Genomic DNA, 144,179 nt, shown 5'->3' with positions numbered 1-144,179 from the left:
TCCTTACCTCCCCTACCTACAGAGTAAGCCTACAGAGCCTACTTTAGACAGAAATAATCCCAGTTGCAATCTAGTGCCATATCCAAGGCTGTAAGTAATCTGTTACAATTTTGCACTCTCTTCTTGAAGATTTTATTCTTGACTTCTGGAACAATGAGAGAGATATTGACTCATATACATCTAGTCCACTGTCTAGTTCAGTGGTTCATTTGGGAGGCGGCTCCTTCAAGAGTATTGGTGACAATATGTTTTATAGGCTGTGGGTTTTTCTTACGAAGGAAAAGAGAAAGAGAAAGAGAAAAAGAAAAAGAAAAAGAAAAAGAAAAAGAAAAAGAAAAAGAAAAAGAAAAAGAAAAAGAAAAAGAAAAAGAAAAAGAAAAAGAAAAAGAAAAAGGAAAAGGAAAAGGAAAAGGAAAAGGAAAAGGAAAAGGAAAAGAAAAAGAAAAAGAAAAAGAAAAAGAAAAAGAAAAGCTATGACAAAATACATGAAAAACAGCAAAATGAAAAATAAAGAAAAAAGATCCATCTTCTTCCAGATTTGTTTGTTGTTGCCTCCCAGGGTAAGCAGGACTGCTTTAAGACTCTCCTTTTCTCCTTGTCTTGATATGATTAAAGTAGGAGTGGCGGTGTGTTTCCAGAGGGCTGGAGAATGTTATGAAGAATGTGCTTGGAAGGGAGGGTCAGTGTCACATTAAGGTGAGTCTGTGGCACAATGAATGTCTCATGCACTGCATGGGACAGAGGACCTTTTACTTTAGCTGAAGTTATTAACCCACTGGGAAGACTAGATACATGTTTGTGAAATGGAACTTCTATGTTAGCTCGTGAAAATACTTCTAAACTATTACCAATCGCATTTTCTGACTCAGTAGTGCCCAGCTTCTCTGTAGTTACTATTACGATGTCTTTTGAATTTGGCCTCAAAGGTTCATATCAGTATGCACCCTAGCTATTAGTCCTCCACATAAGACTTTCATCCCATTCCCTCCCCCACGCTACCACTTATGACTTCAAGAAATTTTAAATGTGCATTTGGCATGCTTTCTGACCTTGACTTTTGAGCATTCAGGCCAAGCACTCAATCATTGCCATATAAGTTCATACCCTTGACATACCATGAGTAATTGATCTCAACTCTCAATTATTATGTTAAGCTTATATGGATTTAGAAGGATGAGATCCTTCCTAATTAACCTCAAGTTTTTTGATAAGATTACACTCAAGATTGACATTGACAGTTCATAATTTATCTGAATTTTAAGGAAGCTCTTCATAAATTGCCAAGCCAGGACTTCAGTGTTATTATAGAAATAGATTTCAAAACCCACTAAAAATGCTGAAAACAGGAAAGAGTTTTATAAGCAACTATAACAGGGATGGAAAATGTGTTAGACACCCACAGGGGACAATGTTTCAAAGAACGGGAAGGAAGAACCCAAATGGAAGGCTGTTTTTCATGGTAACTAACATCAGATGAAAACAAATAATGAAAAGGTAACATGAGAAGCAGATCTGCAGGTGGTAAAACCCACGAAGCCTGGTTTCCACAGGCTTTGTGCTGGGTGGTTGGATTCACTTGGATGTAAGAAGGTCTCTGATGAAAGCCTTGCTCTCAGATATAACACTTGTAGTGTTTCCCATGTGAAATCTGTGCTGTAGCCTAACAGGTAAATTCTGTCATGGCTGTCCCACTGTGGCAGTCCTCTCTCCACCCAACTACCTTCCTTCATACCTTTTTTTTAAAAAAAAACCCAACACCTTAATATCTTTCAGAGTACTGTCCTTTTTCAAATGTGAGGCTTCCAGAGGATCAGTCGGTCAGGGTCAGATCCCCAGTTGGTATTACTCTATTAAGACCAATGAGGGTTGAATTACACAAAGTCAATCAATCTTTGCTAATTCACACCAGCTAAGGAGTTAGCTGTAAAAATATAACATTTTTAAAAAATGTATTTCTAAACAAATTGATCTTGTTACTGTTCTGAGTAACTATTTTACTAAAAGTATGAGAAACTGAGGGCTGCCTAGTTGCTATACACCAACAGGATCATATTTCTGCATGACTTTATACTTAAATGGCTTCCAGAAACTGGAGAAAATATTTTTAGTAATATGACTGAAATAGATGATGCTATGTGACACTGCAGGGAATGCAATATTTTGTATGGAATAGGATGAATGAGTACAGGCACTGAATAAACTAGGAGGATATTTCAGCAGCTGATTATAGAAGAGCTGCAAGTACTTTCCTAGAAACAGTGATGAGACTTGCTTTGTGAAGCAGGACATCAGTGTTCTGTTAGGGAGGAATTAATATGGATTCAGATAAAAAGGGCATTTTCAGCTAGTGTCATTTTTATTTGAGATTGATTAGTCTGACCTTCACTATCTTTCTAAAGACAGTGCAGTAAGTTTTGTTGGGTTTTTTTTTTCTTTCCTCTGGTCTCACTGAGATTAGAGCATAGATTGGCAGTTAGACTGGCCTTGCATGCTGCAGAAAACGCAGCAGAGAATATTAGCTCACAAGCATTGAGAGAAGATATTTAAACCCTTCCACATAGACGTTGATAAGCAGAGCTGTTGATGGACAGCTGTTTGCAACATCATGGTCATGTATTTATAGACCTAAGGGAATCAGATACCAACATCCTCATAACTGCTAGCCTGGTAATTATATATGACAGTCTTATCATACAGTGTTATCAGCATTTTGAAAGTATGTCTTGAAGATGGAGATACAATAGTCCTCTACAGTTCAGCATCAGACAGCAAAGAATGTTTAGCACAAAAGATAAATTTTGAGATTCCAAATATATAAGGTTAAGACCTTAATAATAGAAGGTAAACTAATTTTAAAAATGTTATATACTGAGAAAGATAAATGTATAGGAACTGTTATAATGGCCCTGCAATAGTCCCAGAAGAATAGAAGTCTTACAGCGATGCCATCCCCTTTAAGGGTTAGTTGCTGTTCCCCATAGTTTTATTGATTAGTATCTTTATCAGTGAAGACTTCCACTGAAATTAATAGGATTAAATGTGTTGGTGGAGGCTGACCTTTGTAATTTTAAGAATATCTACAACATTGCCAGTTTCTGCCTGTGCAAGCCTTTATCTGGTCCATTTCGCTGTCATATCTGAGCGCATCACTGCAGTTAGGGGTTTTTTTCGTTTTGTTTGGGTTTTTTTTTTTTTTAGCCAGTTCTGGTTTTGCCACTAGAGTCTCAGTGAAAACAGTTTAGAAAACCAAATATGCCACTTAAGTGAAAAAAAAAAAAAATCAATAGCACACAAAATTCTGGGAAATCCATTCTCCAGGAAACATACATATATATTTTATCTTCTTGACTACGTAGCTCAATTATCAGCTATGCCAACTTCTGCTAGTAAGACAATTTCCTGGCTCCCTAACTCATTCCTCATCAATTCCTGATGCTCTATTTTAAATGACTGAGTAGTTCCCCTCCCTCCTACTTTTCAGCCAATACTACCCACTTAGATTTTGACACCCATTCTCATCCTTAGTTTTACTCTGCTTATAGAGCGCTGTCATTGTTTTTGATGGCAAAATACTGTGATTATGTCTATATATGTTGAATAGGTTGAGTAGGACTAAGATACTAGTTAGTTGAGCTGCCTCACCATTTAAACTGCTGTGTGCAAAACCTGTGCGTAAAAGCAGCTTCTTGTCCACCTCTGAACAAGAGCTGGATTTCAGCAAATTCTTTTCCTCTTGAGCTGTGCAATACAATTTTAACAGGGTTTATTGATGTAACAATATTTATCACCCAGTTTTGAAGATAGCTGTAGGACAAACAGTGCCACTTCCCCCTTTCAGTTTACTCAAATGAACTGGCTCATCTGAAAACATAACTGTGACAGCTACAAGTGGATCAAAGCCCAAAATGTTTCTGGAACAGAACCTTGAACAGTGTAAAGAAGCATAGCACCTCCCTTGTCTACAGTAGACTGGCACATACTCACATCTGCACAGGATCTGCTTTGTTGCTAATGTGGATGGTGAAATTCTTCAGAGGAAAAAATCAGGTTACCAGTTGAACGGCACAAACCTGCTGCTGGGCAAAGCTAGAGACTCTGGTTAAGTTAGAAATATTTTAAAATACCACTTTATTGGTGTTTTATTAAAAGCTCATGTGTCATGTTAAATAATGAGTGATTTCTAAAGGCAGTGTCTGGAGATTAAATGGATACTGGACATAGACTTGTTCATGGTATGGAACGTGCTCACCTAAAGTGTTACGTCCCTGGATAGACCCATTATAGTATTTGTGAAAAGAATATTCTCCCCAAGTTTTTATCATCTTCTGTAAATTTGCCCAGATGAATTTCTAATTAAGCTTTTCAAGGACAATAAGTGGTTTTCTTGGCATGCTCAGGAAAGCCAAGACGCCAAAAGTATCCCTGTCAGAGTTGTAAATCTGCACCTTTTCAAATCGGCAACCCAGGGTTCTACACTAGACTGGCAGAAGATTTCTGAACTGTTCAGAGGCTGATGGTGATCTTAAAAAGCGACTGCCTGAGCTACTTTCTTGTTTCAATTTCTGTAATGAGTTTCTGATTTTAATTTAGCAGAAACATAAAATTCGCTACACTGATGGAGCATGTCTAAGAGTCTTGAAACAGACATCTTCTTTATCTTCTTCATCTTCTTCAGTTTTGGAATTGTTCATTTCCTCCTCAGAATTACAAGCCCCCCTTCCAGAAGGGGTCTAGAAAAAGGCAATAAGTGTTATCAAAGATCTACCTGAAAAAGGCAATAAGTGTTATCAAAGATTTACCTGAAGAATAATATACTATACTGGCCTCAATTAGAGAATGGGCATCACTCTAGTTCTCTTCAGATCAAGCATTTCTTCCATCTTTACTTATGAACAGGAACAAAATTGCTGTTTCATCTCCCTTGCGGTATCTGTGATATATAAGACATCTCAAAGGAAATTTACATCAGCCTGTTATGACTTTATACCTCCCCCATCAAATAATGGCCTTGAGCATGGAGCAGAGACCTGAGGGAAATACGACAGAGAAGGAAGAGATCCAAGCAATTAATAATATTTATAATACTTCCTACATGCAATAACCTATGATAAGGTTAGTTCCTTTTTTTTTTCTTTTCTTCATTATTTCTTTGCATAAAAGTTGCTGCATGAAGTCAGTCCAAATATGTGTATGAAAGAAGCATGGTAAAGTCTCCTTGTTTCAGTGCGTATGTTCTGCTTTTGGCAGAGGTTTAAAGGTGTTTCTGGAGTATAGAAGAAATACAATCAATTTAATTTGTACTGTACACTATGAATACCCAGGGAATCCTTGTGCTCAGTGATATCTAGGTCCTGCACAGCTATTAGTACACAACAGAAAACTTGGGTAATTTACTGATAGCAGGCACATTTGCTTAAATAAGCTCAAAGAATTGAGAGAGAGATGTAATTACTACAAAGTTTATGTATGACAAAAAGAACTGTGTGAAAAAATATTTTGTGTGTTCACTCAGGTGTAATTAGTGGGTTACCAGACCATCACATACATAATACTGAAGGAAAGAGATAGCAGGAAAAACAAGAGGGATCACTTGAGAAGAATATGCACAATGGATAGCACATTATTCTCCTTTACTTGATTTAAGGGAGGTGCTACTTAGCACAGTGAGGCCAGAGGCTGGTTTAGAGGACACAGCTGCTGATATAAGAAGTCAACATGTCAAGTTACACTACTAAGTGGAGCTGATTTTATGGTGGGCTTTTCACACAGGTGAGATTACCTAGTTTTTAATTACTGCAGACAGAATGTCTTAACATAGATTCACTGGAGGACATATCAGTTGTCATTTTGTTGGTTTCAGTAAGTGCTCTGAGGTCCCAGTTGTTACTGTCTGTGAAACATGCATTGTAAATCTTATCCTATGTGAATATCCTTGGTTATTGATTCTTCTGTGAACTTGGCAGCCTTGTCAATAAAGGAAAAAAAAAAGAATTAAAAAAATAATCAGTGTCCTTGCCTATGCAGTAACCCGAACAGTTCTTGGGAAAGAGTCCAGTACAAGCACAGTAGCATAGTTAATTAAAGCAGTAACATCATTAGTATACAAATTCAGTAGTGTGTAAATGTTGGGTCCATGTATATCGGAAACACATTGCAATTGTTGCCCTTCTGTTGCTTCATTTATATTTTTCTGGAATTATGAACAAGCTGGGGTAAAATTAGGAATGCTAAACCAGTCAACCAATACTTGAATTAAAAGCCATATAATTTTTAGGGAAGACTTTTTACAGTGTCAGAAAGAGCACGATATTATCAGGTTATTTGGGCACTAGAAACCTGAGGAAGCTGTTCTGAGATGGCTAATGTACAGGTTTGAACTTCTGCCAATGAGCCATTGGGATCCATAGCAAGGCAGAGGATTTTGAAAACTCCTTGTTCTCCTGGATCCACACAGATTAATGTGTGGGGGTTGGGTTTCCCTCTAGTCTGACACTGCACCCTGGTTTATTACTTTACACTGTAACTCCAACAGGGCAGAGCCACTGCTGACTGAACGCTCTCATCTGTTGCAAACTGGGAATGTTATGGAGAAAAAGATATTTTTTTTCCCTCATCATTCAGAGTTCATTAGTTAATTGGATGCATGAGGTACTGCACAGAGCTACAGAATAATGCTGAGCCTCTGCTCCAGTCTCTGTCCTAATTTGTATGGAGCAAGATTCTCCCAGTGTTTCTACTTAGAGGTCGTAGAAAAAAAATATGGTGCTGACTGAGAAACATGACATTCCTTTTTCAACACTATTAAAAGTTGGAATAATGAAAATTTCAACACCTCACCCACTGCTAGTATATATAAAATATCATTCACTGTGTCTCACATTAACTGTGTTTAAGAGAAGAATTTGAACTGTAATGTGTACATTAAATAGCAAGGGGCAAAATCTGCCCTCACATGCATATACTAACTGTGCTGACTCACAACCAAATAAGAATAAATTTTGGCCCTTGTTACATCACAGGAGAACTTAAGACACTGCCTGCAAGAATTGCTTTCTTACTTGGGTTTGGAAAAACATACCATCAAGACTGCAGCCTCATGTTTGCAATCCATGATTTAATAAGCATTTTATCACTCAGGACAGTATTGTCATGGTTCATCCATGAAGAACATAAAAATAGCTATTGAAACTGCAAACTTAGTGTGAGCTCACCTTACTCCTTCAAGAATATTATATTCATTGTGGGCTTATGGAAGGAATGAACATTTGGATTTTCTCATGTAAACATTGGAAAAACATAAATTAAAGCAAAATCCTAAGTGCATTGGCACTTTACCTTTCAGGACTGAGACTGATTCAGGGGATCTGCTGATCTGCAAAAAAAGAAGCACCCAGAGCCTTTTGGAGAGCTGGATAGCGTGCTGTCTGAAGTAGTGACAACGATCATCAAACTCACAAGGACTTGATCATCCATGCCAATGAAAACTGATAGAGTAACGCCTTTATTCAAACTTAATTTTAGGTTTCTCAGAGGTGCTATCCAGCCCCATACACCTCATAGGCTATCCTTGGAACTGGCCCTCTGAGTCCTGATATCTCGCATGTGGATACAGGGACATGAAGAACTACCCCTGCCTTGGTCAGGCATTTGGCCCATGTTTTCTTTCCATAAAAAACCCCCAAAACAAAACAACAAACAACCCAAACAAACTTCTCAGGTTCACTTATCTTCAGAGGATCTCTGCTGCTGTAGAAATTGATGTTACTTCCCTCCCAGAGAAGGAGACGTTACTGCTTATTACTTCTTACTAGGAATGGAAACCTGATTGGGCAGCTCTGTAAGGAGAAAATGTATTTCCCAGCTTTTTTTATTTATATATTTTCCACTGGAAAGCTTCCAGTGTTTGGGAGTGACCCCTCCTGACACTAAAGTGCTTCTGATGAAACTAAATAGTGTTAAGCAAAAATTTTACAAGGTATTCGTCCAAGTTTTCTACTTACTTATTTTGGTTAGGCTTCAGAGGTCACCTTTTGGAGTCAAAACGCAGAGCTGCGGCAGGACAGCAGAGGGAGATAGTGCTCAAAGGAGGAAGAAAGGCATGGGCTTCCTCCACCGCACCCATCACCGGTGATAGCCCAGTGAGTAACGTTCAGACCAGTAGCAGCCCGCCATTAGAAAGAAATAATAATTACATTTGAATTAATTTTCTCTCCTGTGGATGAACGCTGGTATGGGTAAGTGGCAACATGTTGCCACTTCTCCACTGGCCCACAGCAGCAGTGGTCTCCTGAAAGTGGCCCCAGTAACTTTGCCGGTTGTCCTGGCAGTAAGCCAGTCGCCTTGTTGGTGATTCCTCTCAGGTAGTGACCTTGCTGGGTTACAGAAGCATGCTGTACTGACTTTATTAAGACGTGCCCTTTATTGAGAGTGTGTTTAGTGCATGTGTTGGGTCTCTAATTAAAATGCTAAAATATGGTTCCAGGAGAAAGTTTAACAGATTATTATCTTTCCTGCACAAAAGGAAGAGAGTACTAGGACATATCTGTTTAAAGTGACTGTGCAAATGACATTTTGATGTTCCATATTTATAGTACTCTCCACTGGTAACTTGCATATTAAGGGCTACATTATACCAGCCCTGCCCCAGAAAGAGATCGGAGAATGAACCTGAGTCACGACCACTCTCTCCAGCCCCCTAGCCTTCTCCCCACCAGCTTGCCATGGCTGCAAGGCCATTTTAATCAGGATAACATTAAAGCCTTATTATTCCATGCTGAGCTATACCTCCCTGGCAGTGTGGCTCTTAGCCCCTGCTTTTCAGGTAAGCCAGAGAAGGATCGATAATGTCTCATCTGAAACCCAAGCTCCAGTTGTAACTCACCTGTCCCAGTATGAATTGCATTGGGGCATGTTAATGATGTGAGAGGACTACCCCCTGCTCCCTCCCGCTGCACTGTCAGACAGTGCTGGGAGTAATAAGCTCTTGTGTTTGTCAGCAGGACTAATTTGAGTCTCCCTGTGGAATTTGTTCTGCTTTCCTTTTTACCTTTTTAGCTTCCTCATGGAGATTTTTTGGGGGAAAAAATAAAATCTAAGAACTCCTGTAAATTTTAATCCAAGTGCAATTACAGACTGCCAGTCAACTGACTGGTCAGAAGGGGGCTGTGGCAGGGTTATTGATGGTGCAAAATGTCCACTTGTCTTTCTGAAGCTGTCTTTGTTGGTGGCAGCTCTAATGATTTTTAGCTGGTGGGTGTCCCCACCGTGGGCCACGGAGCGGGAGCCCTGTGCTATGGTACCGGCATGTGTGCTGCTGTGCTTGGTGCAAGGTGGACACGGGACTCAGGAAGGTTTTAGTGAGGGTTTGAAGTCCTGATGGGGATGGACACCACTGGCGCCAAGGTAAGAGCTGCCCCTGGTCCTCATGTTACCAATACTTTAAAAGCCAGGGTGATAGGTATAAAAAATAGCAACCTGCTTTGTCAGTTGCCTAACAATCCCTCAGAAATGCTTTTTTTTCCCTTTTCCCTCCAGTCAGTTAAATACTGCAAAAGCAGCCTTGCCCTATTGTATTGTCATAGCTTCTAGTATGACATTTCAATTTGATATTAATTACGCCCTGTACTGGATCCTGCTGGCAGGGCCCTGTCGGTGTCCCCTTGCTGGGACTGGAGGCCAGCTCAGAGCACGCCACAGGGGGCAGGCCCGTTGCCCTGGGGCCATAGAGGAGCACAGTCACACAGCCCTGCGCTGCGGGCAGGGTGCAGCCAGGGCCGACCCCAGCACTGGGAGGGCTTTCAGCTGGGCTTGGCTCAGGCCTGAGCTCCGGCCCCTACACAGCCGTGCCCCAGCCCCATCCAGTCTGAGGGGCTGCCTTTTCAGTGGAGCCCAGGGCCTGAGGTGGTGCCTGCAGGTGGCCAGGCTGTACCCAGCTCTGGCTACCGTATCGTGCCCGGCATGGCTTGCATCGTGGAGCTGTGGGATGGGACTGGCTGTCCTCAGAGGGAGGGCGCTGCACCGCCCTGCCAGCCCTGCCAGCCCAGGCCACCCCTGGATGCACTGCACCCTGAGGATGAGCTCGGGCATTTCCAAGCCCTGAGCTGGCCCTGCAGGGCCTGGCCCCTGGGCTGTGCAACACCTGTCCCTCCCAGAGCTCCATGCCACAGGGGCTGCCCCAAGGCTCCCGAGCTGCCCTGGATCCCAGGAGGGGCCCTGTCTGTGGATGCCCCCACAGCCCCGGTGGGACGAGGCCGCCCCAGCTCTGAGCTGGCCCTGAGCCTTGCTGGGGGGCAGGGGTTTACCTTCAGGCCCCTGACACGCATGACAGGACAGCTCCCAAATGATGAACAAGTTCATAAGTTTGGGCTTTCCCAGGTTTTCTATGGGCTTAAATATTTGGGTTTAACGAATACAGTGTACCTGGCCAAAGCTGAGTCAGAACCTGGGACAGGCTCAGACCCATATGCCTTATGAACTTAGCAGGAAACACAGTAATGAAACAAAAGTTGAGTGTGAAGAAATAAAATATTTATTTATTCCCTTGCCACGTGGAGCTTCTGACAATATGGATTTGTCATCCTGTGTCATTTTTCTTTGATAGTGTTACTCAGGCATCAGCTTACCTAGAGCTGTGGCAGTTGGGGGAATCTCTGGTCCAGTTGGGCTCAGGGTGGCAAGACAGAGCCAAAAGATGTTAATTTACAAGCAGATTCCTTTAGGAAACAGCACCAGTGGCAGTCTTTTCATGAACACTATATTTTTTCCCTGTTTCTCTTTCTTACTTGGAAAAAGGCATTCTCAGGTGTAAAGTTGTTCTTCCCTGAGCAAAAGTGTATTGCACCAATGTTCAATCTCAAGTGACTAGCCCTCTGCCTTGTGCTTCAGGAAACAGTGGGTCCTGTCCAGAAATGCTACAAAAGGGATTTTGTTTCTTGGATGAATCTCCAGAATTTTAGACCTTCTCTCTTCATAATCTCCTCTGTCCCACAAGTGGCACAGGGTTCTTCTGCTGGGTTGTTTGATCTCATCTCCAATGAGAACAAGGGAAAAAAAAAAAAGAAGTGAAGAACACCCTTATCTTCCAGTGAGTTACATCATTACTAAGATGCGAACCAAAGTATCTGTGAAACATTTTCTGACTGGTTCAGGTTTTGCATAGTTCATGCTAATTTTTTACCAGAAAGGACATTTTAAAATTTGAAGACTTCTTTTGACTTTAACGCCCAATTTGATTGTAAATTGTAAATTCTTTCCAAAATGAGACACTAAGTCTCCAGGGATTTCAGCAGGAGAACAAATTTTCTCCCCTGTTTTCTCACAGAATTTATCTGCACTGTCTGGAAAGAAAAATGTAGAAGATAAGTTAGAAACTAGGTGGCAATAAGGCAGCAGTAAGATACTACTCTAATAGCAAAATTGCTAAATGCTGGTTACTGTATACCTTTCAACATTAATAAGAGCTCGACCTTCTTATGCTTCTGACATACTTTGGTTTAATAAAACTTCAGAAACTGAGTTTCTACTAGGAATTTTTGCATGTATTTCTACAGCAGAAAAAAAACAGCTGACCTCTGTTTAAAAATCAAGTTGACTGACAGTTGGGAAAGGTTTAGTGCTCCAATTTTATGTTGAATAATACTGGATCATTTCTCTTTGTTGAAATTTTATCTCTTTTTTTTTTTTTAGTGGAAATATTTTTTTGAAGAGGTCAGTGAGAGCATTATTGGGAGGCAGTGGGGAAGGTTGTTTTAGCAGGGCTGCTGCTTTGGTTAAAAACCTTTGAATATGAATGCTTGTCTGAACACACAACTTCTGGGAGTTCATTCAGCCCTGGATAATTATTCAATGGGACACATCTGGTTCTTACAGAGTCAGCACTCCCACCAACTTCACTGGGACTAGTACTGCAGGATTCAGCCCCACATGAGCTAAATAGAGAAGAGAGATGAAGCTGTTTTGCTGAGGCAGAGAACAATCATTGACAAAATAAATCCACTGAAGGGAAGAAGGAAAATATTACTGCAGCATTATGTTAACCTTTGGGAAACTACTGTAAGGTATTTTGCCATTGCAAATGAGAGAGGGCTTCAGAAGGAGCTAACATACATGGTGTACACAGAATTCCTTGGGTATTTTTGTCATTCAGTGGTTTGTTTTTGTGTTTCTTCTTTTTTTTTTTTTTTTATATATATCTAACTAAGCAGGGATTTGTCTCCTTTATTTTCATATTTTTGCTGGTGTGACGTGTTTAATTTGGTGTTTGTTTGGACAACTTTCTCCAAGGAAAGCTATATCCAAACAAAAAGTAAAAAAAAAAGTGAGGAAGAGGGAGAGTACTTTTAGATCATAGGACAAGGAATGGGAGTGAAAGCTTCTCTAATGTCAAAGGGAATGTGAAAACATGCTTGGTTCTACAGCTGAGATATTGCATTTGAAGAAAAATGCAAATACAGTGCATGCTTCAGAATATTACTTTTTAATTGGAAACGGTGTTGTTGAATAGAACCGAGGTCATAGAAACATGAATGGTACAAGTAAATTAAAGGTTTATACAGAATATACCAACACCATCCCATCCATTAAATAAAACTGAAAGTGCAGAAGACAGCAGGGTTATAAATGAGTGTTTCAAGAGAAAGATAAATTCAAAGATCACTACCGAAGAAAAAAGATGAAGAACAATACAGAGGAGAAATAGTTCTAGATGGGTGAAGAGAGCATCTGCTGGGTGCAAACAGTCTGGGAAGAGGAAATACAGGTTATTGCAAATACAGATAAAATGAAAGAAACTGCAGCTTATATGTTGAAGAAGCTTGTGAAGGAAGAAAATACATGTGAAAATTTATAGCAGCTCATGGGGCTTGATGGGAGAGAGGGGAAGACATGGGGAGTGAGGAGAAAGATGAGCCTTGAGTGTGAGGAAAGCTGACAGTGGCCTAAAGCATACCTGGCAAAGCTGAACACTAGTGCTGGAGAGGGCTTGCAGTGAGAAATGGAGCTGCTGAGGGCAGGATGAGAAGGGAAGGATGCAGATTATAGAACAAACCAGGGGTGAGGCCAGTGGAAGGAGCCAGGGGAAATGAGATAAAACGATAAAGGGATTTGGAGAAGAGAAAGATTATCTGCAAAGTCAGAAAATGTTGGAGAGCTTTAAGGAGATAGTGTCCTTAGTTTTCATACTGCAACCCTGCAGCAAGTATTACATAGGGGACATACCAGAAATCTTTATTCATTGGTAATCTCTCACTGTCATAATAGCCCCTTGAAGGTTTTGGCAGACTCCAATTTAAAATAGCTCTGAGATACACTGACACAAAACCCCTCAACATAGCTTCAAGAGATCCTAAAACTGCCCTAGTTCAGTGAGGAGTCTTCACCTGCAACTCAAGGTCTGGAGCTATAAGCTTTGTATTTTGGTTTGTCCAAGCAGCTCCTGGTTGTATAACCTGTTAATCCAGTGCTCCTTTTCCCTGAACAATATCACCAAAGGTAATGCTGGAGGGAAAGAAACCAAGGCACTACTTTGAGAAGTGAGTTTCAGTAACTGCTGCAAGACCTATGGACAGTAGGCTCACCATCGCTTCATGTTTTAGTGTCCTTCTGGTGGTTATGCCAATGTGTTAATGGGGAGGGGGCTCAATACATGGATAGCTAATCACCATGGGTGAGGTAAATAGGGGGTTCCCTCCTTAGTGTAATGGCTCTTTCTGCCCTCAACATTTATGAATATGAAGGTCTAGTCCTCCAGTACCTGTGGCTTCTTTGTGCCTACAGGTTCGTAGGATAGGCTGTTTTCAGAGACTCCAAGTCATGGATAATTCTCCCTTAGAGAGTTATGATAAAAGTCCCATCTCTCATAGTGATGTTTATTAGGAGGTTTTATGCATCTTAAATGAAGATGAAGGGCATCAAATGTTGCACTCAACTGACTGCAGCTAGCAGCATTTTGTATTTTTGAACCCAGGCTGCTGTGTGCTCTTCAAGTGTGAGGTGGCCACAGTGCTATGGGTCTGAATGATATATGCTGGCAGATATGGTGTCAGTCGGCATGATGGGAAGGGGGCATCCATTTTAGGAATGTGGTGTGTGCCATGCTCCCTGGGAAGTGAAAGAAAGTCCTGCAAGGAGTACTGACACTATGAGTGACTTACATGAACTTATCAGCTGTCCAAAGATACAGAGAGATAGTGAGGTGAGTCATGATGTCCAGAGTGTACCACAGTTTGGATATATTGACATATCCACAGAGCTCAAGGCCTCAAATGAAATATGTAGGACTCAAAGGATCCATTTTCTCCTAGGTTCTAAATGCTTCTACACGCACAGCTGCCATCAGTCAGGAGGCCTGGATGTAGAGCAAAAGGAGAAAAAGGAAGGACAAAGAGCTGGTTATGGCTATTATATGCTCATGCAGTATGCATCTCCTTTTCTATATGCTTTTTTTGAAAAAAAAAAAAAAAAAAAAGAAAAAAAAAGGAAAGTATGTAACTAAAGTCACATCAGAAGTCTGATTCAGAGACCCTAATCATGTAACCTTCACTTACCCTGGTGAATAATTCAGTGGGATTGTGTATGAGTTAACAAATTCTTCATGCAAGTAGAGGAAGAAAAAAGGGAGAGAAGTAGAGGTGGAGATATGTCCTTCACTGGTGTAAATCACATAACCCAAATGAAGTCAGTGAGAGATACCTACTTGCACTGGTTGCAAATCTGACAACATTTCTGAAGAACATAGATAAAAATATTAAACGAGAAAAACATGGTTGTGGTGGTTGCATATTCCTCACTAGGAGAAAAGAGAGCTGGATGGGTAATTATTCATGAATAATGCAAAATATTTTTTTTTTTCTGTTCATTTCTTCACAAACTCTCTGTGAAAGAAATTACAGTTTTCTCAACTGTTCTTTACTTTAAATTACTTGTCACTTTTTTCTAGCAAATAATTCACATTTTAACTCATCTGCAAGGAGCATAGTGCAAGACTTCTGAATGGGTGTGTGGGTCTTTTTGGGTCTGTGGATTGCCTTCTTTCCTTCTCTCACATTGACTTCACAGGGATTAGGTCACCAGCATGAATGATGGATGCACATCAAAAAATGAGGATTTAATAGCCATGAGATACACCTGCTTTTCAATTTTCATAGAAACAGATACAGTTCCATCTGGGAAATGTCACATCCTGAAAGGCAAAACTTTTCCCAAGAGGGCTCTGGAAGCCTTTGTCCTGGCTGGGTTCACTGAAGTGTTAATGAAGCAAGGAGGGATAGAAGAATGTTCTTGTCTCTCTAAGGGAGGTGGCTCTCAATAACCAGCTTTTAGTGCCGGAACCTCCTTCACTAGAGTCAGTGCTATTTGCTGAGATCAATACTCAATTCAAAGGCACAGAAAGAATTGTGTCAATGCTAGTTTTCAATCTCACTTTAATATATGGAACTGAGCCATTTCAAAAGGTCTGGGGCTGGTATTCACCCAGTGAAGTTACAGGTAAAACAAGCTGCTGATGTAGATGTGGTACATGTTCCCAAACTGAGAGCATCTTTATAAACCTGTATGCAGCTTTGTTTACAGCACTGAAGTCTCTGGTTGTAGCAGGTCAGAGTCTGCCTTTTCAACAAAAACCAGTAACGCAAGAGAAAATAATAAAAGCACTGGAGGTTTCTTTGAGCCAAAAGAGGGTAGTTTAAAACTGTCTAAAATTTGTACTGTATGCTTATCAACCCTACTCCTACTTGGAAATCACTGTGTCTCATTATAACATTTATGTTTTTGTCCTGTATAGCTAGTTACGTCAGCAGGGAAAACACCATGCGAGCTGGCACTGGAACTTGTTCTAATGTTGATCAGAAATAGAAACACAGACACTTGCGCCTCTGGAAAGTGATGACCCAGATATTTTTCCACTACAAAATTATTGGTCAAACATATAAATGTAAGATTTGTAAGACTTTTATTTGAATTCTTATGGCTTTTACTTTTACAGGTTCGCATGATGTCATAACACAAATGATGCAGCTAACAAGTGCATTTTGACAAAGCAGCCTTTAACAAGTGAAGATTAATGAGCTATTCCAAAACTGAGCTTTTATATGTGCTGTTTATACAAAAGAAGTATTAAAATGAATAAAATGGGCTGTCTGCCAAAGTACTGATGACATACAGAATATTGAAATAAATAGCTGATGATGCAAAAAATGCTGAGAGAGAAATTTATTCAAGCACTGCATCATCAGGTGTTTATATCGTTGCTTTGGAACTGTTGCCATGCCTTTTCTCAGCTGCCTGTACACTCCCCATGACTGATTCTTGCCACTGTTACTCTGGGGCTGTTAGCCCTGACTCCCGTGTATATACAAGATAAGGTGGAGTTGTTCTGTTATGGTAACAGAACATTAATTGAAAACAAGTTCTGTGTGTTTTAATTGTGAAAAGAACAATATGTTCACCCACCTGAGTACTTGATAGTGCTTTCTAAATGTCTTTCTTCATCAGGACTCATTCCCAAGATGCCTGGTATAGCCTAGCATTGGGAAGTATCTCTAAAATGAATATTAAAATAATTACTTCAAAAAACTCCACACCATAATAAACCAACAAAGAAAACATAACACAAAACATGAAAACACCAACATTTATGTAGTATCTTCCACCCAAAGATCTCAAAACCCTTGCTAAATGTGGTCATTCTAAACATCCTTCATTTGTATTTTTAGGTACTTCATTTTCTTTGAATGCTAAGCAGACAAATTGTTCTGATTCACTACTGTGTTCATGTTGCAACAGATACTTAAACATCACTATCCTCTGATGTGTATATATATATATATTTTTTTTTTTCTCCTAACACACAAATTCCTGTACTTTGGAGGTTAACAGTTGCTACTATTGAAAAATATTCAGTATAATCTCAGGACAGCTTGGAACAGGACGTGAGATAGAAACCCACAGTTGGTGAAATAAGGATACAGTGAGGTGATATACACTTACATGAGCAGGAAGTCTCCAAGGACATTTTTATGAAGTCCTGTATTGCTGTGAAAAGCTGCACAAGATTATTAATGATCACAAGTGGTCAGAATGTTTTGTGTGGCCAGAAACAGGATAAAAATAACACACAACATTTTTATTTTAACAGTGTGCTAGTATGGAAACATGCTTCGTATTATAGTGCCATCCTTATTGGAATAGATCAAAAGTCTATTGATCTATTGATTCTTCTACAAGCAAGTGAACTACAAAAGTCCAGGGAACAGTGGACCCATCAATCTGCGCTTGAGAAGCAAGGTCTTATGATGCTCTTGAATATACTTAAAAGTAAGAACAGATTTCTGAGGGGAAACAATCACAGTTCTCCATAGAGACCGGAGCACATGTGATAATCAGAATCTCCTCGGAATAATAAGGGAAAGCCGGAAAGGGGAATCACATTCTTGTTGGTGAGGTATTTTCCTAATCACATACTCTTAATGAAAATTATGTGGCAGGATCACTGAAAATCAGGTTAACCATATGGCAAAAACAGTGGTTGCTTCGTAATGCATGGGCTTGCTAAGGATTAGAAATCTATTAGAGAACAGATTTAGAATTCCATTGAAGAAAGTAATGAACTGCATTTCAGCGGAGAGAAAGTAATCTCAGATAAGCAGGGAGCACAGTCAGTTTGACAGTGTGTTGAAGAGGTTCAAGAGGTGAAGTAAAAGTCATGCAAAACCACTGAGGAGATACACTAAGGTGGAGTTCTTTTATTTGTTTATTATGCTGTAGATTTCTTGAGGAGGAGTTCTGCAGATGAAGTGCATGCAAGATCAGTACTATTAAAAGCAACTCTCAAAATACTGAACACACAGGGCTAAAGAAGTCCTTAGCTAAGAAGCAGATAAAAAGTCTCAAAGAACATTCACATAAAAAATAAGAAGCTACTGAATTGTGTTGTTTCTAAATGTTCGGTGAACTATCAGTAGATCAAAATTATGCATGAAATGACTCCACAGGGTACACAGAATCTATAACAATAGACGAGGAGATATTTCAAATCTCCAAAATCTGAAAGAACAAGAAGCATATCCCTTACTTTTATTTTACAAACAGAATCCAAGCCCCCAAACCCTAGAAGGCACCTATCCCCAGCTATAGGATAAGCTGTTAACAAACTATTCACTCTGGCTGGATTTCCTCCTTTATTTGGATATGACACCTATGATCCCAGTGAAACTGCGTAAATATGGCGTTTTTTTCCAAAACAAAGAGCAGTACCACAGAAATCAGTATGCAAACAGTGTGTTGCTTCAATATCACTACCAGGCTGCCCTGGATTCCAGACTCGGTGTGTCATAAGAATTTATTCTCTCTGCATAGCATGTGTATCGGGCCTAAATGAGCTGTTGGCATAGGTAGATACTTCATGAGTAGTGAATTTTTACCTTTTATTTCTCCATGCTGTGGGAAGCATTAAACTCTATGGTGTGATGGGGCAGAGTTTGCTTTCCTCTCTGCCCCCCTATAAGCAGATAAAAAAATGAGCCATCTCTGGGTGTGCCTTTGTTCTGACCATTTCAGAGTTCTTGGTGAATACAGAAAACTGAGAAAAGCAAAATATTTTGAGACATAATCTGCTGTTTAGCCTGAGTAACATCTTAATTAAGATGCCCTTCCGTTAATAGACCTATACTGGGAAAAGAAGGAGAGGTTCTGCAGAGAGTAGGAGGATGTCAGACTTCTGTCTGTACCAACAAACAGACAGTTATTAGCTCACAAACTGTCTGACCTGGGATTGAGGGGTCTTGAGGTCAATGTTTGACTCTGATTTCTGTGTCACCTCACACAGATCATTTAATCATTACACATTCCTGTTCTGCATCAATAGAATTGATCCGAAGGGTGGAATTTCTCCACCCTGGAGAACACATGGTAAGAAAGTATTTATTCTCAAGATACTGAGGTCAGTGTCACCCACAAGCCTTCTTGCTTGATCTTTGTCTCCATCATTTCTTATAGCCAATAGCAGATAACTTCTCATCCACTCTCAGGCTTTTTTCTAGTTTAGGGATTTTCTTTGATTTGTTTTTTTTTTTGTTTTGTTGGGGTTGGTTTTTTTTGGGGGGGGGCGGGGAGCTAGGTCTTGTTTGTTGATTGTTTTAACTTATACATTGATGTGTTGCTTTCTTTCCACTCTCTTTTACCATTAGTTCTTTCAATGTGATCTCTAATTGTGTGTTATGTCCCACTAAGCTGCAACTCTGAATCACTTTCAGCATTCAACTTGCTGCACTTGTGTGTATGCACTGCAGTGTTTCTGCTTCTCCGTGCCTGTCTCCTTCTACTACAAAAGAATTTATCTTCTATTTCCATTCTGCAGTCTTCCTGACTAAACAGGTTTTGTCTTCCAGCTCAGCTGAACCCCATACCTACAACTGCAATCACATTTTTCCCACCTTGCACCCCCTTTTGAAACCTTCTACACCCCTACTCTTGACTTCTCTGCACATGTTGACAGCAATTTATTCCAGTGAAAGCTGTATGTGCCTTTCTTCCATGAAATGACCATTTGACCTCCCTGCCCCATCCCAGATTGCCTTACAGTCTTTGTAATGGTTCTGCAAGTGTCATCTTCTTCCCTGATTCAGGTGCCATTTCCTGAGTTGTGCTCCTTTTCTAATCACCTCCAGTTGCCTCAATACCAGTCTGCCTTGTATCTGTATATTTTCCCTCCTTTACCTTGTCCTTTCCTTTACTCTGCTCGATCTTTTCTCTTCACAGTACAATCATACTTCAGTCTTTTGTATCTTAATAAAAATTGCATATGCACCCTTAGCTTCATGTGACTTTACAAGTACGTTCTCCATTGTCTTTCTCCTGTTCATTTCCGTGTAATTCAATATGCTGTTTAGAACTCTGAAGGTCCACATTTTCAGTTATATCCTCACTTTTCTTTCCCTCTTGCTTCATCAGATCTCTCCTGCTGAACTTCCTAAAACGTTTTCTCTTGGAAAAGCTGAGGACTGTTACTCAGGGTTCATTCTTCTTGATATATTAATTACATTCCTATCAAATATCAAACATATCAAACCTTTCTCATGATGGCCCTCATCTTTAGGCAATGATCCAAATAAATATCTGAAAAATTCATGTTTTATCATGCTTCAAATTTTCCTTAAAATTCTCCTTGTCAATGAAGGCATCGGTGATCCCTGTGCCATGCTGACCAGCACTGTTTCACATTTTTCCTTGTGTAGATCCATGTTAACTATTAATCTCTGATATTGTTCTTATGACAGTAACTGTCTTTTACTCTGGATCTGTGTAGCCCTTAGCCTAGTCAGGCCTTGCTCCATAATTGCAGCTTTTAAGCACTAGACCAATAGTAATATCATTAATAGTAGATATGATCTTATTGACATTCAGCACTGTAATCAGCACCTTCAAAAATGCTTATAAATAGTACAGAGAGATTATTGGTAGGGAAGTCAGATGATTCCTAGGTTGTTTAAAAACACAAACCAAAATTAAAGTCCTCTTAATGAGCATGGCTTGAGTCTGATTTTCTTGGATTAAATCAGATTAACCCACTAAGCACCATTCATAGTTTCAGTTTCCGATTCAGTTATTTCTTTTCCTTAAGCTCAAAGATGTTTAAGTCCGTCTTGTGTTGATTCAGTCTTTTTTGCCACTGTGACAAGCAAGGCTTTAAAAGAAGAGCCTGGCAAAAAAGGGGTTAGAGGACAGGTTGCAGCTACCTGATCTGAGTGTTCAAACAGAAGGATAATCAGCTATGTTGAGCTGACTTTCCTTTTTATACTAATAGAAAGTGATGTGGCCTGAACTGTTAAAAAGGAGGACTCTTTCAGAAAAGGACTCCCAAGAGATGAGGATGGAAATGCCGTTTTCTCTGGAGTGTGGCCAAAGATTTTACTGTGAATATTGGATTATGCAAGATGTTATTTATGTGTGACAGCGGAACAATCAAGACCTCTCTTACATTAACATTTTTCTGCTGTCCTATAAAGCTAGTTATGCTTGTATATCTCTCAAAAGCTATTTAAGTCTTGCATGTATGTGCAGCATCCTCTCCATCTTTGCTTTGAAGGGCTTCTCGGAATGTGCTCCACACTTCCATCTATCTTGTCACTTCATCATTAAGAAAAAGTGCTCTGTCTGTCTGGTAAAACCATTACCAAACCAGGTTTCTGTATCCATATTTCTCATGCAGCTTCTCACCTGAGCCTTGCTGATTCCTAGTTGGTTTTGGATACCGCCTATTTCTTAGGCAGCCATCTCCTGTTCTTTTTGGTGGTTGGTGTCTCTAGCAGTTTGTCATAGAATCATAGAATCAGAATCATAGAATCACAGAATGGTTTGGGTTGGAAGAGACCTTAAAGATCATCTAGTTCCAGCCCTCCTGCCATGGGCAGGGACACCCTCCACTAGACCACATTGCCCAAAGCCCCATCCAACCTGGCCTTAAATACTTCCAGGGACAGGGCCTCCACAGCTTCCCTGGGCAGCCTGTTCCAGTGCCTCACCACCCTCACAGTAAAGAATTTCTTCCTTATATCTAATCTAAATCTACCCATGTAGTTTAAACCCATTACCCCTTGTCCTGTCACTACACTCCCTGACAAACAGTCCCTCTCCAGCTTTCCTGTAGGCCCCCTTTAGGTACTGGAAGGCCGCAATTAGGTCTCCCCGGAGCCTTCTTTTCTCCAGGCTGAACAATCCCAACTCTCTCAGCCTGTCCTCATAGGAGAGGTGCTCCAGCCCTCTGATCAGCTTCGTGGCCCTCCTCTGGACTCTCTCCAACAGCTCCATGTCTCTCCTGTACTGGGGCCCCCAGAGCTGGACACAGTACTCCAGGTGGGGTCTCACAAGAGCGGAGTAGAGGGGCAGGATCACCTCCCTCAACCTGCTGGTCACACTTCTTTTGATGCAGCCCAGGACATGGTTGGCTTTCTGGGCTGCAAGCGCACACTGCCAACTCGTGTTGAGCTTCTCATCAATCAATACGCCCTAGTCCTTCTCCTCGGGGCTGCTTTCAATCCATTCCTCACCCAGCCTATAGTCGTGCTTGGGATTGCGCCGACCCACTTGCAGGACCTTGCACTTGGCCTTGTTGAACTCCATGCGGTTTGCATGGGCCCACCTCTCCAGCCTGTCAAGGTCCCTCTGGATGGCATCCCTTCCCTCCAGTGTGTCGACCACACCACGCAGCTTGGTGTCGTCAGCACTCAATCCCGCTGTCCAGGATCAACAGGAGCTGTTTATTTCCCAGCTGTCAACTAGTTCACATTCCTCAATAAGGTAGTCTCACAGACTATCTTAACAACATGAGCGTCAAAGTTCAAATGTGATCATCTCTTCATGAAACTTGTAATTTGCAAAACCCTGACCCAATATGTTTGTATTCATGGAGTTAATCTTCTATGTCTCCCTATTATCATCTACTTGTATTTTCAGGGTACACTTTTGCTCTCTAAGGTACAGTAGAACACAATTTTAGGGATGAGTCGTATAAGTAGCCACTAAAAACCCCTTGCGTTTCTACAAAACATTTTCTGCAGAGAAGGCTGTGACTCAAGTTTTATAGTATTTCTTGGTATGAAATTTTTGAAATTTGCAAGGTCGTATAAACACGAAGTGGTGCAAACGTGAAGTCTTGACGGAAGGATGCCATTTCCATGCATAGCATCTTGCTACCAAAACAGGACTATCTAGGGATTGTACAGTTCTTTGTACATTGGAAATGCACTTCAGTCTCTAAAATATCCATTGTTGGGTCTCCGTCTCTAATGAACAGTCCCTTCAGGCAATATTTAATTGGGTAGTACAGCAATTTTGTGATCAAGATATAAATTCATTAGTGACTAGATTACGACTGACAAACTCATTTCACCTATGACCTAAACTGAATATGAACTCAACTCTTCTCAGGTAGGAAGCTGATGTATAAAATCATTTTCATCTCATTGCCAGAGGATTTAGAGTCCACATTTTTAGTGGTTTAATCTGGGATTTAAACCTGAAAGCAGTTACTTGAAGCACTGGTCAAAACCAAGATATACAGATAAAGTATAAATTTTTTTCAAAATGGGATCACTTCACAGGATTTTAGTGTTACCAAAATGCTTTTGATGGGGAAAGACAAAATGCTTTATTTTTATTTCAGCATTGACATACATGAACATAATATTTATCAGAAATATGTCTATATGCTATGTTGTTGACTATACATTAAAATTACAAAAGCTAAATAAACCTTACAGTGCTCACAGCATATGTGTTTTTGTATGTTTCACTAGTGCTGACAAATTTGGCACAGTTTTAAAAGATACTTTCCATAAAATGGAATACAGACAGCCCTAATGGCAGATGTTGATCAACATCTTTTTTAAAACAGATCGCAAAAATTTACCACAAGTGGATAGTCCAGCTGGAAGGGAAGAGAATGGCTTTCTCAGACATTTTAACATGTTGAAATTAAGCAAAGCAAAAATTACATTTATGCTGTGCAATTAATAGCTTTTAATAATCATAAGTCTCTGTTTCTCAACACAAATGAAGGACTTGCTAGCTTCATGCCTGGGTGAACAAAGACCTTTCAAGAACATTTCACTGCTGTTCTGTAAGTTTATTGTCTTAATAGATATTCCCATTGATCACTGTTTGCTTTACATTTTTTCACTACATATTTAAAATTGACATATATTTGAATACTTACTATTATATGGTCAGTGGAGCTATTCATTTAATAGGTCAAATAATCATTATATTTCACTAGGATGCTGGGGTTTAATTCATTTAACATTTTAATCTTCCATCAGTTTTTCCTTTAAGAGGATTTCAGTGCATATACAGGATTTGTATAAATCTGTGTAGTAAATTTATTCTTTTAACAGTTTTATTCTTTCATCAGAAATTCATTTAAATGGATTCTACTATATATCACATTCACTGCCAGCGTGGCTTTAGGTCAGGCTGTAATTGATGCAAAAGCAATGAGGTATTAAAAGAGAAGGAAATATCTGAAATTGGAAAGGGATCAAAAGTGTGCCATTGTAAGGCTGTGACATTCTTCAGACATGATGGGAGTGGGGGATGGACCACCAATAAACCATTTTGGTCTAAAGCCTGGTATAGTTGCTAATTTCAGGTTTTTACTAAAGTCACAATCTGTGCTGAGAAGATGGTTGCCTTTAAAGCTTGAAGGGGCACATCAACTCAAGAATCACCTATCAGGGTATAAATATGGTCCCATCTATTGTGATAAATAAGTCTAGAAGTATCAAAACAGAAAAATGTAGAGAAAATGCTTTCTTCTTTTTCAGGTTGTTCATGCAATGCATTTGACATATTCAGCTTTTTTGTTCTGATGACATAGGTTGCTCTGTTGGTATGGGATACACAGAGCAGTAACCGTTATACATGCCTTTCTGAAGTTTTAAGGTAGATTGGTAATGAAAAAGAAGAACAGAAAATAATGAAGCTAAAACTAGTAAGGGATTTGATGCATGTGTGCATGAAGAGAGAAAAGGAATTATGGGAAAAAGGAGAATGATGTGTAAATATGCCAACATTTCCTATCTATAGAAAAATAGGAAAAATTTAATATCTAAATGTCTACATGTCATTTACTACCATTTAATATATGCAGCATGAGGATATACTTTTTAAAATATTAAGCAAAGTTAGTTTAACTATGAACTTTTGATGACATAGCTAAGGTGTTTCTCTGCAGAGCTAGAGGTGGGAGTTCAAAACTTGTTCCAGATTCAGCCCCACAGCTGACTATTGCTAACCTTGCTGACAATAGCTTCTTGGCCACATGCATGGGGAAGTCAAAGTCAGTCAGAAATGCAGCTGGCTATACAATACCTTCAGTGCTACTTGCTGCAGAAGCTGGTGTAACTTTACTCCTCTGGAAACAAAGGCTTCGGGATATGTGGGGTAGCCTACTGACCTCTAATGGTATTGGTGCATTCAAACAATTAACTTGCATGCCCTCAAAGTAAATAGAAGAAGAAAATAATGTTTTAAAACTCACCCTACACAGAAAAATAAATAAATAATAATTTAAAAATATTGCCAAATTGCTGAGGAAAATTAAGAAAATTTGAGGAAATATGCTGGCGGCTAGAGTCTGTAGCATTTATGTGCATGTGTAAGAAAGACTATGTATCTTTATGCAATCAAATATTGTCATTGATTTTAATGGAAAAATATCCAATAAAAGAAATTTTTTATTACATCTATTTTTTAAGGAAAAAATTAAACTTAGATCCTTTGTTTTATTTTAAATGTATGGCCTATACAGTATATCTTTGTCAATTCTTTTGCTAGAATTGCCAATGGTTGGAAGGAAGTTTGGAATATAAGTAGGATTTCAGCACTGATGAGGAATGGTTGATTAGATCACTGAAGAAAGATATAATGAAGGGTCTGTTGAACATGTACTGTGGTTCTTATTTTAATTCAACAAATAATTATCTATAAAATACATGTAAAGTAAAAATGCAATCTTACTTGGAAATTACAATAGTTACACATAATTTTCTTTGTTTTTCACAGTGATCTTTTAGAGGGTATTGTGTGGAGTAAGTGTGTTGGGTTTGCATGGCAAGCTTTTGGTAGCAGGACGGGCTACAGGGGTGGCTCTGTGAGAAGCTGCTAGAAGCTTCCCCTGTGTCTGACAGAGCCAATGCCAGCCGGCTCCAAGACGGACCCGCCACTGGCCAAGGCCAAGCCAATCAGCGCCTCTGTGATAACATATTTAAGAAAGACAAAAACAGTTAGAGCTTTTGCAGCCGGAGAGAGGAGTGAGAAGATGTAAGAAACTCTGCAGACACCAAGGTCAGTGAAGAAGGAGGGGCAGGAGGTGCTCCAGGTGCTGGAGCAGAGATGCCCCTGCAGCCTGTGGTGAAGACCATGGTGAAGCAGGCTGTCCCCCTGCAGCCCATGGAGGGAGGATGAGGGGGTGTAGAGATTCCACCTGCAGCCTGTGGAGGACCCCACGCCGGAGCAGGTGGAGACACCTGAAGGAGGCTGTGGCTGGTGGGAAGCCCACACTGGAGCAAGCTCCTGGCAGGACCTGTGGCCCCGTGGAGAGAGGAGCCCATGCCAGAGCAGGTTTGCTGGCAGGACTTGTGACCCTGTGGGGGACCCACGCTGGAGCAGTTCATGAAGGACTGTAGCCCGTGGGAGGGACTCCATGCTGGAGCAGGGGAGCAATGAGAGGAGTCCTCCCCCTGAGGATGAAGAAGCAGCAGAAACACCGCGTGAGGAACTGACCGTAACCGCCACTCCCCGTCCCCCTGTGCCGCTGAAGGGGGCGGAGGTTGAAGCCGGGAGTGAAGTTGAGCCCGGGAAGATGGGAGGGGTGGGGGGAGGTGTTTTAAGATTTGATTTTATTTCTCATTCCTCTACTCTGTTTTGCCTAGTAATAAATTAGATGAATTTCCTCTCTAAGTTCAGTCTGTTTTGCTCGTGATGGTAATTAGTGAATGATCTCTCCCTGTCCTTATCTCGACCCACAAGTGTTTTGTTGTACCTTTTCTCCCCTGTCTGGTGAAGGAGGGCAGTGATAGAGCGGCTCTGGTGGGCACCGGGCCCCCAGCCACAGTCAGCCCACCACAAAGAGGTAGAAAGCAGAGTCCTGGGGTAAAGTGCAGCCCAAGCCTAAGCTTAAGGGGAGAGGTTAGGAGAGAGACTAAGTCCAGCACTGGAGTAGGGCTGGAAAAGGAATCCCAAGGCAAATGGTGGACTCAGAATGATTATTCTACTGAACAATTTTTCACCTGGACTATGACTGGGGATCCTTGAGTAAGGCTCATCCCACCCCTTGTGTTGAAGCCACAGTTAGGTGAGAGCGAAACCCAAGAGCTCCCACTGGAGGGGGGTGGGAAAGAGGCTCCCAAAGGAAGTGATGGGCTACAGAAAGACTTCTCCCCTGACTGCACTTGGTGAGCACTTGGTGCTTGGGTGTCCTGATCTAAGGCTGAGTCCTCTGTGATGGTGAGCATTAGGGTTAGGAGGGAGTCAAAAGCTAGAGCTACTTTTGGAGTGGAGTAGCAAAGGACTGCCAAAGAAGTAGCAGGCTACAAAAAGATTAGTCCCCAGACAACTTTTTCATCTAGGCCCTGCCTGAGGGTCCTTGCCTGAGGCTCCGCCAATGTCAAGACATAGGGTTGGGGATAGATAGGGTGAAGGTTAGGAGGGAATGAAAGGCTAGAGCTCCTGCAGGAGTGGGACTGGAAAGTGTCTGTCTATGGAAGTTGTAGGCTACAGAAGAATTTATCCCCTGAACATTTTTTCATTAGGGCTATTCCTGGGGGCCAAGGGGTAAGATTCAGACCACCCTTAGCGCTGGATATAGTTTTAGAGTTAGGAGTGATACAAAGCCTAGCTTTTCTTTTAGATTGTGTCTGCAAAGCAGCTTTCTAGGGAAGTGGTAGGTTATGAAAAGATTATTACCCTGACAAATTTATCCGGGCCATGCATGGGAATCCTGGTGAAAAGCTGAACTCTCTGTAATGCTTAGAATTAGGATTAGGCTTATAAGAGATCAAGTGCAGAGCTCTTGTTGGAGTAGGACTGGAAAGGGACTGCCAAGGGAAGATGTGGGCTACAGAAATATTACTCCCCTGACAACTTTTTCGTCTGGACCATGCCTGAGGGTCCTGGGGTAAGGCCGAGCTCTCTGTGATAGTTATTGTTAGGGTAATTGTTAGGGTCAGGAGAGAGACAAAGCCTGGAGCTCAAGAGAGAGTGGGGTTGGAAAGGTCTGCCAATAGGAGTGCTGGAATAGACAAGTATTACTCAGTATTTTTTTTGTTAATTTGGGCTTTGCCCAGGGGCCGTGTGGCAAGCCTGATCTTTCTAAAATGATTTGCATTTGGTGCCGGGAGAGAGACAAGGGCTAGTGGGGTTGCAAAGTAGCTGCCAAGGGATGTGGTGGGCTACAAAAGCCTTACTTGCTTGACTTTTCAGTTCTGTCCATGACCAGGGTTGACAGGTCAGTGCTGAGCAAAGGCCAGCCCTTACGGTTGGAGTTAGGGTTAGCATTAGGATAAAGCCCAGGACTCTTGTTGGAGTCAGACTGCAAAGGGGCTGCCAAAGGAAGTGGTGGGCTAGAAGAGTATTAGTCTGACTTTTTTATCTAGCCATGCATGCGGGATCCTTAACTAAGGTTCAGCAAATGTCAAGCAATAAGGTTGAGGTTAGGGTTGGGTTTAAGCTTAGGTTTGGGATTAGAGGCAAAACCTAGAACACTCATTGGAATGGATGTTTAAAAGCTGTATCAGGGAATGGGGTAGGCTGCAAAAAGACTTCTACCCTGAGTACTTTTTAATCTGTACCATGTTTGCGAGTCTTAGACTAGTGCTGAGCCAGGGCCAAGCTAAACTGTTGCGGTCGTATTTAGTTTTAGAGGGAGGCAGAATCTTGTTCTGTTGCAAAGCGGCTGGAAAGGAGCTACCAAGGGCAGTGGTGTGTGAGCACCATGCTGCTGTCTAGCTTTTGGGTTAGGGTTAGGAGAGTGACAAAGCATTGAGCTTTCATTGGAGCGTGACTGCAAAGAGAACGCTAAGGATAGGATTAGGCTGCTAAATATTTCTCTCTTGAAAGCTTTTTCATCTGAGCCATGGCTGGTATCCTGGATTAAGGTTCAGCTCATCCTTCACTTTAGAGTTAGGGTTAGAGTTAGGGGAGAGATAAAGCCTATATTCCCCTTTGGAGTACAATTGCACAGCCATTGCTAAGGAAAGGGATAGGTTGCCAAAATATTTCTTTTCTGGGCACCTGTTATTCATCCTTAGCTGAACCTTAGTCCATATCCACCATTAGAATTGGCATTATAATTAGGCAAAGGGTTAGGAGAGAAACAAATCTTAGGGTTCTGGGTGGAGTGAGGCTGCATGGGGGCTGCCAAGGGAAGGAGGAGGCTACAAAAAGATTTCTTCTGTAATAACTTTTTCATCCCAACCATGGCTTGAGGTCCCAGGCTATGGATCAGAGCATAACACATTTTAGGCTTATGGTTAAAAGTACAGTGGAGATTAGGTTTGGTGTTAGGAGAGAGACAATGCCTGGATCTTCAGCTGTCGTGAGGCTGCAAAAGGGCTGGCAAGAAGAGCAGTATCCTGCAGAACAATTTCTCTCCTGACAGCTTTTTTATCTGGGTGATGGTTTCTGAGTGTGGGCCAAGTCTCAGCCCATCCTGGTGGTTGGGGTTAAGGTTAGGAAAGAGAGAGTTTGCACTTTCTTCACTCAACCTGATAACTGGTTTTTCATTTTCCTTTCTAAGAGACGTCTGTATTTATAGGATATCCTTCCATCACATTTGAAGTTACACCCATAGACTGATGGGATGGCTCTGTATGTCAGGGGGTTAGTTCCTTCAGCTTGCTGCAGTCAATTTACTTTTGACAACCAAGAAATTTGATTTTTATAATGAGGTGTAAATCACAGGATGGGTTGTCTATAATGGACTTCAGCAGAGTTAAGAGCAAGGGTGCAGTAGTTCATATCAACAGGATTTTATAACAGAGAGCTGCACAGTAAAGGACATACTCTTGATGGAGAAGGAGAATTTAGAGAAATTTTGGACAGCTAGGTAATAGTTACACAGCCTGGAGGTTTAAAAGCTGTTGTTGTCTTGTTATGGCCCATTGTTGTTCTGGTGTGGTACTTGGTTTGATATATTAGAATACCACTGAGCCAGGAGGCTGGCTGAAAACAAAAAGATGAGGTGAAGTGCAGCATGCCTGAAACAGCTGCAGTATGTCTCACTGCTCAGTACACTGAGCTGCATGTTTGTTAAATTGAATTATACCTTTAAATTAATTCAATTGAATGTGAAACGAATGAATTATAAATAATTCTCAGAGAGGCTATAAATATGGCTTGATAGAACCTACCACCACAAATAGCAAAAGCCTATAAAAATGTATTTGCATGTTTACATATCACTCCCCTGTGGTGGATTAGCAAGCAGAAAGAAGTCTAAAACCACAGGGGGAAGGTTTAAATAGGATGATGCAGACATTAGTGAATGATTAACAGTAATTTCACAAAGGTGGAGGGTAAGCTGCTCATTTTCCAGAATCTCACAAATGTGTTTTAAACGATTAACTAAATTTGCTCGGCAAAAGTTTAATTAAGGCTGCCACCGATTAACCACTATTATTTAATTCAGTGTATAGACTGGCTATACATGCTATGTGGAAAGCACAGGATTAACCGACATGAAGGTTTTCAAGGGTTCTTGGGCCTGTCTGGGCGAGCTACCCCTTTGCCACCTCATCTCCAAAGAACAGAGGGAGTCACTCAGAGAACATTACTCAGTTCTCCTGAAAGCCCTCTGGTAGCCTCTGACAGAGTTGTCTTAATAGAGTGAATATACATATACAGCATACATATGCAGCCAACTCTGTGGGCCAATGCATGAGTGAGTAGGGTCAAATCCCTGTCCCCTTTGGTGAAATGATGGATGCTGCTTTCAACACTCTTGACATTTCTACAAAGCTGCAAAAATCCAGACTGGGTCTTCTGTCTGGAAGTGAACTCAAGGCAGGGAATGAATGGAGCTCTCTCATATCCTTCTTTGCTCCTGTTTCCTCTAACACCCCAATCCCTCCCCGTCCTTTTTGTTGCTTTTGTTCTTTATGAGCCCGTATGTAATCTGTCCCTGGCTGGTTACACTAATATTTTCAAATGCTGCTTACTGTCTTTTACGGGTAATACTATTTTGGCACAGTTGGACACACTCATGAGAACAAATGACATCTGTGTCATTTAATTGCTTTTTTTTTTTCCTTGTCAGAAGGAGAAAAAAAGACTAGTGCCCTTAATAACTTATGATTAGAGCTGATTAGGAAATAAGTATTTCCTGGAAAGCATTTTGAGAGGAAGCACAAATTTTCCTTTAAAAAAAAGAACAAAGAATTCTTTTCATAGTTTTATCAAAACCTTCTTACCTGTCATTTTGCTCTATTGTTGAACATTCTTCCAGCTTTTCATGTCATATATTCTGGTTTCACAATGAGACTGGTTGTCTGTATCCTTCTCTGTATCCAGGGAAGAGGTGTTGATTGCCAGATAATGATAGGCCAGGTAAATCTCTGTGATGGCTATTGAATGCTGCTCTTCCTTCTAAACAGTTCCATGAATGTTATTTAAAAATTAGTAGGAAATATGGTGCACTTGCATGGTAGACATAGCAACATATAAATTAAAGACTGTTTTTTATTAATGTTCTTTACTATTAAGAAGACCTCTACATCCCAGTCAGGATTTCTGTGGCTTCACAAGACTTGACAAAGATGTCTTAGCGAAACAGATCCTCCTGTGACTGAACCCCGTGCTGCTTTTAGGCCTAAATCACACAGTTTACTTGTGTTCCATCCATTGGCTTGGTGTTCCATAATATACTTTGAATATACTTTGAATACTTAATATTTTTGATATACTTAGTATTTCATTTACAACCCTCCTATATTATGATGTCTGCAGAGTCACAGTATTATTCAAGCAGTAACTTTGCACATCTCAGAAATCCCAGTTTATATGAACGCTCAGTTCCAAAATATCTCAGTTGCCTTGTTTACAAAGATTTTCAACCTAACACACAAATTCACTAAAAGGCTAACTAATTTTATTGTTCCATTAACAAAACCACATGTCTTGCTCTTGCATATTTGTATTCAAGGCCTAAACTTAATTTCTATCATACCGGGTATAGTATTTCTATTATTTTATCAACTAGTTATAAAAACTAGCTAATTTTTAGCTAGCCATGTCAAAAGCCTGCTTGCTTTCTGTTTGTATACTTTTAAATCGTTATTGCATACAGCAGTACAATAAGCAACACATAGTCAAGTAGTATCATAGCCACAAAAAGTAAAAAAGAAATTATCAGAACTGGAAACCATGAATTCTCTTTGGATCACATTATTAAGAGTGTTCCTATCAATCTGCTTACATGCTTTGTTTGTCCTAATAGCACTTTGAATACTCATAAATAATTAGCACATCTTCTTCTGTCAGTGTCAGGACAGCTTGCTTTGGCATTTATGAAACATGCTATGATCTACCTGTAACTGGTTGTAGGGGTAGCGGGAAGAGCATATTTTTAGATCGCTTCATTTTCTGTTATCAGAAAATCTGTCAACCTTAGCTGGAAGGCTTTAGCAGTTCCCCTACTTCAAGGAGGCCTCTACAATGTGCCATGCCCTTCAGAAGCATCTGCTGTTTAATTTTATGAAACAGCATTTGGGTCAAACAGCAGAAGAGTAGCCAGGTCCCCCTCCTCCTCCTTTTTTTTTGTTTCCCCCTCCTGTTCTTCAGAGGTCCCGGGGGTGCGTTCAATATCAATAACATCACACTAGGTACCAAAAAGGGCAAACTTCAGACCACACAAATGCTTTATATTGAGGTATTTCTATTTTTTTCAAGCGCTTTCTGAAACTTCCATATTTACAGTAGCATAGTTGTGCCACTTCACTATTCTTTCAACAATATGCAACTATAGTTTAGCCACGCTGGCTAGTTTTCCACTGGTATCAAGCTGTCTTCATCTCCATGTGCCACTTTTCCCACTGGTGAGCACAAATCCCTGTTTGCTGGCCGAGGTGCTCTTTGCTCACCGCCCACCGCCCACCGCGCCGGAGGAGCAGATGCGTGTGGGCAGGGCAGTGAAGACGGGAGCCTGTTCCTTAGCAATCCCAGCAGCAGGAGTGTGGCACTGAAGATCCTAGAGGAAAATAAAATGAACAGAAGGAGTTTCCTATTGGCATACGCAGGGTGAAGCAGTTCTGTTTCCTCTGCAGAAGCTGGGTTACCTGCCCCCACCGAAAAATCCACAGACCCTTTTTCTCCACCCTGAATTCAGGAGATTTAACTCAGGTTTGACAATTTGGTAGTCTTAGAAGCAATCGTCAAGTCTCACAGGAAGTGCTGGATTGCAGTAATCTGGTTGTGCGGTGACGGACGTTTGTTTAGCAGGGTTTAGGTCATCAGGTGGGATGGGCTATAGCCTTCAGGTTAGTCCCAGGACATAAGACAGGTAGTAAGATGTCGTTCTGAAATTCGAAGTAACAAAGGGTTACGGAGGAACTCTTTCTCTGGTGGAGTGTTTTGATGATTTGTAGCTGTCTGTCTTAGATGCCACGCTGTGGCTGCAGATTCTTCAAAGTATCTGCTGCTTCCTGTAAGTATAATCTTAATTTTGTGAAGGGTTCACATTAACCAGCTGTTCCACAACCATATGGTGACCTGAGCAAGACACCGGACTGACTGGATTTCTGTGGTGTTATTGAATGTAGGTTTTGATGCGGATGCAGAAAAATGCAAGATAGAGAAGTTTATTAAATCAGTCTCTCTTTCTCTCGATATTCACTTCTACTCTTGCAGCAGCTGCTTACGCTCAGCCTCTCAACTGAGTCAGTCAATTTACTCCAATAGATTCTAAATCAGTCCCTTTATCCATAATGATTAGACAGCAGCAAAATGCACATCTGATAAAATGTGCAGAAATCCAACACAAAACTTAAGCTTCCCTCACAGAGAAAGCAATGAGCCCTAACTGTGACTGAACAGGTTAGTGGCAAAACTGTACCAAGTAAATTCATTCTGCAATATGGAAGCAGAATCAAAGACATTAGGCACAGGCAATAGCATATTTAAGGTACAATTAAAAAAGTGCCTCAAGCCATATTTGTCAGCAACTATTCCTGCATAAAGAGTGTCTTATAATTAATGAAAGATTACAATTGAGTTAAATCTTAACACTTTGCATTGCAGATTTTCTGTAAACAAAGTGATTGCTTTGGCTTAACTCTGTATTCCAAGCAACCTTTATGAAAGGTCTATTTCACTGAAAACTCCCATCCATCTCTTAAATGCAACAGTTCTGTCTGACCTGGCTTCCTTAACATTTTACTTTTTTTTACAAAGATTAAAAAAACGAACTGTGGAGTAAAATTATCTCAGCTTTGAAAATATGAAATTGCAGTGCTTCAGTATGCAGTAATTTACTGCGGTGGCTCTAAAGAACAGATGGGAGAGTATAGAAAGAGGATTAAACTGCTTTCCATATCCTAAACTTTATCAAGGATAACACAGAAAACTGTGCCATTCATTACTGCCTGGGGAGTTCTTAAGTGTTAACAATTTATCTAGCTGATACATTAGAAAAGCTAGGAAGTTTGGTTGAGGTTTTTTTTTTTTATTAGCAATAACAGACTGCAACAAAACAGAAAATCAAAGTTGCATTGCAAGAGTTTTGTTCGCATGCCAAACAGAGGAAATTAGTTGCTTCACCTGGAAATATTGATCATAGTACATCTAAGCCAAAAATCTAAGTGCATGGACCCAAGAAATGCACTGCTGAAAATTTATTTTCCTGAGTCTTTATCTCTAAAAAGACTATTTTTGCTGCATTACAAATAAAGAATAATGAGACGCTATTTGTGATACTTCATGTCATACAAGCTTTGTGTTCATACACTGTTCTTCACATCACAAAACCAAAATGTTTTGCGATTAAGTTCAGAACCTATTAATATCAAAAGAAATACCCTCATTAACATTTAGCAGACTTTGGATCAGGCCTATCCAAAGATTCAGCTGATAATACCAATTCATGCAAGAGATTACAACCAAAGTCTCGTTATCCCTTGTAATTATATCCCCCTCATGTTTGTTTTCACTTGTATGCTTTGGTATTTTTTCTAGACACTTCTGTTTAAGCTGTGCACTTAGATTTAACAGAGCTTTATGACTGTATTAGTTTCTCAATGATTTCTGAGTTTCTACAAATCCAAAGTTATAATGCTCAAGTGGCAAGTTTTCTGTGATTCTCCGTAAAACATGGCATCAGAGAGTTCTTGTTCAGTTTGTAAATAACCCCATTAACATAACATGGATTTTAATAAGAAAGACAGCTGCAGATCTATACTTGCAGGGTTTTCTAGATGTTATTTTAAAACAGTTTATGAAATCCAGTACATATATAGACACACATATACCTCTCTGCCTCAAGAGTATACACTTCATCCTGAAAGTGGTAAGTTGATCTAAAGTTTTCCATAAGATTTCTCTGTAAAATTCAGCAGGACTTCTGCGTGAAAGCCTGGACCTCTCATAGACAGCTGCACTGAATCTCTCTGTTAGGTGGTATTTTTGTCTCAGTTTCCACTGCAAATGTTTGCTAACAGATCTTTTTCTCATCTCCTAGCTTTTTTTCTATTCATCTTTGCTCCCACTGGCTTTTTGTAGGCTGGACTGTAGCTTATCTTCCGCTACTAGGATTAATATAAAATCAACAGGTAACATGCAAGGTAGGATACCTTTTTAAGATGGGAAAACATCTCTGGAGTACTTCAGACCGCATAAGCAGACATACTGCTCAGTATACTGAGATGTTTGGACAAGAACAGATGAGTATCCTGTCTCCAACAGTGACAGAGATTGTTACTAGTCATATTCAGAAAAATAATTCCAGACCTCATATTGTGTTTTTTTGGTTTTGACTATCTAATCCCTTAATGACATATCATGCCTCAGTTGCTGTATGTGAGATAAATAATATGTCTTCGTTAAATAAGTGTAAACTGACACCCAGCAAAGCTATGGCTGTGGCTAAGATCACTCAGAGTGGCAGTAAGAGTTTCCAGGTCTGGGCTAGAACATATGCATACACATTTATTCTCTCCTATTCAATCTTCACGTAGTATCATCATTTTCTCTTAAATAAGGTGCCCTGCATCCATTCAGTCTGACTGGGTTGTTACAGCAAGGTGCTGTTGACAAAACAGTCTGACTTCCTTGTGGTTAATGCTACACAGAGCAGCAAGCTACTAGTGATCAGCTCATTGCATTTGGCTTTCCCACTGTCTTTATGAAATGGCTCCTTCCTCTCCCTGGCAGTTTCTCTCCTGTACGTTCCCAGAGATTGGAGGAAGGAGGTAGGCAGTGAGCAGAGGAAGCTGACAGAGGAAGAAGATGCATACCCTCCTTTGTCCCTCCAGAGGTCACACATTAGAGAGAATAAAGAAAATTAGCAACTGGCAATTGTACTACATATACTGCACAGTTTACAAACTAGCTGGAGAATTAACCTGATTGCAGTTTCATTCTGAGGACAAGCAAGTGTCTTCACTGTGTGCTCAGGACACAGTGAAATCTACAACTCTGGAGTGTGGTTGAGATTTCTGTCTTCTGCAGGCTTCTTGCCTGAGCACCTATAGCCAGTTCTGCAAGACATTTTCTTTTACTTGCTGCAACAATTTTCATTTCTGCTCCAGTGAACTAAATTCATATTTAACGTTTACTGAAGCTGGGCCTGGGGAATCCAATTGTATCCGCTGTCAAGTGACTGCTCTAGCAACCAGGCCAGAGAGTCATGTGCAAACATGTGCACCTCCCCCGCTCCTTGGCTCAACTGGTATATAATTACCCTGTATAAAGCAGAACAGCTAATTCAAGATTCTGGAGAAGGAGAAAGTCTCTCACCTGGTGGTTGAAGAAATCACACAAAAGAGGAAAACAGAAACCATGAAGAGAATTTGAACCCTAATTCCCATAGTGAGAAAGGATGCTGCAATTGCTGGGCTGCAATCAGAGGGTTGCTGGGTAAGAGGCAGCAGAAGAGGCTTCTTTGAGTAAGTTTGCTCTGAGGAAAGCAGTCAGATTAATCACTGAGGTAACATGGAACATGAATGCGTAAATTATGAATTCATGTTATGATTTAACTTAGATGTAGGGTAGCTGTCTAGCTAGAATTCTACAGTATCTGGATTTCTTCACAGACAGACTTTACATTTCTAAGCATCTTTAAGCATCTGAAGAGTGCGGGAGCAACTTAAACTACAGATCTGAAAATCAGTGGTTTGGATTCAGACATCCCATCATCAGTGATCGCTGGATAACATGTATAAGAATATGCTTTTTAGTGATCCAGACAATAGGCTGAGCTGTGTGATAACATGGGGATAATACCATTTTTCCTGTCCTAGGGATGTTCAAAGGATAACTGTGCTAAAGATTGTTAAGTTTTAGGATCTGATAAGAATGATACCATGTGAATGCCTGAAATGAAGGTGGGCATGTATGTCTAGCAGAGCCATCTTTGAAGTCCTACTTATACACTATACTGGGTAAAACAGCCTCTATCAAGTTTGTAGCACTAAACCAATATGTGTGTGATTCACTAAGCTATTTCTGATGGAAATTTGGAGCTTTTTCGTAGACACTACTTTCTGCATACAGCAGTGTTCTCTTTTGTGCGTTATTAGGGCAACAGGTTGTTGAACTGCATCTGGATTCAATAGAGTTAGAGTAAATCTTGGCTGTTTCGTGGTTATCCAGGAGAAAAAAGTCATCTATTCCATTGAATCCTACTTTGAAGAATTTGAGTGAAATAAAAGCAGGGGGAGTCACAGGGGGACGAGTCACTCTGTGATGTACAAGTCTTTGATCTGTAACTGTATCTGTTGTCTGTACTCTTTTTGCAGATCTCTGGATGCCAGTCTTCCTCAAGACCTGTCCTGATTGTTCCTTTTCCCCATAACTTAAAAGAAGTTAGGCTATACAGTAGAAGTTCCTATGCAAATACAGAAATACTGCTGTGCAGTTTCCCCTCTGTCTCTCCTCTCAATCCGTCTATAATTCATTAGGATGATAGTAGTTCGCCTGTTGAAAGACTTTACCTGAAGCAGAACAATACTGAAATTTCCTCAATAATGTTGGAGATTTTTTTCTCTACTGGTTTTTCCATCTATGTTCCAGTTTTCAAGTTATCCATCAAAGGCTTTTGGTGAGTTGCCTGAAGTAATTGTGTTCTGCTAAAGCAGGGCAGGGGGGGTGAGAAAGGTTACCTACTCAACCTTTAACAAAGTTTCAGGAACTGCCAGCTCCAAGTATCTTGTTTAACTAGGATGGATTTAAATGAGTGATAATATCCAGTTACTAGCTCTGAGACAATTTGGCAGTCAGGTACCATGAGGACTCAGCTACAGCAAGCAAGGTGGCTCTCCACAGAAATGAATATGTGCTGGTATGCCGCCAAGGTTATTCTACGGCTGCAGATGGCACCTACAGTTCCCACTGTATAAGCCTGAGTTTAATGCGACTTGTGCAGACAGTATGTAGCTGATGCAATTTTTTACTGGCATGTGATAATGAAATTTAAATTTTGTTTTCCCCAAATATTTTAGAACACACTGATATCCTACGTGTTGTTTCTGCAACATGTCCTTACAGCAGTGTACAGACTTCTTCCCCTTGATGTCAGCCTCTTCTGCATATTCCATTACCTTAATAAAAGCCAGTAATTTCTCTAGTAGTGGGTACAGATGGGGCATATTTTGCAGGTACACAAAGGCATGAGTTGCCACAGGGCATGAGGACTGCCACTTTCTTTAAAGGGGCCCTAAGAGGCAAATACAGTTCGTCTCTCACATGGCATGGTATGTTTGTAGAAGTGAAAGAATGTGCTATAACACATGGAGAGGCAGTAAGACAGTATAGCAGGGTCGTGGATAGTCAAAAACGAGGACATTCCAAGCTGGAGGCTCTGCAAATCGCATGCACAGGGATGTAAACAGCTCAAATTGCCACTGCATCAGTTGATGTATCCTTGCCTCTCAAAAAATAGCACTGTTGCAAAAATTAGCTACACGGCTGTAACTGTTTGGTGACACCGGATGACCTGGCATAACTCAAATGAAAAATATGAAGCACTGCTAATATCTAGCAACCAAGGGTCTATCCAGAGTAACTTCCAAACAGCTTCCAGTGTGGAGCTGTTTAGCTCTGTAAAACAGTAAGGCGGGAAGAAGTGCTCTGTATAGCAGCATGTATTTCTTGCTGCGACATGAACTATTTTATGTGGGTGATTCCAGCTCATGGCTGTATTTGCAGTCCTAAAGTGTTCAGACCATTGTCTTTTAAGCAAATTTTCCCAGATGCGTTGGTACTCACACTTCCGAACTGGTCTAGAACATTAGGTTTTATCGCTGTATTTTATTAAGTACACGTTTAAACCTAAGTTGCAGAGTGTTAGAGAGAAGCTTTATTTGACACAACAGCAACTGTATAGTCTTTAATGTATAACTGATATGGATTGCTGGTCTTCTCTGGTTGTATAAAAGAATTGCTTTTTTATCAGGAAGATGGGTTTAAAAAGCTACTGAGTCTAGCTTAAAATTAGCGTGGTCAAAATGTGGTGCTTGTACAGCAGAATTTATTTGGAATGATTTGTAAAAGAGCAGGCTACTGGCAGCAGGTACATATCTAAATCAGCTAAAGATCCATGAAATGTATGAAAACTGAATGGGGAATGTCTGAGTCCCTAATTTGGACTTCCAAAAAGGTGAGACTCGCACAAACCTGAGAAGAAAATTGAAACATAAGCCAGGAGCTCACCAATGAAATTGTTCAGCTTTGGTTTTTCTTTTCTAGATGCTACTGTGGCTGCACTGCCTTCCAGTGAATTACTCCTGATTTGTGTGAGAGTGAGCGCAGGACCCAGGAGTCTCAGTGTAGACTCCTGAAGGTCAGAAGAATATTTTTAATCTAGTGTTGTGTCTACAAATATAGATGCAAGTCTGAATTGGCTGGCAGCTCCAGCCCAGAAAACTACAGATAAGATGGTGTACGTTCTGCTGAGAGGCTACTCATCTAGGTGTGCAGGGCTGTGTGAGCCAGCTGGCTCTTTCTGTTTCGCCTGGAGCTTGGGGCTGTCAGCAGCCATCGGTGGGCGTCTCCCGGAGGTAAGGCGCTGTCTGGGAACAGGAGTGGGTGCCTATGGCCACAGGCAGTGGGTGCAAGCTAGGTTAGAAAGACCGTCCTCAGGATGTGTCCAACTTAGCGTATAAATTGGTAGAAGAACTCTGAATTAAGTTGCCAGAAGTGCTCAGATCGATAGATGGATTCCTTTTGGCATCATTTAGCTTTGGATCAGACTCTCAAGGAAGAAATAGATGACTAAAGTCCTTAACCTGAATTCTGATAGACAAAAGTGGAGAGGCAATCTTTCTTGCAGAGTGGATTGGAAAACCTCTGCTGGCCTTTTAAAGTTTTGTTCTTAAACGCTCACACAAGACCTGGGTGGCTACAAACCTAGAGGGCAGCGTTGATTGTTTGGAGCTGTTTCAAGCAGGGTGTGCTTAATAAGGCTGTCATCCTGATATTAAAAAAAAAAGCCATCAAAGTAAAAGGGAAGTTGGGTGATGGGAAGCTAAATGTTTGCAAAACAGGCTGGCTCTTTGAATTTCCCAATCCATTACATAACAAAAATGCATGAACTGTGTGATTAAGAATACTAAGTAGTAGGTACAGAAATCAATTCTGTTTAGTGAGGATTCAAATCCCCTTGAGGCTTTAAAATGTTTTTTAAAGTCTAAGGAGGTGTGTGGGGGGGTGACATCTTTTCTATAAATGCATAGAATTACTAAGCACAGGGGATTTATTTAACCAGGAAACTTACATTATTGAGATTAGACATCTCGTTTTCAAGGTGCTCCTGGAAGATAATGACTCCTATACCCATAATTCACTGTAGACATCAGTTTTGTCTGATAATACATAAATTGGCCTGACGATAGATGTTAGCAGTTTTCACTCTAAATTACAGTCTAGTGCTAGGTAGCAATAAAGAATGCGTGGGCCAGATCCATTGAGTTTCAGTAAAATTATAGAGCAGAGGATTTGTCCCTCCTGTTTAGGAAATACACATTTCCTCTCTAAAAGAGAGATGCAGTTTTTCCTTTGATTAAAATACAACTGCTCTGAAAAAAATGTAAATCTTCTTGGACAATGTGATTATTTATCCTAAAAGGAATGTTAGCTTCAAGGCATGGCTGAATGTTACAATGAATTGTATGGGAAACACCATGTGCTTTTATGATGTTGTGATTAAATGTGATCAGTTAACAGGAGAAGGTGCATGAAATTCTGATTGCAATGAATTTGATGGGAATTTTGCCAGTGACTTTAATAGGCACACACCTTCCCTGGGATTCTGGAACTTGTGAAAGCATTTTACTTGCCTGTTTGATTTTGAGTTACAGAATACTGGCTCTTCTGTCTTTATTTGCTTAATTTTCTGGGCTGAAGTAAATGTTATGGCTATTTATGCTGAGTGAGCTTAAAATAATCTTTAACTGAGCTAAACTCTGTTGCAAATCCTTGTTGCAAAGGTGTAAAAGCTGCTGTGTTGAGTTGATCATTGCATCTGTAAAATTGCCTTTTCAAAGGAGGAACGGAATACTACAATTTGGCAGGGGTGAGGGGGATTGTGAAGCTTTTTCCTTAACAATTTTTAATTAGCTGCTGAATGTAAAAGGAGGAAATGAAGAAGCTGTCTGTAAATTGAAGGAGATTCTAAAAGAAAAAAAAAATCAATAACGTTTAAAGAATCAGATTTTTAGTTAGTACTTCATGGGTCCTTTCCAAACTATTAAGTAGATGTAATTTAGAGCCAGTGATTGGAACATTTGATTCAGGAATATCAAATGTTAGTAGCTCTGTCTTACAGACACTATTGTGTTTCTGGTCGGAAATGGAGCTTTCTAGCATTTGGAGTATCTTCAGGGGTTGTTCATGATAGAAAATTTTAAACTTGTTTTATAATAGCAGTTTCCTAGGTACAAATAGTGACTTCTCATAGAGCACTCGGTCATGGGTTGTGGGTTATCAAGGAAAGCGTTCTGCACAGAACTGCTTTGTCATCTGCCTATGGTAAGTGAACAGAAGGAGGTGAAATGAGGCAGGGGTTTTATCCAGTCTGCCACCTACATGGTTGCCTTCACATGTTAGAGAATATGTGGTGTATTGAGTAGGCACTTGCTGAAAGTAGACACACAGCCTCTTTCCAAAGAAATGGGAGAGCCAAGAGGAAGCCTCTAACTGACTGAATTTCTGAATCTCCCACTTGCCACCAGAATAGCCTGTAGACCATAGTAGCAATGCACTACATTTACCTTGAGATCATGATAAAGTAATAATTCAGCTTTTATGGAGACCACTTAACATATGATTAGTTATATATTTAACACTCATACTATATCAGGCAGTATCATTGTGGCTCTTAGTTTTAAATTTGTATGAAGATGCTCAGATGACAGATGATGATCAGAGGAGAAGTCGATGTACATTATCATTAAGGATAGATATGCTGTGGAAGGAAAAAAAGGAGGGAGAAGAAAATAGGGGTAAATATTCATTCCAGATTTACTGAAATGTGTCCAGGTTAACAACTACTAATACATTATCTTTCCTTTGTCCAGCAAATCAAAGAAATCTGCGAATTGCACAGCTCTGCTGGTGAGTTCTCCCAGTGACCGATGAAGCTGCACCAGTAGACTGGCTATCATAGGACTGGGAGCCTGGAAACAGGGCTGAATGGTGAGTACCTGAGTCATGGCTCGACCTTAACTGCTTGTATGCCAGGCTCGATAATGGATTGCCACTTACTGTGAATACACAGCTGAAATCCAGTATCCTGAAAAGGCCAAGGGTGCCTGGAAATCTCAGCTATGAAGTCTATTCATTCTGCAGGAATAGAAACCTCAATATATGAAAGTCTGGATTTGTGGGCTTTTTTTTTTTTTTTTCCATTTTTATGTGTTTGAACTACTTGCAAGGATGTAGAACCCGAGCATGTAGAAATCATATGGCAGGGAAGAAAGAGAATTAAATGCTAATAGTAGGGCAGGATTAGAACTAGGAAGTGAACGTTCAAGTGTTTCCTGTTTGGTAAAACTGCATTCTGTACCCTTGTTATAGTGTGGATTTGCAGTTCTGGTATGCTACTGCTGCTGCAAATTGCTCTATTTATACCAGTTAAAATGTAAATAGATGTCACAACACTGATGTTACCTTCAAATTTGTTCTACTTAGTTACTGGTTTTTTAATTATTTTCAAAGCTCAAATTCTTTATACAGACAGCTGTGATATCAAGTGGCATTAAGAGTATTTTATTTATATTATTCATCCTCATCAACCAATCATAAGCTGTCGCATCTTATTTTAATTATTATAGCAAATGTTTCCTCATACTTTGTAATTTATCCATTAGTCTAGCACTGGAACCTGATGGGTGATATCATCTATAGTTTAGGCCTATCAGCAAACTTGACCCTTACAGATGGCTGTGTCAGTCAATTAGTAGCGGTCTGAAATGTTACCTTTTCATAAGAGGAGTAGGTTCTGTAAGTTCTCAAAAACAGGTAATAACAAATTGGCAGTCTTTAGTCTTAGGGTCTTAGTGGCTTGCATATAGAATGTCTGCAGCAGTGCTTTGGAATCCTGCTTGAAGTCTTCGCTGAAGGCTATTTTTTGTAAAGCTATTAGCCCAGCAGGAAACCAGAGTGGGTTAAATGTCTCTGTTTCTCAAGTGGGATATTTGAACTCTGAATATTTTAAACCTGTCTTGAATTACTTTCACCCAGTACTGTCACCGTAATGCCTTCGGTATAGGTATACGCAGAGAGCCGATACAGCTGAAAACAAAAGGATGAATGCACCAAGATATGAAATGTGAGGAATTGAACGCTGGAGGTCTGCCTTTCGGAGAATGAAGGCAGCCAAACAAGCTATTTGGGGCATGCACTCAGGAGTCACATCCACAGAGTCTGCACAGGTATGACTCCCAGTTTCAATCTCCAGCTCTGAATTTGCGAAAAGCCTGCCCCTGGTTTTTGCATTTGACTTCAGTGGAATAGTGCCTAGCTCATGAGATTTCAAGCCTGATGTGATGAATTGCACCTGTCCAAATGGTGAAGTAAGAACAACTGAAAGAAGAGTTGGCCCAATGCCCTAGAAAGTTTCCAGATGAACATTTATCTCTCTTCACAAAAGATTGTCTTGTACAGCTCTGCATTTTTGCCTTCCTACATAGTTGCTTGCCATATATGTGTATGTCTGTAACTGTAGATGCAGGCTGCTTTTTATCTTTTAATTTGTTTTTCTTAAATTATTCTCTTTTCTGCATGACTACAAGTGTAAGCAAAATGAAAACTGAATGGCTCAGTATAAGATCTGTGCTTTCTTAGCTACTCTTACTTTGAGGATCTATGGTATAAAATTAAGAAACTTCCTCTTAAAGGTTTCAGAGTAAATGTGCATAGCAAAACCCCCTCAAAAGCCACAACCCAAAATCAAGAGATTAAATCAGTCTGAATGAAAAACAAATTCTCCCTGAGTTACTTAGGTGTTGGTTCCTTATTATATCTTGTAATTTTATTAGCTCTTCTGTCTTTCTGGAGTTTTCCAGATAGCTGTTACTGTAAATAGGCATTAAAAAAGAAAATAATTCTTGATAGCTGGGACGGGGTGCTTTTGATCATTACTTTCATAGTACATTGCATGTGAGGTTTGTGCTGTTATTTCACTTTTTCCAGCTGGAGAACCTGAGGCACAGGAAGGATAAGAACTTGCTCCCTCATGAGGAAACTAGCAAGTGAGCCACAAAACAAATGCAAGCCCATCTGTGGCAAGCTAGGCCTCTCAGATGTCTATTTTTGTATAATCACATTAGGAAAGTGTCACTAGGTGGTAATTGACAAAATCTGTTAGTGCTCCTCAAGTTTGTAGGAGGAGTAAATGAGAAGTCTCTTGTTAATTGGCTTCTAAACTATAAGATTTTTCATGAAGCTCTCCGTAGCCAACCCTGCTTTTCTAATATGTGAAACCAACCTGAAATTATAACTGAAAAGGAGGCCTGAGAAGAGTCTTCCAAAACGACTTTTATGTACTTCACAGTAAATAGGAAAAGTGCAAACTAAAGATCTTTTCCTTTTAAAATCTTGAATCTTATCTGTCCTGTGGTGTTTGTCAGTGTGCCTTTGTGTGAGCCTTGTTTGGGTTTTGTTCAGGGTAGCAACTAACTCAGATTAAAATGTATTTATCCTGCCAAAATACGGACATTTCAAATTCACTGGGGTGCGGGATCAAAAAGAATTACTAGAATGAACTGAAATAGTCAGAGGTATGAGCAATGAAAGAGTGCTTGACATTTAGAAATATGAAGGTCCGGGCCCAAAGAAAGGAAATCAAGATCTTGGTCACAAAATGACACTACCTCCCCATTTGTGGTGAATTGCGGCTTATCTCTTTGGTACCAACTGCTGCTTGTTCATGTAACCAAATATCATGGCATTCACATAAGAGCTACGGGAAATTAATTGTGGGTTGGAAGGCAATATTATTCCAAAACCAATCTATTTCATAATCTGAAACAATTTGAGACTCAGTGCTTTCAGCATTATTTCTTCCTCGGACTCTTCTACTCCACTATGGGTGATGGAATTTTGCTGATTTATACCAGTTAGTGATATAGCCTACTGTTTTTCTTTACAATTGCTTATCCCTCACCTGACTGTCCATATACACTATAATACCTCTCATTATAACCCACAGAGCAGCTTTGAATACTTGCATTTTTTTAATTTCCAGATTTGCTGTGTTTTCTAATAGCAAAATTGGTTTAGTACTAATCTGCATCATCAAGCAGTCAACATGTCAGACACCGGTTGGGTAATTATTCTTTAATGTACAGGCCTAGAGTGTGAGGTTGTAATTTGTGTTTTGTTTGGGGTTGGGTTTTTTTAAATAATTTAATCATAGCCCACAGGTTTCTTTTCCAAGGTCCCTAAGTAAAATGCTTCCATTCACAATGTAGTCAACAATACTTACTGAATTTTGTAAATTAATTCATCCATAGAGAACATCAGTGTTTTCCAAGAATTTCTGCGTGTCTTTTGATAATCTGAGTAAACTGAGAAGATTTGCATTGGAGTTAGCTGTATGTTCCAGTGGTCTTAGGCAGAAAGAGTTTTATTTTATTAGATGACAAACTAAACAGAAACAACAGCCTGCAAGAGAGCATTTCCCAAGTCCATCATAATCATTCAGCCCATGCTTTTGTTTTGTTGGTAAACATTGTTCTTTAATTCAGAAAACAGTTTGTACTGGCCTGGGGAAGCCTGTGTCATTTGATAATGGGCTCTGAATCCAGTGGATTATTGCAGGGATTTTATCTTGCAGTAATCTCCAGGGAGAAATGTACAAACAGCTGGGAGAGCAAGGAGGAGCTGCATTGTGCGGCGGGAGTTGTGGAGCAGAATTTTAGGGTGCTGGAGTGGATCTCAATATCAACATGAATCTTTTCTGTTTTTCTCTGGTAAGTGTACACACACGTGTTTTTATTTAGTGGGTTGCTAAGTTGATAAACTGAACTGGTGGGTGTGGTTGGATGGAAGAAAAATTGAGGTGTTAGATCACAAACTGTGCCAGTGTTGTGTAACAACAGCGAATCTTTCTAGCATAGACGAAAGAGTTTATGTGTGAGAAATTATACATAGCAAAATATGATTCAGTAAAAATAAGATGAAGCAAAAAGCATGTAATAAATGTACTGTGCACTATCTGTGACCGTTACAGAAACATGCAGATTTAAATGTGAGGCATTTGACCCCAACACAGTAAAATGCCTTATATGTATGTTAAAATTACTAAATATATATATGCTATAATTTGCTTGAAGCTAGTTTTTCTTTGCAAGAATAGTATCTGTTTTCCTTCTTAAGCGGTTTGGGAGAACTGCTAGAACTTTTCAAGCATTAGTTTTCTATTAGCCAAGCATGAATACATAGTCATCAGGGCTAATCCAGTCATATGGCAATATTTACTCACAGACAGAGGAGTTGATTTAAGACCCTCTTCAGGTTTTTTTTTTCCACTTTCTCTTTTTTTTTTTTTCTCTTTCCTGGTCCCAAGACAACTGGTCACAATGACCAGGTAAATCAGGATAGGAAATCCACAGAAACTGTTTTTGTTTTCAAAGCTTAACCATCTGCCAATACCAATGCTTAGTATTAGTAATGGTAATTAGATAAGTATATTTGCTGTATTTACACAGCACAATGATCTGTTTGCCCATTTTTCATTTTTTGTCCAGATGTTTAGTCTATCTACCCCATATATGTAGAAAGAACAATAAAAATCAATATTCAACTGCACTGACACAAATGCAAATAGGGGAGCTGCTTTGTGTAAACCGTTGTTCCTGATTGCTAATGCTATCTTAGTGCACAGTACTGGTGTTCTCCAGATCATAAGGATTAAAAGCTGTTTCGGAGCACTTGAAGTAAAATGCAGTGGTATTTTAGGATTCTGTGACAAGCATCACTAATAAAAAATAATTCCCTGGGAATTCAATGACGCTTTTGATCACAGTTTAATGTGAATACCTGTGTATTTGTTCAAAGTTAACAGTGGCTTTGTGGTGCAATGTGTAACAGCTTGAAAATACTAATTTCTGAAGTTCTTTGGGACAGAACTGTTCTATCAATATTTTATTGTTCCAGCAGCTTCTTGCTTTCTATGTAGCTCACTTTGTAAAAAGGTGCTCAGCCTTGCATTGGTTGAGAAATCCGCATTTAGACAAAATGTAAGGTAGATTGTGTGGGTGAGCGTAAGTCAAGTTGCGGTTTCTCTGTTCAACAGGGTATGCAGCAACTGGAGTTTCTGTGAGAGAGGTAATGACTGCAGTAATAATGGATGGTTCAGACAAGTGAAAGCTAGTGCCATGATAGTTTCTGTAATGAAATAATTAGTTCTGTTTAAAGATTGCCGCTAAGAAGATAACCTAAGTTCTTTACAAGCTTTCCATGGGAGCCATTCTGTCCGCTTTGGTAATCTTTTGAGCACCTGGCAAAACATCTCAAAAGTTACCGAGCTCTAAACTCATAGGTCGCTAATGTATTTCATAAAACTCGGAGCCCCATGCAGTCCTCCCTGTGCATTTGACACAGTGCAGCTGCTTTCTGTAATCAGATTGTCTAGCTTGGAAATGAGCTAGTGATCCAAGTACGTACACTAGCCACTTTTACTCTGTCGGCCTGTGACTGTGAAAAGGCTGGCAACAAAGTGGTTGCAGTATCAAGATGAGGGTATTTTTCTCTTCAGGAGAAGCAAGTCAGAAATAATGCACAGCAGCAAAATAATTAAGCTTTAAATACATATTTTAAAGGCATCAGAGCAGCCAGTACCCTAGTAGATGTAAATAGCCACTGATGAATAGAAATCACTGCTGATTTACATCAAGTGAACATCTGGAGTAACTGCTAAAACTGAAACCATGGAGGAGAAGTTTAGACTATTGGCAGACAGAACAAAAAGCTTTTCAAAAAAATAGTATTCTCATGGAAGGATTTTCCTCATGTAGACTGACTGACAAGACTTCAGACTGCAATGAGTGTGTGCTTGCGTGTACGTGTGTGTATATATACATATATGCATATATTTTTAAAATACATTGTTTTATAGCTTGGACAATAGTTTTCTACCCTATGGAGCATAGTGGTTGAAGTAAGCTATAACCTGAGGGAGTGACAAGAATGTTCTGCTTAAAAACAGAGTAGAACCAGACTTCTGGCTGATCCAAAGTGGTGGAATACTATGGCACTTAAAGGAACATCAGTTTATGCTGGCGGATTTCATTCTGTGTGGGTTTGCTTTCATATCTGTCCATGAAACTGAGACATATTTTTAGCAGGAGAGACACAGTGTTATGGGCCAGTCTAGCAAGTGGTGACATGGAGGCTGAAGACACTCAAGAGTCACAAGATCGTTGTAAGGGCTTTGGAGCCTGGACTGGGCTCTGCCCTTCCCAGGGAGGCAGACAGAAATTACTCCAATCTGTTGCCGCCTGGGAGCCCTTTGATCTCCTAGTATGAGTGCTCAGGCATAGGGTGTTTCCCCAGCAGTACTTTGTGTCCTGAGTTGACTTCAGAATGATTTGGTTTCCCATCTGAGATTAATTTTGCATCAGACTCATTGCCGTAGTCTCAAGGGATTTGCAGACAAATTAGATTTGCCTTCAAAACCTTGTGTCCCTTTTCCATTTACAAAATGATCAAAAAATATAAACTTCCCTTCTTTTGTAGACATATCATTTTGAAAGGTCAACCTTAGACTCTGAATTTGCAGCATCTTTTCCATCTTATGGTGCTTTGCATGTCAGACAATTACATCAGAACAATACTGTTGTCTTATGGACAATATACAGAGAGGTGCCTGAATCAAGCACTGCTTCTGTATGAATTGCATGAAATTATGTCACTAAACCATCTGTTTTGATACCCTACCTATAAATAGCAGCACCCTACAAATCTGAGAAATAAAAGATATTATTGAAGCGGCAAGTCCTTTAGTTCAGGTAGAATTTTTTTCTTACGTTATTTTCCTGAATCAGCTCTCCAGTATCGAGGATATACACACTGGGGTTAGCCCCAAATCACCTGGAACACTACCAGTTAATCCTGTCCTGGTTATTCTCTTTTCCGATGGGGTATACTTTTCCTGCTTTGGTAGCATTTAGTCCTGGAGGTAGCAGACGTGTCTCCTTAGATGAGGCCATTTTTGACCACAGTTGTACACTTAGCCCAAATAACAGGCTTTTCAGATATTTCTCTGCTTTTAGACCCACAAGGAAGACATAGACCCCAATTCTATTGATAAAGTACACACGTCCAGGAACGCATCCAGGCATTGAGCCTCCTTGGTGTGCAAGAGCCTATGTCTGCTCCAGCAAACCCTCCCAAACAAGGTGGCCGTATGCAACCTGCTTTTCACGTGTAGTTTTGATGGTGTTTTAAGAAATGCGCTGAGGAGTCATTTGGATATCTGTTAGCTGACATACGACAAGTGTGGGCCAGGGACTGTTCTGGCAGGGAGCACCAGTGCAGATGATCATGTTACAGTACCCTCGTTCATTCTTGTCCATCATTTCATTCACTAAGAAAGATACAGTCAGATGTATTTCTGTTTCAAAAACTGAATTTCAGTAAAGTTTCCATGAGAAAGTAGATGTGAGGGACATGAAAGACTTCCTCACACAAGGCAGTACTTAAAGGCTAGATGCTACCTTCTTTGGCAGTGAACGGTGGCATTAGTAATGGAACTAATGAAGACAGGCAAGAATTTCAGATACTGAAGAGATGCCAACATCTTGCATAACAGAAACCTGTGCAAGAAGAGCAGTAGGGAAAGGATGCAACACTCTTAATCACAGGGTTGCTCAGATCAGTTATTCAAGTTGAGCACTGATCTTAGGGTTTAAGTCAAATAAGATCTCTTGCATTTCTCTATTTCTCTTCCATATGGTAGCTTTCTAACCATCCCTTTTGCTAGTGAAACGTAAAGTTAAGTACAGAGTGAAAGTCTAATCATCTTAGCGATTTTCAGTAGCATTGAACTAGTTATACATTTTGATAGTTGGTTTAAAGATGTGCTGACAGCACAGTGTAAAATACATTATATCTAACAATATAAACTGAAACAGCCCTTGGCACTAAAACCTAATGTTTCTATTGTGAAATACGCAGAGAAAATAAGTATTAATAAAAGTGGTGTAATTATTAATTACGTGGAGCCATCCATATGTCAAAGAAACCACAGAGTAAATAGAAAGATGCTAATGCTGCCACGGTTATTGGGACACAATGTTACTTAGAAATGGATTCGACTTAAAAATATGTGTTTTATCAAAGAAGGATTACCTGCATGTGGAAAGTCCATCCTCTAAAGTGTAATGTGAGTAGAAGAGATCTGAGTGGTTGAGATTTTTAGTGTTTCCCATGTAATCATCTTCATATACTCTTTGTCCGTTTTAACTGGGTTGCTATCATCCCACCATACACAGGAGTTCGCATTTAAACACTGAGCTGGAGAATGACCTGACTGCATAACTAAATGCACCTCTCTCCATCTTATGATCGATCTCGACTCTGCATGCCATGATAATGATATCATGCAAAGAAAAGAGCTACAGACAATTATTTTCTTCTAGATCTGAACTGGGATTTTTCTCCCATAAAACTCCTGAGGCAAAGGGCTTCAAAAGGCTTTCTCATCCCATGTAGGAGAAAGAAAATGTACTAACTACTCCAGAATTAAGTTAATGTTTTCTTCTGCTCTCTCTCATATTGCTCTGTGATGTTTAGTGTGCTCAGGACTACTAAAAGAGTTTTTTGGTATAAAAGTAGACATAACTTAAAAAAAAATAAAAAAAAAGAAGCAAGAAAATTTCAATTTTGGTTAAATACTTTGGGTTGCCCTTAGAGAAAGTTATTTCTTTCAATATTTCCCTCCTACAAGGGATATATACTCCTAAAAGCATAAAACCAGTCAGCAAATAAAACTCTTTTGTAAACTGAAGGCGTGCTTTCTCTTGGGTGGGTGCTCTCTTTCTCAGTCTTTTGTTCTTCCTCTTGCACGCTTCCTTTCTTGCACTTTCTTGCATGCATTCTCTCTTGTGTGCGCTCACTCTTTCTTGTGCCTGCTCTTACTTGAGCCCTCTCTCTTGTGCGCCCTTGCTTTTTCCTGTTCCCTCACTCTTTTGCACACCTTTGCCCTTTCTTGAGCCCACCCTGTCTTGTGCCCTTGCGCTCGCTCTTTCTATTGCTCAAGCTCTCTCATTCTCATTCTTTCTTTTTGTTGGTACTGTCTTTCTCTAGCACTCTTTCTCATGTACTGTTTCTCATGATCCTTCTCAGTATCTCTTTCTCTTGCACTCTCACTTTCTATCACTTTCTTTCTCTCCCTTTGTCACACACACGCTGCCTTTCTCGTGCTTTAGCTCTTTCTCACATAACTTGTTGCACACATTTGCTCTTTTGCACATGCTCATGCCTTCATGCACCCACACCCTTTCTCCTGCCTGGTGTTTCTTGCACCTTCACACTCGCTCTTCCTCACAGACACCTTACCTCTCTCTCTCTTGCATGCTCACTTTCTCTCTCGCCTGCTATCTCATTCTCATTCTCTCTCACACGAACCTGCTCTTTCTCCCATGCTTGCTCTTTCTTGCACACGGTCTTGCACAATCTTTCTAATGCCCACTCCTCCTTCTCATGACTTCACTCTCTTTCTCGCTCCCCTTCTTGCACCTTTCTCATGCCTGTATGTGCTTTCTCACACCCCTTTCTTGTTACTTTGCACCCTTTCTTGTGACTTTGTTCTCACTCTTTATCACACCCTCACTTTATTGTACATGCTTTTTCTTCTGCCATGTCTGTCTTTCCTGCACACTCTTATTCACATGCTCTCTGTGGTGGGTTGACCCTGGCTGAGGGCCAGGTGCCCACCAGAGCCGCTCTATCACTGCCCTCCTTCACCAGACAGGGGAGAAAAGGTACAATGAAAAAAAAACTTACGGGTCGAGATAAGGACAAGGAGAGATCATTCTCTAATTATCATCACGAGCAAAACAGACCAAACTTAGAGAGGGAATTCATCTTATTTATTACTAAGCAAAACAGAGTAGAGGAATGAGAAATAAAATCAAATCTTAAAAAACACCTCCCCCCACCCCTCCCATCTTCCCGGGCTCAACTTCACTCCCGGCTTCAACCTCCTGCCCCCTCAGAGGCACAGGGGGACGGGGAATGGGGGTTACGGTCAGTTCATCACACGGTGTTTCTGCCGCTTCTTCATCCTCAGGGGGAGGACTCCTCTCATCGTTCCCCCGCTCCAGCGTGGGGTCCCTCTCACAGGAGACAGTCCTTCACGACCTTCTCCAACGTGAGTCTCCTCCACGGGGTGCAGACCTTCAGGAGCAAACTGCTCCAGCGTGGGTCCCCCACGGGGTCACAAGTCCTGTCAGCAAACCTGCTCTGGCGTGGGCTCCTCTCTCCACGGATCCACAGGTCCTGCCAGGAGCTTGCTCCAGCGCGGGCTTCCCAGGGGGTCACAGCCTCCTCCAGGTGCCTCCACCTGCTCCGGTGTGGGGTCCTCCACGGGCTGCAGGTGGAATCTCTACACCCCCTCATCCTTCCTCCACGGGCTGCAGGGGGACAGCCTGCTTCACCATGGTCTTCACCACAGGCTGCAGGGGGATCTCTGCTCTGGCACCTGGAGCACCTCCTGCCCCTCCTTCTTCACTGACCTTGGTGTCTGCAGATGTTCTTACATCTTCTCACTCCTCTCTCTGGCTGCAAAAGCTCTCCCAACTGTTTTTTTTTCTTCTTAAATATGTTATCACAGAGGCGCTGATTGGCTTGGCCTTGGCCAGCGGCGGGTCCATCTTGGAGCTGGCTGGCATTGGCTCTGTCAGACACAGGGGAAGCTTCTGGCAGCTTCTCACAGAGCCACCCCTGTAGCCCCCCCGCTACCAAAACCTTGCCACGCAAAACCAGCACACTCTCTTTCCCTTTCTCTTTCTCTTTTTCTCTCTCTTCCCTTGCCCCCTCTCCCCTTTCCTCTCTCCTCCTCCTTTCCCTCCTTCTATCCCTCTTTCAGTCGTCCTTTCTCTCATACACATGCTTGCTCTTTCTCACTTGCTGGTGCACCTGCTCCATGTCTTGTGCCCTTGCTGTCCTCCCAACTTCATGCCCTTTCTTGTGCCCCTGTGCTCTCTCTCACGTACCTGTGCTTGGATTTTTGCATGAGCTTTTTCTTGTGCTCTCTCCCTTCTTTTGTGCCATCTCTATCTTTTTCCCACGCACTCGGTCCCTCTGTCTCCCGTTCTTGAGTGCTTTCTTTCTTGAAAGCTCTCTCCATCCCTTTGCTCTTTCTCTATCTAGTTCTTTCTTTTTCTTGCTCCTTCACACTGTCTCATTCTCTCACACACAATCACTCTCACACACTCACTCATTCTCATTCACTCTTTCTTACACCCACTCCCTTTCTCACATCCTTACTCTCTTTCTTGTGCCTCTTCTCATGTCCCCACCTCATTTCTTGCAACCTTGTGCCCTTTCTTGTGCCCTTGCTCTCACGCTTTCTCATGCCCTTGCATGCAATTTCTCATACCAAGTCTCATGCAATCTTTCCAGCACACTCTTTCTACTCACATGCTCTCTCTCCCTTTCTTGAGTGCTTGCTGCCTCTCTCTTTATCTCTCTCTTTATTGCCCTCTTTCCTTCTCTCTCTCTTATGCACAACCTCTCGTGCCTGCTCCTTTTCTTACATCTTCACACCCTTTCTTGCAACCTCACATTCACGTTCAGTCTTCCTCACAATCTCATGCTTGCTTTCTCAGGCACACTTTATTTCTTGCATCGTGCCTCTCTCTTTCTACCTCTCGCACGTGCTCTCACTCTCTCTGTTCCTTGCTCACTCCCTCCTTCCTTTTCTTGCACGCTCACACCGTCACTCTCTCTCTACGGTGCTCCCTTTGTTCTATACACTTGTGCTTTCTTGTGCACTCCCTCATGCTTTCTCAAGTGCTCACTCTTTTTTCTGCACTTGCATTTTCTCATGTATCCACACATACTGCACCCTTGTCCCCACTTTCTCTTGTGTCCACCCTTTCCCCCACCCTCATGCTCAGTCTATTGCTCTCTCTTTCCATTTCTCCCTCCTGTTTTCTCTCTCTCTTTTCTCTCTTTCTCTCTCTTACTGTCTCCTCTCTCCCCTTCTCCCTTTTTCCATCATGTGCACTCTTTCTTGTGCATGCTTGCTTTTTCTTATGCGCTCTTGTTATCTCATGCCCTTATGCCCTTTCTCTTGACTCTGTGACTTATTGCGTTCTTCCTTGCAAACTCATGCTCGCTCTTTCTTTCCCGCTCACACTAGCTTTCTTCCATGCTCTTGTACTCTTGTGCCATCTCTCTATTTCCTGTACTCTCCCTTTCTTGCTCCCTCTCCCCGCTCCTTCTTGCGTGTTCTCTTACTCTCCCTTTCCCCCTCTTTATTCTTTCTGCACCCTTGCTTTTTCTTGCAAATGATCATATTCTTTCTTGTGGCCACTCCCTTTCTCACATCCATGCTTTTCCTTGCACTCTTGCTCCTTATCTTGCACCTTCCTGTCCTTTCTTGCGACCTCACTCTCGCTCCTCATGCCCTTGCACTCACTCTCTCATGTGCACTTTCTCTCTCCCTCCCACACTCTGTTTCTTGCACACATGCTTCCTCTTTCTTGAGTGATCTCTTTCTCTGCTTCACTCTTTCTTTCTCTCTCCCCTCACTCATTGTCTCCTCTCTCTGTCCTACTCTTTTTGTCTCTTTGTGTCTCTGTCTCTCCGTTTCTTGTTTTTCCCCTCTCTCAATCACTATCTCTTTCTCTCTCACGCATGCACACGCACTTTTTCTCATAAGCTCTTGCTCTTTACCGCACATGATCAAGCTTTGCCTTGCTCACTCTCATGCCCTTGCTCTTTCCTGCTCCATTGCACCCCTTTTCATGCCCTTGAACCCTTTCTCCTGGCCATGCCCCATTCCCGTAATGTTACCTTCTCTCCTGTGACCTTGCACCCTTTCTTGCAACCTCATTCTTGCTTTCTTATGCCCTTGTGCTTTCTTTCTTTCTCACACCACCTCTCTTTCCTAAACACACTGTCTTATTATTGCATTCTCCCTTGCAACCCCTACCTCTCTCATTCAAGCTCCCTCATTGTCTGCTTTGCTCTTTCCTCTCTTTCTCTTTCACCTTCTTTCTCTCCCTCTCATTCTTCCTTCATCTTTTCCTTTCTTTTCCTCTCTCTCCTAATTTCTTTTCTCCCTTTTTGTCTCCCCTTTGTCTCTCCCTCTCTATGGCTCTTTAATGTGCTCACTGTTTGACTCGCTTTCTTGTGTCCTTATTCTTTTTTGTGCCATTCCTCGTTCTTGCAACCTTGCTCTTTCTTACATGCTTGCTCTTTCTTGTTTCTTGTGTGCTGGGTCTTTTTCTTGTGCCCTCACACCCATCCTTTCTCATGCCCATTCTTTCTCATGCAGCTTTATCTCCCCCTGTCTTGAGCGCTTTCTTTCTTGGGGGCTCTTTACCTGTCTCTCCGTCTCTCTCTCCCTCTATCTAGCTCTCTCTCTCTCTCACATGCACTTGCTTTTTCTCACAGCCGGTAATGCTCTTTCTTGTGCTTGTTCCCTTTCTCTCAACCTGTTCTCTTTCTCATGTCCTATCTCCCTTTCTGACAACCCCCATTCTCATGACCTCACCCCCTTTCTTCTGACCTCACACACTTTCTTTCAACCTCATCCTTGTTCTTTCTCATGCTCTCACACTCGTTTTCTCATGTGTGCTTGCTCTCCTTCTGCCATACACTCTCTTGGTTTCTGGTGCAATCCCTCTCTCGATCTCTTTTTGAGCTTTCTCTCCCCCCCCCCCCCCCCCCCCCCCATCTCTCTCTCTTTCTTCCTCTTCCTCCTCATTCTTCCTCACTCTTGCTCTCTTTCAGACACTTTTTCTTGCCATCTCTCTGACACATTCAAACTCTTTCTTGCACACTCTTTCTCACGTTACCTCTCTCTCCTGTGCCCTCACACCCACCTCTTATTGTGCCCTCTCTTTCTTGCACATGGTCCTGTTCTTTCACATACTTGCTCCTCTTCTTATGACCTCACTCTCTTTGTTGCACCCTCATGCCATTTCTCATGCCCTTGCTCCCTTTCTTGAGACTTCACTGTCACTCATTCTCATGCCCTCACACTCACTTTCTTGCACTCTTTCTCTTTCTTGAGAGCTGTCTTTCTCACAAGCACTCCCTTTCTACCTTGCATGCACTCACTGTTTCTCACGTGCACACTCTTTCTCACAAGTTGTCTTCCTCTTTCTTGTGATGGCTCCTTTTCTCACACCCTCTTGCACGCTCTCCCCCATTCTCTTGACCTTTCTCAACTGTCTCATGATCTCTCCCACTCTTTCCCTCTCCCTCACAATTCCCCTCCCTCTCTCTTGGTCTTCCCTCTCTCTGTTTCCCCTACTTTTCTCTCACAGGCACTCTGTTTCCTACCCACACTTACTTTGTCGTACCTGCTCCTTTTCTCAGGCCAGCACATCCTTTCTTGTGCCAGTGCCTCCTTTCTAACACAGTCGTGCCCTTTCTTGTGACCTCCCACCCTCTCTTGTGTCCTCGCACTCCATTTTTCTCATGCCCTCATGCTTACTTTCTCATGCCTGCTTTTTCTTTCACATGCCATCTTTTCCCAGCTGTCCTGGTTTCCTCATACATGCTTGCTGTTTCTCATGCAACGGTGCTCTCGCATGCTGATGTGCTTTATCGCACCCTTGTGCCTTCCCTTCTTCTGCCCACCCCTTCCCATGCTCTCACACTCACTGTTTCTCACGTGGCCTTCCTTTCTCGTGCTCTCTTTCTCTCCCCTGTTCTTTAGTGCTCTTCCTCACATGCTCTTTTTCTTTCTCTTGATCTTGCCTTCCCTCTCTCTCTCTCACTCTTTCTTGCTTTATTTAGCTTTTGCTCTTTCTTGCTTTCTTGCTCTTTCTCTCTCAGCCTCTCTCTTTCCCTCTCTTTCTGTCACGCTCACACTCTTTTCTCATTCATGTTTTTTCTTGCACATTTGCTCTTTCTGGACATTAGCACACTCTTTCTCATGCCCATTCCTTTTCTCCCTTCCTCGCTCTCTTTCTCATGCCTGTTCTCTTTGATGCACCTTCACTTTCTTTCTCACAACCTTGCATACTTCCTTGTGACCTTGTGGCCTTTACTGCATCTATGCACTCGCTCTTTCCTATGCCCTCATGCTGGCTTTTTTCCTCAGGCCATCTCTTTCTTGAACCTTTCCAAACATTCTCTTTTGTATGCACTATTTCCCTCTTTCTCGTGTGCTCTTTCTCACACACTCTCGCACACATGCACTCACTCTTTCTCATGCCGTTGCTCTCTTGCTCAGTGTCCTGTCCATGCTCTCACTCTTTCTGTGCATTCCCTTTCCCGAGTGCCCTCCCTTTCACGCACCTTTGCTCCTTTCTGTGCCCTTGCTCTTTTTGGTGCCCTCCCTCTTTCTCGTGGCCTCACTCTTTCTCATTCCCTGGCTCTTCCTCACATGCACTTGCTATTTTCCGTGCCCTTGCCTCCCTCTCACACACTCACGTGCTTCCTCATGCACTCACACCCTTTCCCATGCCCTTATGCTGACTCTTCCTCAGGCGAACTTTCTCTTTCTCATTTGATATGTCTTTCTCATGGGCTCTTTCTTGCCCTCTCTCCCTCTCACTCACTCTCATGGTTTCTCTCATTGCTCTCATGCGTTCTCTCTCTCATCTCCCTATCTCTCTATCTCTCTCACTGGCTTTTTCTTGTGTTCTTTCTTGTGTGCGCTCGTGCTTTCTCATGTGCTCCCCTTCTTGGATGTGTCCTCTTTCTCATGCCCTCACTCTCTTTCATGCGCTTCCTATTGCTCATGCCCTCACTCTCTCACATGCACTTGCTCTTTTTCTGCATACTTGATTTTTCATACACACCTGACCTTTCTTGCACCCTCATGCTCCATCTTTCTCACATGAGCTTTTTCTCTTGTTTGAGCTCTTTCTCACACTCTCCCTCCCTCCCTTTCCTGAGCACTCAGTCTCACATGCTCCCCCTTATGCTCTTTCTCCTTTTCTCTCTTGTTTTCTTTCCACTCTTCTTTTCTCTCCCCATCTCTTTTCCCTCTCTTATTCTTGTTCTTTTCCTCCCTTCTCTCCTTAGCATATTTTTCTTTCTCTCTTTCTGTCTTCTTTTCCTCTCTTTTCTCACCCTCTTTCTCTCCTCTCTCCTTTCACTCTTCCTCGCCCTCTCTTATCCCTATCTTTTTGTCGCTCATGCTCTCTCTTTGGCACAAGCTGTCTTTTGTGCTTCCATCTCTTAATTAAATACTCTCTTCACCAAAGTCCTGTATTATTCCCTATTGAGGGAGAAGGATATGGTTGCATTTTATATTGCAGAATCCTGGAAGTGTGTAACAAGGTTTTAAACTCATCATTTTTGTCTAGAAATGCTCAATCCACACTGTCAGACCTGGAATCTAAAACATCATTGCTACATGGCAACATAGCTACAGGAAGAAAAAAATCATATTCTTATGAATAAACGCGATATTGCTGTCAAAACCCAGGCTCAGCTGGCTCTTAGGAGCACAAGCCATGTGTAGTGCGTGTCATAAGCCGTGTGCCACTTTCCCAGGAAGCATTAACTCTTTAGTTCCTAGAATAAATTCCAGTGTATAACTCGAGTATTTTCAAGAGGTTCAACTTGTAATATTTCTCCCGTAATGTTTTTCTTGGCTTATCAAGACTCTAGTAAGACTGAAGCAAATAAAGAACTGGAGTTAAACACTGTGATTGCAAAAATTAGTCACGTCTTTGAACTTCTGTTTCACCAGTCGAAAATATTGCCTGTAAAGCTTTACATAGTAACAATACAACTTCAAATATACATCTGTGTTTATCTTCTGTACTAGAGGAACAAATGCTTTTAAATAATAATATACCATGTTAATTTCAATGGTGTTGCTCTGCTGTAAGTCACACTGCTATAAATTTGATTTATTCCTTAATTAATGCAGTTAAAATCAGTAATCAAAATTCATTGGGAAAATATTCAGTGCAGATCAAAGTGGCAACATCTAAAATCTAGGATCATTAGTTAGAGTGTCTATAGTTTTGCCATCTGCTTTCATTTAACTCTTGAATTATGCAATGGTGGTGTGTACAACTCCAGGCTCTTGGAGTAGTGGGATAAATGTGAAAATCTTAGTTTCTGTTAAAATGTTTATATTTTTGGTGGTTGGAGAAAAAGAACACTTACGTGTGCATTATAACAGAGTTAAAAATTTTGAATGCAATTGGAATTTATTTTTAAGTCTAGCCATTCTCAATATTTTGGGGGCCTAAATCATGACTCTCAAATTCTCAGAGCTGGTAGCATTGTTGCCATTTATTTCTAAGGAATAGGGTTACCTTTCTGCGTCAAATCAACTTTTTCCTATGAAGAAGTAGTAACTATGAAAGATTTTTATAGTTTACATAGAAATTTGGACAATTTATAGTCTTTGTAGTTTTCAGGCATTTTCAGGAATTTTCCTGTGGTATTCAGGTGGAGATATACACACGATTTTACTTATTCTGAGCAATTAATGTTCATTTTAGCTGTACCCTTAGCTTTACCCCTGCCAGTCTGTGGAATCTAAGCTGTGATACTGTGAACTCCAGCATTTGGGTACCTACTAAAATCAATTTCTATATGTTTTTTTAGAGAGAGAAGTAAATAAAGGATTTCAAAAGATAGGGAAGGAAAATCACTCTTTCTATTTTGTAAATCACAGAAACTGCTTGCTTTTTTAATTACTATTTTTTTAATGTGTTTACAAGTTGCTTGAAAAATCTGTTTAAATGTATTTTAGGAGGGCTCAATGGACAGCTTGTATGAGCCTGTCCCAGAACATCAAGAACCCAAGGATGCAACTACTATTGACAGCCGGGCTAGCAGTCCAGTGAGCATGCATGTAAACTGTGGACCACCCGATAGGTCTATGTCTTTGGTAAGTGAAATTTAATTGCCAATTATGCAATGTATTTTGTAAAAAACTATTGCTTTGTAGGCAGGCACATGTGTGTTCAGCTGGCTTAACTGCCAGTTTGAACTATTTAGGCTCCTTAGAGCCACTCTTCAAATCTCATCTCTTTAGCCAATGACCTGATTTCTGTCCAGTCTTAACAAGCACACTTGAAAAACAGGTCATGAGTTTCTATACAGCTAGCAGCAAAGTGAGATTAGTGCAGCTTCACTGTATGAGGGAATTTCTCTTTGCGAGTAATAACATATAAAAATGCTGGGTACTGATGTTAGTAGAGTTTGTCTCTACAGGATATGCTGTTGGTGTCTTTGGTTGTCCTTTTTATTAAAAAAAAAATGCATTTCTTAAGTCTGAGTTGTATGAATTTTGTAACTGATGGCTCTAGAATAACCTTTGTATTTTATAAGACCTCATTAGGTAAACATGTGAAGGAGGTTGTCTTCTGGGGTTTTTTTCTTCCTAAATAATGTTACCCTACTTAATCCTTTATTATTGGTATGTTATTGGTATAATATATCATTGAGGTTTTGACAAATACTTTAACATAGTATATTAAATTTCATAATCTTTTTCATTTCGTAATCTCTGTTCTCTGCTTTACAGTGTTCCTTCATTTATAATTACTATCGCTATCTATAGCAACATATGATGCAGTCTGGTGAAGGAATAAAGAGAAAACAGGATGTTCATTATTCAAAGAGAGACTGTCCTCCCTTCAGAAATGATGCCAGGCTTTACCCATATGCAGTCTGGGTTAGGCAGCATGTACCTATGGGACTGCTGGGCCCATGGCGTTGCAATATCACAAAGCAGGTTTGCACACAGAACTTGTGAGTGCTGGAGCTGGTGGGACAGGACCATGCCTGGGGAAGTGTGGCATGCACTTGTTGAATTCCTAGAGGAATGGAAATAATAACTTGTTCTTCTCAGACCCTTCTGCTGCAGCCGTGTCACTCTGCACATCTCTCTCTCTTCCAGATAATCACCTTGGTGCTTTTTATAATGGTCCTGGCTTTGAGGGTGTAGCAGTGCAGAGATCTCCAGATGATTCCTCGTAGCATCAACACAGATAGATCTATGAGCCTGGGCTCTGAAATATGCCTGCATTACAATTTTACTGTAGTAGGTGGGAGATGCTCTCCTATGTGACAGGTTTCTCCCCATTACCAGGTTGTGACCTTGTTACTATGAAAATGAGCCACCTCTACTCTGTTCCAGCTAAGTGTGTTTAATCACGATTGTGAAATACGGCTGTAAGCTGATCCTGGCATGCTTGCAGTATTTCAGTTGTGCAAAGCTCTATCTACACAACCATATTGAAACCTGCTATTCTACTAAAAAAGGTGGACATTATAGTTCAGCTCCTACATCTATTCAGTCTTTTTCCCCTCTGCTGTGACTACAAACCAACTTAACAGTTAATGACAACTACACTAATACTTCTTTGTCCAATAGGCGCTTATCAACAGTATTTAGACAACAGTATTTATTTATTGACAGTATTTAGACAAAGTAAACTGAAAATTGAAAGCAGATTTTTTTTCTGCTTTGTGCCCAGCATGTGAAATATGACCTCCTAAAATGTGTTGCAATAGATAACTACTAGAAATCATCCTTTATCTGCTCAAGGTATGGTAGAGACACATCCCTAGCACTATGCTCTGCACCAGGTTTTCACAATGTCTAAGACTAAGAATGAAAAGTGCAGTGATAGTTTACCTCAGGCTTTTTGTTTCTTACTTTTTCTTCTCCTGTTCTGATTTCTGTTTTGGCAGAATTGCTTTGGACTCTTTTATTATATTAGTATAGAGCTAGGCTTCATAAATTTTTCAGCTAAATGAAAGTAATCAACCTATGCAATGCAGAACTTTATTTTCATTGAGACAGCCTGGAGAAGCAGATTTGCTACTAGTGTAGGATTAGAAAATCCTGTATGTTAATCTGAACAAACTGTAGCAAAACATTTTTCACACTGCTCAGTGCTGGTTTTGTGGGATGGCACTGCATAGTCCGTGAAGATACATGTACAGCAATGAACAGAAAAATCTAGCACTTTAGTTTCTGCTAACTCTTATCATATATTTCTGTCTTCCTAAAGGGGATATTTTCATGATGGCACATTTATTCATCACTAAATTTAAATTTCATTATCAATAAAAGTAATGGTAAATGAGTAAGTAAACTGTTGGCTCACTAGGTATTAACAAGAAGCTTCCCAAGACTGGCTGTGGTTTTATTTTCTTCTGAGAGAATATTCAGTTCAGCACTTACTTAACTAAAAATAACGGCTGGATGCTGTGTCACTGTGCTGGCTGTAGAATCAACATGATTATTTATAAAATACTCTCTAGAAATGGAAAACAAGATTAGTGATGACGTGTCAGCAGTAAGACCTATGGAAAAATGCCGCTAAGGCCAAAGGACTATGTGTAATCTTATCTGCTATTTCTAGCATGTGAGTTATTAGACCTACACCTTGGATGAAGCCGTTAAGCTTATTAACTGAGCCCATTTGTACTTCTCTCCCATTTTTAATTCCGTCACTCGGTTCCAGGCTGCAGGGCGGCCCCCATAGCATGATAAATTCAGAACATTATTGGCTCCCTCAGGCCCTGATTCATCCATCTATCATTATTCAGTAATGCGCATACTTAAGTGCACTGCTAAGTAGGTATGGGCTCGAGTGTGTGTTTGAATGGTCGGCTGCACCATGCCCATGCAGATTCCACGGAGCTGTTAAATCTCCCCAGGGTGGAGCAGCCTGGCGCGGCACATTGCCTTCTCAGGAGGCTTTGCCCCCTTTCTTTTTTCTGTACAACTTTGGAAAACAACAGGGCAGGCGTTCCAGGTCTGCCCCCCTCAACTTAAAAAAGAGAGGTTAGTGCTAGAGGAAATTTTTCCTTATACTGCAGCAAGGTAGTTATTTTCTTGCAGTTATTTTGTCTGTTGTCATTTGTTCTAATCATATTTGGGCTGTGACACTCCTCTGGAGAGGCTGGAAATACAGGCTACTGTGGTCACTGAAGATGCGCAGGACATAATTCAGCGAACATACTCCTTGGGCATCATTTTGAACCATGATTATTTTTGCTCCTGGCCAAATATCTGCCCAAATGACACATCCTGGATGAAGAATAATCATGCACACTGTTCTTCTCCTTCACATAACTTAGAAAATCTGTTTAGTATACCAAATGTTTTGCCTGGGATGTTCCCACTCCGGGTTCGTATGGTCCTGTCTTGTGCCTGTTACACACACTTGTCTTTTGATTTCAATCCTCCCAGGGAACTGGCCTGTTAACTTTTTGGTTACTTTGCCTGTTGCTCAGCTTCGGTAATATTCTCAGACAGGAAGAGCAAAAAATAGATTTTCAGATTGTTTTTGAACCTGATACATAGCAAAGTTGAATCGACTCTTCCTCAGAAACAGTTGGTAGCCAACAATAATGAATCACATGGGTACTCTTTGCCTTAACGATGCCATTAACTGGGAAACTGAATTTCTACCTCTTGTATCTTGGTGTTACAGTCTTCTACCTCATGAGCTGTCTTAAGCTTCTCAAGAAAAGAGTCTTCAATATTAAAACTATTTTCATATATTTCCTGTCAGATTGCAATCACCAAATGTCATGAGATCCACATATTTTTCAACCGCTGACTCTGATGTGATCGACTACCCTGTATATCAGAAAAATGCCAAATAATTTATCAGTCCTTCTAAGTTACTGCCGGGAAAATCACAATCAGTCAGGATACCTGCTTTAATCTGCGGTGTTATAATTGGCATTTGATTCCAGTGAGGGAAAGAAGAGGGCTAGTTATCTGAAATGATAATTTCCCTGTTTGCAAGTCTTAAGAGACACAGGAGCTCTAGCTTTCTCAGCCAGCTTATAAACACCAGAAGGGCTCATTCAATTCTTTAATTCAGCATTATTAGATAAAAGCAGGGAGGAAAGGACTTTATTAATAATTTCATAATGCCAAGTTTCCACATGCACAGTTTGGTTTTAGGAAACAGGTTGTTCATATTTGGGACAAGGAAGGAAAGAATTGTTCCCATAAACAAGGTAATGATGCACCTCAGAGAATGTGGAGAGTAGAGTCTAGATGAACATTCATTTACATTCTAAGACAAAACATGTTCTTAAAACTGTTTAATTTCTAGTTTCAGATTAAAGTTACATACAATTTTAAGTGTAGTCAAATACTGAAAAGATACTTTTAAAAAAAGTACAAATAAGAGTAATTTATTCATGTACCCCAGTTTAGCCAGCTGATTCAAACATAGCAGGCAGAGGTGTGTCAAATAAAAGGTGACATTTTTAAATGGTCATTGAAACCCACTGTCATATTTCATTGTGGCACCGCATCCCATGATATCCAGTGAACTCACATCAGTATCACCTCAATGTGTGATGTAGTGTCATGCATCCATCTTTTGCTAGATTTTAAGAAACTGATGCTGAAGCATTGGTTCAAACCATGGAGCAAAAGATTCAGCCTACAATTCTATGTTTCATGCTTTACACCAAGTGTTTGGCATGTGAAGGTACATATTAATAGCCTTTCCAGGTATATGGCCACGCTGAGGTTTAGAAAGGGCCTTGTCTCCAATTTTTTTCCTGGATCCTATACAGATTCTGACTTACAACATCCTTTGGTCTCTGACCTCCATGCATAATGCTTCCTTTAACAAGCCTCTTTGAAATCAGATATTTGATATTTTTTAATGACATGTTGACACTAGCCTTTGAAAACAGCCTCAAAATAACTTTTTCAACATTTTTCAACTTCTCTGTGTGCCTGTGCACCTCATCTAGTCATTTCTTTAGAGCTATTGAAAAGATTTGTTCCAAGACTAAAATGCTGATTTTTTTTTTTTTTTTGCAGCAAGAAATTTATCTTACATTGCTTGCAGTATTTCAAAATAGATGATAAATTCTGTATATTCTTTTGATCTGCACACAGCATCTGTGAACAAATCTACACATGCAAAAAAAAAAATCTGTGGAAACTGAATACGATTATTAGCATTCCTAAATGTCCAGGTGCTAACAGGACCTCCTTCACTCAGCTAAAATAAACTTAGTGCAGTAAAATAGCCTTTCTTAATGCACTCTCCTGAAGAAGCTGAAAAAAAAAAAAATCTATGATGGGTTTTACTGAGAGGAAGGGAAAAATATAAAATGCTCAATTATGCACTTACATCATTTTATGTAGTACATGTTTTGGCTTTTCATCATGCAACCTGGATGACATTTTTAAATTACTCTGGTCAAAGCCATGCAGATGTAGATAGTGTTACGTGAAGGAAATAAATTAAACATAAGAATATGAGAAATAGGTCCGTACACTGAAGTTTTCATTTATAAAATAATGAATGGTTATTTTTTTATTTTAATGTCTCTTGTTGCACAGCAGATTGAAGTGGCATTCATCATGGACATTTTTATCCCAGTTTCTGCTTTCCATGCTGGAAGAAACAGATATGAAAGTGATAGAGTGCTTTGATATTCTGTCTCAGGAGATATCAAAACAGTATAGGGATCAGAGATCTCTTCTGTCCTAGCATGACATCCTCAGGTTTTTTTAAAGTTAAAATTAACTTCAAGTCCCAGGGTAACTGCAACTAGCAAAGATGCAGTGAGATGTTTTGGCATCACGGCAGAGTGAGACACCCTTTCACTCTTTCAACACCCGTATAACTCTTCTCTTCCTTCCTACATCTTGCCAGGGTACATATCACCTGGGCCCTGGGGCTGCGTGATCGTGCCGCCAGGCCAGTGCTTGATTCTGATTTGGTGCCCCTTGGAGCTTTGCCAGGCTGACTCGCACAACTTTCAATTTTACTTGCAGAGTGTCCTGCTCTCTTCCACATTCCTCTGCATGTAATGGGGTTACAGGGTCCACGTCCTTCTGTTTCCCTCAGAAAACCACATCCCATTGTAACGCTTGGTATTTATCCTCATAAAATTTAAAAAAAATCATACTATGGAAGTATTCATTCTTGGGGTAAGAGTATTGTTCTCTGTTTTTTTCAGGAGTATTACAGTTGTCAGCTTCTTGGGAGCCATGGATATTGAAGCCTCCAAAAATCAGGACACATAATTACATATATTCTCTGCTGCACTGTGTTCTCCACAGCTTCAGCTGTTGGAAAAAGAAAGGCTGTATGTGTTAGTAGATACTAAAAACAAGCGCCATCATTCAGTGTCTTTCTAGTGAGGAAAATATTATATTTGGATTAAACATTTTTGATTTTCATAGACTTTTTTTCTCTATCTTTTTAAAAGGAATTTCCTGACTTTGAGAACACAGTGACCAAAAAAAGAAAGTAAGTTGAGACCAGTTCGAGGTCTTCAGTGTCACTATATTTGTCTGTACCTTTCATCCTTGTTGTTTTATTCATGTTTGCCAATGTTGCTTTAATTCTCATAGAGTACATGTATTCATGTTGCAGTTGGAAAGCAAGTAACAAGCTTGTAATGCATTACTAAAGCTCTTTTGCCATGATTTTTTCATATACATAAAGCTTTCTTCCAAAATATCAGCACCAGGACAGCTAAAATAAAATGCAGTTAATCTGAGCTTGGTTTAACCATATGTCTGCTTTTCTGAAAGATTGAAGCGGTAACCTATTTTTACAGCATGTTTGTACCATTGACCTGATAATCTCCTGAAGAGTTTTTTGTTTGCATTTTTAATCCAAGTAAAAAATTAGTTTGCAAAATGATTCAGATAAAGCAGGTCAGACCGTATTTTATCAAGTATATTTGTGACAGCAGCATGCTTTGCATCCATTCATTAAGACACAATGCTATGGTTTGGGCCAATGATTAATATATTTTAGGAAGCAGAGGAATTTATTTTGAAAATTCTTTTTTGGCTTCGGGTTGAAGGCTATTGCATAACTGAAGGGGTACCCTTCAGATGAAATCTGAAATTCTGCCTAATGGAACGATAGAGACAGATCTTATCTGTCTGTCTGTGACAAACGTGAAAATCCCTGGACTTTTTTTTTTTTTTTTTTAAGGTGGGGCTCCACTAAATTCAGAACATCAACATTATCTATGTCTATTGCTGATCAATTTCAAAATAGATAAAGATTTCAAAGAAAATCAGGAGCTCCTTTGTGTTAAGTAACAGTTTTAATCCTGGCCCCAGCCAGGGCCCTGTGAAAATGCTCCCAAAGTTGCATTAATTCAAGTATGGACATACCTCTATTATTCGTGGGTTTGTCATCAATTTTTAACACTTTTAAGGAAGCCAGACTACTGTGTAGACTACCGTAGATTTACCCTACCAAGCTCTACCAAATATGATGCAATCACCTAGTTGCCTAAGAGTCCTCTCCTTAGATCAGAACTAAGTCTGCCCAGGGAATGTAGTAGTCTATAGCTACAGTGTCAAATTTTACAATGCAAATAAAACTATTTTATTCTAAACCTAATCCTATTCTAAATGAATTATCAGAATTTAGAAGGGTTGTCTAGGTCATTTGACTAGTCAGTATAAAAAATGAGTAAAAGTTGGATGAAAATAATTTCACTCAACATGAAAAGATTTTGTAATGAAAATTGTTTTGTTGTGAGTGTCCAGCCATCACTATCCTGGAATGATAACCCCACTGATAATGCAGAAATTTTCCCATTGGCCTTTTCCGTAGATATGGAGAAAGTGAATGAAGAATTATCATTCTCATTTTCTCACAATGGGGAAACAAGGAAGCACCAAATTAAATAGAGTAGCAGAAATAAAATAAACAGAAGTAAGCCTTGTTTAGACAGTAAGAATTGAATTGTGGAACTTTGGAAGCAAAAAAATCCAAGCGGTTTCAAAAGAAACTAGTGCTACAAACCAATTCTTTAAAAAACCAATAGTTCAAGTTGCACCCTGTTGCTCAGGAAACCCTTCAGCACCTGCGTCCCTGAAGTTGGGACATAGATCTCAATCCTTGTGCTCTTCCCTTCTGCTGATCATTGTCACAGCTTAGAGAGTCTCCCGTCTCATCTTGTATAATCTTCTGGGGTCTTTATCCATAAAGTGAAACAAACTCATTCATAGGGTAAATCTTTGTTAATTTAAAGATTTCTTTTTCTTCTGTTTAGTATATTCTTTAAGTCACCATCTATACACTACTGACCACAGATGGAAGCATGAGTTAGGACTATTCCTTGATGTAAATGTGCAAAAAGCTCAAGGTTTATTTGGGCAATAAAATGTCACTCAAGGTCATGTCGATGGTGTGTTCATATGCAGTAGCTCTTTGGTTCAATTCATTATTAAGTTGCCAAATTTCAGACACTAATTTCTAAAAGTTGTAGGACACTTCACATCATATCTGAAGAAAAGTATCTTTTATTTTCCTCCTGATGGACTCTCTGATTCAGTCATGAATTCTTCATTCCAAAAAGAAACTTGAACAACATGTTTTTATAGAAAGGAAACTCTCAAGCTTTCAGAGCTTTGTGTGGCACGGGGAGTAGGTGATTGGGTGAATGAGAAAAGCGAAGTAACTGCAATTAAAGCCAGTGGGAATTGCACAGCTAAATCCCTGTGCCCTGCTTTGAAGAATTAGGTTGAAAATATCCATATTTGATTAAATGTGCTTTTGTTTTTCATTCTGACTTTCAGCTAATGGTAAATTCTTTTAATTCTTTTAGATCCATCCAGAAGTCCATGTCTGAAAGTGAAGCATTTGGTTAGTAACTACTTAAATAATTTACTATATACTTGCTAATCTCACAGAACCAACTTTAATTAAGGGTCTGATTTGCTTTAAAGCTGTTGGAGCAAATGCAAAAGAAAGGAAAAAATACAGTTAAGCAATCAATATATTCCTCTCTCCCCTCCCACTTTCCACAGACACATTTTTAGGTACATATTGAAAATAAACTAGTTAAACATAGAAACCAAATTGGGATTTAAAGAACCTATTATGGGACAGCATGACAAATACACAGCATGTTCAGTGTTTCTTTTAATAATTTCAATAAAAAATTGAACTATCTCTTATCTAATCATATTCAGGTCCCCACTCTTTCCCATTTTAAACTACTTTGCTTCAGCTTTCACAAACAAGTTCACCCAAGAATAAATCGAGGGGTGGTTTTTAAAACTCGTCCTGACACTGCATATTATTATCCACACTTGTGATTCAGTGGGTTCTATTTTGTAAATCCTCTGTAAGAAATAATCATCAGTTTAAAAAGTAAAAATTTGTATTTTTTTCAGTGAGAGCTTCCTGTTAACATTTTATTCTTTATTCTTTGGAGTCTGGGTTTAGTAGTTGTATCTAGCCCTTACTGAGTAAAAAGGTTATTAATTATATCTGACTGTAACGATGCAGCTATATTTCATATCAATGTGTCTCAGATAGCTGAAAGTCCCCCTATGTTAAGACTTCATTTTGTAGCCCTGCACTGGGAAGACTTTGAAGCAGAGCAGTACCATTTGGTCTACAGCATCCAGGCTGTAATGAATTCCCAGCACTTGACAGAATCGACAAATGCTTTCATAAAGAAAATTTTCTGACGTAGTCAGCGTGAAACCCAACATTAAAAAAAAACCCAAAAAACCCAAAAAAATAAAAAACAAAAAAACCCACCAGAACCAGCAAGCACAAAAACTTCATAGTTATCAACATGCTGTGAAGCGTGACCACTTTGAAGTTCACTGGGGGAACAGGAGAATGGCCATCTTGTTCTCAAAGCCAACCTAGTTGCTCCCATTCAAGCTGAACCAGTCCTAGCCTTGGAGCGAGTGTGGCATAGATGCGGGTATCTTTGATGCTAACACACTAGCTGGTTAATTGGAAAATTAAATAATATTTATACAATTCCTGGAAGCAAAATAAAGGCACAGATTTTCTGTGGGCTCCTAGGTCTTAAAAGCGGGATTGAGATAACAATCATTCTGATAATGTTTTAACAGTGTTAAATGAGGTAGTAGACAGCAGCAAAAGATGATAAAGCTTGAAGTCTGCCCACAATAAATACCATCCTTTCATCAAATTTCCTATATTGCAAAATCATCAATTCATTTCCGTGTTTGAGCAAATGCTACAGCGTTCTGCAAGCTTGTTTGATTTGCATTCTGATGCTATTTTTATAGACTTTCCTGTTATTTCACGGGTTTGCTATGAATTCAGGTGACTGCTCTCTGTGCTTTTACTTTAGACAGGAAAAATGTGAATGGCACACTTTGGCAGGGTTCCAGGAAGCCGGAGAATGATTCGTACATCAGAAGGCACTGTCAGCTTGAAGGTAATTGCTAAACATATTTCAGCTGATTTTGCATTTTCCAGAAAGTATTTTAAAGGGCACCTAGGAAAAATTCTCATTTTTCACCAATAATCTAGCTACATAATTTGTCAAGTCCTTTTGAGATTTATCTTATCCTCAAGGGGGAAAAAAAAAAAAAAGTAGTCAAAATAAAGCTTACCTTAAAACTGGGAAGCTACGAACACACTCTGTGACCAATTCACTCTGTAGACCACAGGCCAAAGAAGACTTCCACTACAGTAAATTGCCATAGCTGTGTTGTACAGGGCTGGCCAACTGCAATAGGAGTCTATAGCAGGAATCCATGTTCCCTGTACACTTTACACTGATCCAGGTACCCAACAGAGAAACAGTAACTTTTCCCAGGAAAAAAACTCTTGAGACAGGTGCAAAAGAGAGTTGGCGAAATTTTGTAGGCAACTGTTTTGTCCAAGTCTCTTTTTAAACCTGTTTTGACCAACTTTATTGAAACAGCTAATACATGGGAAGTTGCTAGTGACACTAAGACCTGACCAGTATAAATTCATTAAAATAACTATGAGGAATTACAAGTGAGCAGTCACCTTGTCTATTTAAACATAAACTGGAGTTTTAAAAATCAAAAGGCTTTGATAATCTGCTTGATGTTGCTTCCAGGAATGGAATTTGTATTTGTACTTTTTAAAGTCAAAGCAGATCCATTATAGTTGCCTAATCAGACCAAACCAGACAAGGTTCAGCAGAAACAGAAACCAAGATATGTGAGATTAGAGTGAATACGTGTTTTGTTCTCTACTTAAGCGAACAAATTGGGAAAATGGCCATTGCCTTAATTTTTAATATCTCCAGTACAAATGGTCTAGATAGATATCATCCACTGTTAGGGGAGTCCACTGTTACCTGGATATGCCAAAGAAAGCAGAGGACAGGAAACCAGCTTTTTCTCCGGGTTTCATTCACTTCATCACTTGAAAGTAAACTTAAATTCTTGGAAAAGTAATGTGAAATGGCAATGTTTATTACATTTGCCAATATATGGAAAATTTGGTTTCTTGGAACCAGAATCAGGAAGAAGAGATGACAGGAAAATTTAGAGGAACCCTGCTCTTGCAATGAACTGATGAGGGGAAAAAGGCCTTCAGTGAGTCTTATTGGCTTGCAAGGAAAAAGGTTATAACGATAGGTGAAAGAAAAATTAGGCATTTTTCTCCAGACAAGTCTTATTTTTAACCAAAAACATTTTTGAATGATTCCTCAAACTACTCCAGAGGTTATAAGCTTGGAGGTGGAAAAAGGCTGAATGAGAAAACAGAACTTTTTGACCTTCCTCCAGAGTCTTTTCTACTCAAGGCTTTTTTTACTCTTTTAAATATCCAAAGCATGCAAAAGAAGCAGCATACATTTTAAAAGCTGACAAGTGTTGTAATTGAAGGGCAGGGGCCCAGAGGGAACAGGAAGCAAAGCTGGCAGCTAAATAAAAATCTCCCTTTCCCCTACTGCAGTAAAATTATTTCAAGGGAAGTCCCCTTCACACAATGGTGAAAACCGTTGCAAGGAGATTTACAGTTTATTGCTATTGATCAAGATAATTTTTCACTATTGATCAAACCTTTCTCTTAACAGAGATAATCCTTCAAGTTCTGCAAGTCTATTGCATAATGTGAATTTCTGTTAGATGTAATAAGCCATGCGTGGTGGCCAGCACAGACTTCTCTGCTTACTTCAGAGCTGTATTCACAGACCTGACCCAAATCTCACTGAAGTCAAGGAAAAGACATCCACAGACACTGGTAGCATTTGGATTGGGTCCTTAATGCTGCTGTGTGTATAACCTCTAGAAAAATCAGTTTTCCAGACTGATAAGACAGTTAAAACACATAGATCCCACAGACACAATAGTGGGAATACCTGTCTTTGCTCACAAGCCCAAATCCAAATCATCAGTATCAGATTTGCCAGCCTAAAACTATCATTGTTGAAAAAGTGACTATGCAAGTCACAGTCATTGGGCTTCCATGAAAGAGTATTACAGAGAGAAACAGAAAAGAGCCAACACCTCTCAGAGTCAGTGGATGTAATTCTCCACTGCTCCCAATTCAGTGACTGGTACCCATTGCCAGACCTGGAAGAAAAGAACACACAGATACAGAGATCTTTTGCATGTGGGGTTTTTTTGTTTTGTTTTGTTTTGTTTTGTTTTGTTTTGTTTTAACCCAAATACCCTATTGCTTATTTTAGTGGATTGGAGAGCTGATTTAAGCAAGATTTAAGAGTACGGTGGATGCATGTTATTACAGCTAGCAAAAGAGATCATAGTTGAAGGGGGACCACGAAGGTTTACTTTAGTAACTTGCTGTTGTTAATTTGGTTTTGACCGAAATTACCTTTAAAGCAGTGTAACGGTATGTATTCTTTCAGGCTAAGATCATTATGTGTTGCCCCACAGTTCTTTGGTTCAGCTGCAAAGAACTACCAAATAATACTACTTTGGACAAGACTGTAGGAGGACTTGTGGGCACAGGACTAAACACTGCCAGATGTAACTTGTAGAGTAAGCTTACAGTCCGCAGGGGCACGGTATGCAGAGATGCCTGCAGGACATGAAAACAAATTAGCCTGAGGACCAGAAACAACCCAGTTATGTTAAACTGGTGTTGCATAAGCACTGCCTGACATGAGTTATGCTGCTTCTAAAAGACCAGCTAGCTCTATATTTAAATAAACAACTGGATTGCCAGACACCTGACCCTCAGTGACTTCGAGAAAATTTGCAGGTGCTTGAGACATCTTAAAATCTGGTCACATTCGATTTTGAAATGTAACACACATTTTGGAAAAGCTTTTGGTTTTATTGTAACCATCAGGTCTGTAGGAGACACTGTCCTATAATCACAGAAGCTCTTACAAAGCTCTTATTGCAAACTTGTGCAACAAAATTTTCCGTGACTCATTTTTCCTCTTCCTGTTGACGCACATGGCAAATAAAGGAAATTGTTTGATGGGGTTTTCTATGCAGCTGACCTATGGTTTCAAGGCAGAAGAGTGTCGCTCTTTTTTGTCTGATGCCCAGATCGTAATTTGTGAGTTTTAACCCAGTTGTACAATATCCAACTTGCAAAATTATAAGGAGGATTATTTGTTATTGTGATTTTTGTTTGCCGAGGATTTTCTTTTAGGAAAACTAAGAATCCTAAAAAAAAGTCTCTTGATTCAGAATTTGCTTTAAAAATAAAATATGAAAAATTATGTGCTAACTTGTGCCTCTTTAATTGTTTCCCTCACATGAGTTTAGGGCTTTTTGGCTAGCTTTACACACATTGTGGTCTCATTTAATTCCAACATAAGCATAGGCATTTTGAGGACTGGGATATTACTTACCTCTTTGAATATGAATTTTCATGGCCACGTTCAAACACTTTTTTTCATGCAATAGCTGAAGAATCTCAGTCGCTTGGAATTATTCACTGAATTAATCTTTTTCTGTTGATTGTAGGCAAAACAATGCAATCAGTCTCGCTTGGCTACAGTTAGCCTTTGTGAATCTATATGTTAAGTTAGCAGTCCTTTTTCAAACAGGAGAATTACTGATGTAAGGTATTCCTCAGCAGCAATAAGGATGCCATGTTAGGATTCATGAGAAACACAAACAAACAAACCAAGCAAAACACCCAAACAAAACCCCCCAACAAACCAACACCTTCATACTGGTTTCTAGTAACTTTGGAAAAAATAGGACAGCACTTTGGGCAGTGATTACCAGATAATTTTTTTTCTGTTTTTTCTTGCAAAAGAACTGAGTGCCTCTGATACCTGTTTTGATGGAATCTAATCACTAGGACCTGTCTACAGTAGTGTAATGGTGGATGCTCTGCCTAAAGAGTGGGAGTAAGAGTAGATCTTTCAAAGCCGACTTACTGAAAGTAAACATTTCAAAGAGCTTTTTGACCTATTATTGCTCATTGTTATAATGAAGATAAATACTCTTTCTATGCTAAGCATTAATTTCTTGGAAGAAATGGGAGGATATTCATCCTTTGAAAGCAATTTCTAGCGTAATACAATCTAATCTAAGATAAACAGATCTCAATTGCAAAGATCATTTTTGCCCATTTTTGCCTTCATTTTTTACATGAATGTTCTAGACTTCTGCTGTAAATTAGCAGGGCAAGATCCCACTTGGTGGGATTCTGGGTCAGTAAACTCTGAGGACTAAGCACAGCTGAAGACATAAGCAATGAATGAGTTTTCTTTATATGAGTCAGTTTGCCAATTTGTTCTGTAGTCTTACTTCAAAGCAGTTTGAGAAAAAAATGCATGCTTAAATGATGTAAGATTAAGTTCAGAGACTCAAAATGTCAGCTCAAAACATGAAGTGCAACTCAAATTAGATTCCTCAGAATAATGCAAAACAGAGCATTTAAAAGTATGTTTTCTTTTTGGTTTTTTGGTCCTAATTCACAGAAGATAATATTATGGGTGACGGGATACATTTGCTGCAAGGAAAGAAGATAGAAGAAACCACATGCCAGGTGAAAGAACTACTCTTCTTTTCAGAATCTAAAATTTCATTCAAATAAAATGTGTATTTATTGCTTCCATTCAGCATTTACCTAGCCTAAACTTCATACTCAGTATGCCTGTGTATTTTAGAAGCTGGGTTTGAAAGAAGACTCTGGTGACTACCTGAGTTGTGCACAATTTTCATTATGCAGACCATATGGGTTTTAATGCTTAGAAAACTTTTTCTTTCCCTGAGTGAATACATTTCTGTTAAATCCATGTGCTGGATTGTGTCTAGCATGATCTCTACTAAGGGTTTAGATCAGGCTTGCATGAGTCATATTGACATATGTATCCTAATGCTTTCTGAATTTCTATAAACATACCATATGTCCTCTTCATAATACTACATTAGTCATCCCACTAGTATGAGTAATTAAGGAATTCTGACCATTGGGTTTGCAGGATAGTAATAACATAAAAGTAGGTAACAACTCAGCTGGTGAGAAGCAGAGAGGTGGGATGAAGGACTTGTAGCTCTGGAATTAGAACAACTGCATTTGTTTTTTTATTTCACTTCCAGTCTGATGTTTGCCCTGATAATATGATACTTAAAGGGCCAATTCATTTCTGTTGCAAATCAGCTTAGCGCTGCTGATTTCACATGGCACAACCAGAATTAAAAGTTTTAACACACACACACACACACACACACACACACACCACACCTATGTATGTGTGTGTCTAAGTGAGGAATTAATACAATAAATTATTTAAAAGCTGAAAATCTGGTAAATTTTCCTTTACAGAAGAATATTACATTCAAGGTAAATATTAAACTTTATAAAAGGCTCCAAGCTGAATTTTCTCTGCTGATTCTATACAATATCAGGAGTCCTCTTAGATGTTTAAGTTAAAAACAAGAAAAAAACTGTACATGCATGACGCTAAAGGTATCTGAGATAAGACAGAGAGTTGTGAAGACCCAGACTTCAAGCAGTGCAGTGTAGGCCCAAGACACGATCTGGCTTAAAAAAAAAGACAAGTTAGTTTGGTGCCATGGTTACCTCCTCTCCCCATTGCCAAAAAGTAGGTGGGGAGGAAGGAAAGGAGAAAAGAGCTCTTCCCTCTTCATCTCTCATTCTCAAACAGGGAACAAACAGGAGGCATTAGAGGTCTGCATACAGCTGCAAGGTTGTGGTCCATTCAAGCTCACAGAAATGTGGTGGGATAGCTCACACAACTGGAGTCCAAGCTGCCATGGATGTCATTCCTGTCTTCAAAAAGGGCCAGAAAGAGGATCCAGGGAACTACAGGCCAGTCAGTCTTACTTCAACCCCTAGGAAGGTGATGGAGCAAATCATCCTGGAAACTATTACCAAACATATGAAGGATGCTAAGCTGGTTGGGGATAGTCAGCGCAGATTTATGAAGAGGAAATCATGTCTGACCAGCCTGAAGGCCTTCTACAATGAAATGACTACCTTGGTGGTAGATGGGAAAGCAGTGGACATTGTTTATCTTGACGTTACTGAGGCTTTCAACACTGTCCTCCATAACATCCAAATGGACAAACTAATGAAATAGGAACTAGAAAAGTGGATGGTAAGATGGATTGAAAATGCATTGAGCTGCTGGGCTCAAAGGAATATGATTAATGGCTCAAAGTCCCACTGGACACCAGTCTCTGGTGGTCTACCCAGGGGTTGATCCTGGGTCCACTACTGTTTATCATCTTCATTAATCACCTGGACAATGGGACAGAGTGCACTTTCAGCAAGTTTGCTGAACCTGGGGAGGAACAACCCCTTCCACCAATACAGGCTGGGGGCCAACTGGCTGGAAAGCAGCTTTGCAGAAAAAGTCCAGGGGGCCCAGTGGATACCGAGTTGACCATGAGCCAGCAATGCGCCCTTGGAGCAGAAAAGGCCAACAGCCTCTTAGGCTGCATTAGGCAGAGCATTGCCAGCAGGTCGAGGGAGGTGATCATTCCCCTCTGCTCAGCAGTGGTGAGCTGACCCACCACATATGGGTGCTGGGTCCAGTTATCGTTCCCCCAGTACAACACAAACAGGGAAATACTGGAATAAATCCAATGTAGGGCCATGAAGATTATTAAGGGACTGGAGCATCTGTCATACAAGGAGAGGCTGAGAGATCTGGGGACTGTTCAACCTGGAGCAAAGAAGGCTCAGGAGGATCTGATACATGTGTACAAACACCTGTAAAGTAAAGAAGACAAAGCCAGACTCTTCTCAGTGGTGCCCAGTGACAGGACAAGAGGCAATGGGTGCAAACTGAAATACAGGAAATTCATTTAACATAAAGAAAGCACTTTTCTACTGTGAGGGGCGGTCAAACACTGGAAGAGGCTTCCCAGAGAGGCTGTGTAAAGTCCATCTTTGGAGACACTCAAAAACTTGTCAGGACACAGACCTAGGCAACTTGCTCTGGTGGACCTGCTCTGAGCAGGGAGTTAGACTAGATAATCCCCAGAGGTGCCTTCCTGCCTCAGCCGGTCTGTGTGAGCCTGTGATTCTATGAGGCATGGAAGAGTCAAATATACAAGAAAGAGTAAATAAAATAGATGAACTTTTAAGGTTTTTTTTCACTCTCAAAAAAAAAAAAAAAAGAAAAAAGAAAAAAATCTTCCCTGAGTGCTTCACAAAACCTTTAAACCCTCTCCATTTCCTAAATAGATGCTCATTTCATTCCATTCATTCTGTAAGTGCCAGAAAACAGGGGATTTGAATAGAAGTACAGGTGGAGGGACACAGCATGAGCAACACTGAAATAATTGTACCTTACCATAAAAAATAGCTTTACTTTCTGCAGTTATTTTTCATATCTTTGTTCTTGTTTGTTCATGTCTAGCAGTGCTCCCTTGATGGCTCAAACCCTTTGTAGCATATTGGGAAGGACATAAAATATGAAGTAATACAGTCTTTGGGCTAATACATTTTCAAAAATGTTTCATGGCTCATTTCTCACGTAAATTCTTAGGTTGCATTCAGCCTTCAAAGTGTCATTCATATTCATGAAGAAAAAAGGGTAGTGTTCATTACTTTCACTGATAAGCTATAAGCACTGTCAGGCTTGCCCACTAGGGACTGCATCAGTGCCCTAGGGAAAGTGCATTCTCACGGTGTTCCTATCACGAAGACATTGGGACCAAGAAATGGATTATGGGCAGATGATGAAAGTGTATATAGACTTGTCTTTCCTTAGTTCTGAGGATCCTCCCATTTGCTCTGCATTGTTAATCCAGTTCAAACTCACACCCTTGGGGCTCAACATCCCAAGCAAAATGAGGTGACCTGAACAAGACCCTTTTTAGAAATGCATCAGTGACACTTGCTCCTCAGCTGGGGGCTTGCTGCTGAGGTAAGTCTTCTGTGGCTTTCCTGATCATTCGCAAAGGAGAGCCAAGATCTAGGGTGAGACCCAAGCACCCCATGGTATAATGCATGGCGTTGCCACTGTACCACATACACTGTGATGTCTCCAAGATGCTACTGAGTGCCAGATAACAAAGGAAATTAAGACAGCTCAATATCAAACTGATTTAAGCGAGTATCAGCTGGTGTATGTCAGCCATTGCTTTTGTACGCACACAGTAGTGGGTTGAAAGACTGCTGAGCTCTCAATCTGTATTCACTGACACAATATTAATTATGTTTACTAATCTTATTTATGCTGGATTTACTTTTCTTACCACCTAGGTGATAAACTATGAGCAGTGGATTCCACCACGAGTTCACAATCCAAGTGTGTCTGCTAACAGTGAAATGGTGAGTTGCCATGAAAATCATTCCTTTTTCTTCATCAGCAGCTAGCAGCCTGGAAGAACATGCCAGTTCAGTAGGATTTCCTTTACTGTATGTTGCTTCCACAAAAGCTGAAAGATCTTTATCCATATTCATTCTATTAATCATGATTTCTCCCTATCTTTTATAGAATACCTTATTATTGCTCTGCTATTAATCATGATATTTCTTTATCTTTTATTAAATATCTTATTATTGCTCTGTGATTCTCAGGAGAAAATCTGCCTATAATCCTAGCCTGCTTAGTTTGACTCTGTAGTCATTTTCAAGTAGCTGGAGTACCAGACTAAAATAATGGGAGTATTTAAAGGTCAGATATGTATGGCCAGGAGCACATGAAAGAAGTTTCCACAGTGGTTGTCTATATATTGGTTGACCGTGGCTAAAATTTATCCAAATTCTGTGCATTTTACAGAACTAACTCTTTGTATAAATAGAACAGAAAGTTCTCTATCATCATGTACTGTTTTAATATTCACTATATGCAGCAAGGGTATTACTGAAACTTTCAAGAAATTTCTATGATACACTAATGATAGCACCATTGGCACAATAAACATACAGTCATTTTTGTCTTCTCACTATTACGTTGTGCTCTGAATTTAAGTGCATAGGTAATCATGATTAAATCCTTGCAGTTGTTTGGGAAAGGCAAACCAGTTGAGGAAAAATCACAGAGATTAGACTCTGCCATGACTAAATTCTTTATGCTGAGAAGTGACATGCTGTGCAAGTACTTTTATTGAAATTAATGCAGTTACTCCCAGGAAAGAGACTGCTCAACAGGACTGAGATTGCTGGAATCTGACCAACAGTGTTTTACACTTAGCTTCCAAATTGCTGCATTTCTGTTAATCCTCATAACATCTCAGTGGGCAAAGATTTCTAAGGTATTTAGAATATCTTAGGATAAACTGGAAACACTTTGTCAGACACAATTTAGGTCTTTTTTTCTGTAATAAATACATTTTTATAACTGCATTTTTAAAATGTATATTTTTTGTCCATAGGTATTCATGCACACTTCATGCAAATTATTTGCAACGAAAGGGCAGACTGTGATTTATTTTTTTGCACAATTCATTTTTATTTGTGGTGTGACATGATTTTACATGACTAAAACCCATTAAGCAGGGAAATAAAGAATATTCTTGTCATGAGGGAATTCTTTCCTTATAGATAGCTTTGCTTATAGATTGGGCAAAACACAAGCACAGCTACAATATTCAAGTAAGCAAATGCTCTGACCCTAGAACATAGAAGTGGGGAAAATTTGAAAGTCTTTAAATGTATTTTAAATGAACAGCTTTTTATGAGTGGAGACTTGCTGCTCTGTGCACTGGTCTTCGATATTCCTCCCTAGTTCCTTTTAGAACATCCTTCCCCTTCTACAGAGAAGAAAGGCACTGGAAAGTAGCGTACTCCAAATTAGTCTACGTTACTGGTCCAACCAGTAGCGCTGCACATTCTGTCACTGCGCTTCCTTCTCCCATATCCTGGACTAGAGATACCAGATTCCAGATAACACAAACAGCAAGAAGCATAACATTTAACGAGTTTTTCTTGCTTTTATGCATGCTTTCACTAAGCTGTGGCTGAGGGTTGCCAGGACAATACACCAAAACTCTGAGACCAGGATGGGCAGTTTGCCTGATAGTCTCTCTGGTTTCTACATCAAACAATGTTTTACCTCTGTTTGGATAGACAGCTAAACTTGTGGATTTGAATGCTTAGGTAAACCAAAATAAAATACTGTAGATTTAAATGCTGTCCTGTCACTAACCGATACTGCATGAGCTTTTTTCTCCATAAAAGGGGATTGCTGTATTTATTATTTAAACACTTATGACATTTCACTAACAATAGACAGTACAAAATGAGTGCTTTTAAGGTAAAGAGGATTAGAGTTTTCCATTAATTAAATTATCCAAATAGATTATCTTCCATTTATCTTGAGGTCTCTATGATAGAAAACCCAGATCATAACTCAAAGTCATCATGTTGTTTTTGTATCGTTACTTAGAAGTGAACAAATGATTATTACTACAAGAGATCTTATATTAGAACAATATTAGCATTTTAAACCCACTGTGATTTATTGTGCAAAGACATCTCACAACGAGCGACTGAAAATTGCACCTCAATTTCTCTCTTTAGCAAAGCTAAAACTGCAGTTCTACTATCTTGAATTTGGAAGAGGGGAGAGGGGGCTTGAAATACAAATCAGAACATGACTAATCTAAGGATGCTTGGATTTGGCCCACAGTGGATGATGAATACTCAGATAAAAGCTGTAAAAGGGCCCTAAGCTGATTAGAGCTTTAAGGTGGATGTGCTGAGACCTTATCCTACAGTGAAGATCCTCAAGAAGACCTAAAGGGTTTTAAAATCAAAACTGCTAGGTTTTATTAGTCTACAGAATAAAAAAATTAATTCTTCAAATGGCAGAACGTGAAAGCACTTAGGTTTTGTCTGTATTAGTAACTAGCACAGAGCAATATGTGAGTGTCAGCACAGCAGAACAGTTGGTGCCGATGTGCTGATGTCCACACTATATGCATGAGATCCTCTCTGTCGGACATCCAATAGTAGCTAGAGTTCATCAGCTGAACTTCTGGAAAGCATCTTTCATCTTAATTTCATCTGTAACAAATCCAGTTTGTGGCACTTTGAGACCAAAGCGCAGCTTACAGGGATATCTGTGAAATTCACTTCAAATATATGCACCTGATCGAAACTAAAATACTAATGTAGCCATAACTTACCAAAGACACTGGAGACACGAAAAGGTGTTTATATTCAACTCCCTGGCTCCCCACTGTGCTCCTGTGGTTGAGTCCCAGTTCCCAGGACAATCTGCAGACTTCAAGGAATGTAACATGCTGCTGAGAAGAAGGGAGTCCAAACCCAAGTGCTATCCGCCATGGAAATTCTGCATTGCTCGCTGTGTTTAGCAAGAGGAGGACTCCTAAGGTCCTGTCCTTAGAGAAAGAAGTCAGCATAGCTGCATCAGCATGAATGGAATCATGCTAATTTTTATCAGCCATGAAGGAAGCCATTAAAGGTGTATCTAGAATAAGGTTTTGCATAGCTAAGAACATTTCATCAGAACAGTGCTTGAAAGAATAAAATAGTTTCAGATTTTTTTTGTGTATAATTTTATACATGTGGGTATATGTTTATTTCACTAGGTCATGCTTGGTTCAAGACAATTTCTAATATTCTGTTAGTCCATTGGTCTTACATGAGGAGGATATCCCAGATTCTGTAGGCTATTAACTCCCCATGCCAATATATAGCTGGACCAAGATGAATTGATAGTGCATGCCTTTTCAAGGCTTGAAATCAAACACCTGAATATACGGGGGAACATCTCACTTATTCTCGCTTGGCTTTCACTAAGTCTCTGCTTCAACTTACTATAATTTCAACACAATTGTCTAGTGACACAAAACTAACTAAATACATGTAAAAATGTCCTTTGCTTGGGCATAGAAGTCGTGGACTTCTGTTTCTGCTTACAAAACCCCATGTCTTCACAGAAAAATATCCGAACCTTTGGCACTTGAAGCACAGCCATCTTTATAAGCAGTTATCTGTCAAGTGAACAGTGGCCTTTTTCTAAAATCTGCAATTAACATACACCCCCTCCCTTATCATTGCTACATGGGATGGATTTAACTTGTAATATGTGAATGCTGGGGCTTCAGACATGCCTCATGCTAAAACTTTACAAAAAGCCTTTAACCCAAATGAAAGCTGAGGAGTTCAGAATCTCTTGAGACCCATCCCTAAGCAGCCTGGCCACTATATGTTAGGCTGTGCTGGCAAAACTCCCTGATGACTTTGTCTCAAAGGATTATGCATATGAGAAAGCAGAAAGAATCTATGATGTGTGACCTAATTGTTGGGGAGAGTGCAATAAAGGTCTCTGCATTTCTACCTTCTGATAACATCAGCAATAGCACTTAATCACTTGTAATATCACCAAAGATGCATTGCCACAATAGGCCAAATTTGTTATCAGTATAAGTAGGTGAACATCCATAGAAGCCAGACAGTATTGTTCCAAAAAGTGGCCATCAGTGAATTACAGTTTTAATAATTTCTAATATATTTACTTTTTTTTTTTTTTTTCCCCTGCTTCTATTGAAAAACAGATATCCTCTGTGAAACACAGCATATGACTATGGAAGAGAGATTATTTGCTGTCAAAGTATGAAATTTCTCTCTGAAGGCCACAGAGTTCAGAGTCAGACTGGAAGTGAACTCAAGTGTTTCTGGAGCAGCTGTTTAACACAAGTGACAGCGTGTGAGATGGCTGCATGTTCACCAAGTTCCTGCTCTAGGAGCCTGTAGTACACAAACCTTGAGTTTCTCCAGTAGGACGTTGTTGGAATGTACACTAAGAGATTTTAATTGTCATTTACATTATTGTCATTTAATCTAGGAAAGGAAATAAGACCTTGGATAAAGGAAGGCATCAGTATTTCAGAACACACTTGCATACGCATTTAAATGCAGTAGCTCGCCACATCTGGGATTTCTGTGCATACCTAAAATGCTTCTGGATAATGTAGTGGATGCGTATATTAAAATGTTTTCTGGAGCTAATCTGGAATTAAGTATTAAGTAATACTGGGGTATTAAAGGAAAGTAATTTGTGAGCAGCAATATGAATGCTGATCTAAGTCTGATGCCTCTTGTGACTTCCCTTTTTCCTTTTTTGTATGTATTGGTCCCAAGCAAGGAAGCATCTTAACTTTTAAAGCATTATGTAGATGATTGATTCTCTGAATCTGAGACTTTGTCACTCTCAAAATAAGCACCATGTCGCCCTTAGTTTTTATTTGTAGAGTCTGAATACTTATAAGGTCTTTGCTTTTTTGCCAGAGTACAGAACCAGATGATAAAGCAGAGTCTATGGGAACATTAAAACGATTGCAGAAATTGGTCCGAACCAAAAAAACGAGTACACAAAGCTTGGAGGATGTCAAACACGTTTTGCTCCCCCTCAGTAAGTAAAGCGTGATATCAGCATTCTTTCCAACAGTTGGCAAATGACACTGTATCGAACATAACTGTAAACAATCCTGTCCCGCTCTGTCATTCATCACCCACGATTTTCAAACCCCAACTGCGATGTTACTGTGATACCACTTCAGCGCTGACTTCCTCCTAGTGCGAAAACCTGTTTCCTGTCACACGAGCTTGAGTTTTGTAACAGTGTATCTTGCAAGTGGAGATTTTAGCTAAATAGAATTGTATAACAGGGGGGCCTCCATGCTGGGGACAATTTGTTTTTAGAGTAGTTCCTAGTTTTGTATCACGTTTCAGATCAGAAAGGCAAAACTCACAAATGCAAAGATAACTTTCAAGGTTAATCCATGAGTCGGAGGCAGCTGGGAGCACAAGAAGGTCTGGGGTGCCGTAAGCAGTCGGCCTCTCATCGTGCCTGACTGCCTAGGGCCATAAGATGCAGGAATTCTAAACTGATGCTGAGCTCAGGTTATTTTCTGGAGTCTCCTATAGATCGCTGCTCTGACTGTGCAGCAGTTCTTCATCTGAACTTGTTTCGCCAACATTAATTTAACAGTGCGTGCATTTGTTGTACAATGCGTTTGTGCATATGATTGTTTTTAAACCAATATTAGCAAAATGATTTTAAACTGTCTGATGAACTACTGCTCCAGCCAAATCGTTGCTTGGGCTGAAACACATGAGGAAATTTAGATGTCAGCGCAGATACTTTGTAACTACAACATACATACTGAGAAGGGGTGGGAGAGGAATTAGCCAGAGAAGCTTTCTGAACTTTTCTAGTATTTAGGCTAAACTCATGCTCTCTGCAACTACACAGCAATATGACATTCAGTTAGCAAATTTTCATGTTCAGTGCAGAACCAGTGCAATTTTCCAGGCTTTTGAGGGAACAAGACAAATTCACCAAGTAGAGAATAAATCTTTCTTTTGGCTCAGATGTCTTACCCAGTAAAAAATCCTTTCCATCTCCCTAATTATCATTATTATTTGTTTTTTATGGAGTCCTTGGCTTTTTCATTATATAAAATGTAACGGACAGCATTTAAGAAAAAAAAGTGTGCTATTTTCTCTATGAATTGCAATATATTATAACAGAAGTATTTGCATTTTTAAAGATACGCTAGAAGATGCTTATCTCTCAGAAGAGGATGAAGAAGCACTAACTTCTTGCATGAAACTGACAAAACCTCAGGAAAAGAAGACCTGGAAAGACAACATGAGGAGAAAAGAAGAGACTGAGACCAGGGCAGATTTTATTTCTGCATCTCTGGGCCGCTCATACACTTCCAGACTGAGTAACTTAGGAACTATTTCAATCCATTCAGAAACCGAATTTCACTTGTGGAGTGACTGGAAGCCCTTTCCTGATAACCAGCTCTGTCCTTGTGACTTCTTGATTTCAAAAATAGAAGAATGGGAAAACTGTACTTGCTCTTCTCATCAGCCACATCTTACGTATTCCCTAACTGATATGGATCTGCAGTACTCCTGGGTAAGTGGAAGTGGTTTCTTTTGTGCTGATAAGCATAAAAAGTGGAAACTTTTTGCTCTGATTCAGCATTAAAGAGATGCTGTCATCTTCCATGTGGCTATGAAATGAAACAAATGAAATTTAGATTTCAGGTAGATGATGTGAATGCATTGTTCAAACTAACACCAAGGGTTCATATAGCCCTAGGGAGTTCATTTTTAACCATGCAGACATCAGCGGCATTGAGACGGAGGGCTTTAGGCTATTCTGTTTCTCATCAGACAGACTGGTTTTTTTCATCTGTACATTACATACTCATCCTTCCAGGCTTAGAAAACTTTCTGGAAGTCTGGGGTAAGTCAGTAAGGGACAATGAAGCCGGTGGGTGTGGATCAGGCCCCTAGAGGTCACTGCAATGCTAGAAAAGGACTCGAGTTATTTACACAAATGTCAGAGATTGAAGAAGTATTGGTGTTTCTGCCTTCTTGGATCAGCTCAGCTGGTGAAGCCTATTTTTGCAATTACCTTTGTGACAGCAAGAAGTTTTTAGGACCAGATACGAAGGAGCCAAGTTTAATCTTGGTCTGAAATTATCTTTCTGCATAGGTATCTGGAGGACGCTTTTCTATTTTAATTGCTGGCTTGTATAAAAGGGCTATTTAGAACTAGAAAAACAAAACCAAGAAAAACTTTAGTTGGTGAGATATACAAAATATGGACACTGCAATCAGGCTTTTCTCCCTCTCGTCACTGGGCACAGCAGGTCTTCTGGCACTCCGCACAGTGGTAAGCCCATGGAGGGTGACTGGTTGGCTGAAATATGTCAGGAAAGAAGTAAAGAGTAGCTTCTTTTCCCTTTATGCCTGTTCCCTCTACAGTGCTCCAGGGACGGAACTGGTTCTCACTGTGCAATAAGGCCAGCTCCCAGGAAAGTGCATCTAAACCACAGGAGGCAAGATACCTGCTGAAACCTGCCAACTGAGCGTTCACATGGAGACCTGAGCAACCACAACCTTAGATCAGAGAGTTTCCTGCTGAAAACAGCATTTTCTCTAATGTGTGCTGATGTATCATTAGGGAAGGTACACACATATAGATGTGTGGGTCAATACAGCAACCATATTTCTGAATACATGGAGGTAGTCATTCACTTTCTTCTCAATGCCACGGTAGCTGACATAACGGCAGGCAGTACCTGAAACATGGGATTTATCTAGCTGAATGTAGCCCAGAAGATTTTCCTGGGATTTGACACAGAAAACAGAAAGGCTAAAGCTTTGATTGATAGAACTGTAATTAGAAGAGAGACAAGGCAAACTACCCCTAAAAAAAGCTGAGAAAGGTGCAGCAGTGAAACCCCGGACAGCCTCAGCACTGCGGCCTCCCAGGGAGAGCCCCTGGAGACGGGCCTTCGGGGCAGAGCGTCGGCAGAAATAGGCTGGGTGCTGTGAACAAAGACTGCGCTCTGTGGGGCGAGTCCTCCTGTCTGCCAGTAACTAGGGCTCTCTGTAGAAACCAAATTGTGTCGGGGATGCAGGGCTCCGCCGTACGCCTGCTCCCAATGAAAGCAACTTCCAGCATCCCAAGCTAAGGCTGAAGTCCCAGGGCAAAATAATAATAATAGATGTGTCGGTCAGATTTATGAGCGCGTAAGTGTCAATTCAAATAATTTTATTTCATTTTGTCACAAACAGGCTGTTAATGTTCTCTACCCTGGTGAGATTTGTCCTACCCATGTTACTATTAAGTGCCAGCAAGAGGTTTAGTGCTTTTTTTTCTGCATTATTGTTTATTTTGCCATCTGCTTTCCTGACGGGCTCCCTGACTTTAATGTATCTCTGTGGGCTTAGTGTCTTTAGATTTAGATTACAGGCAATGGCAAGACATCTCATTATTTGCATTTGCATTCTACCAACTGGCTCAACTGAAGATTACAAAGACTGGATTTTCGGTTTTGCTTTTTAAGAATCAAACAAGCCGACACTGGTGGCTTTGCTATGAGGGGATCAGACACTGGGGATGATGCAGATGTTCTTTCTGATGTTGATTTACTTATTAGAGCAAAACCAATATATTCCATAATACTCTTTCTGATTCTATGAGTGAAGTATTTCCTTTTCTTGCCTGATCTTGGCTTGGCTACTACTCTATTGTCTTTGCTGCAGCATGACGTGGAGGAGATAGCCTGAGACGTACTACTGAAATGCTAGTTGGTACGTCCTGAATTGAGGCAAACGGGCAAAAATGGTAGATGCCAGACTAAGACTCTGCTATTCCATCAGCAAACTGTGGCTGATCTGGTTTGGGGCACACACAAATATCCAGGTTGGACACATATTATCCAGATTCATCTCAGCAACATACACAAAGCTGATTGAGCCTAGCCGTAATTAAAGCTTGAACTGCAGATAGTAAATTAAGTAGTGCTCTCCCATAATCACGAGGAAAAAGACCTGGATCTCTTCATGACAGATTGCTGGTTAGAGAGACAAAATATGAGTGATCCTAATTCCCTTCCTCCACTTTCTTGCCTTGGCTCCTTTCTTCCTCTTCCTTTCTTCCTCCTCAGCACTTTACACAGCCTCCCTTATGTTATTTCATATTGCCATTGTTTGTTTCGCCTAAAACAGTAGAAAGGCTGACAGAGATCATCCAAGCTGGTCACCTAAACAAGGACTGTGAGAACAGACTGCCAAAGTCACAGCCATGTTCAACTGCAACAGGCTGACCAAACTCCTCCAGCTGCTCGTCCTTCAGCCTCCCCCAGCTGAAGCACAGCAAACACCTGTGTTAGCTGACTGCCTCCGGCACAGGGACAGTGAAGACAACTCAAATCTCACCCATCCTGCCCACCTTCATGTATTATGAAAGCATTGTAGAAGTCTGTGTTTCTGTCTTTTCATTAAATATAGAACTGAGTGTGCTGCGTTACCATCTTATAGCTGCGGTGCCACCGTTAGCAACTTTGTGCAGTTAACTTAGACATAGGTCATTTTTTCCTGCATTGTTCAGCTCTTTACAATATAATTAGTGGCTGGTCAAAATTTTGCTAGGGGCAACACAGAGCATTGCTTTTCTTGGTGTGTCAAGATTGCCATGTGAAATTACTGTAACTGATATTCTTCCTAAGGAGATGTAATTTGTAAATAGTTCTTCCTTAGAAAGAGGAAGAATATATTTAAGAAAATACTGAATACTTCAGCAGAAAAGAAAAAAAAAACGTGCTTGGATAAAGAAACCACTATGCTGCATATTTTCATATTACCACAAAGTGTATTAGGGAGAGAAATGAGTGATCCAGGCTGGTGTTTCTAATGTTATGAATCAGCTGAAAATCAGGCAGAGGATAGAAGAAAAGATTGTCCAGACACCACTTTAACAACCACTTGACCTTAATATGAAAGGTTATTGGTTTCTATACTTCTTTTTATTCCTCAAGCTTAGCCCTGCAGAAAACAGTTCAGCTGTCTATCATCTCAGACTTTCTTCTCTTTTTTTTTTTTTTTTTTTTTTTTTAAATTTCTGGTTACTAGAAGCTGTCCTTCTGCTATTGGTATGCTAAGATCTTCACTACCCTAACAAAGTAGTATACTTAGAAGGGCATGTCCGTATGACTTTTATACAAGCCATTTCGGCCTTCTGTTACTTTTTCTCCGTCTGTGCAATTGCATAAGACTTTTGCAACCTCATGTAGTGTATTGAAAATCTAGAGTCAGAAGATTGGAAAGTACAGGAGCTTGATGGACTTGGCTGGCCCTGAAACAGGCACAGAGTGGAGCACATAGTGGGGTCACAACTGAGGGGTCCTCTTCACTGTCTTGGACAGCCTGAAAAGCTGATGAGTCCCTTTCTCCTCTCCCTCAATACTTTAACAACCTACTTCACTGGCTGACACATCCACTCTCCCAATAACTGTGCAATATGGAAGCTGTGTTTGTAGGATGATGCAGGCATCCTTTACAGGAAAGGGAGAGGAGACAACATCTCCTATTGGAGACAAGTCAGCAGAGAGCTACCATAAGTGGATTTCTCTTCTGGCAGTATCTTAGAAGCATGGTTAGGTTTAACAGAAGGATTTAGTCATCGATAGCATAAGAATATTTATCTGTGTTTAGTATTCAGTGAGAATGAAAAGATGAGGGTCACTTCCCAAGACTAGAGAAAACCTGGCATTTTGGTGAGGAGAAAGAAAAAATCTAAGGGCGCTGCAGAGCAAGATACCTTTTCTCTCCCATTTTCAGGTTAAGAGGAGAGTAGAAAGCTTCAAAAGCTTGGTTTCTATCCGATACGAATGCATTACGTTGTGGTGGAATGAACAATAACTTTGGGAAAACTGCAAGTGACCTTATGCCAAAGCCTGTGTTCATTCTCTCCATACTCCTCTCAGGAATGTATTACGGTCTTATCAAGGTTACGTTAGCCCTACTATTATGGCCATGGTTTTCTGCCATTTCAGTGACCTTGTGGCTTTTTGCTTTCCTCCTGGTCTGGCTTGCTTTCTTGCCAGAGAAGCCATTTCTCAGCATCTCCCTTTGACCCTTAGTAGGCATGCCTAGTTTGACACTCATTTGTTTGTTGAAGAGACACTCTTCTTCTCAGCTCTATTTTGGGTCATTTTCTTGTCCTAACATTTCCTGATATATTCTACTTAATAGGTTCTGGTTCCTGGTTGCCCTGTAACAGCCTTGCTTGCTATGATTGCTCTTACCCTGCACTTGGTACTGCCTCTGCTGCTCCAGATCCTCTTGGTTCTCAAAGAGGTGCTGAGGTTTACACAGGTTATTGCCTTGAGGTTTACACAGGTTATTGGGTCTCTTGTGATACCAGTGACTGATGATTGTTCTCTAGGTTAGTGGAGTGGGGAGGAAGAGTATGGACAGCCAGTAATGAACAAACAGGACAGAGAGTGGTCTTCTCTAGCAAAATGTGCTTCAAAGCTGAAAGATGCATTTGACCATTTGCACAGCCCAGAGAATGGCTGCGGAAGGATTTCTACTTCATTTCAGCCAGCGGTTTCTCCTGCACACTAGAATGCTGTGGGCTTTAATGGACTTTCTGGCTGCTCAATTTTCTTAAGCAATTTGACTGTTTTCTGCATTTTTTTCTTTCTTCAGCTAATGTCTTTCTGTTGAGAGACACCCAAATGTGCCTTAGAAGAGCTTTCTCAATTACATTTTGAATCCTCGTTTGGCACAAATATAGCACTAAAAAGAATGCCTGGAAATCCCCAGATTGCTTTTCTGAGACACCAATTTTCAGCTGCTCCGGTCACTCTAGCTGCTTCAGTGTCAGTAATAAGTGGTCCTTTTAAAAGCTGTAGCTCTTATTTATTCCTATTTCGGTGACAAGGTAGGAAGCCAGATCTTCACGAAGTATAAATCTATTTTCTACTGTTGTTAGGAAGTCCTGCTTAGTTGTACCCAAGCTGAGGCCCAAAGTCTTTGCCCAAGGAAGGGACAAAGAGCAGCTGAAAGGGTGGCAGTAAACAAAGCAGGCAAGACCACGACGATGGGTATTCAGGTGATAAGCTGTGGCTGAGACATGAAAACAGGATTTGTTCTCTAAGATAAGAAACTGTCCCCAGCTGCTTCTCCTTCGTCTAATCATATCTTCATCTACAAGCACCTCGACAGGTTTCCTGTTGCTTTTTATAACATTCTAGCTAATTTCACCTGTTAACCTGCTCTCCCCATCCGTTCATTAGCTCAGCCCTTCACCCTGTGTACTTGACACCTCTCTTGCAGGGCAAAGCAATAGCTAGAAACCCCCCATGCCCCCCAGACTGCTGTGGCTTTGAAGATACACACCTGATGATAGACAAAAAGGAACGGTGCTACAGCTAAATCTAGCGCATGATTAATTTCAAAGGCACTCACATTTCCCAGTTCAAACGCTATCGCAGAACCTCGTGAAAGCTTATTTTGAATTTTAAGTCTTGTGAGGGGGTGGGAATTGAGATATATTTGTGCATGTCTGTTGCAGGTGAAATTTGAATGGCTTTGATTTTAAAACTGGGGGAGAGTCAAGATCCATGACTGAATTTTCAGTGTTTAGTTTTCCTGGAAACACCAAGCAAAATGTGGACTCAGATACAAATGCCAGTGAACTTAAGAGCACTCATTTTCCTGAAGCTTCAGCGTCTGTAGAGTCTTACTTTGTCTCGTATCATAGGGAGCTTTATTTAAGAAACTATTGCATCAGGGAGTTGGTAAATATTGTATGGCTTGCTTCAGTTAAATACCAAAAGTGAGAGAAAATCACCTCTTAAAGTGCAAGGCTTCATCTCTCAAGCTTTGTGCTTGGAAGAGAGGAGCCTGGGAGGGCGTCCAGCCTCGCTATAGCTGCACCATTGCACTGTGCTGATAGCAAATATCTGCCACTGCCATTCTGCATCCCACAGTGATTTTTGCTGCTTCCTGCATAGTAATGTGAAAAATTTGAAATTTAGTGTCTTCATCTGTGGTGACTTTGACCATGCAGTCTCAAAGTAGGTTTTAAAAAAGATGAAAAGTCTGATGCTGCTGCTCTTCACTATGGTAACTCTTGTTCTATTTTATCTTTTTAATACCTTACTAGATTTTTTCATAGGTATATAGGGAATTATGTCACATTTTCCATTAATCTTAGAGGCACGTATACCCAACTCTACTAAAAAGCTTAACAATTCCAAACTTTTCCCTCCAAACATTGCTGGACTGTTCTGTAAAGTTGGATTGCTAATACTTGCTAGTATATATAAGATAGAATGATAATTAAGTGATTTTTTTTTTTTTTACAGTAAAAGATATTTTAAAACACCACAACATCTTCAATATGGTTACAGATAACTGCAGAAGAACATTTCAATTCACCTCGGCAGATTTCATGGGTTTGCTTCTGACATAGCTGTTAGGTACTGCAGAGCTACAGCTAGAGACAGAAATGAAAAGTTATTTTGGATTACTGTCATGAATGTAGTATGAAAGGAAATATAATTGTTGAAAGTGCAGGGAAAATTGTGCAGTTCATATACTTATTCTTTGTAAATGGCATATGAATTGTTAATAGAAAAAAGGAATGCTACCTGCTTCACGAAACATGATTAAGATTCAAAATATAATTAAACTAAGTGCAGTTGTTGATAACAAGCTGTCTGATGAAAGGATGACTTCCTGTTAGCATCCTTTAGAATTGCCAAAATAATGCATTTTTGCATACCGAAAATAATAGATTGTATTGTACGTCTGCTGCTTTATATACCTATGCTGTGATAATATTATCCTTCTGCGGATATGCTGTCAGTCCAGTATTTTGTAATTGACATTTTTCTTCTTGTTTTTTTATATTAAAAAAAATTATAAAAGCTATAATTTCTTCCCATCCACCATACAAAGCAAAAAAAACCCCAAACTATACATTACTTTGCTTGAGCAGTGCTCCTGCTGAATGAATCAGCTAATACAGGCTGTGTTTTCATCCTGTGTTACGCTAATGCATCCTGGCAGGAACGTTTTGACCAATGAAGCCATTAAGTGCCTTGGGATCTGCCTATTCAAGACCGCAACTTTCTAAGTGCAATTTATCTCCTTACACAAAGTAATGCAGTTTTACTTCTGCATAGATTCAGTTTCGAAACCTAAACTTTGGCCTAATCTGGTGCTTGCTGAGTTGGTGACAAGCTTCCCGTCTGTAGTCAAAATGTTTAATCTTCACTGTGCTTGCATTAGCTCAGCACACCTTTTATGTGTGCTCATCTTTATTCAGGAGAACAAGCAAGCTTAGCTTCAGATTTTGTCAGTGTCCCTGATGAACCTGAAATTAAAGTGCTAGCCACGTGACTAATTGGGTAAGGATTTTGAAGCTAAGGCTTCGGTAAGGAAGCCACAACCTAAGATGACTCAAGGATCCTTACTGACCTTAAGTTACAAGAATATGTAGGTGGTGGGCAGCAGTGCATGCAACAATGCCTGGTATTCCTTGTCTTCTTCCCTAGCTAATTCAAATGACTTTTCTTTTAGGGAACATTAATTTTCTGGGAGTTCGGATCTGGCTCAGGAGCTGATTGTGTTTGCTTGCTTGTTTTGTGAGTGTAGATTGAGCTAGTTACTCTCTTTGGTACGTCATTTTGGTACGCTTTAAAGTGTTCCTGTAAAGCCTATTTGTGAAATAAGCCTTTCATAAATCAGAAGAAATTAGTTCTGTTTTCATCTCCCTCACACAGAAATGCAGGAAAAGTCACATTATATCAGTGCTCAGCAATGGCATAAATGGAAGAGTGAGTATTTTCGGTGCCAGAAAGGCATTAAGATTTCCAGGGCTCCAGCATTATTATAATGAATGTTTTTCAAAGTCCAGTAAAAGAAGTACTTCTGTTGTGACGTTCTCCAAAAGCAGGGTATGTCTTGCATCATTTCAAACTTGTTTTTAGAAACTGAAAATTTAATTTGAATGCTGGGTTTTCATCCAGCTTTGAAAAAATAATGGTGGGTAAAATGAACAAGAATAGGGCCTGAAAAATAGGATTGGAAGTGAAACAACGGACACGCAGTGGACATAATTCTTCTATGTAAACACTTTCAGGTATATGAACAGATCATTAGAAGACAAAGACCAAGGCTTCTCAGAAAGAACTGGGAAATTATTTGTATCTGCATATTCTCTTTTATTTTGAAAGGAATTCACCTATGGTAATGAAATTTCTGGACTGACTTTCTGTAGACATTTAATTGATTGAAAAAGTTCACCTTCCCTAATACATAAGCAAAGCGAATTGGAAACTTGAACATAACATAATTCTTGCTGGAAGTGCTTACACTCCAATTCATTTGAAGAAATCTGGCTGAATATTTTCGTGAAAGGAACAAATTAATTAGGTTAAATGACATGAAACTTCTCTTTCACTTCTACTTACAACTTATGTTTGATAGTATACCACGAGAAATGACGAAAAACGGTGTGTGGGATGTGGGAAAATCAAGAGTTCAGATAGTTTAAGATCATGAGACAGAAACTTTTGCAAGTATTTTGAGGGATTCTATATTTAGTTCTGGATTGTGTAGGTGTTTTAATACCTAGATTTCCTTCCTCACAGATCATCCTTGCTTTCACATAACTTCCGTAAAATTAATCAGCATGGCAATACAGCAATACCTATGGCCTCAGTTACGACAGGGGACTGGAGCGTTAGCTGCCATGCTAGCTCAGAAGACAGTTCTTGCTCTCAGATAAATGCAGACGACCGCTCACGTCCTACAGCAAGATGTGTACAGGTGGAAAAGGGCAAAATCAGTTAGTTCGGGTGGCCATTTTAAGATAGGAAGGCTATTACTCTGATTTTTTAGTCTGAAATCCTTGAAGACAAACTCACAAAACTTCACTTGCAGCTACGTTCGCTCAAATTTTCTACCCGTCTAACCACAGGGTCAAAAACTGAGGATTACATTCAGTTAATGATAAACTGCAAAGTAAATATGTTTTAACACAATTTCTTGGCATTTCACTGAACTATAATGACAAAATAAATCCTTATTCCAGTTTTTCGTAGCACCATGGCTACGAAACTCTGTGAATCATGATCCAGTGATTAAGGATGTAGATAATGCAGATTCAATTCCCTGCACTTCTACAGACCTCTTGTGTGATATTAGACAAACCACTTAACTTGTCTGCCTCAGGCTTCATTTGCAAAAATGGGGATAGTATGTTATTTTATACATCAGATGGTTGTTGCACGAGCAAGAATACACATACCAACTTCTGCACCAGAAGGGCAGGAGTTCAAACAGTTTATTTGCAGGCTCCGACACCTCCATTTAGATTCATCCTTTGCACTGAATGAGACAGACATTCAGTAAAGAAAATGTGGTAAATATTAAAGCTGCATCATTAAAACCGAATCATAAAGCATAAATGCATAGGGGTGACATTCAGGTGTCACAGATAGCATTAATTATGCCTTCTCTTGCCTTTAAAACTTTGTTTTCTTAATCTAATGAGTTTATGTCTGTACGTGAGGGTGCTATTTTTTCAAGTTTTAGGTATTATTATTTAGGTTTATAGGGGTGTTTGAACCCAAAGATGTTTCAAAGATTTTTGTGAACTTTCACCTCCCAAACTAGAGGAGCATAAAATTAACATTTCTCTTCACCAGTTTGTATATATATTAAAAAAAATAATTACTTGCTCTAAACTAACAAACAGGCCTATATCTAGCTTTCAGAGTTTTGCTGCTCCTGGAGTAAGACTCCTCTCCAGATTCCTGTCTGTAGCTCAGTGGAACTTGTAGCAGATCATGGAGCTGTTGGAGGAAACTGTTTTGCTGCCTTTTCATCAGCCTCTGCCTTCTGCAGCAGCAGCAAGGCAAAGGAGGCACAAAGCACACACGATAATAAGTGCTGAAGAAGTAAAAAGGATCAGATAGGTGACAGCAGGAGGTAAAAAAAGATTCTCTACAGAAGCGGAATGCAAGGTCTGAGTCAAAAGCTCCTATACTTTGTGGGGAAGTGAGAGGGGAAGGAGTTTGATAATACATTGAGAAAAGATCAAGACTGGTGGAGGGAATCTGAAAGAAAAGTGAGGTGTTTGTGAAGAGGCAAAGCATCCATCTCTTTTCCACAGAGCAGTTTCAGAGAGCCTCCCCTTTCCATTCCCTTCTCTCCCCAAAGACAAGTTACTGACACGTAAGTAATTACCTTATACCGACTGAGTACCATGACTGTCCCTGTGAGTGCTTTTAGCCCACAGCCTGAGATAAAGCATGTTATCTTAAATCCTTAATGAAATAAATTTATGTGACTGTGCTTCACTCCATCTTGTTGATGGGCTAAGAGCAAGTTCCCACCCTGTTAGTGAGGCTCAGCTGACCTGGAGCAACTTACTCCATCGTGACCATGCAGCCCCCGCCCCGAAGCATCCCATGAAGCCCGAGTGAGGCAAGCAGGGCACTAACCATGACCGGCACAAGGTGCAGCAATTGCCTGGCCAGTCCTCCTCAGTGAGGGACTTGGTGCCAAAATCCAGCAGGAAAAGTCCCTCTTCTTTACGGGGGAGTTCAGCATGGCTGCAGCTTGGCCACCCTCCGTCACCCCTGCCCTGGAGCAAGTGGCTGATGGATCGGGGTAACCACTTACACCCGCCTGACAGACGTACAGAGCAGGAGCCAGACCTCCCTGCAGCTAGGTTCAGGCCTGGAAGCGAGCATGAGAGCAAATCAACCGCTCAAGTCTCATTGCCGCAATGTGTGATTTGGCAGGTCCGCTGATGGAGCCAGCCTGATCCACATCCTGCTTGATTTTGAAGGTATCGCCATTAATGTTAGCACCTGAATCAAATGTTGCAACAGCTAAGCCCACAGGTCTGGTACAGAGTGTTTTAAGAAAAGGAAATAAAATGTAAGATTGAAACCCATCACCTATTCTTGACGATGAAGCATTTTTGTGTTTCTGCTGGCTATCAATCAGGTATCGCATGGGTAGAAAGAAGGTTTTACAGCCAACTACAAATAAAACCATCTTGTCCCTCTCTTTCATTTCCGAATTATGATTTTCACCCACTGGAAACCATGTTCAAGGAGGAAGGAAGAATAGCATTCTCCTCTAGAAGCAAAATGAAATCAAAGCCCTGCAAGTGAATATGCAGTGTACCACACTTTATTCCTTTTTACGTTAGCATTTGCACAGCAGTCCTAACGCTGTGATGGCACAGCAACTTGACACTGACATCAGTGAATAAATTCAGCAGGAGATGTTTACTGGTAAAAGATGGTTCAAACGACAAAGAGTTTCCTGACAGCAGGCTGCGCAGTAGAGTTAATCAGAATTTACTTCTGCTGATCTTGATTCTAATCAGAGATAGACTGGCAGACATCATGTACGTACCTTGAAAAAAATCCCCTGCTGCACTGCCAGTGCTTGTGCATTAAGCTGGTCTTCTAAATGCCAAATGAAGCATGTCATGTTTTGTGTATGAGATTAAAACAGAGAACCTAAATTTGTTTTTATATCAGTTCCCTTTATTGAAAATCTCATATTTGAGCTTTCTGAATGGATGTGCAAGGCAACTGTCCCTCCTTATCTGTAAATGCATTTCTGGGAGGCTGAGCTTCAGCTGGATAACTATAAAACAACAGTCATATAAACCTGCAAATTACGTAGGATAAAATGTCCTTGTAGCTGATTAGTAATCGCAGTGTTCACTAACAGAATCCATTGAGATGTTCTAGGCGTGAACAGTGCGATGTAGCTTTGAGCTACATTTTAACATTCACTCTGAGAAACAGCGTGCTGTTCGCTTACATCCCTGAACCCACAGCATCATCATCCTGCCAGTTACTTTCTGTTATTCATCGCACACAGTAAAGTGTATTCTGCTTACAATAAATTGTACAGGAAAACCACCAGTGACGCACATACTTCTGTTGGAAATTATTACACAGATCCTGGATAAGCCTGTGGCTGTGTTTTACAAGACACTAACCTTGCTGACTTTGAATTTTCCCAGCAGGAATACCTAGAAGATATAGATACAACTTTGACTGTTACTCTTCAAGGTAATAAGAAAGGGATTTGTTCAATAGGTGAAAGCCAATCTCCTTGAGAATCCTTCTGTCACAATAGTATAGATTTTTATTAGTGGTAGTGCTAACCTGACATAGTGTAGGTATGACTGATCTGTTCATCTACTGCTAATGCAACAGAATGTGTTGGGGTCAAAGTTTGAGACAAGTTCTTGGTACTTCATTTTCCCTTTAGGCCAGGCGGTGCTGGGACCATGCCAAGGACACAGTCTGAGGGCCTGGCAATGAGACACTTTTTCTTACTCACAGAGTAGCCACCGTTTTTTGTACCAGACACGTCTTTAAATTCAGTAGGAGCTCTGGTAGTGATGCTCTATAGCCCGTCCCTGCCATATTTCTTCGTGACTCCATTGACCTTAGTGGCAAAGGTTTAGCATAAGAGAAGGAAGAATCACAAAAATATTTTTTCAGGAAGAGAAGGAAGCCCAGTAGTCTGAGAGAGGCCGAATTCACCGTTCCTGAGACTTAGCATGATGAGGGTATTCCTGCTGCTCTGCACCCTGACGGTTGCATAAACAAGCTTAGACGCCACTCTGTTGTTGTTGCCTCATGCTGTTTCAGTGAATGTATGGCCTTAAAAATCCTCCCAATGTAAATTATTTAGCAAAGATCAAGTTTTTGAAGCAAACTTCAGATGTTAGTTATTAGCTTTGCTGAATAGCCAGTGTCTGCAGGCTTCATAAGAATTATACTTTGTACGGGATAGGAGTCGCCTTGGTATAGTGTCAACACACTGCCAAATCAAGGATGTAAACTTAAAATATTCTTTAATCCCATCTTGTCTCCTGAAGAATCTGAGTTTCTGTAGCTTCTTCATTTTTTACTCCTGATGAAAAGCATATAGGAGCCTATTCAATAGGAAATTACACACCTTGTTGCATGAAGTCTCTTAGCATTTTGGACCAATTTTCAGTACTAACTTCTGGATGCTCACAGTGATGAGTTTGCAGCGAAAGTGGGAGTTTCAAAGATGGCCCCTGAAGCATCCAGCTCTGTTCCCCAGCATCCCAAATGGAAAATCACAGCCTCAGTCTTTGAAGTTAAAAGTAAAAGTGAGTGTTTTGTTTAAATAGTTATGAAGACAGCGCAGCCTGCAACACCTGGTTTCTTTCATGGGTAGTTGGCAGGGGAGGAAGGGCTTAACTTCACTTTTTCTGTTGTTCCTTTGATTTTCCATTTCTTTCATGGAGAGAGCTCTGCTGAGAAGTAGCAGTGACTGTAACTGTGGCTGGCCCTTGCTCAGATTAGACCAGGAGAGGGAAGTATCTAGTTATCTTCTGGCCCATAATTAATACATATGAGGAAATTGTGTTCTGCTCATGAACATTCCTTGAGGAAATAAAGATTAAATTTGTTAAGTAAATTATTCACTGCAAATTATTCACTCAGCTCCACTTGCTATTCTGAGATTTCTGCAGTATCTAAGGGAGCTTGATCATATAGGGGGAGGCATAAAAGCAGAGGCTGAAGGCATGATTTCTTTCTTGTACAAAATACCAGTCTTATTTTAATTAAAATAAACAGCATAACAGACTCTGGGATTGCTTAGCATTAGGGAAAGCAATGTGCAGCCCCAAGGTATCTCTGAGTCTCCGGTTAAACTTGGACCAGATGATTTGTCTGACAGACAGTGAAAAATGAGTTGCTAATACAAAAAAAAAGTCTCGTTTCATTTGCTTTTTGATGGGTGGCCACTACACTAAAACCTTCAATCTACTTTGCACTCTACTTTTTAGTTTTATCAGAATAATCAAGTATTGAAAGGATAAATTTACACTTGCAGTTTAGACTGGAAGTGATCTCTCCTTTCAGGGCAAGGCAACTGGATGGAGCCACTGAGGGGATACGGGACTGTTGTGGCTCTTGATATTGTATGGGAAGGAGGCGCATAAAATACTTGAATATCCATGACCATTCATCATGGTCCATTCATTAAAACTGAATAATAATAATAATAATAATCTATAAGTTGTGTTGCCTATATAAATACAATGACAGTAGGAATCATTGTCATGGGGTCATCTTAATTATTTTTAAGTGGATAGCCTTTTTCCCCACAGGACTTCCCAGAGAGAAGAGTGACATTGCCTGGGTATTTCAGGATGGAGGAGTTAATCCAAGCCCCATAAAATCCACCTGAAAAAGTTCTATTGATTTCACTGGGGTTTGGATCAAGTTCAAAGACTAGCAAGGAAATGGAATAAGTTACCTGCAGTCAAGTCCAACAGAAAAAAAATAAGTAATTTTGCATGGATACTCATTCCCCTTTGAAAAATTAGCTTCAAATACAGAGGATATAAGCACCAAGCGTATTATTAATTTTTAATTCAAAAGAGTTCATTTCTAAATGTATTGGTTAACTAAATTAAATGAACTTAATATTATATATGTTTGATTTTCTTCACTTTGTTACTTTTTAAAACTAGTGTGGGTCAACCTTCCAAGGGCAAGAACATAATCAGGTCAGCTTTCAAGCTGCTATAATTTTTCTGCTATGTGGATGAGGAAAGGAAATAGATATGGGTGGGTACTATATCTCTTGAAATGGCCTCTTTCTTCCTGTTTAACAATAAATATTCTATGGAAAGGAAGCTCATATATTACTCTTCAGATGAGTTCCCATTTTATTAATCATGAAGATTTTAACAGTGGCCTGAGACAGGAAATCACAGTCTAATGATCAGCAGAGTCTGATTTAATCCTCACGTTTGGAGCAGATTAAAAAGAAAAACAATATACTGCAAGGTACATCTATGTAGATAAATAATCGGGTTTAATTACTATCAAACATACATACAGCTTTTATAACAAGTTATGGCCCTACTGAATTACTAAGGCTGATTAAATATCCATGGTAAAACCTACTTATGGTTAGAAACTTAAATGAACATATCGGGTGGTGTTATCAGATATAGAAAAAATATGTATCTCAGACTCATAATTATTATTAATTAAATAATAATTATTATTAATAACAATGATTATGAACTCTGATATGTTATTATTAGTAATAACAATAATAAATTCAACTCTGTTCTAGATGAGTGTAGTTCTGATTAAAATGTGAAATGAAACATCTTGGTTAATGGGTTGAGGTTCAACATGTCCTCCACTGCAATCCAATAACCTAGAAAACAGTCTTGCATTATATCTGGCAGAATTTTGGTACCTTAGCCCCAGTTCCTCCTCCCCTTCTTACTAACCTTGTTCTTAGAAGGTCTGGAAAGGAAAAACTCATTATACCATTAGCATATAATAACTATTCTTTCAACAGTCAGTCTCAGACCATTCAGTTGCCCAACCATCAGAATCCAAGAAGGCCTCCAAAACTTTTCTTAAACATTTAAATAGAAGTCCAAATAGCAAACTGAAATGGGAATTCATCTGATGAGCAGTGTCTTATCCCTCCCTGCAGTATTCATATGACAGAGGAAGAAGAGAGCAATTCAGCCAAGAGACTACTTGCCCATCTAACATTGTCTCTTCATGCCTGCTTCAAAAAGGTAAAAGTGTTTATGGGACCGGGAAAGGCAATTCTAAGAAATAAGAAGACTTGTGCTTTTCTTTCTGGCTTTCAACCATCAGTTCTTTTGGTTTTCAATTTGGATGGTTTCTTGTTCTAGCTTTCGTTGAAATTTGAGTTCTGCCAGATCTAATATTAAAAGAATGGCATAGAGAAAGAAAGGTCTGTACACTGAGTATTTGGATTCACAAGGGCTTCTGAATTTTTATTTGGTGCAAGAGACCTCCACAGTGACTTGCTTTTTTAAAAGAGCTTTTATCTATGCAAAACTTATGAGTAAAAGTTGGCTTGGGAAAAAAAAAAATCAAAAAATGTTAACAAAATTTTGAAAAAAAAACACCCCAAAGTTTTTTCTTGACACTTAGTCTTGAAGCTTTTTCTTGCGGCTTACTTAGACATACATTTCTTTTAAAATTTTAGTAATGTTAAATTAAGATTTAATTTAAACTCTGTGGGCGACCCAAGAGTGTGGGGTTTGAAATTGAGAATTTGCCTCCATCTTTCAGCAACAAGTTGGGAATTTTTCATGGTTTCAGGTTTTGTGGCCTATGATTCACAACAAATAAGTTTTACTTAGGATACTCAAGACTTGTGTTTGTTTGACTTTGGCAAATAATATCAAGCAAAGTGAAGCAGAAATTCAAAGCTATCTTAACACCTTCACTTTGATTTAGCCTCTAGGCTGTTTTTCAAGAGGACCTTTGTCATTCTCTTCTGTCTCCTCGTTGTAAGCCTTCTGTTAGGCTTGCTTTTCCTCCCTGTGACTTCGTCACCAAATCAATGGAGGACTGGAAAGTGCTGTTTCAGGCAGTACAAATTCTGTGATGAATGGCAAAATTTATTCCACCATGTAAAATAGAAAGATGTCTTTAGAAAGCATCCCTTCTCTACCCAACAGTGACCTTTAATTTCATTGCTTTTATTGCATTACTGTAGAGCTAAGAGAAAAAGGGAGGTGTTAGGGACCAGCTAGACCATATACCACAGTGCAGTGCAAATCTGCTGGGCGTTGATATCCCTTGGTCCTCTGAACAGCAGCACACCTTCTTCACACACAAGTCCCAGCACAGGTTGAAACGAAGGGTGCAGTTAGTGCCACAAGGCTGAGTGGGGAAAAATGAGAGAGGACAAGAGGACGATTTTCTTGAGGCTGTCCAAAGTCTTACTGAGGCCTGATGGTGACACAGAAGGAGATGATAAGTTTTAAAGCATTTCTCACTCTGAACCATGTCCTCATTTTCAGCTCATCTCCTTAGTGCACCTCTGTCTTTCTTTTCCCTGTCACTTCCTCCCCTGTTTCCTCCCTCCCTCCCCAAACCAAGTTTCGGAAGGCTCACCCGTGCTGCAGACCAGCTGCGTGAAGTCACATCCTGATAGAATAAGGAACTGAGTAACCTGTGTATGCTTGTGTAGTACGCTTTGTTGTACTTAGTTTGGTTGCAAGGTAGTAGCAGTTGCACATCGGCTGGATAAACGTGAATTAAAAATGTTGAAGAGAAAACCATCTAACGTGTCTGATAAGGAGAAAAGTCAAAAGCCAAAGGTAAGAATGTTTAATCTTTACTGTCAATGATTGATAACAGGAATTCTTAACAATTTTTAAAAGGAGGATTTCCTTTTAAATCCTAGCTTCAGGATTTCATGATGTGCTTGTAAGTGTCTCAGTGCCATAATCTCAGGAATCTATTTGTATATATACTCACTTTATAAAAGTAATGATCCAATTCAAGCAATCATCATTGTGAAGCTGCTAAAGAGTGCCGGTACTGGACTTTGTCTATTGTTACATGCTCTGCATCAGTCTTTTAACAGAGGGGCTCACAAAAATCCCCTCCTTCTCTTTCATCTATGATAAACTGATGATGTCCCATGTAAGAGTGTGAGAATCAGTGAAGAATTAGAAAAGCTGTTGAATTTGCTCCTTATTTTAATAAATTTCCTTTTGCATCACCATAACCAAAGGAGGAGAGGGTACTTGGCAGTCAGTGTTTGTCATCTTCACTTTTCTAGGAATGATTATACTTTCAGCTTGAAAGAAATACTCTGGATAAATTGATAATGTGCTACACTAGACACTTTCTACAATCTGGAATTGCACAAAAGAAAGTGAGAGTTTTGCAAGATGCGTAAGGATGTGTCCTGTCCTAGAAATTTATTTTCAGTCCCTGGACTGGGTGCTAAATGACCTCTGCAAGTGCATTGGAAGCCTGAAGAGAAATGGCTACTGCTAGACCTGAGTGCTTCAGGATCCATTTGTACCTCAATTTATCAGTGCTGAAAATTTAAGAGATTAGAAAAGCCTTTTAGCATATCTCTGCTCTCGGTATCTCAGTGTCTCCTAGTTTACAGACCCATCTTCTCATCATTTGGGAATATACCTCACTTAGTGACTTCTGGGTCCTAAAAGATTATTGCAGGCACTGCTCCAGCAGGAATGTCTTCTGGTTTTACACAGCATTGGCTTTTGTGTATTGCACTTGCAGTTTTAGACTATGACTCATTAACAATGAAAATTAATGTTTTTTCCATGGATTTGGAAAAAAATTTGAATCCATTTTCCCACAGATTTTAATGGTTTTTTAAGCATTTCACTGGTTGGTATGGTATGTATTTTCTTCTGGTCAATCATCATGCTGGTTTTTAATGGCAGGGAAGAAGCATAATTAATATCTATTTACACTATAGGTTAAGCAAGAAATGACCATGAGAGACTCTGTGGATGGGCTTTGTTTCCCTGTCTTTTACATATTTGCGATAGCCACTCTTTTCTTCCAGAATAAGACATTCCTTAACAACAGTCTGATTTTCATTTTTAAATATTTTTTTCTATACAGTTAGTTATTCGTTCATGAATGCACTCCATGCTATTAAAATGCTGGCATTGTGACTTCTCAAATATATATATATATCATTTGATTCACCATATGTGTAAAGCAGGGATAAAAAGAGTCTAACCACTTGACTGAGTGTTAAACCCGCTGACTTTGCTGCGCTGACTTTGTCTTATTGTAAATGTTTAAAAAAATGGAAAGGTCTTGGCAAAGTGGCTCAGGATGTCTTTCTGCCTCAGTAGTGTGCACTTTGAAACACTTCACCTACTGTAGTCCCACTTTTGCACAGAATTGTGTAAACTTTCCACGACAAGAATGCCTTTGCTGAATGTGCTGTTCACAAAAAGGACATGGGAGGAGACACCCCATGCTGCACAGAACAGGAATTTTAGCTTGTTGTAGCATGTTTCGAAACATGCCCCATAGAAGCAATGCAAATACTTAAGTTGCTTAATTCTGAATTGGGTAACATGGGCGCAAGTCCTTACCTCCCGACAGAAGTCACAGGATTTCACAAGTGACTTCCCTAAATCACTTCCTGGCTGCCCCTCCTACGAGCAGGCAACATTTGGTACCTCCTCGTGCTCGCAGGGCAGGACTCCGTTGTCACTGTGGAGGTCTTGGGGTACCTCACCTTGCCTTTAGGCAGCTTAGATGTCCCAGTGTCTCCAACACGTCCACACGGGACTGACACAAGACCTGTGGGAGAGCCATATGGTCTGGACTGGTAAGGAAAAATCAGGTACCTTAGGCCCTCAAAGAGGACACCAGGAAGATCTCTTTAGGTAACTGAATCTTAACCACAGTGACCAGTTGTCTTTGTCACAATTGTGTGAACTTCTGTTCATTAATTCAAGTGTTTCACCAAGTTTTTCTTTTTAATCCTTTGGAGTTTATTACTTTCTAATGTGAAGAATATCAGCATCCAGTTATGCCTTTTGATAAAGATGAAGGAATACCATGCAAGGCTGGTGTTAAAACCCTTCTCATGACAATTTGCTGTCCCTGTATAAAGCCTCTAGTAGTGGTGGGCTAGTCAATGACCAATGCAGGAGTAACACAGATTTTCAGTATCTACCTGCCAGTTCTCTATGTGCAATGCATTACCTTTACTTTATTTATTAATTACCGTTGTGCTTAAGGAAGGGACTTCTGCAGACGCATTAGGCGCTACATAGACAAAAAGTAGTATCTTAATGCTCTCAATGTCTGCTATGAAAAGGTTGATACTATACCATGAAATAGCAGTGTTGCGGTTTCTGTGGTCATAGAGCAGGATTTTTGTAGTGCTGCAGTCATACTAATAGATTCTTTGCTTATCTGGCAGCTTTTGTATATGCATGGATATGCATATAACTACTGAATGCATTGTATGTAAACTATATAAATAAACAGTCATTGTTAGGGAAAAAAAAAAATCTACACCTGGTGTCATCCCAGAGAAAATTGGGAGAGAAATGTGAAAGAAGTGTTTTTAAAAGAGATACTGGAAGGATTCTGATCCTTTGCCAATGTTTATCATTGTAGCTGCACGTACTGCCGTGGGACTGTACATTTTTAACTTGTACATCAGCTGAGGACTCAGGTAGCTGAACTATAAAGGAGAAGTCCTAAGGCTTAAAAATACCCTGCTTAATATTGAAGAAATTCAACAAAGTAAAGAGCTAAGCTCTCTCTTTCAAGCCTGCCTAATCTAACCTATCTGTCTGTCCAGGACCTGAAATGACTTGCTATCACAACAGAGCCTGTGCTCATCAGAGCGTCCACCAAGAGAGAGCTCTCTCAGGGCTTCCTGTCAGCCCTCACCTGCTCCCCTTTCTCTTCCGTCAGACGAGACATGGCTGGGTTTATACGGTGTAGCTCTTCGGAGCTGCAGTATTATTTGTGGGCAGGTGAAGATAAACAGAGTCTTGCACCTAGCCCTGAGGTTCACGGTCACGCTGATGGCCGGAGTCAGTCTCGGCTCCGTCAGCTCACTGCAGGGAAAGCATGTGTATCCTGCATTGCTCGAGTTTTAGCTGCAGAGCAGGAAAGTACTGTAGCAAGTAGGGGGAAGGATGTTTTTACCAGATGTGTTTCAGCTATAAGTTTGTGCAGTCTGCCCCACCACCCCTTAGAGAGCTGGAGAGGAGGAGGGCAGTTGACTTAGAGGATGAAAGACAGACCCCTAAAATCACCTGGGTTTTAGCCTCTTTGGCCCTTATGACGTTAGGCCAAATGTCAGTGTATCTGGGAGTGGCATGAAGCAGATTTAGAAGGATGGTAAGAAACATTCTAAGAAATGATACAAGATCTAGTCTTCTCTTTTGTATATGCTTCAGGCAGCACCCTACAGTGGCAGCATACAAATAAAACACCATTAAAGCATCTCGCAGCTGCTCTGCGTTCCACTTTGCACGGCTTTACACATCTGACCAGGTGCAAATGACAACGGAAGGGGCGAATAATGTGTAAAACGTCCCTGCATTGTCTTGCCCACTTCGCAGGATGTAATGTGCTGGGCAGAGCCTATTCCTTTCTCTCTCTCTCAAATTCCTATGGACACAGCAAACTTGAGAACTGCCTGATGATTCTTGGCTTTACTTCAAGATGAAGCAAAGACGACTTTGTGCCATTTTTTTCTGGCTTGACTGAAGGAAGTCTTGTGTCATTATTCTACGTGACAGTTGATCTATGTTTATGCTAAAGGTTTCAGACGTTTTTGTTTCCTTATTCTGCTTCCAAATGTGCTTGGTGCTTGAAACTCAGCTTACTTCTGGTGTGTAAGACAATTCAGGGTCAATGCCTGTGCATTTTGTTTAGGCAAAAATGTGTCCAAGCTTCTAATTAAATCAATATTCGCTTACTTAGATGATAAACTATTATTTGTTTTCAGGGTTATGAGAAAATAGTGGCAAATCCAATGGGAGGAAACATTTTAATGTGCAACTGTGTTCCCTAGTACTATTTCATACTAATTATTTTCCTTTTTATAAGCTTTAAATGAAACCCTGCCTCCACAGAAATCAATGCACATTTTTGCCATAGACTTGAGGCCGGGTTTTACCCTTTTTATATATTCTTTACTGAAGGCCTGGTCCTGATTCTGAAAACACTTAAATGAATAAATTAGCTTTGATCCCATTGATTTCAATGGGATTTGTCATCTGAGTAAAGTTTATCGCTTGCCTAAGTGTTTGGAGCCTGTAGTGCAGACAGATGCTATAAGCAAGATTTTTGGTGCTGCTTTTTTCTTAGACAGTGGCTTGTGACTCTTTAACAGGGAATACTTATTAACGAAAAGAAAATAGAAAATAGAAAACAGGTACAGCAAACCCAAACTCCAAGAATAATTCAAGACATAATTAGATCTTCTGTAGGACAAGATCTGCAGTGAAGAGATTGTTCAGTGTTAATGAATATTAACTAGGATTTATCCTGGAGTGGGGAAAGCTGAGGGTTTTAATTTTATTTCAAAGGTAGAGACTGGTAGAGTTCTGAAAAAATTCTTTTCTTTCCCCCTGAAATTTTGAGTGCATAATAAATGAGCCACTGCTAATGTCACAGATGCTAATTTTCACAACCATGACTGAAGAGATGTTCGTTTCCATTTGCATTTAATTCTAACAATGATGAGAGGTGATGAGTTGATGATAAGCTGTTTTCACCGTACTGCCCGCTGTGCAAATTTATGCTTATAGGCAAAGATGACACATAGTTCTGTCATTAAAGGTCTTTACTGCATTGCCTCTTGAAGAAAGACTGTTTGTCAAAATCCATTTGAACTCTGTTAAATAAGCAGAAACGGATGACAACATCTAGGAAGTAGTTTTAAGAACCTGGTTTATAGTAGAAATACCTGTGGGCCTTTATCAGGGAGGGTTCAGAGAAAGAAAAAATGATACTTGTAATAACCATGTATGTGTAGATGGGGAAAAAAGGAATTGGAAGCGACACTTCAGAAGGTGTTTCCTGTCTCCCTCAGGCTTCATAAAAATCTAGAACAAGGTTAGAGTTAACCTTGGGTTATTTTTCTTGTCTGCGTGGAAGGCTTTACATATTACTACTCCTCTTACCTCTGGTATTTTTTCTTCATTTATATTATAATCTTGCTTCTTGATCATCAGCCAATTTTTAATTTTTTTTCCAACAGCAGTTTCAGAAAGTTGTTTTCTGTCTCTTCTAGTAAGGTCTTGAAATTTGAGGAATTTTGTTTTCTCAGCAGAAAGTAAGGGTCTAGAGTATTTGTGGGGAAAGAATAGCTGTCTCTCTCCTACCACTTGCCACAAGGCTGATTAGGATGACCAGACTCCACATTTTGATGCCCAGATCAACACACAGGCTCACTGAGGTCTCACACGACTCTTGACTAGCCAAAAGAAAAAAATGCCATCTGTGGCCAGGTCCAGTCCTGGCCTCTTTTTTGTGTTCCTTTGACTACAGCACCTTTAAAATTTTCATCAACTTTGCACAAAATTCACGTAATTTCTTATTTCTTTCCTGTCTTGGTTTTCCTTCACTAGCCAGGCTTAAGTTCTTAATAGCAGAATATTTTAAAACAAATGAAAGCAAATTTCCCAAAGGGAATATTTTCACATTAATATTCATTTTGCTTAGAGTAACAAATCCAGTTCGGTTCTTTCTTTGTTTTCCTAAGCAAGCAAGAACATTTCAAGAAATATTTCTGAACCACCTTCTCCAGCCATTTTTAGAAAGCAGGCTATCAACCACATAATTTGTAACTGTACTCTTTGATAAATACTGTAGCATGACTACCAAGGTGACATAAATCAGCTTTAATTGCCTTCTAATTCTTTAACTAGCTTTATAGAGCAGTTGACTTACTTCGATATTGTGTGTCTAGGAAACTCAAAGAACCCCAAATTAAACATTGGCCAGGATATCTGTCATTGCTGGGAAAAAACAGTGCAGGACAGGCAGAGGATGTGGCCTACATTTTCTGTAGGTTTCAAAGCTCTTCTAGTAATCTGTGTCATAGCATAAATGCGGACTGAAGCTGTTATAAACCCATCACTGGCCAACTTGTAGAAGCAACTTGTGGGTGGCTACAAACACTTCAGCCAGAAGAATCAATCCCTTGATGTGTGGGCAGAAACCCCTGGCAACACCCGCTCCAGAGAAGGAAAAGGAAGTCTTCCAGGCCTCTGTAATCACAATATCTCTTAACCTTGTCTTCTGAAAGCTTGCAACAGAGACAGCAGAGTTACTTCAGTTGTTAGAAACAGTTATTCTCTCTTCCACAAATTAGCAATGTCAGTGTTTTTGCTAGACATTTTGCTGCTAGGCACCAGGCTACAGTTTATATATACTCCGAATATTTAGCAAGTCATACATCCTTTAAACCATCCTAACGGAATCATGCATCGGATGAAGGTGTGTTGTACGTTTGTTGATATTCCACAGCAAGATGAATGACCACCTACTTTTTCTCTCCTGTATACCTGCTTGCTCTTACCTTTCTAGCTTTTTATATCTTATTCCACTTACAGTGCACCCAAGAGCATGTTCCTACTTTTTTTTTCTTCTTCCCAAACTTAAGACTGAAATTCCAGCCTAGGGAAAAGTTTGAAGATTTTTTACTGCTTCAAGGAAGCTGCTGCTTTGACTATATGTATTATATACTGTACTGCAACTTTTTTCCCCATACCTCTTTGATTTATTCCATGGATACACAGAAAGCTGGATAATGACTTTACCTGTACACAGTCTCCAGGCTGCTTAATTGCCAGTCGTAACATCTACTGGCATCTTTCTGGTAAGCTGAATGTCAACAGAAAAGGGTCTGTCATCTCTAACCATCACCCAGCACTGAGGCTGACAAGCTTTCTCTGGGAAGATCTAGTGATTCACCTGCTGTTTTGCACCATTACGTCTTCTGGATAGACTTTTAGTCCCTTTCCTACCCTTTTACGTCTTCATCTCTTTTATCATCTTCACATGAACAACCAAGTAACCTCACACTCCTGTACTTGATTTCCCTGGGATGCTGAATGGTTACTTCCTTGAGAACTGTAGGAAGTTGTAAGTTCCTCTGCTTGGTCATGCTGACCTCATTCAGAAGGTGTGCTAGGTTTGCTGTTCTTTCAGGTATGTTGAAAGGCAAGTGAGACATGAGGCTACTGGAAAACCTGAGAACTTGTCTTTAGGTTTTTCTGCAATGTTTCTCATGGCTTCTTCAGGGAGAAGAGCACTAGAGGAGTGCTGTTCAACCAGGAAACATGGAAAAGCTATGGTGCAGTTTCATGTCTTACCTCTACCATTATGTTTGAGATAGAGATGGAGCTTTGTCACTGACAGCCTGCAGCCATGAGATAAAGAAATTGGCTTCACTAAGCAACAGCACAGCCAAAAGCAGATGTGTGAAGATGAGAAAGTGGCTGAGACAGCTGAATGAGCTCACACAGCTTGACTCTCTGCTGCCTTCACCTGTACAAAGCGGATTCTGAGCTTTACTGCTCATGAATTGCTTTCACTCACTGCAGCTGTGCTGTTTCTCTCTTATCCTTCTGTCTGTCTGCCTCCTTTTTTAAGATCAGATGTTAAGCCCAAAAACTGCTTCACAGAGCTGGAAAGGGGACATGGTTCACTGATAGATGACCAGCTCAGAGCCTGTGTACAGGGTGCATGAAATGACTGATGATGGTAAAGCAGGCATTCAGCTGTAATCGCAAGTACATGGCAAGGCTCTCCTGATATTGTCTATTGGGGTGTTTCCATGATTTTATTCCTGTCCCTATTATGGAGCTTATATTTGCTTGATTAATGTCTCATGGTAATTGTGGTAAAATGTTTGAAAACTATGTGTTTGGGATTTTAGTTAGTATCTGAAGGAATGGGAGGAGGCAACATGTTCCTACTCACTCACGAAAGCTTAAAACCTTATAACTGGCACACTCCCCTTTGCAGCGATAGGCCAGATTTGAGTAGAACTTGGAGTATGGCCTTGAAGTTGGGGTTCAAAGCACACCTCAAAGCCTTCCCTGCTGTCTATGCCTTGGTAGCACCATCTCATTGGTGAGTGTCTCTCAGCTATGCGTGGTTTTCACAGAGGTAGTGGGAGCAGGGGAGGGGTGAAAAGCTCAGTCTTGGTTTTGTCATGTGTGAGAATGAAAACACACTTCCAAGCATCTGGTACATTTGTTTTTCATGAGATGAAACTGTAGTTTTCCACTGAGCTGTGATCGCAATAACCCCATGCCACAGAGATAATCGAACGGAGAGAGGGGAATTGATGTGCCCATACTAGACAAGTACCACTTGCTGTGCCCAGTACCCGCAGTGAGCTGTTGATGGTGTTCATTCCTTGCTGGTATAAGTGACCTCAACAGAATCAGGATGCTATCTTGTCTTCAGACGACTAGATATTTTTTCCTGGGATTGCAATTATAGACCTTATGCTACAAAGAAAACTTAAAATTTAACACATTATAACTAACTTCTGCACTAAGAAGTATTCTTACACAGTGCTAAATCACGAGGAAACCCTGAGTTGGAAACCTTCTTTCAGCTTCGATACTGGTCCAAAACCAAAAGCTTATTGAATTTATTTTATGGGTTCAAATTTCCAAGGAGCGTATTTTAGATTCCCAGGCATGTGTTGTGCAAGTATGTCCAGTTTTTGAAGCCTGCAAGGCTGCAATGAAGTGCCATGTGTGCTTTCTTCAATTACACAATAAGGATAACTTTGGCCTGTGGATGGCAATAAGCCAACATCGGAACTCAGCCTTCTGACAAGGGAGGATACATGAAGGGGGAAAAAATGGTGACACTGGTCATCGTTGTAAAGGAGTCAAAAGTTAACCCAATGTAATGAGTATAGTCTTTTTTTTGTTTGCTTGTTTGTTTGTTTGTTTTCCAAGATAAAAATAATGTACATAAATGGACATATAGATTTGGTGAAACGCTAAAATTCACAGTGACTGATGACTGATACTGCACTGATTTTTGCTTCCCTACTGTAGTGCATCTCCATTATGGCAATTTCAGCTAATCTCACTATAGATTCATTAATCAAGTGTAGTCAGGATGTCTGAAGGGAGATAATGAGGGGGAAAAAACTGGCCTATTGTTTGGATCTTATTCTTCAGCTAGTTAGTTTATCATGTTCACTAATATTTGTATCCCGATAAATAAGTTCCAGTCACAATTAGTTATCATACCAGATGACCAACACACCTTTATTTACTTACAAGTTCAAAATTATTCCATAAATAGATCAATTAACTTTTTGTTCTCTTTACATTGCATGCCTCTACAGATTTCCAACCTGCAGTATCAGTTAACAGTGAAATGTAAACAAGGTCGACCAGTACCATTTTAAAATTTCCTTCCTTTTAGCCAAAGGTGCAAGCATCCATGGAGACAAAGTCCCTAATCCTACATCTTTTTCTCTAAGGACTAACATCCTAAATGCATACTGCAGTATCAGCAGTCTCTTAGTGCCTTCCAAAATTTCTCCTCTAAAAAGCCTAAGAAAAGATTTGTTCATTTTTTACTCATTTTTTACTCATTTAGGATTACATACTGTATATCTGCCCCGCATAAAGCTGTCACTATATTACTTTAAAAAAAAAAAAAAAAAAAAAAGTTGTGGTTCCAAGAGCCCAGTGGGGTTGGAGACTGCTGAAGATGGGAATGTTTATAAGCTCTGTGATATTAACTGCAGCACTCAACCTCAGGTGACATAAAGCATGCAAAAAAGAACTTTCTGTCAGTTTTATTATTTCTAAAAAGGTTCCCCTTGAAAGAGAAGAGTGACCTTGCTCTGCTGAGCTGACATATGCCACTGAATTAATGGCTAAGCTTTGCTGTAGGGAAGCTTGCAGAAACATTACAACTCCAATGGCTGAGTTTGCTGTGAACATTAATCAGGGGAACCAACATGATGTATCAAACACTCATTTAAAAGTAATAAAAACTAACTCTCTTTCTTCCCCCTCCCCCAAGTTTCTTAGAATTAGCTGATTGTTGGTCATTACCTGTTGTCAAGGATAAGACTGCAGGACAGCAGTAAAACTTGTATGAGGGTTTTCTAAAGTTTGCTTACCCTTCAGAAAAATCAAACGAGCTTTTGGGACGGTCAGATTTAACCGTGACTTAGAGGTTATTTTTTAATCTCGTTTCCCTCTGGAAGGCCATTTGAAGGAACACCTTCCACTGAAAACATGCCTCTCCCTAGCAAGGAATGCAGAAGCTGCCTTTCATTCTCGGTGACTCCCCGGGAGCAGGACCAGCTCCACGTCACGCACGAACGAAGCATAATATAGGCAAGGAGGCTCTCGCTGCTATCAAAATAACCTCTGTAAAGGATCTGGTATGGCTGTGGTACAACGGCTGAGTCGCAGAGGCTCTGACCAAAACCACTGCCACACCAGGCAGGAGTATTTTCCGCCTATCCCCTGCTGCTCTGCTCCGGGGTGGGCAGGCGAGCGTGCTGCAGCCAGCAGCTGTGGCCCCTTCTCAGGCTGGCCGAAAGGAACAGCAAAGCCCTCGGACACGCTGCCTCTCCCTGCGCTATTCTGCGTGCGGTCTATGCATAGCACGGCGAGGCCGTAGGCTCCTTAGAGCCACTTCTGCTCTGGCGTGGGAGCATTCATGGTAGTCGCGTTCCCACCTCCTCCGGGGAAGGACGGCGGCTGCCCCACTCCGTGTGCGCTGGACAGGCATGGGGTCCCTTTAAAACTGAGCCCTTGGGGGCTACATCCTTCTCAGCTCACCTTTGCGCGTAGGTATTTTCGTCTTCGCTTAAAGCCTGCAAACACGCATGTGAGTAATTTCTCTCGCACGAGAAATCCAGCTGAACCCTGCAAGGTCGGGACCTAGATAACACACAGCGTTAATAAAATTGTGCTGTATAAGTAAGCAGGGAAAGGACTTTAATTGAAGCAAGGTGATTCGTTTTGAAAATACGAGGATTCGTCTGTGAATTCGTCTGGTTCGGAGAGGAGAAAGTTTGAGGAGAGGAAAGATGTTGGTATTTAAGATGTTAAAGATCAAAGTCTGCAGTGGTTACGCAGTGTTTAACCAGCCTTTACTCAGACAGCGTTCCCCTTTGCTGCAGTCACAGGGCTGTACAAGGTGGATTTCAAGGCCTGTCCCTCGATGTTTCTGCCCATGTGTAAATGAAGGGTAAAAAAGGATAGCAGGGAGGTAGATGTGCACATCATGCCAAGTCCTTAACTGTCATTTTCATAGCTCCTCTGAGTTTGTCACACATCCTTAACCTTCTTTTAAAGTCATTTTCTTTTCATGGTTTTGTGTGCCACTGAAAGTCACTTTTAATTAAATGTCATATAAATAATAAAGTCTTAATTACATAATTATTGCAAATACCTGTGTGCACACTCCCAGCATTGGACAGACTGCCGAGGAGCACTCGGAGTGACTTTTCTCACTAGGAACTGAGAGCGCTCTGCAGCAACTGGCCAGGGTGATGGTGCTCAAAATTCAGGGTCAATGTGCATTTAAAGGAAGCAGAGTCAGATCCCTCCCCCACCTTGCACATTTTGCAACACTCAGTTGCAAAAAACTTTCTTAGTGTTAAGATCGACGTTTCTGAAATCGCTTCCTTATTTAGTTCCTCACAAACTTGTTTAATCAACACAGCACATTTTTTGCCAGATGAAATTGCATTTTTGCTCAGACTTCCCACGTGGAAGGAAGACTTACGCAGACCTCGCAAACCATCTCGGCCTTGTTTAGCTTCATGAACGGCAGCTTCCCCTTGACCTCAGCTGCGTCGGTGCCTGCCCTGCGCGAGGTGCCCTTGGAAAGCACTCGAGAACCAAGTTTCTAGTGGAAACTCTGACGTGAGGGCTGGGTTATCAGGAACTACGTGCTTCGTGTCAGCATCGGTTCAGGCTTGGGAGACCGAGGCTGGTACCAGATAGCAGTGCTGATAAAAAAGCCACTCAGTGTTTACTTTGGAGAGCCAAGTTTGTTGACCTGGAGGAGTGTTAAGTACGATTAACTCATTATTTTATACAGCTTTTCTTTTCCAGTCATTTTCCGTCATTAAAATTAGGATGTTTGCTCTGATGCTTCATGGTGGCACTTTTGTTCAAAGACCACTTTGCTCCCCTCTCTCCCCAGCTCCATGCAGTTACTGAATATCAGACCATGATAACAACCAGTCTTTTATAGAGTCATTTTTAAGCCAGTTAAAAATGCCATTTCAGTAGATTGCCCTATTTGAGTTAGCAAGAACAAGCTGTATCTTTTTTATTGCTTTTGACTGGCGAAGTACAAGGTTTAGGCCACGTTTCGTGCAGGCTATAAAGTTATATTAATTGCTTGGTTAGTGGTCAGAAGTTCTATATGTGTAACTAATGTGTAAATAAGAAAAAAATCCCCGAGGTAGGGAGGTCACAATGTCTTCGTTTTTTTTACTTCTGTATTACTCTTTGGAGACTTACTGAATCTTGTATGCAAATTCTCATTCTTTACACAGAAGTGAGGGGGGTTTTGTTGTTGTTTGGTTGGGTTTTTTTCACAGAACATCCCAAAAGCTAAAAAATTGCTGTTTTGCCTTCTGGGAGAATAGGAGACCATTTCTTTGATTATCTGTGCAAGAAGATAAGCTAGCAGAGTGGCAATATTCACCCCTGCTTTGGTAACTCTTAATTTCATTCTCGGAGTAGTCTCCTCCTTCTGAAGGAACTAGGAGCATCAGAGAATAGAAGAAAGGAATCAAATCCTGAGCTCCACTTATCTCCATCGATCAAAGCAGCCAGCACAGACCGTCCTCTTAGGAGCTGCCGCGGCTTCTTCCGAGCAGAGAGGGAAGAATACAAGTGTCTGTGGCAGGCGAGGAAATGGGGCGACATGCTGAGCTCCCTTTTTGTTACACTCGGTGACTGCGTTTGCCCCTACATAGCTTACGTGGTCTGGGTTGTCTAAGGATGAATGGAAGCTAAAAATGAAAATGGATGGAGGAATTTGAAGAGATTTACTTGTGTGAAAGGGTCGGTACAAAGCCATTGCGTCATGCGGGACTTGAAAGCTATTTTGAATAGGACTTGAAGCAAAACATAACGGGCCAGAATTTCTCACAACAGGGGAACAGATCCCTGAGCAGTGCGAACTGTCCAAAGAAAAATATGAGATGGGTATCAACCATAACAATCATTTAGCAGGATAACTGCTGTCAGCTTGGGCTCAAAGGTTGTCTTTAGACATGGAGGAGCTCTGACTAGTTTATCATAAGAACTAACTCATTTCTCCTATGATATGCCCTACAAGGGAAGGATGTTTTATAACAGAAAGATGTGGATTGCAGAACCTTTTCTTGTTGTTTTTCTATTTGTATACCATACCATTTTCTGGGGAAAATGATAGGCTATTTACAGACAAACCAGATCACCAACTGCAGACTATTCAAATTAAAATAAACAGAAATTGCATAGCACTTACCCCTTTAAAATTATTATTTAAAGTTCCTGGATTTCAGGGAACTGAAGATATAGGAAAAGATGGAAGAAGAATTTAAGATACTGAAAAATATCTTTGATATTTTCTATTATGCTAATTTGGTATACTGAAGGGATGAAAGTTAATGCATTGATTCGTAGAAATTATTTGATCGGTCCTTGTGTGGGAAAATAGGAGTGTTTCTTGCCTGAACGTCCCTCCATTAGATTTTACTGAGCAAATTCATATTTGCTTAATGTATCCATTGGTAGCTCTTGCATGAGTCCAGCCAGAAAAAATCACTTACCTTTATAGGATGCTGAATCCTAGTATCAAAAGTCAATAGCATATTTTCTCCTAGTAGTTTTACATTTACTCTAAAAGCCTCCCTTCACCTGGAAATAAGGCCTGTCCATATCTTCACAAAGTAGGTGTTCCCTGTCACTAATGCAGTGACTGACACTACTGAAAGTAATAGTCCTGTTCCCCTTGCAGCCCAGAGCTCCTAAATCTGCTTTTCGTTATCAGTATAATGGGGTTGAATACATTTTTAAAAGGTGGTAACTATTGATTACTTAATGGAAAAAGTTAGTATAGAGAATTGCTGAAGCAGCCCTATTTAGTGCTCTCCAGTGCAACAAGACCATTATCTGGAATAGTGGAAATCATCCTGTAACCCTTATTAATATTTAATAGGGATGAAGCTACATTGAAGTACACTACAAAATAGCCCAAGGCTTCTGCACATGTAGGATATGAGGTTGTTTCGAGGGTCGAAAAAGAATAACTGATTTCCCTGTGCTCAAGCTGTTTATAGGTAAGACCAACAATAAACAATGTTTTTCCTCTTGTTCCCTTTAAAGTAGTTGCAGCACATCTGCACTTTAATATACAGTTATTCCTACTAGACATCTTGAAGTGATTGACTGCAACAGAAAGGTCAGTGTATGTTTAGAGATCACCGCGTGAGACTATTTTATACTTTCCCAATATTGCTGTGAATCCCAGCCTCCCTCTTTCTATCCCCCCCGCTCCATGCTGCAGGGCACATTTGGCTGGGTTGACAAGCCAGTGAAAGGTGTTAATCCCATCTAATAGAACCATAATCCTTGGGGCTGCGTTTTTATATCATACTATTGAGCTAACCCCTTGTCACAGGATATTGTTCATCTACTTAATAGCAAGGTTCTTTATGGGAATTTTAGATAAAATTAAAGTGTACAATCCAAATTGTTCTTTTCAATTTCACAGGATAAAAACAAACAAATAAACCACAATGTTTAGCCAACAGAGATTTTCTGAAAGATTTCAATCAATTAAGAGGAGAGCTGTGTGATTTTTTTTCTTTTCTTTCCTTCCCCCCCCCCGCCCCCCAGTGAATAGTAAATGTCATTTTACCTGTCCAAAAATATTCACAAATCTGGGTCAGCTTCTTCAAATAACCTTTGGCTGGAAATATTTTTCAGGTTAGATGTGCCCAGAAATATAGTGAAAAAATGATGTTATTTCTTTTTCTTTTAAGCTGAAGTGGTTAGAACAGGGACCCAAAATGTGGGTACACTTTCCTCTCCCCTCTGACTGTGCTCAGGTCTCTCCCACTGCTATCTTCACATTAATTTCTTTATTTCCTTTTTTTTTTTTTTTTTTTTGGAGAGGGGGGAGCTGGTTAATAAATAAGTGTGGGAAAATAGGGAAATTAAACAGCAAGGAGCTTTTATTTTCGATTGTGTTCCAGATCATGCTGATTTTCTTCTTCTCAGATGGAGACTTTAAGACAAAGTAGTTGCACATGGTTTCCAGTAGCTTTTGTCATTTATTTTTTTTCCTCTGCAAACTATTTTTAGTTTAAAAGTGACTGTGTGTAAGAGATAAAGGAGCTAACATGGCTAGTAACCCTGTGATTTATGAGCAGGCACAGAATAAGATGGGGTCCTTCTTGGATGGAAACACCCAGGGGAGGTATGTGTGTGCTCCACGTAGCTGGTATCATTTTGATGAACTTCCTCCCTAAGATGACGGTTGTGAAGCCTGAATGCCACCTCTCCCGCCTGTGCGGCATCAGGAGCCTGATGCAGAGGACTAACTGCTGCCAGGAGAGGAGAGCGTAAGGAGGCAGAGCAGCAAACAGCAGCTGGGTGCCTGTGGGCAGAATAGGTAGGGTCCATTTAGATTAGTTATAAGGAAGAAATTCTTCATTGTGAGGGCGGGTAGAACTAGGTGATCTCTGAGGTCCCTTCCAACCCAAACCATTCTATGGTTCTATGACATACCAGCGCTCAGAAACTTGCCAGCAGCTGAAATCGTTACTTAGGTCTCGGCTCAAACAGGTCTTTGGCTTTCCAGCTTTCCAGAGGACGGCACTCCCGCAGTGTTACTAACCCTGCCGTCTGGGTGGGGAACTGGAGGATGAACGCAGCAAGGGTGGTGTTCCCTGAGTCTGCAACGCAAAGGCAGGCAATGGGACCGACTATTAAACCAGCCCTGTTCTCCTCTTTTGTTGCCAAAGGATGATCTACCTCAGTTGCCTCTGAGGCTACCTCATGAAAACTCTTACCTGGTGGAGAAGATTGGACAGCTGTAGTGGTGGAGCAGAGCCACGAGTTTGCAGGCCCTTTTGGTGCTTGTGGCGTTCCCAGACGGAGAGTGACAGGAGGTTGCTGGAGATGCCAGGGGAAGGGGGCACGATGGGTGCTTTAGAAACCTGGGGGGAGATGACAAGTTTACATGGCTGTAAGCTCTTAAAGACACTGAAAAACAAGCTCTTAAAGACACTGAAGAGTGGTGTCTTGGTTTCAGCAGGAATAGAGTTAATTTTCTTCCTAGCAGCTGGTATAGTGCTGTGTTTTGGATTTAGGATGAGAATCAAATGGCATAGGGAAAAATTGTACTTGTTTATGTTTAAAAATTGTACCTGTTTATGTTTAAAAATCAGATTTTCAAACTGGAGGATTGGGAAGAAAAACATGAGGCCTGCCTGATTATTCTGTTATTTACTCCCTCCGCAACATATGCATTTTAGACAAAACGTATTCATAATCCTCAGCAGTCCTTGCTGATTCCTGTTGGTACAGAACCATAAACTGTATAAATGGCCACAACTGACATCACTATAACCGACTCTATAGCTTGTATAATATTCATGTGTTGTGGTTTAACCCTGCCAGCAGCTAAAACAACCACACAGCCGTTTGCTCCCTCCCCGCCCACCCCACCCACCCCCCCCCCTGTGGGATGGAGGAGAGAATCAAAAAGGGGAAAAAAACCCCATAAAGTAAAATTCGTGGGTTGAGATAAAGAGAGTTTAACAGGACAGAAAAGGAAGATGATGATGATGATGATAACAGAATATACAACAGATGCACAGCACAATTTCTCACCACCTGAAACCAATGCTCAGCTAGTTCCCAAGCTGCAATCCTGCCTCCTGGCTAACTTCCTCAGTTATATACAGAGCATGATGTCATATGGTATGGAGTATCCGTTTGGTCAGTTGGGGTCAGCTGTCCCGGCTCTGTCCCCTCCCAGCTCCTTGTGCACACCCAGCCCACTCACTGGTGGGGTGGTGTGAGGAGCAGCAAAGGCCTTGGCTCTGTGTAAGCACTGCTCAGCAGGAACGAAAATACCCCTGTGCTATCAACACTGTTTTTAGCACAAATCCAAAACACAGCTCCATACTAGCTACTATGAAGAAAATTAACTCTATTTCAGCCAAAACCAGCACATTCTCCACCACTTACTCCATACTATGCATGTCATGCTCAGGTCCCACACTATCCAACACAACCTCATTAACAAACCCCTTCCCATCCTTTGATATAATGCACAGATATCATTCCCTTGGTCTATGGACCACCCCTGTAAAACATCTCTAAAATGTTCACAGAGTGTCCACTGAGTTCCTTTACTGTGTCCGTGACTCTTGGGCTCCATCTGTCATCACAGTTTCTCAGGCCAGGGGAGATGGTAGGTGGAGCTGGATGGTTGCACGCTGCATCCGGAGCTCCTGGCTGGTGTATCTGGTACAGCCCATGCTCATGGGCTATGCGTTGAAGATATCAGTCTTGAGAAAGTTGCTGGGCACTTGCTGAAGCCAGTTCTGGTTTAATCACCTCTGCACCTTACTCAGTTTCATCAAAGTTCATTCTTCATTAATCTGGGTGATTCTTACTGTAATACCCGTGATACGGCATATAGCAGTCATACTAGTGATGACATGCAGTGTTACATAGCAATTAACATCAAACAATTCAAATCATTGGCTATTCCACCCAAAATCAGATCCCCTTGAGGTACACATTGGACTTCCCCATCCTTCTGCATCACCCACCAAGTGCATCCAGGTCCTTGAGCAAAAGCAATCCCATGGATGGGTTTGCCTTTGCCTGATGTAGGAATAACCCAGATTTTCTTCCCCAACATATTCTTTATGTGCACTATGGGGGCTTTATCCCCTTCTACAGTACATAGTTTTGATTGGGCAGGGCCAGCTCAATTGGTAGATGCCCTAGTATTGACTAATGAGGTGGTCTTTGCTAAATGTGTATCCCAATGTTTGAGGGTCCCACCACCCATTGCTCTCAGTGTAGTCTTTAACAGTCCATTGTATTGCTCGATTTTCCTGGAGGCTGCTGCATGATGGGAGAATGTGCCACTCACTGCCACGTTCTTTGGCCCAGGTGTCTATGAGGTTTTTGTTTGGAAACAAGTCCTGTTGTCTGACTCAATTCTTTCTGAGGTGCCATGTCACCACAGGACTTGTATTTCAAGGCCCAGGACAGTGTTCCGGGCAGTGGCATGGGGCACGGGATATGTTTCCAGCCATCTCATGGAGGCTTCCACTGTTGTAACCACACAGCGCTTGCTTTGGCGGGTTTGTGGAAGTGTGATGTAATCAATCTGCCAGGCCTCCCTATATTTATGTTTCAGCCATCGTCCTCCATACCACAGAGGCTTTAACCACTTGGCTTGCTTGATTGCAGCGCATGTTTCACATTCATGGATGACCTGTGCAATAGCTCGATCACGAGCCCATCTATATGTTGCATCTCTTCCTTGATGTGGTGTCATGGGCTCACCAAGCTATAAATAATTCACCCTTATGTTGCCAGTCCAGATCCACCTGAGCCACTTCAATCTTAGCAGCCTGATCCACCTGCTGGTTGTTCAGATGTTCTTCAGTGGCCCAAGTCTTGGATATATGGGCATCTACGTGACATACTTCTACAGTTAGGTTCTCTAGCTGGGCAGCAATATCTTGCCACACTGGGGCAGCCCAGATGGGTTTGCCTCTGCGCTGGGCATTTGCCACCATCCATGAGTCAGTATAGAGGTAGAGCATCGGCCACTTTTCTCGTTCAGCAATGCCTAAAGCCAGCTGGATGGCTTTCACCTCTGTAAACTGGCTCGATTCACCTTCTCCTCTCTGATGTTGTCCCACGATGCGACAGGACCCATCAGTGAAGAGGGCATATTGCTTCTCATTTTCTGGCAGTATGGTGGGGCTTCTTCAGCATGCGTCACCTCCTCCTCTGGTGATATTCTGAAATCTTTGCCTTCTGGTCAGTCCATGATCACATGCTAGACTCCTGGGCAGCTGAACTTTCCTATACGAGCCCACTGTTTGATCAGTGCGACCCACTGACTCCACGTAGCATCAGTTGCATGGTGTGTAGAGGTGACCCTCCCTTTGAACATCCAGCCCAGCACTGGCAGTCAGGGGGCCAGGAGGAGCTGTGCTTCAGTACCAACCACTCCGAAAGCAGATCCAACCCCTTCCTATGCTGCCAATGTCTCTTCTTCAGTTGGAGTGTAGTGGGCCTCAGATCCTCTGTATCCCCAACTCCAAAACCCCAGGGGTCGACCTCGAGTCTCCCCTGGTGCTTTCTGCCAGAGACTCCAGGTAGGGCCATTCTCCCCGGCTGCGGTGTACAGCACATTTTTTACATCTGGTCCTGCCCAGACTGGCCCAAGGGCTACTGCATGAACTATTTCCTGTTTAATTGTTCAAAGGCTTGTCGTTGCTCAGGGCCCCATTTGAAATCATTCTTCTTCCGGGTCACCTGATAGAAAGGGCTTACTGTCAGACTGTAATTTGGGATAGGCATTCACCAGAAACCCACAATGCCTAAGAAAGCTTGTGTTTCTTTTTTGTTAGTTGGTGGAGACATAGCTGCTGTTTTGTTGATCACATCCATTGGGATCTGACAATGCTGCATCTCCTGTGCAGGTCCCTTGACCTTACTTCATTTTATCCTTTGCTTTCAGAAGGATTTGGATTATTTTCTTCCCTTTCTCAAAAACAACTGTGTTGCCCCACACAATGATGTCATCAATGTATTGCAGGTGCTCTGGAGCCTCACTCTGTTTCAGTGCAGTCTGGATCAGCCCATGGAAAACGGTGGGGCTGTGTTTCCAGCCCTGGGGCAGTCACTTCCAGGTGCAATGGATGCCCTTCCATGGAAACACCTATTTTTCTAAGCTCATAGACAGCAATCTTACCTAGAAGTAACTCATAGATACCTGTGTATAACTGATACACTGATATACTGATAACTGATGTAGAATAACTCATATCTATTACCTAATTAGTATTTGAAGCAGAATTGTTTTTCTTACTCATTTTTCTGCTTCTGGCTGTATAGTCACAATTTTTTTGCCCTATAACCACCTCCTAGTTTGTTTCTAGCTGGATGTAGCAGTTCATGGTCCACTGATCTGGGAGGAATTTTTAACACAAACAGGTGACTTGACAGTTTTAAGTCTTAATAACAGAACAAAACACCATCAGTGGATCACGGTTTGTCTTCTCTTTTTTTACAGCGCACAAGCAGCTTTGGAAGCTTTGACCGTTTCAGGCATCATGCAATATCAAAGACAGATGATTCAGCTGAGGTCCGTATAACTCAAAGTTTTACTTTCTTCTGTTCACTTTCCCATGACGTTATGCAAAAACATTGGGAAACTATTGTGTAAAATTTACACTGGTGAGAACTTTGCTTGTGTACCTGGATCTGTCTGGGTGATTGAGTCCTTGCCAGAACGAACAAGAGAATCACACCTAAACTTTGGGACTTTGATGGGAAGATTAGAAACAATTTTTCAGAAAGACAAAAGTGCACTTCAGGTTGGTGCATGCCCAAACTGACCAGCACGTGTAAGCAACCCACAGATGTGTCATTTTTGTTTTCAAGACCCCTGCAAAAATCCCCTCAATTTTTGTTTGGATTAAGGACACTAAACAATTGGAAACAACATTTTCTAGCACAAAGTATGTTTTCTTTCTGTCATTGACACATATAGTGGTCTGCTGCAAACATGGTTAGGTACAGGATTGCCCAGGAAAATGGCTGTGACTAACTTTTGTCATCTTAACTGCATTGGTCTCCTTAATATTTGCCTGTAATTCCTATTCCACTACACTGAATTCCATTTTCAAGTTGCTTACTTTTTTATTTCAAATCAGGTACCTGAGCTGGAGTCTGTAAGTGACATTGGAGAAGGAGTACAAACTAAAGCAGCAAATAATGGACGAAGTTTGGGTAAGAAGATGAGAGCCATTTCCCTTACTATGAAGAAAAAGATGGGTAAAAAGTACATCAAGACACTCTCCGAGGAGATGGTAAATACAGCTTAAGAATCTCCTGTTTGATGATAATACATGTGAAGTAAAAATGTTATGTGCATTTTTCCTGTTCATGTTTCAATTGTCATCAGTTATGACAATCCATAAAAACATGGTAACACATATTGAATTAAAACAGCTTTTGGTATATACCCTTTTTTTCATGTGCATGTTAATGTACATACACATGCACATATACAATTACAGCATCACACGGTAAGGGCCCAGGATAGACATAGGAGTTTTACATCATTTAATTTTGCTTTTTCATCAAGGAGCATTTGTATAAGCATCACAAAAACACCTCCTGACATGGACACAAGGAAGTGTTGGAACCCAATCGTCAGTCTGATACTCAAGCTGTACAAAATGCTTCATTAGAAGAACTTATCTTTCAACACAAGAATTATTTCCAAAGTCCATTTTGTAGAGGTCAGCCAGCATCTTACAGCATGAAAACTCATATGCCTTATCTGCTTCTACCTTATCTAATCTTAGTGAACCTATCTTTATTAAACATAAAAAACATATCATGTTTCACACACTGCAAACCCTGTTTTCTCAATATGTTGTGTCAGTAAGTTCCAAATGTTAAAAAACATAAGGAAAAAGGACTTGTGATACTTAATCATCCTAAAAAATCTAGCTAGTCTGCATCCTATCTCACAAATGTGTCAATATCAAATAAGTAGGGAAAATAAATAAGTAGAAAATAGTGTTTCACAGGATACATTTAGACAGGTTTTAGAGGTCAAAGACAAGGATTCCTATTTTATTAGTTTAGTTTCCATTTTTTGCTAAAATTCAAGAGGTTTCAATCTGTGTTTTTTATATTATAAGAAAAACAAATCAGAATTTCAACATTTACCTTTTGCACATTTACAGCAATGATTCACATAACAGAAATTCAGTGAATTATCTGGTTGAACACACATGTAGCATGATCTTCATTCCTGCAGGAGATGATGACAAGCAATACCGGCCCACTGATTAATCTATGGGTTATGCCGCTGACTGGTGTAACAAGCACTGTCCTTGTTGGAAACAAATATAGTCTTTCATTTCAATGCTATGCCTTATATGTACCTGTATGGGTCTCTACTTCATACATGCACTACCATCTTTGCTTGACTTCATCAGCCAACTGATGAGTAATTCATATTTCGCCAAATATAACGTAACATCCTACGTACTGCAGGATGTTTCAGTTGCATCAGGATATCACGCACATTGACAACGTGATGAAATCTGCTGAAGAAATTCCTTCCTTTGAAAACTCATCTATTTCATTTAGTTGTTACATCGTCCCTAACTTATCTGTGACTGAAATATGGATCTTACTGTTTTGAACAGGCTGTGATTCCTGAGGTGTGATTTAATATTATAAACTCAAGGGGCCAATTTCATACACCATTAGACTTTGTGAGAGAAACATGCATCTGTTAATTTTGAAATGCACTGGATTTTGAGGCCAACGTGTAGGTCAGGCAATGTGGTGAGCAAGGTGCTACAACACACCGATGCTGTACATGTGTGCAAGCTGGCTCCTAACGCCCTGGCTGGGGTGCCAGCCCGCCACCAAGCACCCATGATTTTCAGAAGTTCAATGCAAAACACAGCTGTTCAGCTAGCACTTCACCATGTGCTTTCAGAATTAAACGTTATATTTCCTCCTCTGAGACAATCAGAAAAAAAACACCTTATATCTGGCTACCTGTGAATTTCCCGTTACAGCCTTTGTCGCTGCTGTGGTATATTGCAGTCTTCTGAGATGGAGAATCAGTTTAGGTGCTTGAGTGGGAGTGGAATGAAATGAGTGGGGCAGAGAGGAGACAAGGGATTTCTCCAGGATCATAAGATGCTAGAGGTGGTGCTGGGCATCCTTAGTACCAGGCATCAGCCTCTAAAATGCTTTCTCTCATAGAGTGGTTCTTAATAAAGTGTAATGGTGAGTTAATCTCCAATGACTGAAAGATTTAGATTTAGAGAAAAAACCAAATGTTTGTTTCAAATACATCTCTTGGTGGTTAACATCTGATTTTTGTGTTGAAGAATGAAGAAGGAAAAGATGACAGTGATCCCAGTAGTGGAATACACACTGAGAAGGTCTCCCTAAAAGCCAGTGACTCTATGGAAAGTCTCTATAGTCTGAACAGTGGCCAGAGCTCATCTAGTAAGTACAAGATATCCATACTTCTTATTCAGTCACTGGATCAATATTGTTATTGTTTAAGTCTGAGATATCAGAGCTGGTGATCAAAAATGTGATAGTAGAGAGCTCTTCAGTCTGGCAGACTAAAGTGTAATTTGATTAAATGGGTGGCAGCTGGTGTAGATATACCTCTCTCCAGAAATAAGCTGAGTGTTTTTAAGCGTGGAAATATTAACTGAAGTAAAAAAAAAAAAAAAAAAAAATGGGTTATAGGGGATGTTGCTGGTATATATGCCATAAATGTTTTTTGGGGGTTATCATCACTGCTATGGTGCTGGCACCCATAGGGTTGCAATCACTGGGCGCAGCCACACAAGCATGCTCTCTGGGGGTAGCGGCTGTGAGTTCATCTTTCGCCCTGCAGATGTGAGGCAGACAAAGTGAGAGGTCCCTCTGAGACGATGTGTGATGGGGACCTGGCCTGGCAGCTTCAGGTCGTGATGCAGAGAGACAGCCTGCTTCTCCGCAAACCCACTGAAACCACTGCCCCAACAGAGTAGTCTCAGTCGGAGGGCAGATGAATCTCTGGGCCTCCACCCCTCTATCCATTGCTCTGCTGTGGACATTTGCTGGGCAGCAGGCTACAGCTGCCCATGATGATGTTGCTGTGCTATCACTGCAGGCACCACGTGAGCCCTAAGTGGGGACTTGAGCTGCAGGCCAGACCATTTGAACTTAGTAGTTAATCTGGCCCTGATATGGAGCCGTGCACTTAAGCAATCACCTCAAACAAAACCATTTTTATGATCATTTTCTGTGATGTGATTAGTGAAAATTGTATATGGGAGTTTACTTCCAACACACTGCTGCTCTTATCTAAAAACATATTTGGATGGGATATTGCAGAGCTGGCTCAAATTTGCTTGAATTACTTTGCCGATACTTTATTGCTCAACTTGGATAAAATGACAGGCAGAAATGTTGATAAGATTAAAATTTCCCTCTGCAATGCAGGTTCCTTTCATGTTTCAGCTAGCTCTATAATGAAATAAAATAACTTCTACAGTACTTGTTTTCATTTCTCTGAATAAACAGGAGAAGTTCAGCAGAATTAATTCCCTATATTGCACTTTTAGGGTACATTTTATTAATCTGCAGAGGTAACATTTCAAAAATTCTGTAAGTAAAATGTGTAGTCTATCAGTATCATCACCAGAAAAAGATTATTGTAGGGAAGATGTTAATGAAAGATCTCTTACCTATTTTCTTCAGTCTCTTATAGTATGCTTTTTATTGTATGTATTTTTCCTGGAATGTGTCAAAACCACAGAGTACACTCTTTCTCTACTTCTGTGCTTTTGAACACTTTCCTCTTGGCTGCTGAGCAGAATTGCATGTCTGGGCATTTGGTGCAGGAGATCTCCCAACTTGACTCTCTCTAAGGTGGGGTGACCAGCTGCTCTGATGGAATGAGCAACAGGGACAGCCTCCGGTTTGATGACGAAGTCCCTTACAGTGGGCCCTTCTGCGGTCGAGCCAAAGTTCACACTGACTTCACACCAAGTCCTTATGACACCGACTCTCTGAAAATCAAGGTAAGACAACCACCAGGATTTCTTCTTTTCCAGTAAGAATGCCGGGGGGCATTTCTTACATGTGAAGAATATGTTTACTAATGCATTTTTAACTGTTAAGCACATGTAACACTCTAAAAACAAGACCAACCTGGTTTTGCAATGCTTCTATAAGGACTTAGTTCAGACAATGCTGCAAAGCCAACTGCTGGTAAAGGCATTTTAAGGCATAGACTCCAGGTAGGTACCTCATCGTGGTATCCACCCGGATACCACAGCTTTCCTCAGAGTAAAACACATGTTGCTTCCCACATACTAGGTCTGGAGCAAGAAAAATTTGAGTCTTATGGAAGTTGCCTCCCAGCTTTTTCAGTCACAACTAGGATATATCAAAAGCTCAGTGGCACCCATTGTCTTTAATGAAAACAGTTCACCTTCCTATTAAGCTTTTCTTTAAGCATACCTTTGAACTATGAATTTTCTCTGGTTCTGACAACATGGCAGAGGTGTCCAGGCTGTGTGAGTGAGAAAAAGGGCCTCCAGACATGGGCACAGTTGAACACGACTAAAAAAGCCCAGCCCTTTTCTTCTCCTTCCATGCACAGATACATTCAATAACATCATCCTTCAGGATTACTCACATCTGTAATCTGGACTTCTTTCTTTTCTTCTTCTTCACAGCCTCTTCTTGTTAAAATCCTCATCTGTATCGCACTGCCGTCTCCCCCTCCTCCTCTCTGGCCTGTAAATATTACAGCCATTGCTCTGCCAGTACTTGCAGTCTTCACCACTTGCCCTCCACTTCCACCTACGCCTAGGGCATTTCTTTCTGTTTAACCGGTCATGAAATTGCAAATGTCTGCTGGCTCACAAAGGTTCCTTCTTTAGTCACTGTGGTGGTATATTTTAGAATTATAAACTAATACTTAGGGTTGAAATCCCCTAAATGCATCTCACAAAATTTCAGTACCCTGAATCTGAATTCAAAGTGCGTCTGCAGCTTGGCTTAGAGCCACTGCTTAATCCTGATCTGCATCCACGTCTGAAGTCCCTGAGCCTCCATGAGTGGGTAGAATAATATGTATGCTTATGGAGCTTTAAACAAATGTTTGTTTAGTTTCCATTTCAAATGTGTTTATAGCTCTGAGCTCCATATTCTAACAAAACCAGGTCACTGGGACACTGTGAATTTCATACCTGGGTTTGTACCAAAACTAGGATGACTACTAAACTTACAATTTCTTAACCAGACCAGAAAAGATTTGAAAGTCTTGGAGTTGTTAACAGATATTTTAACAAACTGAGTTTGATTTTTAAGTTTGTAGCAGAATGCCAAATGAAGTGTGTATGTGCAGATTAGCTGGACAACTCTTTAAAGACTTTCAACATTTTATAAGTTCTGCGGCACCTGCCCAGAAGCAAGGACTCAATTCTGAGGTCAGGCAAGCAAGTTGTGTGATTTACAAGGGAGCCTTTTTACTACGAGAATTACTTAGAGTGACTGTTTTGCTGAGCTGAGACCTTGGTTCTCACAGCATAACTGTGAACACCTTTACCAAAAAGCCCTCTTGAAGTTGCTGTGTTGTTACTCTTTTTTGCTCTCACGTTTGCGAGTGCATGAACAAGTATGGAGAGCTGAAGCCTTTAGATCTGTCTGCTAAGACACCTTCCACTGTTTTCTCAGTCAATTGTGTTAATAAGAGTGGGAAAAATTGACAGTCCTTTGGGAAGAACCAACAGGAAGATATTAAGGGAGTTAAATGTTCTCTATTGCGTTTGAGAAATGTAGCCAGTGGTTTTCACTGTAAAATGGCTAAAAGTCCACCTTTCACATAGCTTAGCTATGAGTTTTTGAAGACCCTTGAGATGCTGGATAATAAGATTATTGTGTAGTTTGGCACGTATTTGGAAAACAACCTCACAGCGTTCCCTTGATTTTTGCCAAAGCTCTGCCCACTATTCATGGCAAAAATTGATTGCTGATGCAACCCTATCCCATTTCAGGGATCAAGAAGAGCACAAAAAAGGTGAAAGGTGCTGCTTATGCTGGACTGTCCTTCACAAAGTTTTGGAAATAAGGACTAGGTGCATTTTCTGTAATTATTTTGCTGGGATGTTATAAAAGCAAAGGAGCTAAATCTAGGTAATTTTTAAAAGTTACTTTGCACTGACTAGTTAAGATTCTGTGCAGGTTTTGGTCCACAGAGGAAAAGCTACATATGACAAACCAGATGTGTAAGAAGTGGTGTGCTTTTTTTATTGTTCTAGAAAGGAGACATTATAGATATCATCTGTAAAACCCCCATGGGCATATGGACAGGCATGCTGAACAACAAAGTAGGAAACTTCAAGTTCATTTACGTGGATATTATCTTGGAAGAGGAAGCTGCACCCAGAAAGATAAAGCCACGCAGAGGAAGCAAAAGGACCAAGCCTAAAACATTGCAAGAGCTCCTGGATTGTGTCCACCTGCAGGTCAGCCAACGCATTTCCCAGCTGTACTTGAAATGTTTCATTTCCATGAGCCCGGGTTTGGATGCCATTTACAGGCAGAAGTAGAAAGGCAGGTTTCAGCAGTGTTGATGTCAGCAAGGCAGCTTCGGGTCTGTCTTTTAGCTGATGTGAGTGGCTTATAGAACTTCATTTAGCACGTCATTTGGTTAGGCCAAGAGACTCCACGCGAAGAGGCACAGTGGTGACCTGTCAAGTCACTGTAACTCAACTGCAGTTGTGTGCCTAAGGGTAGGAGGTGTGTGACTATGGACACCTCAGGGACAGGACTGCAGTCTGACTCCACTACCAACATTTAGAATTTGGGTTTCTAATTTCTTGTGACCTTTAGGGAGCAATAGTCTTTTTGTACTCTGCTTGTGTTGTGCCTCTCTCCCTCTCTGCAACCCTAGTTCTTGACTGTCAAAGCGTAATTAGGTCATGATTTATAGGCAACATTTTTAATAACAGTTATTGCTTTTATACTGATGCAAACACTCCTTTCCCTGGAGTACGCGCAGGGTTTCATACTGCGTCAAAACACAGCTCAAGGGGGACCATGTGTGACACAGCATGGGTGAGGGCTCCCTCAGCTTCTCGGCCCCTGAAGGGCTCCTCCTGTGCAAAGGCAGAGCGTACCCTGCCTCAGAGGCCCTCCTGGGCCCAGCATGGGAGGCATTCTTTGGGCTGACCCACAAAAGCCCAGAAGCTCAGCAGATTCAATCATTTCTGGCAGAGCGCTGTCCTGGTCCAATTTGCTGCTGGACTCTGTTAGACAACTTGGCCACAGATGCTGGGATGGCCAAGAGGACCCCAAGGCATCTCTGCCTCTGTCCTCTCTTGCTCTCCAGCTCTGGTTTTATAACAAACGCCAGTTGATCAGGCTGGGGAATGGAGCCCATTTCAACCTGACAAAAAAGTAAAAGAGAAGAAATTGTGCCTATTCCTCTACTAAAAATAGTGCTTCTTTACATGAGAGGATTTCCTTGTTTCTTTGTGTAGGAATATGCCTCAACCCTCTTGCTAAATGGCTATGAAACTCTAGAGGACTTGAAGGATCTACAGGAGAGCCACCTAATTGAATTAAATATTTCAAACCCAGAAGACAGGGCAAGATTGTTATCAGCAATTGAAAATCTACAGGACTGTGACAGTAAGTGTTTAAGCTTTGTTAAGAGTCATGTGCAAGTTTTAATTGAAGAAACACATTTAAAGAAATAGTGATTCTCACATTCATCTGTTAGATGATTTTTCTTTTAAATATGAAACATGGAGTCAGATGGTTTTCTTATTTGTTCAGATAGCAAACTGTACATCTCTTCTAGTCATGTACATGATTACTATACTAGTAATACATGCATGATTTAAAATTTCTCATTTATAGGTCTTAAACTAGAGATTTGTAGCAACTATTGCTTCAGAACAACTCTATTTATTTATAGTTGGGGAACCAACCCTCAGAGAGGCTAAATGACTTCCCAAAAGTCACAAGGTCTGTGCAAGAGCAGAAAATAAAACCTCCCGAACTCTATGCTAGTATCTTAACCAAAATGAGCTTATTTCAAATAGCTACAGCAAATAATTTTATTTTTTAAAACACCATTCCACAGAATAATACAGTTGTTCCTTCTCTCACTTCATGCCACACTTAAATCCTTATCCAAATCAGTTTCATTTGTAGGAAGGTTTTGTGAAAAAAAAAAAAAAAAACAAAACCAAACCCCAACACCCCTCCCCCCAAAAAGACTCACAACAAAACCCTAATAGCTGGTTTGCATTCCTTTCTCAAAATTAATCTGACTCAAGCTTCCAGTGAGCTTCTGAAAGTTGATCATACAGTGTGTGTATATGCATGTGTACTGATCATCATTATATTTTCTTCACTTGTTCTTTTCACTGGGAGTAAAAAAGCTAGGATACAGAACAGAAAATACTTTTCTCATTATATTTTCATGATAGTTCCAGCCTGACTTCTAATTTTATATAATTTATGTCAAGTTGCTAGAAACTTCAGCTAAGCATCTACTTAATTAGACACTCAGCCAAAACAGGAGATGTTTTTTTCTTCATTAATATTCGTGCACCCATTCTGAGCAGTCATGTCCTCAGATGTGCATTCACAATTCAGAAGCATCTGAAAGAAAGAAAAGAAGACCTGGAAAAGCAATGACCTCTTGGGATATTTTAATATCAATTCTTGTCAGCTGTCCACTTTTCCTCTCTCAGTAGATAGGTCACTTTCCATTTCTTACTCAGCACATGTACATAGGTATGCACATACCTGCATGCACACGTATGCACCCTATGTGCATCAGTACATAAATCTCTCTGGGTTTCTGAGAACGCCTCTCGCTACTTCCTCCATTCAGCTTTCCCTGCAGATGTTCTCTAATCTCCCTCTTTGTGTCTTTGCTGACCTGTTTTTTTTGACTATTTGGGCTTTTTTGGGAACCTGTTTATACATGCAGTCTTTCCTGTTCTTAGTCAGCTTCCAGGGAAAGGTAAGATTCTTGTAAACATGTTGGAGAGGAATTTAAAGGGTTTTCTTTGCCCACCAGGATTAGTACCTCCTTCTGGTCTATAGCTTTGTGAGATGATGGGCTAGGAAAGGACTTTTGAAGGGCTATGTAGAAGCAGTAACTGAAAGAGTGAATCCAGGAAAAAAAAGGTTACATTTTCCAGGAATTGTATTGCAGGGATCTAGCTGGAAATCAGAAGAAAATGTGTTCATTTTCCTAGTTTGCCCTTCAACTGAGTATACATATATTTGTTTGTACTTCAACTAGCCTTGCTATACTTTCTGCACCTTTTATTGTGTATGTATTTTCTATATCAATATTTAACACACACACACACACACACGAAAACTAGATTGTAATTTTGCAGAGTTTTGCATCAATGTGAAAAACAAAACCAAAACATAATGGTTTTTAACAGACCATGCAAATGTCAAACTATTCTGGAGTAGTGAGGATATGGTTTACTATTTATATTCCTTGTGTAACAAAAGCATCGCAAGCAGCCTTAGAACCCTAACCCTTTTAGAAGATGACACCAAGTTTTTTGTTTTCCTGAAGGTGTCTTAACTCTTAATACTCTGCATACATCTGTGCAAGGACCAAACCTAAGAAGGTCCTTACACATCCCATACAATGAAAATTAATAAATTTACCTTAATTATCCAAATAGGGTTCTTCCTAATTGGCAGCATGGGATTAAGTCACTTCATCAGGCAAAACAGTGTCCCTGATGTTATTTGTATGGTAGTTTAATAATTTTAATTCTTGTAATGGTTCTGGAAATAATAACATCAAATCTTACAAAGTGGCCCATGCTTCAAAATCAGTGATGACACTGTAGTCTTAGATCAAGAGATTAAATGAATATTTGCTTCACATCCACTTTAGATAGATAGACATAGCCAGTCTTTCTAGTATTCACATTCAATAAAATAATATTCCCAGAACTTATGAATACTCACAAGGACCAGAACCAAGACATCTTTATATACCATGTCAGCTATATGCATTCATTTAAGTCTAATTGAGTTTCATAAGACTCATGTATATTTTAAGGTAAGTAAGTCACACACAAACACTTACCTGGTTTGGGATACTGTCTTGAATGAGGACTGAATCAAATCCTTGCCTTATCTGGTTGCCAAAGGTTCATACATCTGTCATGTGACTGGTAGTGTCAGAACAGAATTTAACAACTTGCTCTAAAAGGGAAGATACTAAAGACTGCAATTGATAGAAGCCATCTGTTAAGTCGTTATAACGAAAGACAGGGAGTCAAGATGATCTTGGGGATAAGCTCAGCATGGGTCTAACTTCATCTGAATCATTTGACCTCTTTGTCCTTCCATCAATCTGATTGGAAAATTGGGTTGAAAGAGCTGGGTGCTGCTGTGAAAGTGAATTCTGCATCTGAACTGAACTTTCCTAGGTCAATAATTATTTTTTTTTCCTAAATGTGCATGACTCAGTCCAGCATAAATGATTTTTTAATTAAAATTGATTTTCTGCATTGCTTAGAAGTGAGCAGCATAATTACCCACAGCTACAAGGTAATCTGTTTACTGGCCAACAGTATTCTAGATGTAAGTTCAGTACTCTTCCAAGTAAAACTTTACTGTTTTTATAAGTTTTGTGAAAAAATATACTAAGGCCATAGAGCGTATTTACTGTTCCAAGCCTGTCTTTCTCATAGAGCTTGGAAGACTTCCATGTCTTTGCATTACATTCGTGCTTCCATGAAGTATGTGTTTGATTAATAGCTGGAGTCTCAGGTATGGTCCAGAGTTGAAATGCAAGGGTTTCTGAGTTTTTGTGATTCTGCTATTATTCAGAACAGCCAAGCATGCTGGAATATAGCTTCGTTTTACTAGATTCTACTATAGATGTAATAAAACAAGATTTAATATTTCTTTAATGTGATATCTGATATTGTGAAATGTACAGATGTTTTTACGGGGCTTATAATTTCTTTTTCTTTCCTTGGCTTTTTCTTGACATTTATTGTATGTTATACTAAGTGATTTCTTCATGCCGCATACTTGTGACTATGTAATTCATGTTGCAGAATAAACAGTTATTGAGTTTTCTAACCAAAAGACCTGCAGCAATAGTTTCCACATTATATGCTCTTAAAGCTGTCCAAAATATAGGATTTCTGGCAGTGAGAATTTTTTCATCTTGCATATGACTTAAACCTGAATAAATTTGAAAGGAAAAACTTTACCCATCTCATATCAGGAATTAAAAAGTAAATTTTGTTTAGCAAATGCTACCACAAAGTGGATTTTAAGCAGATTTTGCTTCCTGGTACTGCATTATCTTCTTTCTACCTTTTCTGGGAGTCCAGGCCCAAATTCACCATCTTCAAGTACTTCACGTAGCAAGGCTATCCTAGAACTTCAAGGTCTTGTAAGCTCCTCATGACCTTCCCCACTCTCTCAGATCTCTTTTTAGATTTTCTATAAGTTCATCAGACCTATATATTTGGGACAAAATGATTGGTTTCCATGAATTCATGGCTGGGGAGGAAAAACCCCCCTCTTTTTCATAAAGTATTTCTTAATAGCTTTCCATTCTTCTCCCAGATGGCTTCTAGACAGGAGATGGATGTCTGTGCTTTTGTAGGATGCTATTTTTAAAAAGTGAAGCAGTTGCTGGATGGTTAATGAGTAAAGTAATAAAAGAAGTTTAGAACTTTTTTCTTGACTCGTTCCCAGGACACATGTAATTTTTGTGTGTGCAAAATAGCCTCGATTCTTTTCTCACTGACATGACGTAAGTCAAGAGGTTCATTCCTGAAGTCCAGTGGGTTATATTAGTTCGAAGCTATTGTGAGTTAAAGGAGAATTAGACTTCATTGGGTAAGTGCATACAGTTCATTTTCTAGAAAAAAAAGGCGCATACGTCCAATTTGGGGGATAATATTTTACGCTTATCTCCCCAAATCCACTTCGTTAGCTTACTTTTCATATTTAAGTGCCAGATCATACTCTAAATCCCAGTGTCAGTATCAGATACTTGGGCAGCAAGATAGTAGATAGGTGAGGACATGACTTACAGTTGTCAGTTGCATTCTTTATGTGACGACCTATATGAGGACTCATATAGGACTCATATATATATATCAAGAGCACCATTATACATTGGGCAGCCCCTTTAAGTAGTGGGATTAGACAGTATCATGTCAAGGTCAAATAATGCTCAAAGACAATCTCCCCTTCCGTACTGTGGTACAACTCATTGACCTGGACATAATATTTCTAGATTTCCCAAGGAAGCTCATCCTTGCGTGTGTATTAGTATTTCTGACCTTTTTTCAGGCGCATCTGTTTGCTTCCTGATTTCAGAGGAAAAAGAAGCTTCTTGTTCCATTTCACCATAGACTTTCCTCTCACATCAGTTCAGTATCCCTCCCAGAAAAGCTATGCCACTGACTTCAGTGAGTGCAATTTTTTAAGTTGCATGTCTGTAAATATCCACAAAAGTTTTACTCCTTTGAGTCCCCAAAGTATTGCATTGTGTGTGCAGACCCACTTCAGGCTTCTCCGCTTCTTTTGCAAGAAGTATCACCATTTACTGCTTCAAAATGATCCTTTCTGAGTTTGATGCTTTATGACTTTTCATTTAACAATTAGGTGATCTAACTGGTACAGGCACTACAGGTTGATACATGACTTTCATGGAGGTCTAACGTCAGCCTTGAAGACACACTTTGTTCTATTTAGTTATTGTGTCGTGCTGCTCAGCACGTCACCACCGCACTTTCCAGGGAGGCACGCAAGTGACTTAGCCTAAAGCACCGTGCTCCTAGCCCACTTCTCCTTCTGGGCAAAACTCATGAAGGCAAATTCTCAGAGGGCACACTCATAAAATATGGCTTGCTGTTGGGTGACCTTCTTTTTTTTTCCAAGATAAAATCCAAGCCTTCTGCCACTCAACTGGTTTAAACTGACCTAACCGGATGGGAGTCAGTGTGACCTCAGTACATTCTTGAGCTGAATTGCCTTAAACCTAAGCTTAAAGTGCCTTCTTAATCAGGACTTTAAACTTATTAAAAAAAGGGAGAAAAGCTGGTGAAGGAAAAAAAAAAGAGATCTATGCCTGCACGTGTCATGCACATATGTGTCATTGAACAACAAATATTCATTTCAAAGATCTAAATTGCAAGGAAGAAAAGTATGCATTGCACATCTATTACCAAGGCTAAAGGCCTCGCATTTTTTTTCAGAAGTCTGAGTATAATCCTACCGTCTAAAGTAGTATTATAATATATGTGTCAAAATGATGCATATCTTGGACTTTTCTGGCCATATCATAGACAACAGTGACTGAAAGCTATTTATCTTCTATGAAACTGCTTTACTGTAGAAAAAAGATAGGACTTCCATTTGTTGATAAGATAGTTATTTCTGATGATTCTGCAACATCTAACGGCAGTTTAATTTTATCAATTCCTGTTTCCTATGCACTGTATCTTTCTTCTGATGTCCAAAAGATTAAGACAGTAAACTTACCTGTACTAAAGTGGACCTTGAACCCGTGTGTGTTAGAGGAAGGAATTAAGTGGAACTGAATGTAAGAGCCAAAAGCTAAAAAGAAAAAAATCCCATAGTTTCTTTTCTCATGAAGCAACATCTAAAGCTGTATGCTACATATATTTACAATACTCAGTATCCGTTCAAGTGGTTTAGTAGTTACTGCATAATATTTAAGGCTGCTTTAAAGAGAGAAAAACAAAAGTGTCAGAGTTGGCTTTCTGTCTTTTCTTCTTAAATATGGGGGTATTTTCTTCAAGTTTTCTGCTCAGAATGAAAAATCGAAAATATAATGCTTTCACTGTCTCAAACCCCTGAACATTTTTGGTTTTCAGTTTTTCATGTAAGAAATTCTTCCATTGTTATGGGAGGAGTCAGAGGTTTTACATTTCTATGTTTTCTAAATCAAAATTTCTTATTCTCCTAACAGATGTAAATTCAGATTTTAAAAATCCTCAGTTCCAGGCTTGTCTGTGTCTTTTTCCCTGAAACACACAAGAAAAAGACATTGCTACAAAAGAATTTAGGATCTGTTTTTCACAGAGGAACTACTCAGATTATCACAATTAGTTACAGGGCACTAATATACTGACTGAAACTGTATTTTCTTTTTAATCTGCTAGTTACTTGGTCTTCTTTCCACTGTAAAACAAACATAGCGGATGGAGGTTCCTCTTTGACCTTGAAAATGTAAACAGGATTAACACTTTTTAGGTCACTGCTTGCCGGGGCAGCAGATGATGCTACAGAAGCTGATAAAAGTACCAGCAAGCAGCATTAGGCTGATGAGGGGATTACAGCGGAGGGCAGGGGAGCTCTGCCCACAGCCCCGCAGCCCCACGGCCCCACGGCCCCACGGCCCCACGGCCCCAGGCTGAGCTCTGTGAGCCCACAGTGACCGAGACCTGGGTTGTCTTGGCGCGGATGGGATGGGTGCAAGGAGCTAATGACACAGTTTAGACAAGGCTTTACTGGGGCATCTGCTGTTATTTGTGCTAAACTACTTCTGTTGCTACTAATAGTAGCAGTAATACCTTCATTGGTGTAATGCCTTTTGTAATTCCTTCCCGACTTAAATCAGAAATCAATTGGACCCTACGTGATCAAATATTTTCCCTGCAAAGCGAGATAACATTTGACATGACAAACTATGTTCTGTAAGGTGAGAAGGAGATCAAACAGTTACAGTTATCAATTAAATCTGATGAAAGCTGTACTCTTTCACGCAAGTGCAATTAACCATTAATTTATTTGGCAACAAGGTGGGACTTCTCTTCCTTGGAAAGTATTTAAAGTAATCAGAAATCCTTTATTTTATTTCTTTTTTAAATACATAAGTTTATGCCTATAACCTATTCATGCAAAAATGACTAAGTGGGGTGTTGGATTCTTTTCTTCAAAAGAAGATTAGTTTATTAACTTAATTAGGCAACTAAAAGTTAGAAAATATTAAACAGAATTAATCAGTCCAAACAAATCTTCAAGACTTCCATCAGGACCTAGAAATATTTCTCAATATATCAAAATGCTTTGTGAAGTAAGTTCATTGAAATCTCACACAATGAAGACAGGTCCTAACTCTCCTGCTGTTCCATTTTGATATTTTCAGAGTGAAACTTTTCAATTTTTAATTTCTAATTTATTCTTTGTTATACAATATAATGCAAGATTTGAAAAAAAAAATAATCCAAATCTTTCCCATGTTGCTAAAGCTCATCATTCCCAACAACTGAAATAAATGTCAGTATGAAATTTCCTTGTGGAAATTTTGTAATTCTGGGATTCCACTCTGGAGCTAAACTAGATTAAGATTTTGATGAAGGATAAAATCCTTCACGAACTAGGACTTCCATTCTTCTTGTACTTGAATTGAGACAGCTTAAATCTGACTAAAGATTCAAAGCTACCTATTTAACCATTGAGCAACAAGTCAAGTGAAATAAGGGAGCTTTCTTTGCAAAAGCAAAAAGGAACCATTTTTCTGAAGGGCTAAAATCTGGGATAAAACCATTTGTTCCTTATACTTTGTTTGGAAAGCAAGTGACAGTTTGAAGTAAAAATGCAGTTACAGGAGGGCGATAAGGAAAAAGAAAAGTATGAAAGGGAAAGATTTTACATTTTATAGCTTATTTTCTGAAGAAATTTTCTGTGAGTAAACATCACATATTACACAGCCAGAAAATATGAACATGAACTTTAACCACAAGATATATTAGATTCATGACACACAGGTATATCCTGTCTGCAAGGCACCAGCTTGCTGAGCTGTTTTTAAGAGGTGTCTCAATACTATCGCCGATTTGCAGATTTTTGAGTTTGAATAGATTAGTCGTACAGCAGCTAAACAAGGACAAACTATTTGCAAGATGCTTTGCTTCTACTTAGTTTTGGAACAGTGGTCAAAAACCACACAGCAGGAATTAAACATCTTAGCTTTGCTGAGGCCATTGTGTTTTGGAAAAAAACCTTTTGGATTTCAAGCTAAGCTTAGGCAGTTTCCATCAGCCACCCACTCCCTCTGAAAAGTCCAGCGCTTTAGAATACCTGCCTACCACATCGTTATGCTGAGCACTTCTGAAGACCAGCGCATTATGTCTCACCAGACAGTGCACAGAGTAGGTACAATGGTGGGGGTTACATTCAAAAGACACAACATCTGTAATGCAACGTGTTACAAACAAGGTGCAGTAGGCTACATGATTAATGGCATAAGCAGGCTCTGGAACAGATGAGCGTGGGAGGGGGAAAGCAGCCACCTCTACTGTGGGCACAGCGACCACGCATGGTGACTGTTGTACCAGGGGACAGCCTAAAGGACCTCACTTTAAAGGACGAGGCCAAAGTCTCCGGCATTCATCTCTGAGCAACACACTGCAGGATCAAAGCCAACATCAACTTAGAAGTTGTTACACTCATGTAATCATATTTTTAGTTCTTTGATGCTGAGGTTTCTGTTTCTGATAGACACAAGATATTGATCTAGTCATGTGTATATACCAACTGTTTCTACAGTTCTTCAAGATCAGTCCTGTTTCTATCTCTACCTCTTTCCCAGGATATTTATTTTGACAATTTTTTTTCTTTCTTTTTCTGTTCTTTCTAGTTGAACAACAGCAGAAGAGAGAGGGTGGTCAGGAGATGCGGAGCGTAAGCCCTCACGACGGCTTTGACAAATCACAGTTAAATGACTGCCCAAGAGATTCTGGCTGTTACGTCTCATCAGAAAATTCAGATAACGGCAAAGAAGAAGTAGACCCAGAGAGCCTCTCTGACATGGTGCAGTCAATAACAATCACTGAGTCAAACTGAATCAGTCCTGCTGCTTTTCTGCAGATTTTCAGAAAAGACAATCAGATTTGCTGGTATGATGTCACAGAAGCAGAACAGAAAATATTCTCAACACCGAAAATCTACTTCTGTCCGATGTACAATGCTCTAGACTGTTTAATATGTAGACACTTGATAGTTAAACATTAGATGATCATATCTCCTGCTTTTCTTTTCAATGAATCCACAGACATTTCATTGAAAAAGTTTATATATATGTATTTATAAATATTTGTACAGAAAATGCATTTTCTATAGTAATAGAGAATAGGTTTAGGTAGTCATATATAATCTGGATGTGTTCATATCTGGAGCTGTCAAAAATGTAAATATTGTACATATTTATTTTAAAAAGATACGGATTAATCACACTGCCTCTATTTTTCAGATGTGTTTTGCTGATATTTGTACAGATTGTATTTTCATTGACATATCTTCATAATAAAAAGGCGGATACATTCACATCCTACTTTGAAAAGTACCAAGCTGATTCTCATTAATATTAAAGCTGTTTCATACCATTCGTCTCCAAAACGGGCTCTAAAGTAGACTATCATCTCCTACACTTTGTCCTGGAGATACGAAAGAACTGTAGTGTGAATCTGAATCAAGCTCTCTGTGTTCATTATCTTTTAGAGAACATAGCCATCTGAATGGCTTATGCACTGGCAATTTCTTTATTGTTATTTTCACACCTGTTCTCATTCTTCCCAAGCATTATACGGAGAATACAAGCTTGGAGTAAAAAAAAAACCAAACCCCCCCCCCAAAAAAAAACCCCAGTATCAATGGTGCGCTTTTATGATCATTTTTTGTGAAGCTGTTGCCTTTTGTGTGTGGTGTGAAGTTTGTTAATAGAGTATTTGTATCCAAAACTTGGAAGATAATATGGTTATTGTGCACTATTGTCTTTCATGTGAGATTTTATTGTCATTTCCCAGTATATTTTGCACTGGAATACACATTTTAACTGCCTGTCTTCTTTTAGAGTAATTCCTTCAAAAATAAACAGAACCGTGTGTTTGAGCCCTTTAAAAACTACTTGATTTTTAATGTGGTCATTACATTTCAAAGTCTGCTCTGTTCTAAGACTAACACAGTAAATGGCAACTCCACTCAGCATTTTTATCATGCATAACAATCTGTGTATCAAATCAATAGAGAAACTTTTTGCTCACCAATTAGTCACACAATTTTCATAATTTAAGGCATTTTGCATTTATGTTAAAAAGTTTCCACATATTGCTGACAGCTTCAAAGAAAATCACCTCCAGAAGAGATGAAACATGGAAAGTTCCACCCCAAAAAGAGTATTTCTGAAGAGGCTATAAACAAATGGAAAGCTTTTCTTTTCTTTTTTTTTTTTTTGTCCAGTGGAAATGCCTTCTGTAGTTTTCATGTCTACTGCTGTCAGACTCCTAAACTCCTAATACACAGATCTGCTTTGATGGCGATAGTATAAAACCAGCAATTTTAGAAAATTTCATTAACTAGATTTCAAAGATTTGGAGTAAATAAAATCTGTTTAGGAAAATAAACAAGAAAGGGAGACACTAAGATTTGTTTCTGGTTTTAACTTACTTTTTACACTGGCAACAATATCAATCAGCATCGTTTAGCAGCAATGACCCTGTATTGCCAGGCGTGGTGGGGAGGCAGAATCCCCTGAAGAGATTAAGTTGTGGGAGCTTGTATCAAGCGGCTGTATTTGTTTCTTAATGCTTTTCTAACCACTAGTGTGTCATGACATGCAGTACTGACTTCACTTAATATGACTTTAATAACTTTTTCTGAAATAATGTAGTTGATGTATCATCTCCTCGTTTTAGAGAAGGACTAAAGGCAGTTTGAATTCCTCTAAGAGGGGCTTATCTTTCGGCAGAGGTGTTTAGTCTTCAGGTTGCTTCTATCTAGACATCTGTGAAATTGCTGAACCCGTAAAAATATGTTGAGGTGAGTTTAAATATGATTATGACTGTCAAAAAACAGCTCAGTTAGCTGGGTCAAGGACTAACAACCACAGAGACCAGAGATGTACCGTGATATGAATACCCTGAGAAATGTTTATTTGCATAGGTTTGCAAATGAAAATAGGCCTCCCTAACTAGTTACAGTGAGACAGGCAAGGCTTTCCACAGAGCAAAACACCCAACAGCTGCCACTATTTTACAGAAATCAAACCCTGCATAATTTGGGCTGATGGCAAGAGGATAAAGGTGTAAGGGTAACTAGTTGCTAACTATGGGCATGAGCTGTGCTTTAACCACTCCTGTCTCTACTCAGTTAGGCTTTGTCCAAAGGGCTTCTTGTTCAGAAAAATATGTCAACTGAAAGCTTATTCAAGACATTTGTAACTTGCTGCAAAGGCAGAGTAGATTAGATCTCAAGCTGAGAAACTTCCGCCCTCTCGAGCTATTCTGAGAAAAAGAATGAGGAAATTTTGTACCACAAAGAAAAAAAAATGCACGTTTCCTACAAGAAGCATACCCAACCTTCTTATGTTGCAGTGGTCTTGTTATTTACACTGCTTGTAATAGCACAAACGGTCCTTGATAGGCTTTAGTGCTGGATAATCTGAATAAAAGATAATTCTAGCAACTGTTGGAGAAAGTCTGGTGGAGAACTGAGCTACTTCACAGGAATCTTTAAAATGTCCCAGAGACAGAGAAGAGAAGCAAGCAGCAGAGGTTCTGTTCCTCTCTGCAGCTTGCTCAATGATGTCATGTCCATTTTTATTAACCTTCCTCTACAATTAAGGAGGACTGCAAGGTTTGTAAGTCTCGTTTTCGGAGATAACTGAGAGTCCATTGTTCCCTGCAGTTACAAAGCGTACAAAGAGATGCAAAACCAGTCAGTAATAGTAGAGAAGAAGCTAACGAAGGTAGCCCTACCAGCCTTTAGCCAGTGGGGATTTCCCCTGTTGCAGAGGGCTGCGGTGCAGGTGCAGCAAACATCCCCCCGGGGCTGCGGCGTGGGGCTGGCTGCTGGCACATGTGCTGCTGCCTGCCCGCGGCAGAAAGCCGGTAACTGAGAAAGACTGAGGTGACCTGCAGAAAAATTCAGGTGATGGCAGGCACCCCCGTCCCCAGGGAAAAGCCACCTCTGGTCAAATTTAACGTCACTTTTAGCGGCATTGCCTCATGCTCAGCCCTATTTGACTGCCGTTCATCGCATTAAAGGAGGGCTGCTCTACTGTCAGAGAGGGTGGCAGAGTGCCAGACCACAGCCCGGCGATCCACGCGGACTAGCCTGCTGATCCC

At 40.3% G+C, this 144,179-nt stretch overlaps 1 protein-coding gene across 2 annotated transcripts; it reads left to right on the top strand.

Annotated features, from left to right (window-relative positions):
• Positions 1 to 46,093: 46,093 nt before the first annotated feature.
• SAMSN1 (SAM domain, SH3 domain and nuclear localization signals 1) lies at positions 46,094 to 141,960 on the top strand. Of its 2 annotated transcripts, XM_075769773.1 has the most exons (16): positions 46,094 to 46,169; positions 60,110 to 60,247; positions 66,577 to 66,617; positions 68,947 to 68,984; positions 70,462 to 70,548; positions 75,007 to 75,074; positions 78,768 to 78,836; positions 83,766 to 83,889; positions 85,031 to 85,407; positions 123,521 to 123,592; positions 124,164 to 124,319; positions 126,375 to 126,495; positions 127,918 to 128,069; positions 130,317 to 130,523; positions 131,541 to 131,691; positions 140,696 to 141,960. In XM_075769773.1, exons 1-16 carry the CDS (start codon positions 46,146 to 46,148, stop codon positions 140,899 to 140,901), a joined length of 2,031 nt encoding a protein of 676 aa, XP_075625888.1. In that variant the 5' UTR covers positions 46,094 to 46,145; the 3' UTR covers positions 140,902 to 141,960. The 2 variants fall into 2 exon arrangements, with proteins under 2 accessions (XP_075625888.1, XP_075625898.1); XM_075769783.1 differs by lacking the exons at positions 46,094 to 46,169; positions 60,110 to 60,247; positions 66,577 to 66,617; ... (4 more) ...; positions 83,766 to 83,889; positions 85,031 to 85,407 and adding an exon at positions 102,830 to 103,005.
• Positions 141,961 to 144,179: the final 2,219 nt, after the last annotated feature.

This window comes from Balearica regulorum, chromosome 1, assembly GCF_011004875.1.
Source record: "Balearica regulorum gibbericeps isolate bBalReg1 chromosome 1, bBalReg1.pri, whole genome shotgun sequence".
NCBI lineage: Eukaryota > Metazoa > Chordata > Aves > Gruiformes > Gruidae > Balearica > Balearica regulorum.
This window is presented reverse-complemented; position numbering and strand designations above follow the sequence as displayed.

Excerpts from the sequence above, each read along its gene's own strand:
- SAMSN1 (XM_075769773.1), top strand. The coding sequence starts at position 46,146 with ATGAATCTTTTCTGTTTTTCTCTG. Across the intron at positions 85,408-123,520 it reads TGGATCTGCAGTACTCCTGG|CGCACAAGCAGCTTTGGAAG; the intron begins GTAAGTGGAAGT and ends CTTTTTTTACAG. Across the intron at positions 124,320-126,374 it reads AGACACTCTCCGAGGAGATG|AATGAAGAAGGAAAAGATGA; the intron begins GTAAATACAGCT and ends TTTGTGTTGAAG.